General features: G+C 39.9%; 1 long non-coding RNA gene across 2 annotated transcripts; it reads right to left on the reverse strand.

Moving 5' to 3' along the window:
• Positions 1 to 28,223: 28,223 nt before the first annotated feature.
• On the reverse strand, positions 28,224 to 110,808 carry LOC137165523 (uncharacterized). 2 transcript variants are annotated; one of them, XR_010923402.1, is made up of 3 exons: positions 110,611 to 110,808; positions 56,679 to 56,744; positions 28,224 to 28,714 (listed from the first exon to the last, which is right to left on the reverse strand). It is a non-coding gene; the product is annotated as an uncharacterized lncRNA (long non-coding RNA). The 2 variants fall into 2 exon arrangements; XR_010923403.1 differs by lacking the exon at positions 28,224 to 28,714 and adding an exon at positions 54,754 to 55,854.
• Between the last annotated feature and the right edge of the window lie 33,371 nt (positions 110,809 to 144,179).

Below are 144,179 nucleotides of genomic sequence, written 5' to 3' on the forward strand. Positions count from 1 at the left end.
GGGGGATGAGACAAGATTCTGCTCATTCTCCACCTGGTCTTTGGAAGGGAGTGAACAGGTGAGAAACCGCATGTACTCCCATGTGCCTGAGCTTAAGGTCTGAGCAGCACACATGGTGTACAGTATAAATCAGAATCCAGCCCTAGATCATTAAAACCCTCACCCTTCAGCTTGACTTGTGTATCTCAGCACTTTCAGTTCTACATCAGAGATGTGTGTATTGAATGTTAGCTGTGACTGATATTTTAGGTTTAATGCATCAACATGTTGCTTTTCTTTGTCACTGACATTTAGACGACAGCGTGAGCTACAGAGAGAGCTTCCAAAACAGTGTGTAGCTTCAATGCAAAAAAATTTGCTGGAGAGAAAAACAAAATCCACTAACCAGTTTTATAACATGAAAGTTTGACATTTCACATTGTGCTTTGACTAATCAAACCGTCTACAAGAGAACCCAGAAAACAGCTCTAAATCAAAGCCAAAAGAAATTATAGTTTTTGCAGCTCATTTCCATTTAATGCCCTTCAAAAATAAAGTCTCTCTCTTTCTCAAAAATGTTATACCAAGTACCTAATAGGTGTCAATACAAGAAAGGAGTCCCCAGTGTGCAATTATGTCTTGTCCGTCAGCTATCTCATTTCAGCAGATTCTTGGCAAGGGCTGAATGAAACTAGCCTTTCATCTGTCCCTAGCCCTTACTACTGTAAGCTTGAAGTGCTCTACTACTTGTGAACTCTTTGCAGAAATCGGCACCCACTAAGAGCTCTGTCAACCTATTAAAATACTTTGGAAAAAATGGTCCTCTTACCTAAAGGTTCTCTTTGCAGTAGTAGCCAAACAATTATCTGAATCAAGTAGAAAACTTTGGGATGCGTGGAGATAAAGTTTTGTTCACTATAGAGTGATGCTAACTAACTGTTTAACATGCTTATTACTATGGTTGCATGGTCATCTACTCATTGAAAGGTGGTGGATGGTCTTGAGGTTAAAGTATGTGAGGACTCAGGAGATCTGGATTCATTTCCCTGTTCTATCAGACTTATGTGTGACTCTGGACAAATGACTTAATCCCTACACGCCAATTCCTCCATCTGTAAAATGGAGATGATGGTAACATTCTCTCCCATCCTCTCTTAGCTATTTACATTGTAAGCTCTTGTAAGTGACTGTCTCGTTCTATGTGTTTGTTTATATAGCACCCATCAAATGACGAGAGACTCTAGGCATTACCACAATACAAATAAATACTTGTAAAGTAACAAACGCAGATTACCATTGATAGTTCTGCCATCTCTAATAGTTATGATCTGAAAGCTTAAATTTTAAATTAAACTTTATGCTAGGGGAAGGCAAAGGAACAGTGGTGGGGAAGGTGTAGCCTTTGGAGATGATGCTTGAGTATGTTTATATAGAAATGTAAGTAGGCCCAAAAAAATCTTTAAAATATGCTTGACAATAGTCAAGCAAGGCCTGGTAAAATGAGTGAAGAGAGACAATTCAGAGGCAAGCTGAAGATAAATAAGGGCATTATGATGTGACCTTGGGTTAACATAATTTGGTCCTAGCTTTTTTTTTAAACAGGTGTTTTAGATAAAATGTTAATTTTTGGAAAATGCTGATAGTTATTGATTTGCACATATGCTAATTAAGATGACAATGTTAAATAGTCAATAAGAAAGTAGAAAATATTTAATTATGGTAAAAAGGGTGGCTTTAATGTTCATTAATGATGAGGCATTATTATAACTGATTATGAGGTTATTTCAGATTAGCATGCCCATCAACCATCCAGGTACCATTAGAGATAGGATTATACCCATTCTCCTCATTTTGGTATGGATCATCTCTTAATGCATCATTTCATCATAGAAATGTGAGTATAACTGCAGTGTAGGGCTACAGTGTGATTGATGGCTGTTTGCTTAGCTCACTATTATATATTAGATAAAGTTTTTAATTTTATCACTCATTTTGTTATTCATAGTCCTCCACTAAGTTAAATTATCTGTAGCCGCCCTGGAGATTTGAATCTTAGAGAATTCAGTTTGGTTTTATTCCTTATTTTTAAAATTACTAATTGGGAACACAATTACAATGGGGAACATGACTGCAAAAAATGTTGCTTCCTGACCTCCAGAAAAGGCAGAGGATTACACTCAAGCACAGGAAGAGATGTTTATGGGCCACATTTTTAAAGCTTTTATTTGCAAGCATGAGGGTTAGAAAATTAACTTTAAAATGAAGTAAGATTCCCATAGTCATACGAAGCCAGGCTTTCAGAAAAAACACTAAATATCACAAGACTTGTGACAAAATCATGACAGCTGGCAACCCTGCGACAAATCTTAAATGGCTTATCCTATAAGCCTACAGTAACTAGTCAAATTTGTGTCTAAGTACAGATGAGCTCAGATACAGATCCAGACTCTCAAGCTTTAGGGGTATTCAACGCTAAGGTCAAAATGGGACAAAACAAAAACCCCAAAGTTGAACACGTTCTTTTGTATCTTGTAACAAGATACAAAAACAGAGACGCATGCTAATAAAATGGAAGAATCAAAACAGTTACAAATCTTTGCACTGGAATAAAAGTATGCAACAGCCAAAATAAAAAAAGATACCTTCTTTATATGCATTTATAAACTACAGTGAAATATACAAATATCTGTTCTGCATACAAAGATTAATCACTTTTTTTTTTTTTTTTTTTTTTAAGGAGACACAAGTAGATGAGGTAATATCTTTTATTGAACCAACTTCTGATGGTGAGAGACAGACAAGCTTTGAGGTACAATGAGTTCTTTGTTGGTGAAATAAAAGATATTACCTCACCCACCATGTCTCTCTAATATCCTGGGACCAACATAGCTACAAGAACACTGCATATAACAATGGAAGTTGTTTTTTTTTTTTAAATTGTCTCTAGTCTGCATTGTCAGTCAAGATCCTTCTCTTCCTACATTTGATATCCTGGGATCCAGGGGAGGGTAAACATTTTGAAGGTTCGTCACCAGTGGGTGGAAAATAGGCTTTTAGTAACAGGACACATTCCCCAGTACTAATTAATCTTTTAGAACCTGTCAGCAGCACAGAAGAAGAAACAAAACCTCAGAGATCTTTTGGCCTACTTTGAATCAACTTACTTGTGCTTTAAGATTCAGAGATGTCAAGTAAAAACAAAGTAACATGCACCTAGATGTTTATGCATAATATGGTCACAAGAGATTTACTAGATGCTTTTAAAGGCTCTCAGGACCTCAGTTAGGCTTTCGTTTACCAGCTTATGTCTGCAGCATACTTACTTGCACGCATCCTTTCCCCCTTTGCCCTGACCACCCAAAGCAACTAACAATTCCACATTGTGATTAGCACCTGGCGGAGAGGGGAGGGGCAGTTAAAAAAAAGACACAGTGTGCCTAGCAAGAACAATGGCAGTGAGAAAATATGTGTTTTCGTTCTCCCAACCCCCCAAGAGCCACAAGAGTTCAGAGAGAGCATATGGTGGTGAGTCAACACACTGTAAAAAGAGATTCAGAGTCAGGAAGATGCAAACATATTAGAGAGGTGGCACTTTTCTATTTGCACCATGGAAGCAGCACAATCGATAACAAATTGCTCTTGCAGGAAATGTATGTACCTCCGCTTGGATGTTATTCAGTTTACCCAGGTGGGTGTTCTGAAAAATGAAATGAGCACTTCTCAAAAGTAGGTGCTGTGCTAAAAAGTGATAAAACAAAGCCACAGAAAGGACAGCAGCCTTCTAAATTGAAAGTTTCAAAGTTGACATTATTGCCGTGTCTCATATGGCACCTATGACATTCTGCCACATATGAGACTTGCATTAAAAAAACTGCTGAAAAAGCAGATTCTCTGAAGGAGTCTCAATCTGGACACAGAAAAGTTGAGGAATTCAGATTGCCTACCCCCTTTTGAAAATGCAGGACGTATATTTCTAAACAAAAAGCCTCTCTTTAGCAATTGAGGAATATTGCTCACCCCACCGACTCCTCTCTGTAGTGGCTTCAGCTCTGACCAGAATGACTGCAGAGGGAAGATGGAGATGCATTTGCTGGGATGGTGGAGCATGCTTGTTGGAAAGAACTCAGTGTCATTTGCACCGTATTTATTTTGCTCTGTAAACTATGTCACAGCAATGAATTTACCTCACCTTACCCAAAAGAGAAGGCAATGGGATGGTTTTTGCCAGGGGAAGTTAAGAAGAAATCCTCTCATTTGCTTCAATTCATTTATTGCTTAGTGAGCATACAGCCACATGCAGTAATTACCAAAAATAAAATAAAGCTAACAAAGAGTTTGTTCCACTTCTTAAGAACCATTTATCCCATCCTTAACGTTTTGTTGGCTGTCTTGAACCAACCCGATAGGAAATATCTGGGTGTGGACATAGATATAGATTTTTTCCCTCCTCTCTTAGAACTGCGATTTTGAAAAGGAGGTCACAGTTCAACCTAGCAAAAAGGTAACAATGAAGACTATTTTTTTCCTCTTTGAATTTCTCCTGATGGGTTCTCTGAATTCCTCTTTGAACCTTCTGTCAGCCTTTCCTGGCAGAGTTAAGGAGAAACAACCAATGCCTTTTAGACTGAGATCCCAACTTGAAATCTGTTAGTTATCCTATTGGTAGCTACCAAAGAGTTTCATTCTATATGAGTAAATGTGACATACATATTAAAAGCCACACGAGTTGCTTTCAGCACAAAATAGGAAGCCTATTTTGCATCTATCATCCATGCTCCTGAATATTACCTAACACTCATATGCAGAGCTGATTGTTAGCACTACAAACAACAAATAATTCAGTGTAGCCATTTTTGGTTATTAACTCATTTGCAGACCAATCCTGACTCTTCTACACTGACTCACTTGGGGAAATAAATTTCAGCCAATGGATTTGTATGTGAATTATTCACTTTCCTATTTCTTGCATGAGATTGGTTACATGGCATCATTTCTGCTTAGGCAGAGGATACACTTTTCAAAATACGAAAATAATACCTCCCAGTGTGCATTTTCAGATGAATAATTATGTCAATGTGTGAAACACTTGAGATTAGAGGGGGACATGACATCCACTATTACAAAGACATCTCCACTACAACATAACAGTCTTCCACTTTCACCATCTAATGGAATCACTCCTTTAGCTCAAGTGGTAGAGGTCTGTGCTACAGTATTCATAGAATCATAGAGTTGGAAGGGACCTCAGGAGGTCATCTAGTCCAACCCCCTGCTCAGAGCAGAATTAACCTCAGCTAAATAATCCCAGCGAGGGTTTTGTCAAGCCGCATCTTAAAAACCTCTAAAGATGGAGATTCCACCTCCCCCCCCCCAAGTAACCCATTCCAGTGCTTCACCACTCTCCACTTTTTCCTAATGTCCAACCTAGACCTCTCCCCCTGCAACTTGAGACCGTTGCTCCTTGTTCTATCATCTGCCACCACTGAGAACAGCCTAGCTCCATCCTCCCTGGAACCCCCTTTCAGGTAGTTAAAGGCTGCTATCAAATCCCCCCTCATTCTTCTCTTCTGTAGACTGAACAAGCCAGTTCCTTCAGCCTCTCCTCATAAGTCTTGTGCTCCAGTCCCCTAATCATTTTTGTTGCCTTCCGCTGGACTCTCTCTAACTTCTCCACATCCTTGTTGTAGTGGGGGGCCCAAAACTGGACACAATACTCCAAATGTGGCCTCACCAATGCCGAATAGAGAGGAATGATCACTTCCCGTGATCTGCTGGCAATGCTCCTACTAATGCAGCCCAATATGCTATTAGCCTTCTTGGCAACCAGGGCACACTGCTGACTCATATCCAGCTTCTTATCCACTGTTACCCCCAGGTCCTTTTCTGCAGAACTGCTGCCTAACTCGTCGGCCCCCAATCTGTAGCTGTGCTTGGGATTCTTCCATCCCAGGTGCAGGACTCTGCACTTGTCCTTGTTGAATCTCATCAGATTTCTTTTGGCCCAATCCTCCAGTTCGTTTAGGTCCTTCTGTATCCTATCCCTATCTTCCAGGGTATCTACCACTCCCCCTAGCTCAGTGTCATCTGCAAACTTGCTGAGGTTGCAATCTACCCCATCCTCCAGATCATTAATGAAGATGTTGAACAAAACCGGCCCCAGGACCAAACCCTGGGGCACTCCGCTTGTGACCAGCTGCCAGCTAGACATGGAGCCATTGATCACTACTCGTTGAGCCCTATGCTCTAGCCAGTTCTCTATCCATTTTATAGTCTATTCATCCAACCCATACTACTTTAACTTGCTGATAAGAATACTGTGAGAGACCATATCAAAAGCTTTGCTAAAGTCAAGGTATATCACGTCCACCGCTTTCCCCACATCCAAAGAGCCACATCCAAAGAGCCAGGGGCCTTGGCTCAAACCATATCGATGACTGACATGGATGATCATTAAAACATTTTCACAAATACCTAGAGGTTGTCCAAACATTGGTGAGTAACCGATAATATAATCCTGTGAATCATAGTGACTTGAACTTTTGTGTGTGAAAATAATCACAAATCTATAGGAGCAGCTCTATTTATGAGATGTTCAATTAACTGCCTTTAATAAGTCCTACAGATATGTTGCCAAGGCATCAGGAATACAGGTTGCAGTCTCATTCTAAGAGAAGCATCTCTAGTTTCCATTCTAAAGACATTCTTGTGCTGTATTTTAATTCTACTTCTTCACATTCTCTCATAGCGTGCAATAGACATTTAATTTACTAGATATTTTTAATGAATCAAAGGGACGATAGATAACTCTGTTACTTGCCTCTTTACATTTGCTACTGTAAATAAAAAAATCCATACACAACCTACCTATTAAACACTTATTATCACAATCAAATAGGATGGCACTGTGAACAGTCGGAGACCTATTGGTTTTTAGATGATGACTACATGACAGCCCAATAGTATAGATGCTAATTTCTCAGCTTGAGATGGACAGTTTCCTACTGAGCCTGTCAAACTTAACCTACTACAACAGTAGGGGAGGAATTAAAAAGGGGAAACTTAGATGACAGGAAGAAACACATAAGTAACTGTATGCTTAATAGACTGTGTTCTATTGCTAATAACATCAGCCTTTACAAAAAAAACCAATTACAGGAGAACTAATTTATTTCAACACTTGATGCACTGAACATTTAAAAAAAATATGACAATTATCAGTCCCAATTAAACTGCCTATGGCTTGGCCTGACAAGATCATTGACTGTTTGTCAATTATTTTCTCCTTTTTCAAATGGAGAAACTTTTGTCTATTGTGAGGCTCATAACCGATCACCTTCATTCATGACTTGACTCCGCAATTCACAATAGTCAAACTATTTTCAGGGCTTTATTTTTACTGCCATTCTTGAAACTTTGCTCCATCTGGAATGGGAACTTCTAGAGTGGAGAAGGGAGAGGGAGGTATTTACAGTATTGTAAATTTGAAAGTCTTATTCCAGAAAAAAAAGAACAAAAAAACGTACTATTAATGTAGTTTATCCATTGGCAGATCATGCTTGTGCCTCATCATGACCACTCAATGCATTTGTTGCTGAGCTGGGAAAGTGCTTTAGTTGCATATAATAAAGCAACAGAAGAGGAATGCATCATGCTCAATGAGAGATACTGATGTCAAAAGATAGAATCCGGGGACAAAAAGCAGGCAGCATTTGTTGAAAAGAGTCAAAAAGTGGATTTGATGGGATGAATGTATGAGTGGTAAATAGTGTATTTCATTGAAGTTCCTCTTTATTTCACATAGTGGACAACATGAGCTACAGAAAATCAGCAGGGGGGAAAACAGAAGTAGGAGCTGTTTCTGCTGTCTGAGTCCCTCTCTCCATATTTCAAGCGTTGCTTTTTAAAATGTGACATTTAAACATTATAGTTTAAAAATTAGAAAGTTCTGTCTACAATAGATTATTAAAGTGCTGTGGCTTTTGCTGCAGGAAATATGCAACATGTGTCTCACAAGATTCTTTTCAGACTTGCTTTAAAACAATGCCTATTAATTTATTGAACAAGTAACTGAGATAAAGCTAGGGAGACAAGATTAGACTCAAGCACAAGTTCAAAGAACAAGCTTTTCCAGCCCACTAGGCAGCTCCGTTGATTGGGTTTTTACCAAACGTCTGGGGATAAAACATCTCCAAGTACTCTATAACCTATCACTTCCCATAAAAACAACAGTGGAGGAAAGCAGTCAGAAAGTTCGACTTGCAGCAAAGTGAGTTGTGGATTTTTCTGGTGGTTGTATCGTTCTTTATTTCTTGAGGGTCAGTCTCCCTCCCCACCCCCCAATGTAAATTGTTCTCTCTATTCTCAAATCCACACATCCAATCCAGAAATCACTCCTAAATGGAACTGCCATTGACATGAAAGGGAGATTTGGGGGTGGATGCAAAGTAGAATGCTATCTTCTCCTGGAAGAAACTTTGGATGAAACAGCTCTATGCTTCTGTTTGACAGATCAGAAAGCTCATTGCTGAGTAAATCAAAGCATCTTCTCCTCTGGGGCTGAGCACACAGGCTCCACAACATTTCTCAGTGTGTGACCCTGGAAGCATACAAGAGAATGATTCAATTTAGTGGCTGGGTGCTGAACAACAGCCTACTATTTTCACATACCTAGGAGAGTTCTCCCTTAGATCAAGTGGTTTTCAACTGATGGTTCTGGTTTCAATCTCCACTGATGACCATTCATAGGATCTGTATATTAGACTCCTCCATTCAAGGGTGCAAGTGTCTAGCATCAGGATCAAACCCTACTGTCCCACATAGCAGAGTAGAGCCCTTCTTCTAAGCTATCAAATTGGCGATGAAGTACTATTTGTTTGTGACCAGTTTTTATAGATCACATACCTTGGTTTATTTATGGTCAGCACCAGATGTCAGAGTATAATAATTTTTTTTTAAGAACTGGTATAACGCACATGAAACCTCTCATTTTTATACCATAAGAATAAGAAAGGAGTGTTGATAAAACATTCTAGGACGTGTTCCCACAACTCAAGAGTAAATAAATTGAGACATGTTTGCGCACATGCAGGACACTAATGAAAATATTGATCTTGGAGGACTCCCAGCACTCTGTCATTTGCTAGGCTAAGAGCTGCAGCTATACTAGGAAAAGGTGCTCATTTTGTACAATAACCCAGCCTTTAAGCTAATCTTTAGTAAAGCTGGGTGAAATTTCAGCCAAAACTTTTTATTTGCTAAAAAAATAAATGTGGAATTGGGTTGACCAATATTTTGCAAGTTCACACTGAATTCAAAATGTTTTCAGTTCAGAAAACCAATAAAAAAAAATAAAACACAATGTTTTATCCCAACATTTTTGAAAGAATACATTTTGAATACATTTTCTATTCAAAGTGACTATTCCGAAGTTTATTTCAATGTAATGGGAAAAAAATTGAAAAAAGCTCAGAAATAAAGTGTTCTGTTGCAGATCAAATAAAACATTCTTTTTGACCCCAAATATTTTCTGTCCCTCACAATTTTTTGGAGCAGTTAGTGAACCAAAAAGTCAGTTATTTGCACAGCTCTACTTATAAGGTCATAGTATGGGGTTAACCTTTAGCAAAGAAAAACTTTACATCAAGTAAAAGAGGCAATGAGGAAAACTTACAGCCAGCTTGTGAAATGTTTCAGTATGGATTTTCACATAAGTACAGCACTGTATAAAGAGCTATTTCCAAACAAGCCACATGCAACTTGCTCTTATCAGCACAAGTTAATATAACTGAGGGATCAAGTGGTAGTATAAGAGGGGGAACAGAAAGAGAAAAGAAATAAGAGAGGAATTCTGATAAGTGTACACAAGAACTAACATCTTGAGAGGTCACATGCTAATTTTTATTCACAAACAGCCTTTCCGTTTCAGCCTCAGGAACAACTGTTATTGTCCCCACCTAGTCTTTTCTGGAAGGTCACTGCAGGTTGTGGAAGTAAGTGATTTTTTCCCCAGACTTGTCCTTAAATAGACTATTCTGAAGTGGGCCAGAACACTCCAGCAGCACTGTCGGCAAGTGCAGCATTTTGTAATGACAACTCTGAACAGTGTCACCTTGTATGTATTGCTAAGGGTGCTGCTTCTCTGTGCCTCCCAAGGAAGGGCAGGACAGAGACAGAAGAGTGAGTGACTGTAAAATCATCGGCTCTCATGACTAACAAAACTATGAAGACACTAAAAGTACATCCCTGAAGTGAACCCGCTAAAATCAATGATGTTACTGAAGGATGAGTTCATCCCAATGGGTTTTCATTAGACTCATGGCAAGCACAACAGCTCAGTGTTTGGGGGGATGACTAAAAGCTTTTTGCAGCAAGAAATGCCATTTCATGTTAGCAACAGTGTTCAAACCTGATGGCCCAATCAAGCATCTATTCAAATCAATGAGAAGCCTCCCATCCCATTGATTTAATCAAGAATAGGATCAGACCCTTAAGTGAGGGCTGAATCTCATAAACCTTGTAAAAGACTCGAGGCTATATGAAGAAAAAAAGAGAAACATTGTCTTGAGGTCCTCATAGCATCCCCTCAAACCTCACTGCCTGCTGTGCAGCTCCACACTATACTTTGCTAACTAGCAGGGTGTCTTGTGGCATCCCAGCAGCCTGACTTCTGCCTTCGAAGGAGTGAAAATACAAGAAACTAAGATTCAACAGCTGCTAGCCCTGGTTGCAGCATCAACCTTCAGCCATGAAGAAAAATGATGTTGGGGATAGGTGTGGGTGATTTATTATTTTATTCTGCAAGTGTTTGCATGTCATTTACTCTCACTTCCTCTTCCCTGCCTTCTCGCTTTCATTCTCACACACAGATCTCAGGTAAGTACTTTACATATTCATGCATGAACAAAAGAATTTTGAGATCAGCTGGAATAGTCTCCAGACAGATGGAGATAGAAAAGTTATTTTTTGAGAGCATGCTATATATATTAGGTAGCGGCATAATGCAACTTTAAGGGAATGTAAAATAACTTAGAGAAAATTATAATTATTGTCCAGCAAAGAAAAAAAACACTAGTGTAAAATACATACCAAATATGCACTAAAATAGGAAATGGGGAAAAAAGAGAAAAAAATGCCATCAAGTGTGCAAATTAATAGCAGCTAAGACAAAAGGACAGAAAGAAAAGTGTAGTGAAGAGAAAGAAGAACAAAGTAACTGGTAGTTGGAAGACTGGAGTAAATTATAAAAAGAAAACAGGTGAAAAATAGATAAGGAAGAGAAAAATGAACAAATAGGAGAGACCATCATCTCATCTGGCAAGGTCCCTTTCAACTCTATACAGACAGACAGACACAAAAGCATCTTCCTTCAGGAGTTTAGAAGGAAAGATTAAACTCAGAACTGAAGCAAAACCTTTTCCTAACAACCATCTTTGCATATGAAGATGGTGTCCATTTGATTAAGATCAGGATCCAGACTCATGGAGAGAGAATTCTAAATAAGTGGGAAGCCCAAGAAGTAGCTATATAATAGTCTAAATCAATATCACAATAATTAAATCAGCTCATTTTAAAGCATCCAGAGCAGTCGATGGCAAACAAAAGACAGACTAGTTTTGTAATATGGAGAATAAACTGAATGATTGTCAGTTGAATGGAAAGATGTATCCTTATGAGAAGAGGGATTTGGGAGTTATTGTAGAGAAATTCAGAAAGACTTTAACCCAATGTGCAGCTGCAACAGAAAAAAAAAAAAGAAAAAGAAAATGCAGACCACATGTCTGATTTTATTGCTATAATAAATAGCATATCAATCAAAGGAGGAAGTTTTCTTGCAGTGTAAGGCACTGCTTAGATCCACTTGAAATTCTTTATACAGTGCTGCATCCTATTTTAATACTGACACAATTAATCCTGATGTGGTACAGTGCAGGCACATAGAACAGATGGCAACCTTCTAAATGCAACAACTTGAGGAAATTCTGAATATTCTTATGAGGAAAGAAGAGAGAGGAGAAAAACCGAGAGATGCCAACTGAGGAATCAGTGGACTCTGGAATATCCTCACAGCAGCTATTTTGAAGTGATAAATATGATTTTAGTAGTGAAGGATCTAGGCTGTAAAGTTCAGATTTAGATCTCATTTTCAATACCTCATGGCTTAGGCTCATGTCTCACTTTTGTATCATTACCTAAAACACGGATAGGAGAAAACCTTCTGTAACAAAACTGTTTAGAATGTAATTCAACTCAGAAAAGTGTCTCTATAACAAATGGTACTGTGTGGGTAAAAGTCTCTACCTTTTTACTGATTCCCATAGCCTCAGCTTAAGGCTATGTGGAGGGGAGAAAGGGTGTTGGGGCTTAGGAATAAGAGGGTGTCTTGAAGGAGGTAGAAAAAGGCCAAGAGTTTATGAACATTGATTCACTTGAATTGTTCACATGTAAGACTAGAACCTAATCCATACTGGTTTCTGAGAGGTTCAGGAGGTGTCTTATCAGCAACACAGTAAAATATCATACCTTAACAACGAGATGCCACTCAGTAGCCTCAATGACCAAGGTGAAGTTAAATAATGTGAGATAGCATGTTCTATCTAGAGTCCTCATTCAGAGATGTGCTTAAGCATGTGATTATCCTTCAGAACAATATTAATACTACTGCTAATAAATATCTCATTCTTACATCATGCTTTATAGCAATAGATCTCAAAGCACTTTACAAAGAAGGTCAGTATCATTATTCCCATATGGGGAAACAGACACAGAGAAGTAATGTGCCAAAGGTCACCCAGTAGGCCTAGCTGGGAATAGAACCCAGATCTCTGGAGTCCAAGCCCATGTTAAGTGACTTTCCTGAATTGGGGTCTTGTGATTGTCCACACTGCCCATTTCTGATGTATCTAAGTGCCTTCCACGTAAATTAGTTGGGCATTCTGATATCCCTCATCTCTTGCTTTTTTTCTTCTTTCCATGGTAGAAGAAACATTTGTTATAATCTGAAAGAAGCCAAAAACAAACAAACAAAAAAACCCAACCTATCAACCAACCAAAGCTCTAGGGATATAGATTCACAGAGAACTTGCTGGGGAGAGGCAAAAAAAGAAATTATAGCATTGGCCTACCACAGCAGAACCTTACCTCTGAGGCTACAGATGTGGCACTGTCGCAGTCTCCCCTCTAGTCCACAACGTCCCCCTGATGGCAAGGTACTTGGGCAATATAAAACTCCATCCCTTCCATGGTAAACAACGGTCCAATGGAAACTCCAAAATAAACACTGACTTTGGTCAACTGTTCAGACCTTCCCCACCAAGTAGCAGAATACACCAAAATTCTTCTTCTAGCTAGACATCATCCAGCTAGACCTCCAGCCACGGTAATGACCAGTTCACACCCAACTTCAGTGGAGAATGGCTGAAAGGGACTTCCATTTCCCTTCCTCTTCTGCAAGTCCTGATTCAGTCTCTCTAAAGGAAGCAGCAACCCACCCGAAGTGTACTGCAAGCTCTGCTTCAAAGCCCAAGGTCACTTTCTTCAGCCTGTCTCTTGAACTTCCTTGCCAACCTGGCCTCAGACTCCTTCATACAGTCCTTCCCAGCTGATTTCTACAGGTATCCTACACTGTTACATAGATTACCCCTCTTGGTGGTTTTATGTATGAAGAGACAGAGCCCCTGCCCTTCTCAGTTCCTTTTGTTCAACATAAACGCAAAGGCTTTTCCTGCCTGGGCTGTCTCATAGCTTAACCCAGCATTTCCAGCTCTTCCTGGAGGAGAATTACGGAGAGTCCAACTCCCTCTCAGTCTCTGCCTCAGTGATAGATAGGAAACTCTTATTTCCCTACCCTCTTTTCCCAGTATGCATTGCTGCCTAGCCTACAATTCCCAGGTTTCCTGTAGGAACTATAACTCCCAGAATTCTCTTGTTGTGGGCTGTACCTACTGGCTCCCTTAAAGGGTCAGCATACCATCTGCCATGTCTATCCTATCCTGTTTGATAAAAGCAATTATGCTGACAAAAATATATTAGAGGTAACATGCACAACCTATGAGCAAAGCCTGTTCTTTCAAGAAAGGCCCTACAGTGGTAATATCTGAAAAGTACAATTTCCCTAAAAGGAGAGATTTGTAGAATCTGCTATACCCAGCACTTCAAAGGAATCAGATAGGGTTTTCATTATTATACATTTTCTTCTTTTGCAGGGACTAAGATTTGTTTCCAGATGTGTTTTCTAGACTGCATGTTAGACCCTTATATATGCAGGAATAAAAACAGCTTGCCTAAACATAATGTACAATAGGAACTCCAACACTCTGGAACAGGAAGATGTATCAAAACCATGTGCTGCAAGCAACATACAATTTCTAAATAAATAAACAAGCATGCATCCAACTGGAAAGCCAGGACAGCAACCCTGGAGCCCGCTTCCAAAAATACAAGCCTATACCATTTGAATTAGATGAGTAAAAATGGATGAATTTTGGCAGAACGTCTTCCCAGATTTCAAGTGATAATGGGCTGTTTGTCAAACACATCAAGTCCACTTGCAAGCCAAAGAGTCCAATTTTTGATTGAACTTGGCTTTTGAATTAAAAAACCAAAGTATTTACCAGTTGCCGAGGGGGAAAAAATGACAATTTGTTAAAATTGTGAAATAAATAAAATTATGAGGATGAGGAGTAAAACAACATGAAATAAAAAGGGCATATGTTTCCATACAGAATTCCTACACAGCTCTGCTTCTATGACTTAGCAACTTTAGGAACAGAAAAATAAGAGGTTTCTTACTATGCTACTCTCTTAGAAAGTAAAATGTCAGAGGAGATTTTGCTTTTACCATACAGTCCATTAGTATCTATATGACAATTTGGATAACCTCTACCTATCTGAAATGATCCATTACTACTGAATTCCTGCACTATCAGTTCCATGGTCATCCAAATAATGCATCTGCCCGTCTCACTTGGAAAAGCTTATGTTTGGTGGTGAATAGAAAGGAGATGCATAAAGGTAGATGCAGAGGAGCTCATTCTGAAGTGTGGTTTTCAGAGCTTCGACTCTGCAGAAGTGGAAGTGAAAAATAATGAATGGGGGAGGAAGAAGAATTTCATTTCAGCCATCGATATGTGAGTATTTATTAAATATTTGGCCACACATGGAGACAGATCCTCAGCTGGTATAAATTGTCATAGTTACATGGAAGTCTAATTTTGTATTAGGTTCTACAGGATTTTTCCATAAGGGATGCCAGCCAGGGAATCCAGAAACTAGAAGAAATCAAACCCCATTCTCTTACATGCCAGTAAGGTACTGCCACAGTGAGATCAGTCTGGCTTATTGGAACCATTTTGGAATGTGGTGAAGCATATGAATAGCTAGATCTTTTCTTCAGAGCCAGAAGCAAGGAGAGCATTATCCAGGACAAGTTTAGTAAGCATGTATATCAGCTGGAGATTATGCGCATAATGAAAGGTCTTTAACTCTGGTGAGGGCTCTCTAGCGTTTGTTTAGGAGAAGTTCCTATATGTTCACACTAGAATGGCACATTAAGCATCTCTCAGGTTCTCTGTGGTCTCACCTTTTCTCTATTGTCCCTTGACCATTTTGTGGCCTGCACCAGCGAATTGCAGCACCCCAGCCACCAGCAAATTAGCAGAGAGTGGATGGTTGTCCCATTGCAGCACAAAGAACATAAGTAGTGAAATCTACATACAATTTTTAAAATTCTACCAGCTTTAATCATCTCAAGTGACATTAGCAACAAATAAAGATTGAAATTTTATATGTATTTTTTATCCTGACAGCATCCCTTTAAAAAACATACCTGAAAAACAACCGAAAGCTCTACCTTCCCTATTGTATAACATACCACGCAGGGGTTATCTTCACATGGAGCAGGAGGAGGAGGATTAAATTACTCTCTGTGAAATAACTGTGGGTGAGTCCATAAAAATATCTGACAGCTCTCGGACTAGCCAGGAAATAGAAGCTGAAACATCTGTCTGCGAGGGATGTAGAGAAATGTGCGCATTACTTCTGAAGGCTGAGTCATCGGTTGAACATGTCATATGCCCATTGCTTCATTTAGCTTTGGCCAAGATGGGAAATCCATTACTGTAAGAAACTTCACAAAATAGTTAAATTGAGATTGTACTTCCCAAAGTGACTATATAAAAATGGTACTGGCAATATCATATTCAACAGATCTGTTCCTTCTGTGCATTTTAAATCAGATCTGCTGACTTGAGTGATAATGCATTTTTTACTGCTTTTAATCCTGTTAGCCCTGAAAAGCCAGCACAGCTAAGAGCTGGAACCTATTCCTCCTTGTCTACCCTCAACAAACCATTGGCCAAGTTCCAATCAATTACTCCTGTGCAAACCCACTGAAGGTAACAGGGTTGCACAGGTGTTCTTACAGGGAGTAACTTGAAGATAATGTTGTGATGGTTTCACCAAGATAGCTATGCTATGCAGGTGTATCTGAGGTCCTGCAAGATATATGTTACCCATGATGATAAATGAGAAAGAAAGAATCCAACTTGTATCTCATATCCTAGGCTGAGTTTGCTGGGCTGGCAGTGAGAAACAGCAATTAAATATATATTAACTGCTATGGAAATCAACAGTGGAGAGAAACATGAAACCCCTCAATGTCATTTTTACAGTAGCTGGTCATTTTCCCTCATTATTCAATCAAAGAAATATTCCCAGAGGACAGTGGCCAAGTCAATGCAGCCAACCAGTGCAATATCTGACTTTCCATAAGCAAGCATATGGTGAAAATACAGAACCAGTCCACTTGGGATGGGCAGCCACTGGGCATTATAAGCAGTAATAATACTGAAGGTCACACTAAATTTAAGGCTAGATTGTGAACCCCTCATTTACAATGATGAGCAGTCACTCACATAGGTAGATACATAGATTCCGATGAATAAGAGGCTCACAGTCTGGGCCTATCATCCAGCTCCAACTGTTTTGTGAATCTACCATCTGACCATCCCTAGGTGGGACATAAGGAGAGAAAGGAAAAAGCTATCCAACAGTGAAAGATTTTTAGGTTATTTTTGCTTAGATTCCTGGCTCATTTTTGTGAAAGAAGGTGGGACAATTGCAAGCAAAATCTCTTGGCCAAGTCCTGAGATCCTTGTTCAGTTATTTCTACTTCCATAGTCAGTCAGTGTGTGAGAAAGGACTAAATAAATTTCAGCAGGAATGCTGGGAGTTGGTAATTTATTTGCTGTGAACATGTGATAATCCTCACACCATAAAGAAGAGTAAGTAATACAATCACAGATGCTTAGATATATTCACATACGTCTGTAGGTTCAAACCTTTATAGAGCCCACTGAATTGTGGTTTCGGTTTATCCAACCCCCAAGCATTTTTACTACATCCTCCTGTCTCTTGACTTTCCCTTGTAACGAAGGATGGATAACAAGATTTGATCAGGTCCAAGTACTTTACAATATATTCCATTTGAACAATAAGTAGTGACCCTTTAATTAGCTGCAGCTGAACCGGCATGCAGATCCATGACCACATAATGCTTCATTACACTGGGACACAAGTAGGCATGTGTATAAATAAATAAATAAATAGAGAGGCACTTAGGCAAATAGAAGCATTGTCATTTTTCATAAAAGGAACAGGGCTACAGTGAACATGAAATCTGCAGTTGGAGAGGCTAGAATTAAAGTGGAACATAGAGATAGGGAGGGTAAAAAAAAATCTGATTTCCACTAAAGCTCGTATCACTGTGACTATATTCCTCATTAAACAGTTTAACCTTAGATGGCAAAGCTGGGATAATACTGTGTGAGAAGCCAGTTAAAGAATACAGAAATAAAAGTAATGACTGCCAAAAGAGATCTGAGTGACTTGAGTTGGTTAAAGCTACTCAGTAAGTGGAATGACAGCACAGAGTTGCAAGGGAACTATCAATTTTATTTAATGGCAACCAGCTGCATAATAGCAAAACAACAATTGTTGTTTTTCAGGAGGGAAACTGTATGGGAAGAGTCAGCACTATACCTATGGTGTGAAGCCAATAATTGGTTTTCTGTTTGAAATACTTTGCCCAAATAGTGGTGATTATGCTCTAACATTCTCCAAAAGTTAAAAATTAATGTTAGCCTGAACCAATTCAGTAAACTTGGAGAACATCTGAATGCACACAACCTCCAAACAACAGAATGGCCAATTATGAGTTATACCTCAAAACACAGTTTAGCTATTTATAAGCTACCACCTATCCATGCACAGGTAAACAGGTCTCTTACCAAAGAGCCTTAGCTATATAAATATTGCTAATATAGAAGTTAATGGCCACTGGCAACAGGGAAGGAGGTGCTACTTGTAGCTATCAAAAGAGAGAGAAGGGTTAGATGATTTTTCATACCATTTTCCCACTCTTTGTTTTCAGTTTTACATGAATGAATGTTTCCCCTTGATTGTCTCTGACCACTTGGATACTGTGTGCAATGCATAATTTCAGCCAACAAATCTCAGCAGCCAGCCAGGAGCTCCCCTTTGCTTCCCCCCAGTTCCTGCCAGCAACTGCTCTGTCTAAGGTGTGACCCTTGCTGCAGCCTGCTAGGAACACAGTCCTCACTCCTTAGGCTCCCCCCAGCAACTGGCCCAGCTCTGCCTGAAGCGCTCTTTGTACTATCCCTTCTGGGCCCTGATTGGCTACTCCGTGCAGCTTCTCTCCAATTGGCTGCTTCCTGCGAAACCTCCCTAGGCTTCTTGGAGGACTCACCTTTCTGGGACAAGATGTGGCAGGCCTATGAGGCCTCCATTAACCCTTTCCTCTCTGGTGCAAGGTGAACATCGCACCACAGACAGCATTTTGAATCAGCAGGCAGTAAACTGAAACAAACTGCAGAAACATACGTAAATTAAAAGTTCTATAGCAGACAAGGGGAGTAACTGAGAGTGATTTGCCCCCATGTGAACTTTCTTTGCCTTTTTAAATGTCAAGTCCTAGTGGCACCACTGCAACCTGCCAAAGGCACAGACTGCAAGAGCTGATAAAACAGACGTTACGAGGAGTGGGATGAGAGTTTATGTCATATTCACAGGTCTATTCACTTCCTGGGTCTAGAAGTAGAAGTACCAAAATACCACAAGAAAGAGACTGTTCTCTTGATAATTTCTACACAGTTGAAAGCAATAGGTGACCAAAATCGCAAGAGGATGTTGCTTCACATCATTTTTTTCAGCCTACATTTGCAGAGAGGAAATTCTGAAAAAAACAAACCAGGATTTCAAAATAACAAATATCTTTAGCACTAGCGGAAAGTGTTCAGAAAAATGCCATCCATAGAAATACGTTTTAAAATAAACATCCTCCCCCACATTTTGGCTTTCATTTGACTTTTTGTTTTTGTTTTTAATTGTTATTTGTACATTCTTAAAAACAAACAAAAAACATTAATTTATTCTATACGTAAAAGCACTTCTTTTAGATTCCAGGCAGGTTAGGTACCTAACTCCCATTCAATCAGACAGTGGGAGTTTGGTGCCTAACTCACCTAGGCACTTTTAAAAATCTCACTAAGCATCTATCTTCATCTTTAGGCACCTAAATACCTTTGAAAAATCTGGCCCTTAGTAATTTATAGCAATGTCTAAAAACAAATTAACAGAAACTACTTAAAGGCAAATATTTACTATTCACTTCACTAGACTGCTTTCTTAACTCTAAGATGAGAGGTATGTTAATGATTACTTTAATTTGTCTATGGGCTTTTCAAAATAAAATGCTACCTATTTCTTGCCACAAGTAAAATGTTTATCATTTTTCTTCCTCCTAAGAATGTCAGTATTTTGTTTGTGTACTAAAACACCTTTCCAACACTTTGTCAGGTACCCAGCCAGTGAGATTATCTGGAAGTGTTTTGAGGACAGCAGAACAAACATAAAACTAAGCATATGGTGTTAAATTCAAAGAAAGGATGTCAGTTTAATCATTGCTGAGATCTCAGAGAATGCATGTTGGAAGCAAATTTGCATTGTGAAACCAGGGAAAAATAACAGTCAGATTTCTAAGGAAATAAGGTAAATATTACTGAACTGCAAACTAAATAAAAATTATTGGTAAGATCAGCCATTCAAAATTTTTCTCCCTGTTGAATCAAAGCCGAGATTCTTTTTTTCCCCACCCCAAATGTTAATTAGGTTGAGAATGTGCTGTGTTCCTCATGGGAAACAATTTTTAAAAGGAAATCCAATAGGATGAAAATGAAATGGGTTTCTAAGTTGTATTTGAATATTTATCATGAAGTAGGGCTTGTTTTGGTTTGGGTTTCTTGTCTCTTTTGGGGGGAATGTGAAGGAGGAGAAATTGACGTCAAACAAAAATTCAACTTCCACTAAGTTGTCAATGGTTCACATCATACTAAGTGACTCAATGCAAAAAATCACACACGATACAAGAATCACACATCAAATGTGTAAGAATGTTCTCTACAAAGCATGATCCTTCCACTAGATATATGGAAGATGCAAGGATTAGTTAAGATTAGGTCCTTATGTAGTATTAGGTCCTTATGTAGTATGTCCATCTATCACCCCAAAGTGGAAATTCACTGAGAACTTTTTCATGCTGTCTGGAGTGGCTCACCACTGAGTGCTAGCCTCAGGGCAGACTGTCAAAAAGCAGAGCAGACACCCCAAACTGGTGGTATGTTCTATAATTAGATTTCACCAGCTCAGTTACAAGTGTGAACTCCTAAAGCACTATCCAAGTCTTACCATGGAGTCACAAACAATCCCCATGAGCATTCCAGTCTATCTTGCCACCCAAGCAAGCTGAACTTAGTGATAGGTTGCTATACACCAAAGATCACAAAATATTCAGGTTGCTCCCAGTCCCAAGAGACCATTCACTTACACCAGGTCATTTTATACCTTAGATCTCATATCAAAGACAATGCTTGTAGACAATCCTATGGTGAACTAACTAAGGATTTATTAACTAAGAAAAGAAATAAGAGTTATTACAAGGTTAAAGCAGGCAAATACTCAAATGAGTTACAATCTATGGTTTCAAAAGGTGATAGAGTTGTAGTAATTTGTCAACTCTGAATGTTTTTAGGGCTAACTCAGGTTGATCCTGGGGATCTCTGCTTCTGTTTCATAGCTCCGGCCCTGTCAGAATCCAAACAGCAAAAGAGAGATGGAAAAATTTCTTGCCAGCTATTTTTATTTCCTCCTTCCAGAATTCAAAGTGATGGGACAAGCCCTTCTGCATGTAGTCTCTTCATAGGTACAAAGGGCAATTAACAAAGTCTTTGTATTGTGATGTCCCACAATGGCCCATTTAGTTTTGATAGGCCTTCTTGATGGGCAGGAGACATCCCTCCCAGCTGGGTTCACTGTTTCGGAGCAAACATTTTTTACAGTTACAATATTACCTTATAGCAAGTGATAAAAAGTATTATAAGAGAGATTAATGCATGCAGCAAATTACAAGCATTTCATAAAGACTAAACACATTGTTACAAGCCCAAATACCCATCTTAACCATACCAACAAACAGGTGAAACAGACTGGTTTCCAGCAATGAATTTGTCAGTGCTCGGCTGAAGTCTAAAGCGTCTGCCAGCATCACAAACATCATATTACAGGGACTGTAGCCAGCGGGTGATATTACAGGTAGACTAACAAGCTGTGTTGAACTGAATAAGTAGGGCAATTAGATTTTGGAGAAATGCTTATTGTTCGTTATGGTGCAGTTCTTTTTGGAAGCTGAGCACACATAAGTAAAGTGTATCCACTGCCTAAGTCTCTCCGACCGAATCATTTCTAAGGTGCAGAGCTGTTGCCTATAGAATACAAACAAAAGCATTTCATGGAACCAGAAAGACATCCCAGCAATAGAATGGCTGAGAAGGCCCATGAACCTCACTTTCTGAGACCCCGTTTTGAACCTGTGCCGACAGCACCACACTCCTGAAAGGATTTATTTTAATGGTTTGATCGTGTTTGCAGTAAAGCCAACAGCAAACCTCCCCTTGACTTCAGCAGGAACAGGACTGGATAACTAACCTGCTTCACTGCTTACCTGTGACTCTAATGTAATTATAGTGATGATCAGCAGCTCATGAATATGCCCCAGACTAAAAATGGAGCTGCCAAATAATTATTTGAATAGCACCCAAAAGCATGGCAGGCACTTTGCATACAACTACATTAACTGACTAATATTCACTGATCTGCTAAAAGTCATTCACTTAAATGCTGTGCAACTGGCATTTTCCCAGATATTTAGTCACCTGTATATATGCCCAAAATGACCAATGTTATTAAGGAAATATCTTTTCACACTATGGTACTTCTTGATGTTGCTGCTTTATTTTTTTTTTTTTTCCTGCTGGCTGTGATTATTATCATTGACACATTTATTTTCTTGAACACTCAGAGAGCCATTTTCTTTCCTTGCTGTTTGTGTCCATTATTATTTTCTGTAATGCCAGGAGTTTTTGAGCTGGAATTAATGGCAAGTACAGCATTTGACTATGCCAGTTTAGTGCACTTGCAAAATGTATGTCCTTTCCCTACTGTAGAGCAGAAATTATGTTGTCCTGAACATTGTCCCCAAGTGAGTATCTCTGTCAGGGAGAGGACAAGCTGCTAATATCTTGATATCGTCTTCTCTGTATTTCCATATGCTTGTCTCACAGTAGGTATTTATTGAGGAAGTTTCTCTGATATCCACGACGGCAATCTGCAGTAAGTGACTTATTTAGTGATAGTATTTTATTTAACCAATTCAGCTTAGATCCAGATCATCACTGAGCTTTACAAGTGGATTCATCTAGGCATAAAGGAGGAAATGTCTTTTTGGCTGAATTGGCCCCTGAAAAAAGAAGAATCAACCCAGGAACACGAATTACTTGACCGGATCCACCCTGAGATTTATCATGTCCAATAGCCTGTCTCCAACAGTGGCCAGTTCTAGATGCTTTAAAAGAAGCCGTAGGACTACGCAGGAAGCAGACGTGGGATAATCTGCTTCCTTACAGTTCCATCCTGATCTCTAGTTAGAGACTAGCTTAAGCCCTGAAGTCTGAGGTTTATATCCCTTCCAAAATGCTTGTTATTGTTAATTATATCATCTGTGGAATATCTCGCTATCCATGTAAACGTCCAATCCCTCTTTGAAATCTAATGCAGGCTTTTTCTTTATAATTGTTCAGGTTTAGATAAGGATAGATCATGCTCCTCCTGATTGTAAGTTATCTTAGCCCCATCCTATGTAACTACACAAATACCTCACCTCATTCCTTCTCTAGAACTTTCATCAGACAACCTGACCTGCAGTATCTGTGATTTGTTGCTCATTCAGAAACTCCAATTTACTTTGACAATGAGGATGATGATTTATATTACAGTAGCACTTAGAGGCCAAAATCAGGGTCAGGGCCCCATGGCTAGGTACTAGGTGCTGTACAAAGAGTAAAAGTTGGACTTTTCCATAGAGTTGGACTTTTCCATAGAGAACTAACAGCAGTTCTTCATTATGGGCAACAGCAGAGCATTCCTGTGTGCATCTGTATGTGCATGCAAATTTGCACGTGCACTAGGTCGCTATTCCCAGGCCTGCTCTTTCATCCAGATCTTACCCAAAGATATAGCCACAATTCCTCATGACTTCAGGTGGGAGATTTGATGGAAGTCATAGGGAATGAGAAGGAAAATGGCTGTTAGGAGGACTTAGCAATTGAGAAAGGGACTATTAGAGGTTGAGGCCAAAAGCTGGCAATGGTAGGATGGGAAGATGAATAGTTTTTGGCCTTCAACCACTTAGCCTTCAACCACTAGACAATCCACATAGGGTCAGCTCTGATAATCAATAAAAAAAAAAAAAAGATAAAACAGCTGAAAAGATTACTGGGGTTAACTTTTCCAGCTACAAGAACCATCACAAATCTCCCTACCGTCTATTGCATGTGCCAGGTGCACTTCTTTGACCTTGCTTTCACCAGTAAAAACAAACACAAAACAAAAACTAAGCACACAAACAAAATGATTGTTTAAATCCCCATGTAAATTCCTCTCTAGGTAGAGGAAGAGAGAAAGAAGGAAAGAACCATACATAACAAGTGCTAGTCACATCACTTAGTGCACAACAAGAAATTGCTTAGATACCAGGGGGAGGGGCATAGCAGATAACCTGAATAGAATAACGTATCTTGTCCCTTCTATTGCTATACTGATTGGTTAATGAGATGGTCATTAAGGGTAGGAAAAGATGAAGATAGTGAACAAAATCTTATCTGTAGCAGTACTCAATATACAAGGTGTTCTATAAGTTTTATAATTGAGATAATGACCTTTATATATGGCATTTTCTGATAATTAAAGGTCAACTTGGACTGACGACCCATACCCAGACAGTCATTAAGTGCTATAAAATGTGTTCTTTCTTAGCCATTATTGCTTAAACAACATATGCAAAGCTATTCAGAATTATGTTCTGTCCCCACAAACAGTACTTCATTGTGATTAATCTATGTGCATTTCTTATTTGCACAGAAGGTGGGTGAGGGAGAGGGATACCTCATCAACCTATCGTATGTGAATTTCATAAGCACACACCTTTGTTGATTGGTGTAACTTCTCAATAATACTCAAGGTTACTTAAATACAACAGCAGCGTGTATTGCAGAAGAAAGCTTTACTTCTGAGTGTGATATTGCTAATTCAGGAAGACAAATAAAATATAATAAATAATAGACATAAAACATATGAAAACAAAGGCCCTGGCATTATTTCACTGCACAAACATCCCCAACAGGCAGTACGGTGTATATTCCCCATTCGGGAAAATGGATTATATGAACACATTCCAAAATTACACTTACTGCGCTCCATTAGTCCCCATATGGTGAGTAGCTAACTATCTTCTGGTACCTAGTAATTCATTTGCATAGCCTAACTAGTGTTTTTGATCACTTTATAAATGGCTTTCATTTTAGCAGGTTTCATTATTATGTCTTAACCGAACTGGAGTTCTACATCACAGCTCACTGCCCCATCACCTAATTGCAATATCTGATGATAATTAATGTCCCAGAACACAGGCAAAATATATGCAAATGAATGATGCCAATTGTGCTTTTTGGAATGTGTGAAATGAGAAAGAATGAATGCACAATTGTCCCTGCAGTTTGCAGCTTTTACATGAATCAAACAAACAAATAAGTGGTCCTTTCTTGTATGTTTTATTGCAGTACCAAGGTCCTTTAGATGCTAATTCAACATGAATATTGTAAAAGATCCAATGCTTTGGAAGCATGGAATATTCAATGATTATTATGTTGAGATGCAACAGATGCTCTGGACACATGGAATATTCCAAGACTATTGCACTAAATTTATAAATGTTATATGTATCTTTTTGCGCTGCTGGCTAGTGATTATGTTCCTGGCTCAGTGGGTGAGCTAAAAGATGTTGTCTGTAGTAATTAAAGTCACCTGGGGGTAATTAATGCAAATCTGTAATACAGGTAACACGTCTGTGGAAGTTTCACTCCTTGGGAGAAATAGTACAGATTGAGATGACCTGGTTCGAGAGGGCTGGCAAACAAATAACTCCAAACTGTATAACGAGACAGTCCTGATCTGGAAGAAAGAGCAGTCTCACTCACTCCACCAACTCTCATTAAATTATGACCGTGAGAACCAGGGTCCCCATATGAAAGACCATTAACCTAGGCTTGCAAATTAGCTGTTTATTGTTTTTATAGGTCTTTTCTGTAATGCGTTTGTTCTGAATAAACAGTAACTTTGCTTTATGAATGCTGGCTGATCACTGGTTAACCTTGTTACTGCTCCTGAGAGAACTGGACTAAAGTCAGATCTGCTGAGGTGAACACAGTGGATTGCAGGATTCTGCATTTTGAGGCCCAGGAATAGATGGAGCAAGTTGTAGGACTCTGTGCCCGGAAAGATGACCGCTAAAGGCCTCAGATCTAAGTGGGGTGCCCTCAAGGAGGCCATGAACTGGTCAGAGATGCTTTTACTTTAGAGACTGTGACAAATATTAATGCCAGGTCATTTGTTACATTAAAGAAAGGAAAAACAATGCTTTTCTGTTTCCCCCATATGGTCTTCTGACAGAAACTCTTGGTTCCCTTGAGAACAGTAAAAAACAACTATACTTCTGTCATCAATGCTTGTGCTGGGTGCTGTAGAAACACATACAAAGACAAATCCCTGCATAAAAGATCTTACAGTCAGCCACTTGAGTGTGGCTTTTCTTAGGGAACAGAGGAATAGAAAAAAAAAAAACACAGGACACATGGGAAAACCAATTGAGCAGATGTACGATGACAATATTTCCTTATACTTTTTCATACATTTTCATTGCTGCTACTACATAGCATCATCCATGTAAGGGATTATGGCACAAGTACCATCATTGCCCACCAGTTGAGGCTAATATCATAGAACCATTGTGCCCTATATGGGGGAAATCAAGCCATGTTCTCTTTTGCCTCATTGACCATCAGTAAAACTAGCAGCTAAGAACAAATCCTAGAATTTTTCTTGCTGATGAAGATGTATAGAACAGAAAGCACTGAGCAAACAGGGCGAGAGCTTTAGTGATAAGAATTATGAAGCAACAAAAGTCATTTTGTAGAGAACTTTAAAAAAAAACAAATCATACTTTAAATTACTGACACATGGTTCAGAATTTAGAGTGATTAGTTTATATTGGAACTGGAACCGCCCAAGGAATGACATGGGACAAGTGTGAAAGCTGGACATAAAACATTTTCTTTCTGTTATTTCTTTTCAGTTGTGGTCCCTTTTTAAAAAAATTCTTTTGTGAAAATAAACATCTTTATTTTTGACGTAGAAGGCAACATTAGGAGCTTTGGATTTTGTAAGTCTTTTTTTCTTCATCTAAAAAATATTGAATAACTTACAATAGTGGTGTTCTTGCTTTTAACTTTTTGAAGAACAAAATTTGGTTCCTACACTCTATTTCTCACAGGAAATGGCTGTGTTCATATGTTAGGACAATCAGGATTATATCCATGAGTGAAAAGCTGAGCCTTTTATGAGCCAGTGCTTCTCTGAGTCACTACCCATCTGTGGGAATATACGCTATTCTTTTCCAATAGGGTGCACTCCAAAAATCGTAGAGACTTAACATGAAATGTTTAAACTAATTCACGCAATTTAACATGTGTTATGACAGGAATCATGAGAGCATAGTATATAAATACGGAATTTTCATTTTTCATCAAAAAAAGTTTGGGTGAGGACATTTCACTTGGTTCTTGTGGTGACTGCCCTGGATGCTGGGCCCTGGGGATTTCCTCTTTCAATTCCTGCCATTTTAGGACAGCAGAATCCTTTATTTTGGACTGGCAGCCATTTTAGTGGCACTTAATATAGCTCAGATTCCTTCCCTTTCTCACTGAGGTAAGAGAAAGTGAGTTAGACTCCTGTCCAGAAGGTTGGACTGGTGAGGTCTAATCCTCCTCCCATGATAGGGACTGTCTGGAATAGGATGCTTCCTTTGAATAGAGTTTTCTTTGGTCAAAGATACACGGTAGGCATAGCAAGCCAGAGAGCTACTCCATGCAGACCTGTGGTGTGGTCAGCTCTCCATGTGGTTGATATAAGCCTTTAAAAGTTAGGATATTTCTGTGTTTGTCTAATGTTCCTTTTAGCATTGGGATGTTTACTGTTGTATTTATTCTGCCTCTTACCATCAGATTACTATGCGTTTGTCTGGTGTCTCTAATATGCTTTCAACCATTTTGTTTATATTGTTACCCATTTGCCCATGGATGGTTAATCAATATCATGGAGGCACATGTTCCTTTGATGCAATCCTGTTTATTTACAAAGAATGTACATAATCCTGTTTCCCTGAACATAATGGGATCGCATAGCAGGTGATAGTTTCAAGGCTCTTTCAGCCAATGCTTTATCCAAAATGCTCTCTCATGGATTTTTTTAAGGTCCATGCGTCCATTGCTTGTTCTGACTCTCACCTTGGCCTGTGACTGCATCTCAGCTACCTTCTCTGGTGTTTCTTATGCTTCTCTCTCAGACACCCAACAGCAGTCAGATCAATCCCCTACCCCTGCATTTATTATCAGGCCCTTGGGAAATCCCTTGGAATGCCTGGCTCAGCCACTTCCCAACTTGCAGGTGGTCTAGTCTTTGTGTGGTGGTTTTCTACTGTTTCAATATCACTAAATAAAGGGGCATTTACTCATTCCCTCATTTAGACTGAATGGAAGGTGGCTGTCGACCCCAATGGTTTCAAGAAGGTGATGTGATTCCCTGACCATAACAAGATCAATAAAACTCTTGTTATTTTTGCACCATAAGTGATGTAAGCTGTTGTTTTATGAGATACTCCGCATGCTCACAAGAACATATCTGAAATTAAGCTGATACCCAGATGAATGAAATGGAGTGGTACATTCATCACTTTGTAGTATGACAAGGGTATAATTAGAATTCGCACTATATTTATATTTCCTTTTTTGAATCTGCATCAATTTTTTTTTTATATACAGTGTAGGGGTAGGACGTTTCTTTTCTGTGTGTCTTCTCAGTGAGGGCTACTTCTCTCATGAAAACAGTTTTTCTCCTAGGAGAATGGAAAAAAATGGAGTTCGGGTTCTCTCTGGTGTATCTTGCTTCTCCATGGCTAAAGAGTGATGGTCGATGTGAAGCAATTTTTTTACTTTTTCTGTGAAAAAGAATGAGTATAAACATCAATCGTTTTAAGAAACTGGAAGCGACTGAGATATCAGTGGTATTACTAAACCAAGGGCCCAATACGGTATTAGGGAGCACTAATACCCCCTGTTGGAAAAGTTTTTTGCTATTGGAAAAGTTGTCTTCCAATGAGACAAAAAACTGAGGCCCTGATCTTGTAATCATTACAATTCCCAAGGCCCTCTTTGCAAAGGGAGGAAGATTCGCAACAATGTCCTGGCAAAATTCTTAAGAGGGTAGTTGCATTCTTTCTATATACAATTCCCCTATAGTTTCAAACAAATACAACGTTCTTCACTTTCTGTCCTGAAGAGCTGTAGAACGTTGCTTTGTTCTATTTCAAAGTTCCCACCTTTCAACACAGATGAGGCTGCATCTCACTGATGCGTGAAGTGAACTCTGGATATGTCCTTTGAAAAGTATCCTCTGCTTTGATATCCTCAGACCATTCAAGGATGGGCAATTCCTGGTAGATGTTCTTCAAGAGAACATGCCTATTAGAGTGTGTGGGGGGGCCCCCAGATGCTATCATAGTGCAAATATAAACAATAATAACCCATCTCTTTACAGATATAAAAATGAAGGTCAGGAGAGCTGCTAATCTATTTAATGGAAAAGTCTGAATCACAAATCCCAGATCCAAATGCCACCTAACATTTTGGTGTTTGAAATCTGCCTTTGAATTTTGTGCCCAGAGCCAATTTCTGTTTGCAAAGGGGAAAAAGAGAGTGGGAAAATTACTCTAATATTTCCAGATGTTAAGCAGTTTAAAAGAAGTTGTTGAATAAGTGCTGATGGTTTGTTTCTGTCTGTCTATTACATATATCACAAAAGCAACTGTTCACCTGCTTAGTTTCGGTTCTTTCCTAATTGTTTTATTTTCAAGCTGTTCTCTATTTTCTCTATCTCCCTCTAATACTTTAAGGATTATAAAGGGAATATCTGAGGCTTTGTTGCCTCTGTAGTGTTTAGATAGATAGGGAGGCTGCAAAAAGAGGAATGGCAACTGCTTGCTTCATAGCATCAAGCCCAGCTGGGGGAGAAGAGGGGTGAGAAAAGATTTAAAGGAAATCTATGGGGATGCTACTCAAAAACCCAGGGATACCTGTGATCTGCTAAATGATGCTCGATTGCTTGGATGAGGGCAAAGCAAAGAAAGCAAAACACAAAGGCAGCTTCAAAAAGCATGGAGGAGAGAGGGGACACTATTCAACCACAATATGTTGGCTCAAAGTATGTTGAAAAAGCTATACACACTGATGCTTATTTAAGAGGAATAATACAGTGAAGTTGCTACACTAAATAATGACCACATGTAAATCAATATATAACAACAGGTCCAGGAGCTTAAAAAACAAAAACAAAATTAGGGATGATCTGCTAAATGGAATAACGCTGTACAATATGGGCTGGGTTGTGCTAGTAGGGAGTTATTTTTTAAAAATTTTCATAGCTACAGCGAATAATGCTAACTGCCTGCTACATTGTATAGATAAGGGAACTTAATGCAAATGATAGGTTACAGTTTCCTAAGCACTCTCCAATAACATTCACTGTATGAAACCTTTTAAACCTGAAGGCACCTGGGATGCTATAGATAAAGCATCATGGTTTTAATCATTCTGACCATGCTGTGTTCTGCTGATACTTTTTCTATAAATCAAAGTTGGTGGTGGCACTATTAGTGCCATGGCACTTGTTAAACTCAATTTATACGCTAATATGCAGTGCTGGTCATAATACAATTCCTCTGCTGGAAGGGAAAGAGACAGTGCCAAAGTGCCACCAGGTTTCAAAGATCTAAAGCATGCCAAAAAGCTGGAGAAAATTTGAGTTCGGATGGGGAAATTTGATGGAATTAACCTAATCAAACCATTGCAGAAAAATGAAATGGACAGGTCCGGCTTTCTAAATGTGAAACAAAAATCAAGTCTGAACAAAGCCCGTTTGTATAAAGGGTCATGAGAATGTCTGCAGCAACATGTTTTTCAGAGACTACTAGATGCATTTTTAAAGAAAATGGAGAGAGATAAGATCTATCAGTTTAATAGCAAAAGCCAAACAGAATCCAGGCAAGATTGGATCCCTCCTCCTCCCACATAAATTGTGTGATAGATTTTCAGAATTGTGTGTGCAAGAAGTGCACATGCAACAGTGTGTCTAATTTATAAGCACCATTCCCACAATTGTACACAAGATTGGAAAACTGGGCACACAAATGATCATGTACAGTTGAGAATTTACATATAGATGCCATTACACAATTTGCTTGTGCAATTGTGGCAAATGCATATGCAAAATTGGCACATCATTCACAGGTGTGTTTGCACATGTAGTTCTGAAAATGGAGCCCTACATTTTCTTCTAGCATACTTCTAATTCTAATAGTATGGCCTTGTGAAGACGTGTCAGCACAGGTTTGATTTGGGTTGGCATCCATGAACACAGGAGGGGTTGGAATCCGGCATCTTGTTCATGTGTTTTAGATACTGCTACTGATGTGTCCCACCAACTCTGGGAGACTTTATGAACTGAGTACCGTGGACCTGTCAATCAGCAACTTTACTGCAACAAAATGATCATGAATGGACTCTGAAGCAAACTCTGATTTTTAGAGCTGGTCAGAGTATGCATTGCAATATCCTATATGATTTATTTAATTCCCCACACACACACAGTCTCCGCACCATTTTTGTCATGAATTAATCTTGATTTCTCTGAATGTAGTCATAAGTCTTTGCTGAAAAGCTCATGTTAACAATTTCAGCAAACCATTCTCTGACTATTTGAGGTGTCTGATTGGTCATCTAAGTCACATGGCATAGTTTCTGCTCCCTGTTTTTATGGTAAATCTTTACAAGTACATATGGATAACAAAGAGCGAATAGCCTTGTTGGTGCATAAGTATCATCATTCAAATACAACAATTTGCATAAAGAGCAGCTACTCCTCCAATACTCAACTGAACAAAAACCCATTGGGAGGAATGTTTGCAAATGTCAATAATAAAGAGCACAAGCATAGTTAAGCTGACTCCTTTTTGGAATGAAAAACATTTGCCAGCACTGTTTTTGCAGTTTTCATCTGGCTCTGCTTACTTACATAGCTAAGAAAAATAAAGGAGCAAAATATCAGGCAAGTTTTATTCTATGACTGCTGGTGTGTATCAGCAATTGCACGGTGTTAAGCAGGTGCAGCTAAGGGATAGTGTGTCCTTCTTACATAATAAATCTATATTGCTTAAATTGTCAGCGTTCAATTGCTTGATCAACAGATAATAAACTGAGCAAACCTCAGCTATGATGAGCTATTATAGGCATTTTTAATCATTTGCACACCACAAATTGTAATAACCAAATTAATAGACAAGCAGCATTTCACAAACACATTATGTAAGTAATTCATAACATTATTGGCCTCCCGCAAACACAAATTCAAAGTTTTCACTAAACTTCCTCATATTTATCCAGTGCCTTAATGGTATCACTCTATGGGCAAATTAGATTCATTGTCTGGCTCCAGACCTCTTTCTTTCCAGGCCATCGGCAGTTAAAAGTAGTGCTGTGGACCAGATTAACCACCACCTTCTAGCCTCAGCAATAAGTGAGGGGGTCCTAAAAAAATATTATATACGTGTGTACACACACACACACACACCACCCTCTAGCCTCAGCAATAAGTGAGGGGGTCCTAAAAAAATATTATATACGTGTGTACACACACACACACCCACCACCCTCTAGCCTCAGCAATAAGTGAGGGGGTCCTAAAAAAATATTATATACGTGTGTACACACACACACACACACACACACACACACACACACACACACACACAGTGGCAAGGAGATGCAGCTGTAAAATATTTTATTTTTGCATGTTAAAGATCTTTTTGTATCCTGCAGTCAAACTTGCAGGACAGGGACAGAGGTTGCAGGGAGCTCAGTCAGCTCACCATGCAGAGCTTCTGATTAATGCTACCTTCAAGTGAGTCCAGGAGGACTACTCCACCTGTACTATTGGTACTTGCCACAGTGCTTCATGGCTTCCCGCTCCCCAGCACTTAATAAGTAGCTTGCCCAAGCAATACCCCATTCTTCAAAGTTTGGAGGTAGTGCAGGCATAGAGCACAAGTTAGAGTGACAGGGCCAGATTCTCATCTGGTGTAAATTGGAATTGCTTCATTGAATGTGTGTAACTCTATTGACGCCAATGGAATGATGCCAGCTTACATTAGCTGATAATTTGGCCCAGACTTGTGACTGATCCTAAAAGGAATGTGATACACACAGGGGTTGCTCGTGGCTCTGTTCACACTGTGAAGCCCTGGTCACAAACAGTGGGGGCACAGTGATTTCCAATGGCTCCTCTGAGCATAAAGCCACAACATTACTCCTTTTGTTCCATCTCATTTGATAGATTTTGCAGTGATGGATGCTAGCTAATGGGTGGAGATGCATCACATAACTGCTAGGAATGAATGGGATAGAGCAGTCGCTGTTAAATAATTGATTTTTTTAACAGGAATTATTTCTGACTATGGCTTAAAACGTCTACCTACCCCCATTTCTAACATGTACCTCAGTTACATGGCCTGGGTAGCCATAAACTCTCTGTGCATTTCATTAGATGTATTCTGATCCACACCGGTATAAATTCCTGATACAAGAACTGTCAGTTCACTGCTATTTCTATGATGGGCGCTTCTATTTTGCTTTCTGTAAATGACAGATATGACTATGCCTGGGAATTTGTTTACAGCTTAGAAACAGAGCAGCCTTGTGCTTATGTGTGACTTCCTCCTTGGCTTAGATATTGATGAGATAGGAATTGAAAGCCTCTGGCTAGCTACTGAGATCTACCTTCTTCCTCCCCCAACTCCTTCCACGTGCACAGAGTGCCCAGTGGACAGATTTTAAAAGATATTTAGGCACCTAACTACAACTGATTTCAGTGGGAGGGAGGCATCTAAACACTTTTAGAAATGTGAGTTTGAGACTGGTATAGAGTGGGAGACAGACCACAGAAAAAAAGAGGTCTGTGTCCCTATGGATAGCAAAAGATTGCCCTTGGGGAAGAGGGGAATGTCAATCCAGATCACCATTCAGGAGAAGCTGACAGCAAGGACATAGAGGCTAGGTCCAGCACTACCTGGATACATAGGCCATATCCCCTGCATAAGGGAGCACAGTGGCTATACATGTCATTACAGTTCATTGGATAACCTCATGCACTGTGAGGCTTAAGAAGGATTCCATGCCTAAATACTCCTCCAGAACACCTCTGACCAAAGCCACTCACTTGGCTATTGCAATGTAAGAGGATTTGGCCATTAAAACTTTCTGAATAAAAAAGCATGGGAAATGCTGTCCTAGATAACTCAACCTGCTTCTTCATGAAAAGTAGAAATTTGCCTACAAGCAGAATTTCCTTTCTGAATTCACTGGTCAAATTAAGCCTTCTTTGGAATGAACACAATCACACGTCAAACTCAGTTACTTCCTACTATCCTCGAATAGAAACCAAGTGCTGAAATTTGGCTGTTGGAACATCACTAGTACTGACCTACTTCTCAGGGGAATAAGTCCATTGATTTAAATTGAGTTATTTCTGAGTTACACTGGTGTGAAATCAGAATCAGCACTCAGAACTGAGGAGAGGGGTGTTTTTGACGCACACAGTAATCATACTGATTCACCAATTGTCCTACATTATATCTACATTCTGCGAATCAAACCCTCCCTGTGAAAAACGGGTTTCACATATTACGAAGAAGAAATATATGCAGCAGTGTCAGGTGGCAGAAAGGCATGTGTTCATGTCCTGACAGAACAGAAAGAGAAGGCAGATTCAAGCACAACACTGAAAAAAAAGAGGAGGATGAAGTCAGCTGAAATGTTAACATGACAGTTCTCCTTCTGTTCCATGTTTGGAGAAGGACTCAGCTATGGATTGCCAGGGGATAATGTCACATCGAAAGTTGTTTTGCTACTATAAACATATTGCAGAAATCTGAGTCAAAAAGAAAAGCTAGCTCAGAGAGAAGCAGAGTCTGCAAATGGATACCTTCCTCCCCTCTGCTGTCCCTGGGGGCACTAACAGTTGGTGATGTCTGAAAGCAGTTATGCAAAACTGACCCACAAAGGTGCACTCACGGCCAATGAGTAGTAACGATCATAAATGTGACTGATTCAAACAGGATAGGCTAGACTCACCCTGCGTGCGCTGAGTCTGAGTCTGCCTCCTCACAGTGAAACACAAGATTTTATAGAAAGAGAGTTAGCTCCCCACTCCCACACTGAGTTGTGTGGAATCTTTGGCAGAATGCATAGGAAAAATCTAAAACATAATGAAGCCAAAGTCTCCTGTCAGAACTGTTACAGAAACCAAAGTGTGGCTGTTTTCCTATAGGCAAAGAAAGTTGGATGCTGTACCAATATTTTTCTGTCCTAAGGTTGGTAGTTTTCTTCTTCTAGCATGTGTTGTGCGTAGCTCTAATGCCCTGATAAAAGGCTTCCCTGGATGAAAGCTATAGCAAGCATTGCCAAGAAAATAATGAAGCATTCCAGCTCATTATGCTTTAGCAGAGTTTAATCAAAGAAGCAGTGGGCTGTTCTAGCACCTGAGGCATCCTGTAGATGGATGGATTTCCACTATGAAGGCCACATCTGGATATTGTAGTATGCAGTAAAATGGGAAAAAAGAGACTGAGAATAGTAGCTGAAAATGGAACTTGATAAGTTTATTTACAAATATGTTATTTCTGAATAAAAAAACAAGGAGCGATAAGATGTTTGACTGTCCTACTATCTTGGCTTTTTGCTTCTAAGAGTAATGCCATTTTATTCCCAATATATGTTTCACTGGTAGGTAGCCAAATGTACTCTCTACATGACTGTGAGGCTTCATCTACTCTATTAATCTAACTCCATTTTTGCTCACTAAAGTTGAAGTACCTATAATCTTCTAACACATTTCACAGCAGTAATGTGAAAGATAAGGAGAGCCACTGATGAAAGTTAGGGCACTTCTAGACATTTTATATAGAGCCTTAATCCAAAATTTCTATTTCATCAGGAAAATTTTCCCCTTAAACCATCATTTCTTTTAGAACTTGGAAAACTGTTCATCATTCAGAAACACACACACAGCTTAATTAACTATGTTATATCTGAAAAGTAAATAAAGGAACCAAGGTATGTTTCACATACAGTTTGACACACATGCGCGCACACACACACACCACTCACTCACTCACAGGGCTGGATCTGCTTAAAATTAGTGTAGCTCCACACTGGCAATTTACAACAGTTGGCTATCTGAGTTCTAGTTCTAGTTGCCAGGGGCATAAAAAAGGATTGCAGTGGACCATGATCTTGTGCAAATCTTTTCCCCATTTGATGTACTAGAAATTGCAAAGCTCCAGTGAGTTGCAAACTGATTTCTCTCCCCATTTATAATACAAGCAGCCATATGCTTTTCCTATTTCGGGGTGAAAGGTTAAAACTTCATGGAGTTGGGGATTTTAAGTGAATTATTTATTTTTATTGGAGCTGAGACATCAATCCTCGAGCTAGACCATCCACATTTCCTATGGACAGGTCTCTTCTCTTGTCTTTCCTAGCATTGTTTTATGGAGTTTACAACCTCATAGTTATTTAAGAAACCTAGCAAAAGGTGGGTGTAGTAGTGGTGTTGCTGTGCTTAAATTATTATTCATGAGTTGCAGTACCGAACTGTCTGAAAGCCTCAACCAAGATCAGGACCCTACTGTGCTGGGTACTGAACGAACACATACTAAGAGACAATATCTGCCCTGAGGAGCTTACAATGTGAATCATAGAAGATTAGGGTTGGAAGGCCTCTCAGAAGTTCATCTATTCCAATCCCCTGCTTAAACAGGACCAACCCCAACTAAATCATCCCAGCCAGGGCTTTGTCAAGCCGCACCTTAAAAACCTCTGAGGATGGAGATTCCACCACATCCCATTCCAGTGCTTCATCACCCTCCTAGTAAAAAAGTTTTTCCTAATATCCAATCTAGACCTCCCCCACTGCAACTAGAGACCATTGTTCCTAGTTCTGTCATCTACTATTACTGAGAACAGCCTAGTTCCATCCTCTCTGGAAACTCCTTTCAGGTAATTAAAGGCTGCTATCAAATCCCTTCTCATTCTTCTCTTCTGCAGAGTAAGCAAGCCTAGTTCCCTCAGCCTCTCCTCATACGTCACGTGCTCCAGCCCCCTAATCATTTTTGTTGCTCTCTGCTGGACTTGCTCCAATTTGTCCACATCCTTTCTGTAATGGGAGGGGGCCCAAAACTGGACACAGTATTCTAAATGAAGCCATACCAGTGCCCAATAGAGGGCAATAATCACTTCCTTTGATCTGCTGGCAATGCTCCTACTAATGCAGCTCAATATGTCATTAGCCTTCTTGGCAATAAGGGCACACTGTTGACTCATCTCCAGCTTCTTGTCCACTGTAACCCCCCAGGTTCTTTTCTGCTGAACTGCTGCCTAGCCAGTTGGTCCCCAGTCTGTAGCAGTGCACAGCATTCTTCCATCTCAAGTGCAGGACTTAGCACTTGTCCTTGTTGAACCTCATCAGATTTCTTATGGCCCAATCCTCTAATTTGTCTAGGTCACTTTTTATCCTATCCTTGCCCTCCATCATATTTAACCGCTCCCCCCAGCTTAATGTCATCTGCAAGCTTGCTGAGGATGCAATCCACCCCATCCTCCAGATCATTAATGAAGATGTTGAACAAAACCGGTGCCAGCACCGACCATTGGGGCACTCCATTTGTTACCAGCTGCCAACTAGACATCAAGCCGTTGAGCACTACTCGTTGAGTCTGATGATCTAGCCAGCTTTCTATCCATCTTATAGTCCATTAATCTAACCCATACTTCTTTAACTTGCTGATAAGAATACTGTGGAAGACTGTATCAAAAGCTTTGCTAAAGTCAAGGTATATCACGTCCACTGCTATCCCCACATCCACAGAGCCAGTCATCTCAGCATATAAATAAACGAGACAAAGGATGAAGAGAAAGCAAGTGTTGTTATTCCCATCTCACAGCTGGGGAATTGAATCTTGGACATTTTAAGTGATTTGTTCAGGGCCACACAGAGTTTGGGGCAGACAGAAACTGTTTTAAAGCTATACTTCCTCTCATTAATTTTGGAAATGTTATAAATTTTAAAGTGCTCTCTCTCTCTCTCTCTCTCTCTCTCTCTCTCTCTCTCACACACACACACACACACACACACACACACACACACACGTTTTGTGATTTTTTTTCCATTTGAATATACAGGGGGTTGGTGGAGGGGGAAATCACAATATAAATCAGTCTAATTGTCAAAGTGTTGCAACTATATATCTAGCTCTGTGTTCTGGTGAAACAGTTCAATCTTAGAAATAGCCTGATTACTTCCACTACCCAACAACTGCGTGGATTGATCATTTCTCTTTGCATAAGGTGAGATAAATTAAAACTAATGTTTTATTAAAGGAAACATTTGATTGATATTTAGGTATTTGGCATATTCATTAAGTAACTTGAAAGGTCACCCCTTTTAACCTTTGCAAACAAAAGAAAGGGAAAAAATTTCATTACAGTCGATGTAGCATACTAATAAGAAGAAATTTAAACAGGAGTATTCCTTCATTTAACAAGAACAAATCAAAAGATTTGTGCTTCTTTTATCTCTAAGCCTGAGTGCTTTCTCCTGGGATTTGGTTTAATTAGTTATTTCATATTAATCCCAAGTTGTGCTGTTGATTTTTTTCCTATGGCAGCTTTCCATTTTCACCTGAGTGTAATATAAAAAAAAATACAAATGTTCCTAGTTGTCACACACTAGCAAGGACCGCAGGTTGGCTACTGAGATTGATCAAGAGTTCCTTACCCTCCCTCCAAATAGGCAATTCATAAGGGGAGTCAATTTATACAGTTAAAAAGCTTCCACAGGACAGTGATCACTATTTTGTAAAATTGACTGGAGTCCAATGCAAATCTTCAGCCATTTTTCAAGTGCCAATCTTAGATGCTCAGGGTCTATTGGAAGTACTGCTTTAACATTTGATGCAATATCAGATAGTATCATTAGACTAAGATCTGCTTAACTATTTGACATCTGGATACTAGTCATGAGCTACAAAGCTGTAGAACATTTTAGCTAGTAAAGGTGGTCCACTATTTGCACATCTCAAGTTTTATAGATGGGATAGGATAAGAGCTCTTCCCCATTTAAGAAGAAGGAGTAGAGATGGGATCAAAATAAAGACCCATATTTGAACAATCGAACTATAAGGGATGTTCAGATCCAGAACCAGCACCAATTTGAGACAGTCTCTAAAACACCACAATGTATGTTAATTTTCATTATGATACTCCATTTGCATTACTATACGGTAGTGCAAGTGCTTGACCTGCAAATTTCACCTGGTCACTTAGCTAGAATGGCAATGCTTATTCCAAACATGTTATTGGAGTGTACTCTCTAAAGTTTTGTATCATCTCAATTCAGCATGGATACTAATTTGTTTGTAACTTGTTTGAATTTAAATCTGTTGGATAGTTACAACTGTGTATACTACAGAATAATCTGTCGCTGTGGTATGCTAGTGAAAAACACCTCTCTTTAAATATCTGCTAATGGTCTAAGATACACTTCAGACTTTTTTTTCTATTTGCTAGTAACAAGAGTTCACATGAACTCCCTTTGATTTTTAACTCTTCACTGTTAAGTGAATTCAGTTGTAATTAAATTTCAATCAAATTCTGAATTCAATCGAAGCTGAATTCCTTGACAAAGAGGATGGGCTTCAGATATCCAATATCTCAACAACCAAAGCACTTTTTTCCCCCCAGTATTGATAAGCCAACAGTGAATGTCAAAGGCAATAAAAGTGTCCAGTTTCATAGACTTTAACTTAGCCATTTCAGTATATTGATATGAGTAGGTGGTAACTGGCTGAATTGTTAGCCGCTTTAATCTTGACATAAAGGCATTCGCTTTCATTCCCCAAGGCACAAAATGAGATTAAACTTACTAGAGAAATAAAGGGTAATGAGAAAACATTCTACAAATATATTAGAAGCAAAAGGAAGACCAAGGATGGAGTAGGTCCATTACTCAATAAGGGAGGGAAGACAGTAACAGAAAATGTGGAAATGGCAGAAGTGCTAAATGCCTTTTTTGTTTGTTTTCACCAAAAAGGTTAGTTGCAATTGGACGTCTAATATACTGAACACCAGTAAAAATAATGTAGGTTCTGAGGCTAAAACAGGGAAAGTTAGACAAGTTGGATGTCTTCAAATCAACAGATCCTGCCAAAGTAAATCCTAGAATACTCAAGATGCTGACTGAGAAGATATGTGAGCCATTAGCAATTATCGTTGAAAATTTATGGAAGACTGGATTGATTCTAGAGGACTGGAAGAGGACAAATATAATGCCAATCTATAAAAAAAATGGAATAAAGACAACCTGGGGAATTACAGACCAGTCATCTTAACGTCAGTACCCAGAAAGATAATGGAGCAAATAATAAGCTAAAGTAAGATAATAAGGTGATAACTAACAATCAACATGGATTTGTCAATAAAAATCATGTCAAACCAACCTAATAAAATTTTCTTTGACATGGTAACCACCCTTGTGGATGGGGGAAAGCAGTAGTTGTGGTATATCTTGACTGTAATAAGGATTTTGTTAATGTTCCATATGACCTTCTCATAAACAAACTAGGGAAATACATCTTAGATGGAGCTACTGTAGGATGGGCTCATAACTGGTTGGAAAGCAATTCCCCGAGAGTAGTTATCAGTAGTTCACAGTCAATTTGGAAGGGCATATCAAGTGAGGTCCTGCAGGGATCAATTCTGGGTCCAGTTCTATTCAGTATTCTCAAAGGATTTAAATAATGGCCTAGAGAGTATACTTATAAAGTTTGCAGACGATACCAACCTGAGAAGGGTTGCAAGGGCTTTGGAGGATAGGATTAAAATTTTTAAATGATGACAACAGACTGGAGAAATGGTCTGAAGTAAATAGGATGAAATTAAATAAGGATTAGTACTCCATTTAGGAAGCAATCAATCAATCAATTACAGACATACAAAATGGGAATGACTGCCTAGAAAGGAATACTGCAGAAAGGGATCTGGGAGATCAAAAGCTAGTGAATCAAAAGCTAAATAGGAGTCAACAGTGTAACACTGTTGCAAAAAAAGTGATCATTATTCTGGGATGTATCAGCAGCACTGTTGTAAGCAAGACACGAGAAGTAATTCTTCCACTCTACTCTGCTCTGATAAGGCCTCAAAACTGGAGTATTATATCTAGTTCTGGGTGCCACATTTCAGGAAAGATGTGGACAAATTGTAGAAAGTCCAGAGGAGAGCAACAGAAGGTCTAGAAAACATGACCTATGAGGAAAGATTGAAAAAAAATGGGTTTAAGTCTGGAGAAGAGAAGACCGAGGGGGGACATGATAGCAGTTTTCAAGTACGTAAAAGGCTGATAGGCTGGCTGCAAATTTTGAGCAGCCAGATTCCAGAGCTACGCACAGAGCCAATCGTGGAGTGCTTCGGCTTCAGGGAGCATTGAAAAACCGGTTTTGCAATGAACTGCAGTAATGTACGTCTGTGCTGTGCCTTTATTTCCCATCCCCCACCCTCGCTCCAGCAGGCCCCTCCGCTTCTTTCCCCACCCAAGCTATGAATGAATAAAGACAGATGTTTTTTAAAGCTGCAAAGTTTTATTTGTGACCAGTTTCAACGGGGGGGAAGGAGAATAAGTTAACATTGTAAAGTGTCACAGTGCAAGCAAATATGGTTGTGTGCAGTTTTTAAAGGGGCTGTCATGTCTTTCTGCTCGCCTCCACCGTTGTGGAGTGCAGCACGTACTGCACCCTGCTCAGCTTCCTCCTAGAGCACTTCGGGGTGGAGGTTGATAAAGTGGTAGGCAGTGAAACATTTCAGAGGGGCTGCAGAGGGAGTCTGTCCTGCCACTGCTCTTTCTGGAGCTCTACCAGATGCCTTAGCATGTTGAACTGCTCCCTCGTTATTCGCAACATCTCCTGTTGTGTATCACGCTCCTGGTCCTGTGCTGATCTTCTGTGTTCCATGTCCATGTCTAGTTTTTCAGACAAGGACATCCTCCAGGCTCTGAGCTCTGTGTCAGCAGCTGTGGAGGCGTTCATTAGTTCGCTGAACATGTCATCCCACATTTTTTTCCCCCACTTCCTAATCTGGGAAAGTCTTTCAGCAGGAGTTCTGCAAGGTGGGCTGAATGCCAAAGTGTTGACTGTAAGAAAAGCAAAGGGCAAAGTTGCCATTGTTACCTGACCCAAAGTAGTATAAGAAATGTTACAATATAAAGGGAACTCCCCTTCATGTTCACAAAGCGAAGCCAGACCCGCATTCCAATCTGTACATATCAGACGGGTCAGAGTGGCATTCCAGACATGGTAAGCAAGGGGCCCTGGCATCCATTATGGAGAGGTTTCATTAGCACTAAAATCCACAATCCACACTTGAGCAAGGAGAGGGATCACCTGGCTCTCCTGTAACATCCAAAAGACTGGTTTGGGAGGAGGTGGGCAAAACAGATTAGAGGACGCTGCGGGTGAAGTGTAGCAGCAGAAAACATAAGGCAACCAATGTCCTGACCCATAACACCCATAGCAACAATACCAGTACTAGGAATAGTCTTGGGGAAGCACCCAGGGACACTGTCCATGGCAGAGGAATAAAACAGAGTGACCGTATTGGTCGGGTATTTTAAACTTGCGCCATCTTCCCTAGGTGACCATGTGTGATATCAGTGTCCTGAGGGTAATGCGGGGGGAAAGGGAAGATTTGCTGCAAGCATCGGGGTACAGGCTTGGCCTTTATGCTGCTATGCTGTGTTCGCGCGATGATGCCTCCTCATTTAATAGCAGAGTGGTGGAGTAAAGTCTCCTACCGTGACAGAAAAAATGAGGTTTCCCCAGAAACCTTCTGCAAAGGATTACAGATTACCTACATGAAAGTTTCCTTGAGATGTCCACAGAGGATTCTCGGAGCATACTGGTGTACATAAATAGTCTGTTCTGGGAGTAACCCTCCACTGAAATTTGCCAACACCCAGGAAGCCCATCCCCTCAAAAACACAAACCTGTTTTAAGAATCTGGACTGGGGACAGAACCACAAAAATCAGATTTGTCTCACACACTCATCAGATGTTCCTTTCCCAGCATCTCCATCAGTTCCACTGTCCCGTGTGTGGGCTCTGGGGTGACGAATAGGTCCTGGCTCTCAGGGAGAATGGATACCTCATTCTCCTGCACCCTGCTCTCCTCATACTCTTACTCCTTGTCCACAGAGTCCTCCTCATTCGTTCTGGACTGGGATTCTTCGAAAGTATTGATGCTGCGTGGTGGCACAGTAGTGAGGTCACCTCTGAGAATCGCATGCAGCTCCTCGTAAAAGCGGCATGTTTTGGGTGAGGAGCCAGAATGGCTGTTAGCTTCCCTAGTTTTCTGATAAGCCTGCCTCAGCAGTTTGATCTTAACGCGGCACTGCTGTGTGTCCCTGTTGTGCCCCATCTCCAAAATGCTGCGAGATATCTTCTTGTAGACATCTACATTTCTTTTGCTACCTCAGAGCTGTGCCGGAACATACTCTTCGCCCCACAGACCAATGAGATCCAAGACATCTCATCGACTCCAAGCTGGAGGGTGTTTGGGCTGTGCAGTCACCATGAATAGTTCATCTACTAAGCTCTCTCCACGCTGTCCAAACCAGAAATGGGAATTCAAAATTTCCTGGGGCTTGAGGGGAGAAGCTATTTCCTGTGTACGTGGCCACGTTACAGCAGAGTTCAAATATCCAGAGTGGTCACAACAGAGCATTATGGGATACCTCCCAGAGGCCAATGGCATCTATTTACGTTGTGCTCTGCCTACACGGACGCAAATGCGACCCATGGAATTTGACTTCAGTGCTACGCCACTTGCAGAGGTGGTTTTATTAGATTGACTTTTACCGGGCTTTAGATCAGCAGAACTTACATGCCAGTGGAGACGCATACTTTAGGGGGTCAACGTAAGCGGCGTTACGTCAACCTCCATTGCCAGTAGACCAGGCTAAGGTTAGTTATCCTTAGAGCTTAGGGCAGAACATAGTGCTTTAAATGAGAGGAGTAAAAAAAGGCATGTTGTAGTTCAGTACTCAAAAACTTGGACATTATTCAGCCTTCCCATTAGGCTAGCTAAGTGCATTGGTCATTGTCCAATTATCTCTTTCAACCATTTTTATGAACTAAATGCTTTTTGAGACTTTTCAGTCAGCACTGTTTAAGAGACTAGGGATTAGCTTTATGTCAAGATGATTTTGATGCAAAGAGAAATACACACAGCAAATACCTTTTCAACTGCCCCACAGTGCTCCTGGGAGGACCTCAATCTACCAAGGGAAAACTGTTTTAAACTTTCTGATGCTCCATTAGCAATTACATATAATAATCTATTAAACACATAAGGCAGATGTTTCTAAAGCAATTAGCTTTGGCTTAACTCTGTTACCTTTCAAGTCAACAGCAGTTTTAGCATGGATGGCAATGAGGCCAAATTTAGGCTATTTGAACGCTTTTGAAAATTTCACACATGGACCAACATTATCAAACTTGTAGAACTATTAGGCACCTTAGACAAAGATTTCCAAAATAGGGGGAGATTTTCAAAAACACGAATGGGATTTAGGCACCTGTGATAGGGCTTATTCCCATCACCTGTTTAGACGTTGGTGGCAGAGCAAATTAGTGCACCTGTGAATGATTGTCTGATTGATTTCCTCCTGGCTAGAAGGGGCAGAGTTAGGAAAGGATCATTAGGCAACTGGACATTATAAGGACCCTGAAGGGGACAGACTGAAGAAGAGATTGTCAGGCTCTGAGGAGATCCCAGAGATAGGTCTTAAGCAAGCAAGAAGCTAAGTGGGAGGATCTAAAGAGAGCAGATTAGGGTCCTGTACAGGAGGCCTTGAGGTAGGTTCAATTAAAAGTACTTCAGTGGAACCCAAGAGGGGTTAGTTCAAGAGAGAAAGTAGAAGCTAGGAAGATCTAGGAGAAGAAGTCAGAGACCTGGGAACCAAAGGGAGGCTAAGTGAAGTGCAAGCTGTGAGGGAACAGTACAAGGAGGCTTAGAGGTAGAAAGCTGCCCAAGGAAACAGCAGCACATCTCAAGAAGCAGGCCTATTATTTAATAGAGGGTCCCTGGGCCAGAACCCAAAATATAGGGTGGACGTGGGTTCCTCTACCAACCTCTGAGGAATGGGCATGCAAGTCCAACTGAAGGAATATTGAATCCAAAGGACTTCCAAAGGACGGGCCAACGGCTCTCTTGTATTGAGACATTTTATGAGCTGGCAGATGAACCTTTTTCTTACACTTGGCCAGAGGACTGAGCTGTGCAAGAGCCAGTGAGAGACAGAACTCCTTGCAGCACTGCACCAGGGAGCTGTACAGGTGGTGAGTACATCATCTTACTACACCCAACCGCCCATTCTGCCGTTACATATCTTTTCCAAGATAACTAAAGTGAGGCTCATACAATGGAGTTTCCAAAGTGTCTAAAAAACAGACGCGAGAGCATTTTAAAAATTCTGCCCCTGAAATCTTATGTAGGCATCTAAGTAAATAGCCACACTTTTAGAATTTCTGAGTCCAGGAGCTCCCCATCAACATCAGAGAGAGTAGTGGGTACTCAGCATCTCTGAAAATCAGGCCAACAAGTTTCAAAGTGTTGGCCACAATAGCTTGCTTTTTTTTTTTTTAATTTCCTGTTCAACACATGTAGTGCCATTGGTGCAGAGGGAAACAATCGTTCAGTTTAATGATTTTACTGAGAGTTTGTTCTCATTCTCTCAGCTGTCCTTCATAGTGTTAAAGTCAATAGTAGCCTCCCTTCTTAAAGAATGTTTACTTTTTTCTTCTTCTTCAGAGGATCATAGGCAAAAATCCCAGAAGAATTGAGGGAAAGATTAGTGGATAACCTCTCAGGAGAAATAAATCTCTTCAGCTGCTCAGTATTTCCAACTTGAGTAAAGTCGTATGTATTTTCTGTTCATACTTATTAAAAACTCATTTCTGTATTTAAAGACATGCCTGAAATCCCAAGTACAGGGAATCTACCAGGTTAGGTAATACAAAGAAATATAAAAGGAGGGATTTTCTTTCTAGATCTGTATCACAGAATGAAGTTATTGATGACCTAGGAAAGCATCATCAGAAGAATAAGAACTGAATGAGAAGAGAGGATTTACACAGGCTGCATCTGAAAGACTGCAACAGAAGCCTGGTTTCTGGCTTTTCTTACTGGGGAATAAAGGTGTTCATTTATTCATACTGAACTTATGATCAATGCCTTCTATTAGGCCAGCAGATCAAATTCAGTACTGCATAAATCACAATCTTTAGCCGGTAAGTCTTTTCCCCACTGCAGGATTTAGTTCCTGCTATCTATTTCTCTTCCTCTAGTTTCAGCTGAAAGATGAAGACTTGTTCACTTCAAGACATTAAGCAACATTTTAGGACAGGAACAGCCATCATACTTAAAGTACCTTCTCAATTGCTCTGTATGCCTAGGTCACATTTTACTTAGAAATTGCTCATGGTTCAACCCAAAAATCTTTTTCTAATTTTTTCAGAATTGTAAGCAAACTGAGAAATCTGTTATTCGCCCAGCTCTGAGGATGTGGTTTACAATTTGCAGCATAACCTGCTCCTAGCCAGGTTCAAAATATCATCAATCAATATTTTCTTATGTTTAATTTTCTTTCCTGTTTCTTTCCAGACACAGCCAGAACCTAAACACACTGAGGAGAAAAAAAAATTGCTTTGAGTTTCTGAACATTGTCAAACCCACAAATATTCCATAGAGATTCAGTACTAGTTAAGGGAAGGCTGAGATCCGTTCTTATTTATATCTGAACCAGTATGTCCACTCCTACGCATTTTAAACTGTTACTCTCAAATTGATTCCTCCAAGCTCTGTTTTTGAGTCTCCATCTGATGTAGAAGAAAGAGTGCTACCTGGACACAGTATTGTAATCAAATAAATAAAAGAAAATAAGCATAATATTTTTACTGCTAGGCTGAAGATGGATAATAGCTATTTAAATAACATCCCAGAACACAATTCAGCAACACCAAAATAAGCTTCTTATCTACAAAGAAAAGAAGAGGTGGTCTTGATGGTCACAGCAAGAGCAGCCACTACACTAATCCAATACAGCCGCTAAACTGCATCCACAGCCTGGCAGTGGCAGGGGTTAAGATTACATGCAGAATGATAAAACCTTAAAGTCCTGTAGTCTACCAGGATCAAGCCACAGCAGATACTTGTGAATTGATTTACCACTATGTGCTGCTTGCCTTAATTTGTCATCTCTATTCATTTTCTGCGGCACATTGAAATTCTGATTTGCGTCGAGAACAACACTGATTTGCAAAAGATTGCCTATTTTGTTGCCTTTCATTGAGGTGATGATTCAAGTATCCTAATGAGAAAAAAAAACTGTCTGAATCCTCTGCACTGGTGATGTAAACTGATAAACTGCTCTCATCCTCAGTAAGAGATGTTTTTGGCCATTAGTGGATTAGTACTTGAGAAGTGAAAATGAGCATTGACAAATATGTTTCAACCATTTAAAGGTTCGAAAGATTTTGCCATCATCAGACTTATTTCATGTAACAATTGAGCAAAATATGCTATTATTATTATTATTATTGTGTAATTTGTTGCACAAAAACCTGTTCTAGATTTTTGGCTCCATTTCTGTTCTCGACGGTTGGGAGGAACAATTTTTTTTAAAAATCAGTCACTATGAAACAGTTGCAGTGACAACATGTTGCTAATGAAAGCTTCTAAACCCATGAACTGTGGAGACTACATAAAGATAGTGTCACAGTACGTCAGGTTGTAGGACCCTTCATAGATTTTCAGCGCTTTTTTGGTGACTTAGCTTGATGCTAGATGCTAGTAACCTACCCAGAAAAGCAGTTATTTCACAGACTGTGCCTTGACTTCCCGACCAAATGGGATCCTATTATGTTCCACCCAAAAGGAGCTGGGGGCAGGAAAAGAGGAGTTCTTCAGAAGAAAACAGCTAAGTTCAGGAGAAAGTTTAGGATGAGGTCTGTGTTTTGCTCCTATTTAAGTTAAAAATAAAGACAACATCTAGCAAGAAGTGAGTTTGAACAAGATTATCTCTGCGTATATACTTAGTGTTTTAGGACCTTGCTAAATCAGCCATAATATGGGGCTGCATTATAAGTGCTTTAGGGTGGGGAATGGCATTAATTATATGGTTTGAAATCACGTGGCACAATGGGGCTTACCTGGGCTTTAGGACTACCCCAATATAAAATGTTACTAATGATCAATAGTATGGATCTCCGTTCCTATACTGCTTTATGCCACCATACTCCCTTGCACTGTGGCACAAGCTGGGTTGTGATTCTGCCTATTGAGAGAGAGGTAAAGGCCACTAAATAGAGTGAAAAGCTGCTGAACGGAAGAGTGATATTCTACATAGAGTTGGTCTTTAAAATGTTGGGATAATCAGTCTGAATAAATAATCTGACTCATATCTTCACCCACACTGAACCCAAACACTTTGGCTGGAATACTTTTTTTTTTTTTTTTTTTTTTTTAAGTTTGATATTTTTACACACCAAGAAATTGTGATATCTGTGTAGGGGTAGGGAGGAGATGAAAAATATTTAATCGTGTGTTTCTCCCACGTGTAGTGAACAGCAGTATCTCCTCCACTGGAAGTCACATAGGAATTTACTCTTTAAGATGGGTTTCTATTAATATCAGTGGAAGCTACATTTATGGACTGAGAAGGGAACAGATACCTCATTCATATTCCTTAAGCATCTCTAAGCACTATGAAGAGAGAGGTAGCTGCACTCTCATCCCCTCCCTTACTCTTCTCCTTATCTTCTGACTTTCTTAGGATTCTTTCAGCTCACCATACAAACATGCTATAGCATCTCCCTTCTCAAAAACCTCACTCGACCGCCATTTTTCTCTCCAGCTACCCCCACAAATCCTTTCTCCCTTTCATCTAAGTTCATTGAACATACTTTCCAGTTTCTGTCTGGAATTAGACCCTCCACGATCCAGCTTCTGATCCTTGTATGCCACTGAAGTCATTCTCATAAACATCTCTAATGACCTCTTCCTAAATAAAGCTTAGATAGAACTAATACTCCATCCTCATCCTCTTTAACTTGTCAGCTGCCTTAGACAAAATCAACTATGCTCTTCTTGAAATCTTGTGCCCCCTTGGCTTCCATGACTCTGTCCACTCCTGATCTCTTCCTACTGCTCTCATAATTCCTTCAGTGTGTCCTTTTGAGGATCGTTCTCTTCCCTGAACTTCAACTTTCATTGGGGTTTAGGCCAGCTTCTGTCCTTAGTCCTCTTCTCGCGTCCCTCTATACCTTATCTCTGGGTGATCTCATCCACAAACAAAGTCAACTACCATATTTACAATGATGATTCACAGATCTACCTCTACTCCAAACCTGTCTCCAAACTAAAATCTCAGCCTCTCTCTGACATCTCCTTATGGATGTCTAGCCATCAGCTCAAGCTCAACATGACTAAAACAGAGCTCTTAATCTTCTCCCTGAAGCTCTCCCCATTACCTCTTTTTCTCAATTACCATGGAAAACCATCATCCAACCTGTCACTTCAAGACCATAACTTTGGTGTCATCTTTGACTTGAATCTCTCTAGGTCAGCAATCTATGGCACACGTGCCAAATGTGTCACATGAGATGATTTTGAGCGGCACTCACACTGCCGTTGGTGCCAGGGTTGTTTATAATTTTTGGTGGCACTGGGAAGGGTTCCTGGTTAGGGCGCTGGGCCCATGTCACGTGGGAGAGAGGCACGGAGGGATGGGGATCGACCGGGAGGGGGGAATGACGACTTGGCATGCCACTTCTGAAAGGTTACTGACCACTAACTTTCTCTCTCTCAAGTATTAGTTAATGCATAGCTTTTCTTCCCTGCTGAAATCTTACACTTCTGGTTAGTCTGAAAGACATTCTACAGTAGAGATGGATGAGCTATTTAAAGTTTACTCAGCATATTTGGTCTCTTCTGTTCATGGATTACCATAAATGGACATTGATTTTTTTACTTTCTGCTTATTCAGTGAACACTTTATGCAAATATTTCAGCTAAATACAGGTTGTTTTTAAACTATTTGTATCAACTAAATCTTGCTGTTCGCTATTCATAGTATGCAATTACTTAACTCATTTTGTATTTTGATAGTATGTAGGTGCCCCAGTCATAGACCAGGCCCCTTCTAGTGCAATGGTCTCTACCCCAAAGACTGATGCATGTCACCACAGTTTAATTCTGTGGTTGATTTCTTGAAATGTACATAAGCACGTGTGTATCTTCCCCTACATTGCCTGTAACAGTCTCACATTTACACTTTAATGTTAGTCTAACATATCCATTAATTTAATGTATTGGATTTTCTAAACATAATCAATATTTTGATGTGCCTGAGTGGTCCAAAATCCAAGTTAAAAAAAAATCAGTTAAAACTGAATACCTTCTGAAAACTCAAAATTATGAATTATGAATGTGATAGTGTTGCTGCTCTTAGTAAATAACATGAAGCTTTTATATATGGGAGAAGGAAATCCAAGGTGGCCTGGGAAACAGTTTTGTTGCATGAATATTTGAGATTTTGGCCTAAATTTTCAAAAGTGGCAAATGACTATTTAAGTACCTAATTTTTAAGTGTCTAACCTAAGATGTCTTAAAGGGTTCTGACGTTTTAGAATGCTGAGTGCCCACTCTCTAAAATTCAGGTCTCTAAGATATTTCCTCAAGATATTTCCAAAATGGAAGTACTCAATAACTAGTCATTGAAAATTTTAGGGCCTTAATTTTCTGCAAAGGAAGTTATTTGTGTGGGGTTTATGGAAAATAGAGAGTCATGAGTACAAAAGGGAATTTGCAATTTTTATTTGAATAGATGTTCATGAATATTTTTGTATTATCTTTTGTATAAGAACTTAATTTTTTAAAATTAGCATTTTAAAGCAGTAGCCATCTCAGGATCTTAGTGCTTTACAAACACAAATAAATGAAGTCTCAACACTCCTATAAAGCAGGAATTTTTATCCCCACTTTTTAACTAAGAGAACTAAATGAGAGTAAGGGACTTCCAAGATCCCACAGAAAGTCTGCGGCAATGAATAGAATATAGACTATTGAGTCTAGGAGTCATGATTTTAACACAAGATTATCCTGTCTCTCCCCAGCACAACATTATCCCAACATGCTTTAAGGTTAAGTATTACAATAAACATTGGATGGCACAGAGTACTGTGGCATCATACACATACAGATATGATCCCTGATAACTATTGCGTACATGATATTTGCATTATTACACAAACCTGACTCTCTTCTGTACACCAGAAAAAGCTGATATCTTTGATTTCTAAACATTTTATTACCCATACAGATAATCCAACCAGATCAGAACTGTAATGCTGCTATTCACCTTCATGCAAGGAGCACATTTTAAAGATTCAGTTTCAGTCCTCCTCTGATGGAGTTGTTTGCCCTTAAAGGTAACAGGTCAGCCCACTAGCGGTCATATGGCATGTAGTTTTAAAATTTTGAAAGGTCCAATATATAAGGACCTAAGGGGTTAGTGATAGAGGGAAAGCAGTCCCAGGAATAAGTGGTGCTTGAGAGAAAATCCCATCACTTTATCTTTAAGGGCCTGGGACCAGGAACCTTGAAGACAGAGTAGAGAAAGACTCGTCTCCTTCCTAACCAATTAGGGATGAGCTGAGAGAAGGAGACCAGGATAAATGCTACCTTCTACTTCTTAGCAGGGTAGATAATAGCAGGAAGGGGTCAGCCTGCTGAATGCTCTCAGCCGGAGGACTAACTGGAAAAAGGGGTCAGCTGAGATTGGAGCTGGCTAAGGATCTACAACTGACTAACTCAAAACCCAGCTGCAAGGAAGAGAGCTGTGAACTCCTGTTTAAGGAGAGGCCATCTGAAGCACAAGCCCAGCTTCAGGAAGAGGGCTGGGGAAGGGGGATTGTCTCCTGAATTTGGATGAGAGGCTCAGGCCCAGGGAGGGGCAGAAGATGCTTCAGTAGAGTTTTATTGTTTTTCATAGTTATGAGCTCTACTGAGGGGCCCAGGATGGAGTTCTGAGACCTGTTACTCTGGACAGAAGTGTGTGATTTTCGTTGAATCCTGTGGCAAGTTGGAAGGACTTTGCTGCTCACTCCAGAGGACCTGGGTGAAGTGATGATGAAGAGGCCAGCTGGGGGAAGCCACCAGTTACGGCTGGACTTGGATATCCCTGAAAGGGACTGAACTTTTAAGTGACCTGGCTGGAGGGCTAGGCCACTGAAGACCCAGATGGAACTGGTGAGCAAGGGGAAGGCCCAGCAACCACATGGGGGGAGGGGGGTTCTGTGTAGCTGGGGCTCATTCTGGGATGAAAACCCATGACTCCTCCTCACTGAGAGAAATTGATGCTCTCAACAGTTCTGATTCCCAGCTAGAAACCAGACTATATTCCTTGAGCAGTGGCAAGAGCTAGGTCAAAGCGCAAGAGCTAGCCTCACATCAGTGGTTACCAAGCATTTCAGACCCAATACCTTTGTAAGAGTGTCTTCAAACAATGAACTTTGGGGCACCCTCTGCCTTTCTCCTTTCCACTGCATTTCAGCAAGTCCATTCTTGAACAAAGAGCAAGTTCTCAGTCCAAGAGGACTAGGATGTAAGGAAATACACAGTACAGGAGAAAACACAATTATTAATTGATTATAGATTTGTAATTGTAATACATGTTCTCGCTTCCAATGGGTTGGAATATTTTAGCATTCCATAAGGAGATGAAATCCAGTCACTAAACTACACTTTTTTTTTTATAAAAATCTATGGCTCAGTTTTTAGTCACTAAATAGTCAGCTGATCTACCGGAAGCTGTTTATGGAAGTATAATCACTACAACATAAGCCACATTTGCTGTGAATGAAATTGAGCATGAGTGGAAAAACAATATGCAATCACCAGTTTAGGAATGGGCACTTATGCATCTGAATGCTTCAAAAATTCAAGCCACAAACACATAGTTTCTGAAAGGAACTGAGGAAGACACATATCTGTTTAAAAAAAAAAAAATTAATGGGTAGAGACTGGACACTTAAAAGCAGCATAGTGCTATTGAACTGTTCCCACATGAGCAGTGACCAAATATTGTTACTATAGGATATGTTTTATATTCTATGTAGAAAAAAAGTTCTCAGTGCAGTTCCCAGAAGACCAATTCCTATCAATTAACTTTTGTTGTCATTCTTTACATAGAGCCCAAATGGTGAATAGAGACTGAACTGCTTTCTAAGCCATAGTCATAAAGCTCTTCATGGCAGGGCCTGCCTTTCTATGCATGTGTATAGTGCTCAGAGCAAAGAGGCCATATAGGTGGTTGGTCTTACTGTCATAGTGCCACCCTCTCCCTCCCCCCCCCCCCCTTAATGGTTCTGCACTACAAGGAGCCTTCATTTCTGGTAGTTTCTAATAATAGCTTTATTGGCCCTTCACAGTCAGGATGTTCCGGGACCTCCAGACAAGTTACATAAAAGTTCAGTCCTCTTCCATGATTACAAAAGTACAATTAAATGAAGTTTAAAACCATCCCAGGACAAAAGATCCTTCAGTTCTCTTTTGGGCCAGTCCCTCTTGTACTGTCCTTTGGGGTCAGTCTTCAGCCCCTCAAGGGGATCATTAGTCCTTATGTTGGGCTTGTATGCTCCTTCCTCATGGCTGGTAGGGGAATATGTGCCATCCCTTTGCTCTAGGTTCAAGCCCAGGAACCCTGTATTAAGCTGCTAGGTCTGCTTCTTCAGATGTACTGCTATTCCCCTAGCCCCTTCTTACATCCAAGCTCCTTGTACTGTTTCCCTGCCGTCTGCGCATAAAACAACCTTTCTTCTGGTTCTCAACCATCTGGCTTCTCCCTGGGTGGCCCTCCTTTCTCTGCTAGAATGCTGGCCTGTCAGGGCTGCTTCTTTGTGCCTTTCCAAGGCCCACCATAGAGATTAATTCAATCTCTGCGGCTTTTTACAACATGCCTTTCCAATGAGAGGGAGGTCCCCTTGTTCCTAGGTCAGCTTCCTCTGACAGAATTCAGCTCTCTTTAAGTAGTCCTTCGCAGCTTGGGTCAGTCCTTCTAATTAAGCACCCAGCTGGGATCACAGATTACCACTAAAGTGCTAGACCACAGGGAGCGTTGAACCCAAGTTGCCACAGAAGGCCAGCCAACCTGTGACAGGCCTCAGTGGAGATTCAGTCTGAGTTAGAACTTCTACTTGGTTCTGTAATATAATAATGACGTGGTCTCTCCATGTGGATGCTGGGGCAATGAGAAGAAATTTAGATTACACTGTTACTCCCTGTCCTGAACTTTACTGAACTTCGGTTTTAGATTTATAAAGAACAAGTTTCTGGATTCACTTATATCAATAACAGCACAATTAATAAAGTTGTTCAGCTCACATGGATGACACCTGTTTGCATCAAAAGACAATCCTCACATCTGTAACTTTCAGCATGTCACAAGAGAATAAAACACAAAGACATCCTCAGTCAGTTACATTAAACCCCCCCACCACCACCACCTTTCCAACCCATCCATGTTAAGGCAAAGAACATGAACAGATAGGCTTGGAACCATGAATGGAAACAGTCACTGTTAGACAAATGGGAGAATTCAATTAACGAGGATCTACTGAAAACACCCTGGCCAGAGAGTCAAATTTAGGGACTGTCAGCACATCAGCTGTTCTCTAGCACATCCTGAAATTAGGCCAGACCTCCTGAAGTGTCTCATACACTAGGAACAAACAAAGAACTGTCTTAATGCACCAAAAGGATATGCACTTTTTTTGTTTTTTAATAAAGGAACATTTTTACCAAATAAAATTGTTGGTTTTAGATAACCTAGGCACTCTAATGTTGAAATCCTTTTGCATATCACACCTTCCACTTCAGGAAAATTGCCATCCCTCTAATCTTTTGTATACTCATCTGCATGAAATGTTTGAACTTTATTGTTTGAACAGTTATTTGCACTCCACATATTTAAAGTTCTGAGTCCAAGACAAATAATGCTAATCAAACATTTTCTGCGAAAAAGGTAGAAATGTGCTCTGTATTACTTTGCACTAAATCTTCCAATCTCGGATGAATAAAATAAATACCCAGTATAAGCTGGCCAGTTTAATACCAAAATAACAACACTCCACACTCCATTAAATCTATTCTAACCTTTCCCAATGAAATACTCGCAATTACCTTGATTAAGTTACAATATTCGTTCATTACAATTGCAACAAAATAAGATTATGGATGAAAAAGGAAGATGTGTACCTATAGGTCAGCACACTACTCTGGGTTTTATTTTGAAAAGAGAAAAGCACTTGAAAAGCAACTCCTAAAGGGGCACTCAAGGATTCCTCCTGACAAGAGCTGGCTGAAACTTTCCATAAAAACATTTCCCCCTGCCTCAACAGAATTAAAATGGCTTTTCAATTAAATTAAAATTTCCATGAAATTTCCCCTCTCTTTCCCCCAGCTTTACATAAGAATCCTGAAAATGTTTCACAAATTAACAGTGAGTTGGGCAGCTGAAGGTCAACCCCCTCCCACTCCCGTTTCAGTCTTTTGATGACAACCACAAAAAATTCACAGGAAAACTGATGAAAAACAAAAACTTTTTGTCATAATTTTTCACTGGGGAGGGGACAGGAAAAAACCATTTCTCAAACAACTCTACTTCTGACACAGAGCAATCTCTATAACACTTGTCCCCTCCATCCATGTACGTGTGTTGTAAGGGTAGTTAGTGACAAGGAGTTGCACACCATGAGCAGGAGGCAAGGGATGGAATTCACAGTATTCCACCAGTTCCTCAGTCACTGCAGCTGTCTCTGTGGGCCTGTTGCCATCACTGTAACTTACAACAATTCTTAGGTTTCTGTAAAATAAGCCAGAGAGGTTATTTTGGTCTCTTGCTGGCCCAAGGTTGAATGAACAGAAAGGTAGTTTTAAGTGTCACTGTCCCCCTGCTCTCCTCACCTGTGTTGAGGGTAAATTCTGCCCAGCCAAGGATGTGACCCAATAATATTAATTAATAATTTCAAAGTGTCTGCTAAACATAACTGGCCTCTTTACTCTTTCACATGAATAGTGTTGAGGTGGGCCCAATATCCCCTTCAACTTAAGCAGAAATCAGTTCATTATTGAGACAGAGATGGAGAGGTACAGCAAATTAAGTCCAAGGTCAAACATCCTCTAAATAAGTAATGTTGTGTGATCCCTTGCATATCATTTTGCAGAAAAAAATAAAATAGAATACACACTGCTTTCTAGAGATGGAGAGTGAATCAGTTACTATTCACAAGCTCCTGTGAATGGAGTGAGAAAGAGCAAAACAACAATAGTGATATAAATTGGAAACAGCCTTTTAAGCTTGATTAACAAAAGTGAATTGGCTAGTAGTTCCCATTGATTTCTGTTACATTCAACTACTCTTGAACATGTCAACAACCTTGTTATTGAAAGTCACGTCTCCCAATTCCATTAAGGTTACCCTAATGCTAATTACTCTATGGGAAGACCATACAGATTATAATGTTCTGTTTTCTCAAGTGGGACATGTTGACCTTCTCCACTTGAATTGAGGGTATTTAACATTCCATCATTGATTAATCACTGACAAAGTAAGGGAGGTCTAAAACCAAGACCAAACAGCATTTTCATACAAGCCAAGCTAAGCATTAGGTATAATTAATAACCAACCTTTTTATCAAATTGATCCAGCGACAGGCACTGTAAGTAGTAGAGGAGTCACTCTATATATGTCATCTGGGGAAAGAAAGACAATTCATGAGACACAGCTTCTCAAGGGCTTAGGATATTATCATCCTCATTCCTTCTTTGAAAAAGAGGGGACATGATCTATTTAGTGTGGCATTGTCTTTCTCTAGCAGCTCAAGTTTGGGGCAAATATTTCCTTGTCCTATATCTATTAGGTCTTTTCAGTGAATTTAAAAAAGAAAAGAAAAGATGATTACTCACCAGATGAATAACAAAGCCAAAATTTCATATGACTAACAAGAGCTCTTCTCCTGACAATTACATCTCTTTTCTTCTTTGGAATGTGAAACTTGAAAGAATAAAGTTTAAAGAAAGCTTTCTGGTTTCCACCAATCTACCTAAACTGAAATGGCATACACAACACTCTTGAAAGGCAGAATCCTGCTGTAGATTGGCACCCCACAGTTCGTTCAGTGATGGCATGATCAGGCTTTTACTGGAAAGCAAGCACTGAATCTTTCATGGTGGTTAAGGTTTGACAAAATTCTTGCCTGTTAATAGAAAGTAGCAGAAGAGAATTTTGGCTGGCTGTATCGTGAGGCACCTACAATGAAATTGGATTGTCTTCCAATAACAGACAATTCCACAGAGAATTTTTCTAATGTACTTGTTCTAAAGTGAAGGAGAACCTGAAGAAGCAGATCATTTTGAACACAAATGAATGTTCAAATGTACAAAAGCACTCAAATATAGAATTTCTTGGACTAAATATCATAAACACAGGTCTGAGGTCTCTACCTGGTCAACTCAACAAACTGTTCTATTACCTCAATCAGCAGGGGGAAATGGAAGAATAATGAATAGCACTTTACTGAGCCAAATGTACCCCTTGTGTAACACCATTAACTTTAATTAAGTTAAACTAGAGATGATTTTGACCCCAGAGTGTCAAAGCACTGTAAAAATATTATACTGTTACACCATTCCTTCAATGATACCTGGCTTTCAAATGGAAACACACAGCGAGGTGAAGGCCGAAATCCAGAAAGGGATTTCTGCACTGCCCTAATCAGTGGACTAGGAGATATTTTGATGTGAGTCACTCTGAATCTTTCCTGTTGAAGCTGTTCCATTTTGTGTAGGTTGTGTAGGTTCCATTTTGGTTAGAGGACACTCAACTGAGAGGTGGGAAATCCCTGTTCAAACACTGGTGTTTCATCAAGCAGAAGGGAAATTGAACCAGGGTCTCCCACATCCGAGGTGAACACCCTAACCAATGAGCTAAAGGTTAGAAGGGAATCCTCCTCCCCGCCACATCCGTTTTGTGTGGAGTTAGGCTTGCTCAGCTCACAGCTATCATATCAGGCCCTGCAGGTGAGATATGCAGGTGAACACCTATCTTCCTCTGCTCTGAGGATTACACTGGGGAGGTAGGCAACCAGTCACTGATCGGAGGCAGCAGCTTAGCACTGAGAGGATTTTCACAGTGGAAATTTAAGTGCCCAGTGAGTTTGGGTGTCCACAAATTTAGGTGGCAGCCAAGTGGGGGTTTTGTGGATTGCAGTGGTGCCTAAAATCGGGATTTAGGCATCTAAATCAGGGTCTAACTCTCTTTCTGTTCTGGGACTAAGTGGCTTGCTGAAGGCCTCAGAGGAAGAGACCAATACAAAGGTACATTTAAGTGAATATAAAAGAATATAGCTGCTGTACCTCACACCTTCTTCTGATTCCTTCAAGTTGTAAATTAGACACACTTTGAGTCACACCCACTGTCAGTGTGCAATTTACACCACCTGAATAAGGTCCAAGTGTTAGGAATTTAAGGGAGTCTAAAATGGGAGTATCCTACCAGCCAAGAGGCTGGATAAGAAGGGTGTAGCAGGAAAAGTTACTAACAGAGGATGTAAAGAAGGTGCAAGTTTAAATCAGTCACACTTTAATTCAGTTCTTCAGCACGTAAATTGCACCAACTTAAGAGACATAAATTCAGTATAAAGAGATGCAAATCACACAAATGGGTGTGAAACAAAATGAACACAAGAGTCTAAATTATAAATCCAGAGTCCCTTAGCTTCCCCATAGACTCCCGTCTGATTTCGGTCTCAAGTCAGTAGCAGAGATAAAATTGAAATAAAAGTGACTGTTTTCCAATCTGAAGTTCAATATGTTCATTGCCACTCCACATAGGACCACATCTGACACGCTGCGTCCAATGCAATACTTCAGTATGCACCTGCACATGCAGGAGCCCATCTATGCCTTTTAATCCTTCAATGATTTGGGATTGTGATAACCCTAACCCAGTAATGTTTGTTAATAGCTTTTTTCCTGTCAATGCTTCGTTTCCCCTTCTAGGATTTATTGTGTTTTTTTCTAAACACACTATGTACCATCTGTTTTCTCAGTGAGGATGTGTTGCCTGTGTTCTCTCTCTTTTAGTAATATGGTTAGGCCACAAACAGCTCAACGCAACATGAAGCAGTCTGATGGAAAATTCTTCAGACAAATATTCTAAACAAATACTCTGTTTTTATAGAGTACAAACAACTCCAATGGCTTTGAAAGTCATAGAACACAAAAACAAAATGTATTTCATAAGCTGGTCTCTCATACGACAAATGTACATTATGGGCGATTGTTGAATTAATGGAAATGTTTGATGGCAAAAGAAGGGAAAACACAGATTATGCTTTCAGGTGACCAACGAAGTGTAGTTTAAATTTAATCTAAATATGGACCATGGGTTATGGGGATATTGTGCTTTTTGTTCATTTATCTTGTGCCAAGTAAACCAGCCTGTTAATCCAATTGTAAAGAAGCTATAGGAAGTATTCACGAGGTTTAAAGTGTAAAAGGGTGCTTGAAATCAGCTATCAAATGGAATTCTCACAAGCATCTAACATAAGAATTTGTCTGGCAGATAACTTGACTAAGGCTCTGCAAGGAATTGAAGTTAAATGTCAGGTATAAATTACAGGCCAGATTCAGACTGGCTGATGGCAGGTGCAAGCCCACTTAAGTCAATGGATAGGTACTCACTTATACCTGGTTTGATGCTATTTTCAGGTATGCTGCCCTTGTACTTCACAATCCATAGCATAGAGAGGAGAATGCAACATACTCAATGTAGAAATGAAAGTAAAATCATCATAATAAATGCAACTCAAACAGCACAAGACAGGTTAGATGCTGAAAGCTACATTCTGACCCCAATCCCTGAGTGTAACTCCATATGATGCCAGGGGGAATTCTACTATGGACTGAGGGTGTTGCCCGGCCCTAAGCATAATTTATAAAAAAGCATTTATAGGGTATGTCAACACAGGGATTAAAAATAAATCAGCTGGCCCAGGTCAGCTGACTTGGGGACATGGCTCAGGGGCTGAAAAATTGCCATGTAGACATTTGGACCCGAACGTTTACATGGCAATTTTTAGCCCTGCAGCCCAAGCCCTATGAACCAGAGTAAGCCAACTTGGGCCAACCATGGCCTTGCCGCTTTATCCCTGTGTAGATGAACCAATAGTCTCCTCTACAGGTAACCTCTAAGGAAAGTTCAAATTGAACTGTGAGTTTAAGGAAACTCACATTCTGTAAAACAAAGAAATACAAGCAGAAAACAACTCAAAAGTGCAATAGATGGAGAGAGAAGGGGCGAGGAGGGGGAAGCAAACATCAGATTGTCAGAAGTTAATGTCACTCATTAATGAATGTCACTCATTAATGTCACAAATAAGGCCTTGATCCAGCAGAGCATTTAAGCATGTGAGTAGTCTCCCTGAAGTCAATGGAGTACACACATGCTTCTGATTATTGTGCTACTGCTGACTTATCAAAGGCTAAGGAATAAGTTTCTAATCAGTGAAATTTGAGTGGACTTCAAATGGGATTTAGTGGGACTCAAGTGGATTGCATGCCTTGCACTAGCCTTCTCCAGGCTGATGAATTTATACTTCATTATACTCATCTGTAAAATGTGCATACCACTTACATAACAAAGCTCCAAGATCCTCAGATGAAAGAAACTACAATAAATATCTGAAATAGTTATTGTGCTTTTTGTTATGCCTGTGGATGATTGGCTATGAGAGCAGTGTGTTTTATGCAGATGATTTGATTTGGGCAATAGTTAAATAGTGAAGTATTTCTTCTGGAAAACTTCTGCAGTTGGCAGGCAAAGCAATACCGCCCTTGGGCTGCACTGACAACCACAGCTAAGACGTCTCCTGGGAAACATTTTCATGTTTTATAATTATTTGATTTCTCCAAGCTACAAATTTTAATCTACTATTGCCTTTAAATCTCCTCTTTCCTTCTCTGTATTTCCAAAGCACCTCACCACAATGATATGGGGTCCAGTCACAAATACGTTAACTATTGTCACATAATGGGTGTTGTCCTCAGAAACCAGAGGATAATCTAGGAAACGAATAAGTGCATTGAATTCCCAAGTAGCAGAGAGGAAAGCATTTTATCTTGGGGACTGTAAAAGTATATAAACACTTCTTATCCTGCAGCCCTTGCATAACAAAATTCCCATTGTCATCAATGGGAATTTCAACAAAGAAACAATGAATTAAACCCACAGAATGGGAATGTGCAGATGGTTGGGAGTAGAAACTGGAGCTAACTAAACTTATCATCACCTCAGGAGAACCACTAGCTACCTATTCTTTTCCTTGCTTATAATTCCTGCCCTTACTTTCTTTTACCTTTTCTCCTTGGCAGAACTCTCTAAGTTTCCCAATCCACCTCCCAACTTTACTAAAGGAGGGGAGGACACAATGCCATGGCCCTTTCTCCCTCTCAGTCATCCTGAGGAATGTTCTGAAACACCCACTTCGCTATCTTTGGTCCTCAAGTCTCAGTCTCTCTCTCTTTTTTTCTATCTGATAATGATGGTCCATTGATGTGGTCTGACACAGCTGGAAGGTTAAGTGAAAACTCCCCCCGCAACCAAACATTCTTTTAACCCACTGAGGATTTTCTAAATCTAGACAGTAATAGGTCCTGTAATTAAGAAATAATGGGCTTTCTGAAGTGATTTATTGCCAAAGATTTTGTGTCAGGTCTGAAAAGCTACAATTTAAACTGCTACAGACCTCCAGTGTAAAACCTTGATCAATCATCACAGAGACTTGTTTAAATAAGCTTCTGTGTTTCATCAAAAGGCTGAATGGAGACATCCTTACACTAGATATCTTTGAAACCAGGAGAGAACACAGATGCACACGCATGCACAGTGCTGTTGCAGATAGTGTTACAATTGGAATGGTAGCTGGAAAGATCATTTACACTGGATGATGTTAGTCTTAACACAGCAGTTTAACTCACTGCTTCTACATTTTTCTACCCACGGTTTCCGCCTGTGACACTCTTTGCACTAGATCTGACAACTATTTATTGCACTTCATTTCACAGACTTAGCTCCTTTTGAGAACAGATCACCAAGCTGCCTCACATGCTCTTGGACTGTCACAGTGTAAAATAATAATAATGATTCATGGCAAGCAAGACTGTTGTCTTAATTGTTTATAGAGTGCCATGCACATTTATGGAGCTATGTAAATAAGAAGGATTTATAATGGTAAGTTAGTAGAGCGAGTAATTTACGGTGCTTTCATGAATTATTAGGCCTGATTCTGATCTCACACTGAGTATGTGAGCATAATTCCATAGTCTTCAGTATAGCTACTCCTGCTTTACACCAGCGTAAGTAAGAGCGGAATTAGACTCACTATCATTAGACACCTTTTTATTGAAGAAATTGTAAACCCTGATTTGTTACGAAGTATATAAAATATTGTCAGGCACTACCATAATATCTAATAATACTTTGTGGAAGCATTTCATTTTAGTTTCCTATTAGTATCTATACAAGTCATAACCACGTGTATATATTGTGGATCCCAGAACCTTCCAAAAAGTCATCCTTGACTCTCCAAAAATATAGGATACTCTCCATATTTGTGCAAAATCTCCATTCTTTGTGCCAGTCCTAGATTTGCAAGAGGCAAGAAAGGAAAGGAGGAAATTATATTGCCAAAGCGCTTCTAAAACAACTTACCACCATTACAATTTTCATTAATGTTACTACATTTTTGTCTGTATCCAACAGGGATTATAATTCTTCTTCGTGTAGAGGCCTTATTAACTGCAAGACTGTTGCTATGACAAATGAATTATTAAAGGCCTTCTAGGAAGATGGGAGATTTAGATCTGCATGTCTCTGAATTTGGTCTTTACTCAGATTAAGAAACTACACTGATTTAAAAAAAAAAAAAAAAGGAAAAGCTTTATTTCAGCAAAGCTAAACTAGACCTTGAGCCCATGGTATAGTACCTATGGGCATAAGACTTTGGAGACATGTGACTATGCACAACCCAAGACCTGAGCAACCAATCCTCTGAGGTACTGAGCACCTCATCAGAGATGCTAAGTACCACTCCTAAATAAGTTATTTGTTAAGAATATTCAGTAGGATGCGGCCCAAAGAAAGAATTTTTAAAATAAAGTTCCTAAGGGAGAAAAAAAAAAAAAAAAGACTTCATGCAAAACCCTTTGAAATGATCTTAATCAGAGCAAAGAAAAAGTTCTATGTCCCTTCCTAAAGGAGACAAATGTGATTGAGGGCTGGTTTACACTTACCTCATGATTCGGCAGCAGTCGATGGGAGTAACGCAAACTACACAGAGTAGTTCGCGTAACTCATGTCGACTGCACTGCTTCCCTTCTGCACGCTGTTCACACTGCGCTGCGCCGACAGGATGCAGCGCTATGCTTCTTGAGGGGGTGGATTTACTCAGTCGAATTCCTGATCGATTGAGCAGGTCTACACTGACCGCTCAATCGATCCTGAAAGATCGATCTGGCGGCGGCGAATTTGCCGCCATTAGTATAAACACAGCCTATGTCTCTTGTTGGGAGCTGAAACAGCAGTAGACTGCTACACCAACTTTTTCAAATGTAAAATGGTGAAAGTACACAAGAGGAGCACCCTGCTTCTCTCACTTGTAGCTGCTGTTGCCATTGATTTTTGCCCAAAGTGGAAATGAAACAAAACAGTATTTTACAAGAATGAAACCTATCAAATGTTAGGCTTAAATATAGCTCAATTTCCAAAGGATTACTTACCCCCTCTGGATAGTAGAGGAGAATTCTGCAAAATTCTCTACTACAAAAATAAGGATTATTGAATTAGCATGAAATTAGGCTAGGCCTTTTATTTATTTTAATGTTGTGTGTGCATTTGGTCTTTGGCCATGAGGCCTAACGTGATCCTTAGATGCATAAATAAGAGCATTTTGAGCAGAGAGGTTATTTTACTTATTCTTTTGGCACTGGTGCACATTGGCACTGATGCGACCACTGCTGGAATATGGTATCCACAGTTCAAGAAGGATGTTAAAAAATTGCAGAGGATTCAGAGAAGAGCCACAAGAATGGTTAAAAAAATTAGAAAATCTGCCTTATAATGATGGATTTAAGCTATGGCTCGAGCTCCTTAAAGGAGTTAGGGGATAACGTGATTCCAGTCTAAGAATCTTCATGGAGAACAAGTATTTAGTAATGGTTTCTTCAGTTTAGCAGAGAAAGGTATGACGTGATCCAATGGCTGGAAGCTGAAACTAGATAAATTCAGATTAGAAATAAGACAAATTTTTAATAGGGAGTAATTAACCATTGGAACAATTTATGAAGGGTCATGATGGATTCTGCTTCACTGACAATTTTTAAATCCAATCTTGATTTAAAAATCAGTTTAAAAAACATGAATTCTTGGGGTAATCTTTAAGATTATGCACCCTTTTAGGCAAAGACAGTCTTATTTGCATCTTGTACAACACTGAGCACGTTGTTAGTGCAAAACAAAACAAGTTAAACTGTCCTGAAAATGAAAGACCACATCTAGAGGTGAGAAAGCAATTTAAACTCCATGGGCAATCCAGTTCTCTTCCATTCTGTGACTATCATCCAGAATGGCCATTTAATGCCACTTACGTTGTGATGTGAATGCTAAGAACTAGACTGAAACCAATATCTCAGTATATATAACCCATGAAACGGATTCCCTGCAACCCAGACCAGATTTCAACTGATGGTACAGAATCAGAATGCTCTGTCTCCCATTAACAATTCCCAGAGCCATCTCCTCTCACCTATTCAACCATATTTAGATGATAAAACTTAATTATAAAAGAGTCTCTCTCAGTCATCCTGATAAATTACACTTGATTAGGGCAGTAGATAAATTTCTCTTCTACATGATCCTACCAATTTATTAATAGTAGCAGGAAGTGATTTCTAACCTCTGGTTCAGAAAAAACACATTTTAAAAGTTTGGCATCTTTCAATCTGTCTGAGTTTCATGTCACTTCTTTACATTATAATCAGATAAATATTTATTTTAAATGAGCATCAAATATCATTTTACCCACCACTCTGAAATAAAAAGAAAGGGTAGACACAGCCAAGGTGTATCAATAATCTTAGATCGAATCTCTTAGGAAAAAATAATCTCAAATTTGGTTCTGTTTAGAGGCCAAAGGAGAAGATTTCATCACATAGAACCTGCTGCATGACAGGAATTTCAGTCTGGATCAAGAAAAAATGTAAAGCATCAAGAATCCCAACCAGAAATCTATTATGGGTGGTCTTTACAATCTACCCTGCCAGCAAATTATGGTAGGTACAAGATACACTTTGCATCAGTCAAAAGATAGTAGTCTATACTGTACGGACAAATGGTCCTCTAAAGGTTCAGGCTAGATCAGAAGTACTAGACATATAATCATAAGAAACCATGAACACAGATTTTTGAGTAAGCAGTTTTACATGCTTAGTCCTGAATTCTGGCCTCAGAAATTGAGGTTTGGGTCAAATATATATCCTGAAAATTAACTGCTTCTGTCATGATGGCTGTCTAACACACTTTAGTCTGCAAAATTATATTGAAAATCTCAAAAAATAAGCGTCCTAATGAAATTCCTAACAATTTTACTGTTGGAAACACTTTCAAACACTACTTGCCACATTGTGATGTTAGAGACACAATGCTGGTGAGGTAATATCTTTTATTGGCCCAACTGCTGTTGCTGAGAGAGACAAGCTTTTGAGGTACCCAGAGCTCTTCTTAGACCTGAAGAAGTGCTCCATGTAATTCAAAAGCTTGTCTTTCTCAACAACAAAAGGTGGGCCAATAAAAAATATTACCTCACTTACCTTATCTCGCTAATATCCTGGGACTGACACAGCTATAACAACATTGCATACATAGTGATTTTGACATTTGCTATCCCAGTCCCAGCTGAACCAAAAGTGTAGTTAATATATTTATTTCTACAAAAGCCTTTCAGAAGGTGATAAAAGGTTTGGTTACAGAAAACGGGATGGGGGAGAGGGTTATTGGTAGGGAAGGAGCTCTCATTTTATCTCATCCCTAAATTTGCTGCATTTCCTTTTACCAGTGACAGTTATTACGCTGTGCATTGCACTCACATAACGATGACTGTTCTGCTAATGCAGCAATCAAAAAATGAAGAAAAATGTTGCATCTCTCTAATCTCAACACTCTGGCCATTATTTATTTACTTCATGACTAATTTCTCTAGTGGAAGATAAAATGATGACCACTGCTGGGGTCAGGACTAGCCTATTGCTTGAAATTGCTCTTCAGCCATATGAAAAAAGAAACTGGGAGTGAGGAAGAAATCATCTATTAGCTCAGGCCTGGTCTACACTGGCAATGGAGGTCAACGTAATGCCACTTATGTCGACCCTCTAAAGTATGCGTCTCCACTGGCGTGTAATGCCCCGTAGTGACCACTCTGGACATTTAAGCTCTGCTGTAACATGGCCATGTACACAGGAAATAGCTTCTCCCCTCAAGCCCCAGGAAATTTTGAATTTCCATTTCTGGTTTCGACAGTGGGGAGAGAGCTTTGTAGCTGAACTGCTCATGGTGACTGCACGGCCCAAACACGCTCCAGGTTGGAGTCACTGAGAGGTCTTGGATCTCATCGGTCTGTGGGGCGAAGAGTCTGTTCTGGCACAGCTCCGAGCCAGCAAAAGAAATGTCGATATCTACAAGAAGATATCTCGTGGCATGTTGGAGAAGGGACACAACAGGGATGCGCAGCAGTGCCGCGTTAAGATCAAAGAGCTGAGACAGGCTTATCAGAAAACTAGGGAAGCTAACAGCCATTCTGGCTCTTCACCCAAAACGTGCCGCTTTTATGAGGAGCTGCATGCAATTCTCGGCGGGGGCCCCACCACTGTGCCACCACGCAGCATCAATACCTCCGAAAAATCCCAGAGGAGGACTTTGGACAAGGAGGATGAGGAAAGCAGGGTGCAGGAGAGGGAGGATATTCCTTCTCCTTGAAAGCCAGGACCTGTTCATTGCCTCAGAGCAGTCCAGCCACACACAAGACAGCAGGACTAACCAAGATGCAGGGAAAGGCACATCTAGTGAGTGCGTGGGGGCAAGTCTTTTTTTTTGCGGTTCTGTCCCCAGTCCAGCTTCTTAAAAGGAGTTTGCGTTTTTGAGGGTCTTACTGGGTGGTGACAAACTTCAGTGGAAGATTACTCCCAGCACAGACTATTTATGTGCAGAGATATGCTCTGAGAATCCTCAAGGATAACTCGAGGAAGCTTTCATGTAGGTAATCGTTAACCTTTGCAGAAGGTTTCTGTGGAGGGCAGCTTTATTTCTTCCACCATGGTAGGATACTTTTCTCCACCACTCTGCTACTAAACACAGCATAGCAGCATAAGGGCCAGGCCTGTACCCGGATGCTTGCAGCAAATCTTCCCTTTCCGCCTGCATTGCCCTCAGGACACTGATATTACACATGGTCACCTAGGGAAGATGGCACAAGTTTAAAGTACCCAACCAATACAGTCACTCTGTTTTATTCTCTGCCATGACGGGGTCTCTGGGTGCCTCCCCAAGACTATTCCTAGTCCTAGTACTGTTGCAATGGGCATTATGGGGCAGGACACTGGTTGCCTTATGGTTTCTGCCACTACAATTCACCTGCAGTGTCCGCTAATCTGTTCTGCCCACCTCCTCCCAAACCGGTCTTTTGCATGTTACAGGGGAGCCCAGTGATCCCTCTCCTTGCTCAAGTGTGGATTGTGGATTTTAGTGCTAATGAAACCTCTCCATAATGGATGCAAGGGCCCCTTGCTTACCATGTCTGTAATGCCAGTCCAACCGTTCGGAGATGTACAGAATAGAAGGTGGGTCTGGCTTAGCCTTGTGAACATAAAAGGGAGTTTTTTACATTGTAACATTTCCTTAACTACTTTGAGTCAGCTAACAATGGCAACTTTGGGCTTTGCTTATCTTACAGTAGACACCTCTGCCTTCGGCCCCCTTTGCCGAACTCCAGCTGAAAGACTTTCCAGATTAGGAAGCAGAAAAAAACCCTTAAGGGATGATATGTTCAGTAATGAACACCTCCGCAGCTGCTGACACAGAGCTCAGAGCTCAGAGGATGTCCTTGTCTGAAAAAACTAGACATGGAAATGGAACACAGAAGATCTGCACCGCAGCATGATAAGCAACAGAGATGTTGCATATTATGTGGGATCAGTCTGACATGCTGAGGCGTCTGGTAGAGCTCCAGGAAGAGCAGCGGCTGGACAGACTCCCTCTGCAGCCCCTCTAAAAAGCTCCGCTGCCTACCACTTTGTTATCAGCCCCCACCTTTAAGTGCTCTAGGAGGACAGTGAACAAGGTGAAGTACATGCTGCATTCCATGCTGGTGGAGGCGAGCAGAAGGATGCGATGGCCCCTTTAAGAACTGCACGCAACCACAGTAGCTTGAACAGCGACACTTTATAATTTTAACTTATCCTCCTTTCCCCCCATTCAAACAGGTAACAAATAAAACATTGTAGCATTAAAAAACACCTCTCTTTATTCATTCATAGTTTGGGTGGGGAGAGAAAGGGAGGGGGCCACTGGAGTGAGGGTAGGGAATAGGAAATAAAGGCACAGCACAGACATACATTACTGCAGTTCATTGCAATACGGGTTTTTCTATGCTCCCTGAAGCCGAAGCGCTCCACGGTTGGCTCTGTGTGTACCGCTGGAATCTAGCTGCTCAACATTTGCAGCCAGTCTATCAGCCTCCGTGGCCAAACCCTGGGGGAAACCTTTCTCCCTTCGTTTCACACAAATTATGGAGCACACAGCACGCAGATATAACTGAGGGGATGTTCTTTTCACTGATGTCAAGCCACATAAGCAGACATCTCCATCTAGCTTTTAAAGAGCCAAATGCACACTCCACCACTATTCTGCACTTGCTTAGCCTGTTATTGAAATGCTTCTTCTCGCTGTCCAGGTGCCCATTGTAGGGCTTCATTAGCCAAGGGAGCAAGGGGTAGGCAGGTTCCTCCAGGATCACTATTGACATTTCCACATCCCCAATGTTTATTTTTTAGTCAGGGAAGAAAGTGCCTGCCTGCATCTTATTGAACAGACCAGAGTTCCTAAAGATGCGCACATCATGTACCTTTCCAGACCACCCCACATTGATGACAGTGAAACGTCTGCTGTTATCCAAAAGGGCCTGCAAAAGCATTGAGAAATATCCCTTCCGGTTTACATACTCTGTGGCAAGGTGGTCAGGTTCTAGGATAGGAATGTGTGCCATCTATCACCCCACCATAGTTAGGGAACCCCATTGCAGCAAACCCGTCCATTATGTCCTGCACGTTTCCCAAAGTCACTACCCTTCTTAGCAGAAGCCTAGTGATGGCTCTGCACACTTGCATCACAGCAGCTCCAAAAGTGGATTTACCAACTCCAAATTGATTCCCATCTGACCAATAGCAGTCTGGGGTTGCCAGCTTCCATAGAGAAATGGGCACTCGTTTCTCCACTGTCAGAGCTCGTCTCAAGCGAGTATTCACGTGCTTCAGGGCTGCGGACAGAACTGCGGAAAGTTCAGAGAAAGGGGCCTTTCGCATACGAAATCTGGAGCCACTGCTCATCCCACACCTTCATAACAATGCAATCCCACCAATCTGTGCTTTTTTCCCCGCCACCAGAACCAGTGCTCCATGGACTGAAGATGATGCGTGACACTCTGCAGCAAATGGTAATTGTTCTATTCTATGGCTTGTAGCAGGCCGGCCTGAGTAACATCACTAATTTCGTGCTGCGGCTCCTGTCTCACTCGTGAAAATACTGCAGAATAAGCTGTGAGGTATTTGTGATGCTCACAATGATAGTGCAGAGCTGAGCAGGCTCCATGTGTCTACAGCAAAGGCATGTGTGCGGCATAGAAAAACAGCGCGAAAAAACGTTTGCAGTTTGTTTGGGACAAGAAGGGAGGGGGAGGAAGCACGTTTCATCATGGGAGAACGACAAACTTCCCAAAAGCCTCTATGGCTAGTTGCAATGTGGGATAGCTACCGGGGTGCACTGCTTTGAATGTTCACCCAAGCATGGCGAGTGGGGACGCAAGAGCCCAGCACAAGGAACATGGTGTGATCATGCTCCTTCAACTTCTAAAATTCAGTGGGTAGAAGTTGATTTAAAAGTAAATCAACTTTAGTCTGCAGTGTAAACATACCCTTAGTCTATCTTGGGATCAAAACCCAACTCTGACTGTAATCATTATCTTAACTAGACGAATGTTGGACTACATATTTTTTTTCCTGGTATTGCAGCTAAAGGATGAAAAAAAGGCATAAAAATCATAAAAAGGCTCCCTACATTTAAAAAAATGCATTTAGTATTTTGTTACTATTGACTTCTATTTAACGGGGTTGTTTGTGGACACCCAGGGATAGGTTTACCTTCTGTTCACTCTTAATCAGTTCTGTTATAGATTTAAACATTTGGAGAGGAAATAAAAACCTGTTTAAAAAAACATTGAATTGAAATTTTAATTATTCAGAACAGTATTTCTTTGCCTAGAAAAAGAAACTTAATAAAGTCAGCTGCTTTCCATGTGGGGGGAGGGAGATAAGGAAATCAAGAAGCCACTCAAAGTAAGTACAAAATAATATCATTAGTTTCCATTTTCAGGGGTTTATTTACTTGCTAGAGAGAAATTCTGGCCCAATTGAATTCAATGGCAAAACTCCCATAAACTTTCCTGGAGCCAAAATGTTACTCAAAGTGCCTAGAGGATGGTTTTTTCAAAGGGCAATGGGGGATCCAAATCTCTTAGGCAGCTTTGAAAATCTCAGCCAGGATGTATTATATTGCCAACAAAAACTAAGCTATTCTAAACCTGCACTGAAAACAAAATATAGCAACGCAAACTTCTAAGGGTCTAGCATGTGTAGAACCACCACAAAAGACCATAGATATTGCAAAATCCATCCCAGGAGATCATGTTGTAAATGAAATAATGGCTACTAGATTGTTGGTTAAAAGTCCTGGTGTCCCTAAGTTATTTAATAAGAGCATAGATTCTGATGAACTATTAATTACAGATGTCAATAGTAATGAACAGTTTCTATTAACACAAATGATTAATGAACCCTAAAAGTATTTAATCCATTTCTCTTGTATTAAGTGCAAAATGTCTTAACACCTATTGATACAATTCTCATAGGGAAGGATTAATTAGTAACAGGTTCCTTGGGATATGAGTAGAGGGAGTACTATAGCCACTTTTTTGATTTAAGCAAGTTTGATAAACCTAAACTGATGGGATCTGGTCACATGAGTTGATGGAGGTTCACTTGTGCTTGAGCATTTGCATATGCTGGGAAGCTGGTAAATATCATGCAAGGATGTATGGAGTATATATATATATGGCCACATTCAAACAAAAGCAGAAGCAGGCTCAGGGCCAGATTTTTAAAGGCATTTAGGCACCTATAGCTGCAGATAGGTACTTTCTGCAAATCCCACCAGACACCCAAGTATCTGTCTACCATCTGTAGATAGTTGCCTAATATACCTTTAAAAATATGACTACAGGAGAGTTGGGGGTTGAAGGTCCATTTCCAGCAGAACTGTGGCTCTATCAGCCTTCCCAGCTCCCCGAAGACAAGCTGGTGGAGACCATCCACTGGGCACCCCTTGCACATAGGAGACACAAACTTCCAAACATATGAAATCTGCAAAATTGATCTGGATGTCAAGAGCAGGAGACTGAAGTTCCAGCCATTGCTTAGCTGAACAGTACCGCATAAGGCATTATAAATGATAATGGTGGTTGCCTTGCAATGTTATCACATGGCAACGCAGCTTGAAGTCAGGTTTGGGTTCACCAAATCTTTGGCTGGCAATCAATCTCAATCCCTTATTTTGTCAGGTTTTCCGCTTATGGAGGAGTCTCTCTCAGCTATGATGAATGATGAAACTCAAGATGATAATGAAACCCAAGAAGGTGGAAGAAGATAAAGGAAAATAGATTAGCTTGCTAAATAAAGGAGATATGCATGTTGTACATGTGTTGGTCCCAGGATAATACAGAGACCCGAAGAAGAGCTGTGTAAGCTTGACTCTCTCACCAACAGAAGTTGGTCCAATACAAAGATATATCTCACACATTTGGTCTCTCACATAAAGAGATAGGAATTCTTGGCTATACTCATGTTACTAGGCTATAAATATTTGGCATAGAGGCTCATATGAGCAAATTACAAGTTCAAAGTATTGTGTATGATTTTAGCGGTGTTGTTGCTGTTGACTTTAATAGGTGCAAAGGGGCTAAAACTCTGCACAGTGTTTCAGAAATTTAGGAAATATACCACTCAGCGCATTGAGGCATCTGCAAGATCATGCAGCTGCTTTATAAATGGTATCATTCAAGAGCATAAATGTATGAAAACAATTTTGTGGCAATACATGCTATATGGATGAAAAATGTAAAAATAATACTTTAGGGAGGAAACGGTTGTAAAGAGCTTGCAGAGAAGAAAACAATTCATTTGGTGATATAAAATGTTCAAAGAAGCATTGCATAGCTCTCAGCATTTTGGAGATGTAAGTTAATGAAATGTTACTATCAGTAGATGTTTATTGAGAATCTGCATCATTGGTTGAAAGTAAAGTTATGCTTCTTTCTCAGAATTCACAGGGGGGGTTTTAATTAAAAGTTGAATGCAAAGCATAAATTAGATACTTTTTTGTTTAAAAGAATAAGGCTGCTTTTAAACTGCTGGTGGATGTTAAATTACATGGAAGTTCAACTTCATAAAGTTTGGAACAATACAAAACAGTTGCCAGTAAGAGAGAATCTTTTATTTATAGTCTAAAACAGACTTACATAACTAAGCAAGTTGTTTCTCCCAATTCTTTATGATGAGTGTGTTGTGCAATCTGGCTTGACACTTGACCGGCCAAGAGCTCCATTAACAGGTGCTGCATTATTTATATTTTAAATTGATTTAAGATTAAATTAATTATACATGTTCAGCCAAAAACTATCACAGCATTCCATAACCTTTGATTATGCATATTCTCCTTGCAGTTGGTCATTCTTTGGAAGTGTGAATAGCATATACACATCAGATATACTCTAGCTTTCCTAGTTATATAGCTTATGTGGTTATAACTTCAGCAAAATAGTTTCAGCTAGGTAGGTATGTGATATCAGTGCAGTCGAGATATGTAAATATGCCCACCACTATGTCAGACTTAACCTTCTGCTCCTTAATTCTCAACTTTAATCTAAAATACATGCACAGAGAGATGTTTAAATAGAAAGAGACATTTACATACTAGGGAAGCAGTAGTAACTGCTGTACTGGAAGTTTCAAAACAGCTTACATTATAAAACCCCAAAATGACTGTTTAATTCTCTAGTAGTCCAACCACTTTTGAGATAGGAAAAATGGGGTTTGTCAATTTACAGTCTACTATTTTAGAAGCATTCTTGTCGCTTCTCCTTCCTTCTAGCCCAGCAGTATTAAAGTTGAAGTAGCTGAGGTTTGAGCATTGCAATTTTGACATGGCAATAAATCCTTAGTCATCCTCAAATATTACAAACCATCCTATTCACTCTGAATGTTTCAGGAAGTCCAGACTTGGTATCCTCTATTCCTTCCCAGGTGGATAGATTCTAGTGGCTATAGATCAAAAGAGCACGGTGTTCTGGTGACTCCACAGAAGAATGGCACTGTTTCCATAATGTCTACTGAAATGTCTATGGAACCTGAATAATTTAGGTCCAGACTGCAGTTTGGGCTATCTGAGGAGGAGACTGGCCCCCAGCAAAAACTTACAGCAGTTTAGATCTATTTTAAGTGTAAGTTCAGCTACAATAGCCCACCATCAGCAGTTATGTCAACAGGAATTGTCGGAGTGAAGCAGTGCTTCAACCATAGCTCCTTTTCCCAACCATGCCCCTGAAATACCATGATACCAACATAGCTTACATTGCCTTACCCAGGAAGTTAGTTTAATCAGTTTTATGACCTGATTGTGCAAAGGGACCATATTTAAGCTGCAAGCAAGCAGACACCAAAGTGTTTCTCATTCTTTTCTGCATATATTAATTTCAGGTGTTGTCTTGGTCCAGGATACCTTCGATAAAGAGAACTTACCCTATTGAAAATTTTAACTTTATAGCAGCTCCTCACATAGCATTGCCCTTGACATCACTGGACCTGCTCATCCAGAATGGCTGCAACCTCAGGAAATAGACAAATAAGCTATTATATGCATTATAGAATGTGGAGGAGTCATTTCACCATGGAGGTAGCACTGGTGTGGAACATAACAACTGCTTGACACCCCACAGCAACACCACACAACAGTTTGAGACTGAATTGGAAAACACTGTATTTGGTTAAAAGCAACTGGAGTAGGCAAAAAAAGTGACATTCTGGAGGTCTCATGATACCAGTACTAAAACATCCTTGGAATTTCTAAATATTATAGATGACAGTTTCCTAACTCAAGAAGCATTGCATCTAACATGAGAAATTCTATATTAGACCTTGTTTAGACAGATAAAGAGGAATTGATCACAGAACTAAGTTAGTGGTAGCTTAGGTACAAAAGATCATGATTTGATCACATTTGTTATACACAAAGTCCAGACTAGTATTATATACTTTTGATTCTTTAAAAAGGCCCAGCTTCACAAAGCTGAAAATGATTATGAGCCAAATCAGCTGGGAAATAGAAAAATGTGAATGATAATTGGGAATGGTTTAAGAATACTTCACTAGATACTGCAAAAGGCACAATTAAGAAAGAAAGCCACACTGGATAAAACCTCAAAGTGGCTTAGAAAGGAAGGGAAAAGAGCTGTCAATAATAAAAATTAAAAACAAAACAAAAAAAATTGAAGAAATGGGAATGATAGTAATGAATATAAATCAGAAGCTAGGAATTGTACAAAATTGCTAAAGGGAGCAAAAGGACAAGAAGAAATCTATGGTCAGCAGAGTTGACAGCAATAAAAAGGAGGTTTTTGAAAACATATTAGAAACAAAAAAGAAATCTAACAATGGAATTGGGCCATTACTAGATGGAAATAGTAGAATTGTCATTAATAATGCAGAAAATGAAGAAGTGTTCAAATATTTGTTCTGTAGTTGGGTAAAAAATAAAATATCATAAAATAGAGAGAGAGAGAGAGGGAGAATGTAGTCATATCATATGATGATGAAACACTTTCCATTCCAACAGTAACTCAAGGGGATGGTAAACAACTGCTACTAAAGTCAGGCATTTTACAATCAGCAGGTCCAGATAACCAGCATCCAAAAGTTTTACAATAGCTGGCTGAGGAGCTTGCTGGCCCATTACCATTTATTTTCAATTATTCCTGGAACACTGGAGAGGTTCCAGGAGAAAGCTAATGTTGTGCCAATATTTTAAAAAGGGCAAATGGGACAACCTGGGTAATTATAGAAATGTCAGTCTGACACTGATCTTAGGCAAGATAATGGAACAGCTGATATGTAACTCAATAAAGAATTAAAGAAGGGTAATACTACAATTAATGCCAATCAATATAGATTGTAGAAATCAGAACCTGTCAAACTAACAATTTCTTTTTTTTTTGATTAAATTAAAAGTTTGGTTGATAAAGGTAAAGGTGTATTATAGGAGTTGTAGTCCAACTAGGGAGTCCAACCTATATAGGAGAATGAACGTTTGAGGCACTCAAACTACAGCACCCATGAGACACTGTGGTATCATTTTCGAATCAAAACATTTCATATTTGAATTGCTACCTTAAAATGAAAGTTTTCTGCAGAAAACAACTCTACTTTTCAATCAGCTCTAATCTGCACACCTAGACGACAGTTAGATAGATTACATAATTAGTACCACAGGCTCAGGCACCTGAAATATGTTAATTTTTTCAGGTACATGAAACTGGACCTAATCTGCTCCCCTTAAAGTCAGCAGACTTTAGCGTTACTGGATATGCCTCATAGTCCCCAAATTGGAAGGTGCCAAATTGGTTTATAGCTGCACCATGCAGAATCAGCATTTTATAGTTACATCTTCTCAGTCACCAGTGATCGCAGCGATAATAAAAACATGAATGAAACTACTCTCCTTAACAAGATGTGAATAACTTCAGGTAATGAAATATTGTGCTGTCTTTCCACAGTATACTACCATGCATAAGAATTTTTAGATGTTATATTAGCTGTGCAACAGAAATCTACTGGGCCAAATTTTCACCTGTAGGAGCAGCTAATGTGCCTAAATGGCTTAGTTCTGTCCAAATAAGATGGCAAAGTTCTTACCACACACAGTGAGTGAAGTCTCATTTTGTTCAGGGAGGAGTGTGATCTAGGATGATGACCAGGCGATGAATAGATTGGTTGGAGAACACCTTAGACAAGAACCTGGAATGAGGGGACTCCACTTTGTGGAAAACAATGTATGGTGGCTCAGTCGTGAGAGCCTGAGTCTTCCTTGCTCTTCTTGCACTTACTCATGCAAACAATTACTTGCCTGTGCAAACAGGTACATGCATGGGCAGGTAATTGCATGCCTAAAAACCAGTTTCCGTATGCACCAACCTATTGCACATGCAAATGCTCATGCAGGTAAACAGATACTTAGGATCTGCCACAGGCATGCTGAAAATGTGTAGGCGTTTTTTCCCCCACCAATGGAAAAAAAGGGGCTATTGAGTATAACTAATTAAAATAAATTAGTGATATAGAACTGGTTCTCAATTTATGGTCTATGAACAATTAGCAGTTGTTGAAGTACTTCCCCAGGGCCCACAGAATATTTTGAGGGCCAACTATTGGAGGGTTGTGGCATTGAAAGAATCTTTCTAACATACGGATCTACAGAATCAAAAAGCTGGGAAGCCAGTGAACTATGAGTGAATGGAAGCTATGAGAAATAGTGTTTCTTAGTTCACATAAGATCTACTGTATCTGTGTGCAAACTTCCATGCAAATAAGACTCAATTTAGTGTGGTTTGTATCATTAGTAATAAAGAGTTAGATGAAGTATTTTCCTGCATTTTCATTAAAATATCTCCAAAAATATGACAATTGGTTTTTTTTTTAGTATGACCTAGAGTTTTATTTCACCTATTCAAAGACAATCTTCATGTCAGTGGGAGTTTTGCCTAAGAATAGAGGCCCCAATCCTCAAAAGTACAGGTTTGTAGCATATGTTCAAAAAAAGGTTAGTTAATGTTCAGTTCCTCTTCCTCTCTTTCTTCCTATTATTCTTCTCAGTGTTGGAGGGGTTGGGGGGGGGGGGAAAGAGAACTCAGGACTGGACCCAGATCCTCAATTTTATTTAGGGAAGGAAGCTGCTTGTGATAAAAAACTAACTCCTCCACTAAGGTAAATTGAAAGTTATTGATGTAACCTTGAGTTGCTTTTCTATCTAGCAGCATTACTTTCAGGGTTATTTCTGACGACTCAGTTATTGAACAACTTTATTGGGCATATTTCCATATAAATAGATGGGAAGAGGGTTACTTTTTAGGGTTGTGGATGAGCATTAGCATTAACTGATATTTCATCCATTCACATAAGTACAGTTTGTCTTCCTGCAGTTAGGACCCATATATTATATAATCCATTAAGTCCCTTCATAATTTTTTTATGGTTGCAACAGCAGATTTCACAAGTGTTCCATTCTATAGATCATTAATCAAGAACTTCAATTTCAGCAGACACTCTAGTAAAATAAATGGACAAATAAATTCTTTACATCAACTGGAAGTGATTCTTAATCATTTTTTGTTTGTACCTACAGATATGGAAGATAAAATTCAGCTTTCGTCAGGACTTATTTTTAAACGCTGTGAGGCAAAAGTATTGACAAATACTTTCCACATGAGAAGTGCAAACACAAAATAACTTCAGAAGTCCAGTTTCAAAAGTTCAACATGAAATTTAACTCAATAGAAAAACACTATGAAATTATAAAATTACATTACAAGCCATTACCCACTGTAGAATTTGCCCAAGATTAATAGTCTTTTTCCTTTTTAGAGAGATGCCTTGAGAACAAAGCCTAGGGCAGTGGAAGCAGGAGACCTGAGTTCTATTCATAGCTCTGCCACTGACTCCTGTGTAACCTAGGGCAGTCACTTAATCTCTCTTTGCCACTGTTTACAACCCTATCCATTGTCGATCTTGTCTATGTAGTTTGTAAGTTCTTCAAGGCAAGGACCATGTTTGTACAGCACCTAAAGGAATGAGACCCTGATCTCAGTTGGGACCCCTGAGTAGTAATTAACATAACTAAATAAGTTTATTTCTTATTATAAAGAGTTCTACTGTCCTGCAGAGGGACAAATGCTCCTTGCCCTACTCAAGTAAGTAGTCCCATTGACTTCAACAGCACCATTTCCAGTAGCACCCCAAGTTTCTTTGGGATCCAGCACAAGCTCATTTTCAGCATGACAATAAGATAAACTCTCTAGGCCGTATACTTCTTGCATGGCTAAAATCACTTGGCCTTATAGCGTCATCTAAAAATATACACTATTGCACTAAACTCCACTGCCTACTATGTCTTATTGGTTAGTTACACAATTACTTGAAAATGTTTTATTACTAGCTCTCAAGTATTTCCAGTACCCTCTAATGTTAAAACAATTACACACGTCAAAATGAGTTACCAAATTAATTCTTCACGAGGGATTTGCTTACATCTTAAGTTTAGCATTTGCAAACATTACATCGAAGTAATTGAGTAATTAGAAATACATTTGCCTTCTTTAAGTAATTTGTTTACTCACAATCAGCACAAAGTTGAGTTTGTTTTAGACCATTTTGCATTTGAAACAGAGGTGGGATTACCTAACAGGTGATTAAGTACAACTGCATTATGAGGACAGGTGGAGTTTTTGGACGGGGGAAAGATGGTATTTTCTGTTATTTAAAAAAAATTGAATTATTTTAGTGCTCAGAGAAAAAAGATTGAATAATTGTGACTAAAGCCACAATCAGTGTGTGTCAGTCACCCTCTCGGCCAACACACGAGGAACTGACTGGGAGAGTTCCTGAGTTAAAAGCAGGATCTGTTACAGCTTGGGCTAAAGATCCAATGCTTTCTAATTGGGAGCTGTGACAACTCATATCTTCCATGGATCAGTACTGAGGGGGACTTGTAATCCACTGGGGAGTGTGCGTTATAAGTGCAAACAGGTGCTTCACAGCCTTTCCTCCTTCATCTTTCTCATCTGCAATATTCCTACTAATTTAATTCCTGCATCTCGATGGAGGTGAGGCTCTGATTTGGCATGTGGAAGTAAGTGGGACTTTCATCCTGCTCCCACTGAAGTCAATTGTCAGAGTCCTAAAGCAGGACTGGAAGAGGGATAGTTTTTTGTTAACTCCTCAGCTTCATAAAGAACAATGAAGTGATCCCACTTTGACACAGTGGTTGGGAGCCGCTTAAATTAAGGTTCTGAGACTCTGTGGTAAACTATTTATTGACCATATATGACTCAGATCAAATATCACACAAAACTGAGCAATAAGATCTTGTCCATAAATGCACTGGTTTTAGCTTAAAACTCAGGAAGTATTCTTTGAAGTCTAATCTCATCTGTGGTTCAGAAATCTGGAGGGAATATCCTAACTAATTACTGGTGGGTAGAGTCTACAACATAAAATACCTTGGCATCTGCAAAAGTTAAAATTTTACCAATAGCTGCTGGTGAATGTAACCATTCCAAAGCTGTATCATCATTACTGTGGACTCTGTATTCTCTGTATTAGAGATCTAGGGCTCAAGGTAATGCTGCCAGTTTGGCAGAGATGTGAAGGGCAGTTAGGCACCCAAACTCCCTGACTTTCAATGGGAGTTTGTTGCTTAACTATCCCTGCCTTTGAAAATCTCTCTCACACTGTCCTAGTATAACAATGGGCTAAAATGGCTGCTATCTGAAGGCACCCTGAGATGTGTGTATAGCTTTAAGACCTACAACATTCCAGTCTCTTCCTGTTACTGTTCCTAGTCTACTAACTCAGATTGACTTTAAAGTGAACCATGACGACCAGCAAATAAAAAAATAACTCAAATATTCCCTTTTATGCAGCTAATTAGGATTTTCTTAAAATGCAGTAGCAACTCGCAAGCCTTTAAAAGAGATTTTGAATTTGTTTCAGAAGTTGTCTTTTCGCTCATATTTCATCCGTCTTATGAGGCTTCAGCTCTATGAAACTCTCCCTAGCCCATGAATAATCAAAGCCAAAATATTCTTAGTGCTCTATCCATCTAGTAGAAGCAGTTCCCATAAAACTAGGATTTTAAGTTAATGCTCCCTGAATAAATCCACAAGAGACCTGTTCAATAAAAACCTCAGCTCAGTGATTGACCATAGCTCTGTGTCTGTAGCCTGTATCTCCCTGGAGTAGTTCGATAGAAATGTAAAATTGGGTGTTTTGACAGTTAAAGGAGAGGGAGATGCATGTGTGTGTGATGGAGATGTAGTTTCAGTAAATAAAAACATAACTTTACACCTGCAGAGAACCTTTCATCAGAGGATCTCAAAGCGCTCAACAAACATGAATTAACAACATCCCTGTAATATAGAAAGGTATTAAGATGGGAAAACAGAAGTTCAGAGAGAAGGACTTGCCAGAGGTCGAAGTGACTGAGTTGGGACTGTATGAGCTTACCTCCTGTCCTGAGCAGTCCCAGGCACCCACCCTCTTTCAACCAGACTGGAGAGAGAGAGAGAGAGAGAGAGAGAGAGAGAGGGGAAAAAACATTTTAAAAGGAGGAGGTGTTTCTACAAAATAACGAATAGATGCATTTCACTTATTCACATCGTGTGTGTGGATTCAGTTTAATTATGCTTTAAGGTGTATTAACTACTTAGGCTGGACAACACATCCCTGTGTCCTATTACTGACATATTCGTGGTCATCTGTTAGTCGTTAATAGGGTTGAAATTATCTTACCTATCCTTCCCATTATTCTTGGTGACAAGTGAACAATATGAATGTTCAACAGCTCTAGGCTATATATCCTTTCCTTATGGGCTGGGTTTGATGATTTATTGCTAACAAATATATCTGTGGAAAGAAAATAGATGTGCTAATCTACAAAGATTTAGACAGAGGAAGGGGCCATCAATCTGTCACAGCCTCTTTTCCTTCCTGCTTTGCTACAGCCATTTTCTTTTTACACCATCTACACCTCTTACATGGGGATTCTGTGCCTTGGATCAGAGGTGGGCTGGGTTTCTTCATGACAAAGGGATGCTCTATAACTAGGGCTGGGGATTTCCCTATAACTTAACCCAATTCAAATTTTCTATAACTTTTTTCTAACTCTGAAAGCCTCTGCTGTGTATTCGTGAGGAAAAAACCAAAAAACCAGCACTAATTATGCTCCCTCCACCATCCCCTGAAAAAAAAAAGTTGACTCCTCAAAAAGGGGTCCCTTCTGTACTTTGAGAAGTGCTCTTTTTCCTCATAGTGCTTGTCATTTACTATGCCTACTCTCCACTCCATATTTCAATCTATTTTATCACTGTATATTGCTCTCAGTAGATTTCACTGAGGTGAAGTGTGTGTGTGTGTATGTGTGAGGGGGTGCATGTGTGTGTGTGTGGGGGGGGGGGGGGTGACAGAATGTGAGAGAATGAGTCTTATTGCAGACAAGCTCTTGGCTCCTCCCCAATCCTGAAACCAACGTTTCAGAGTTAGAATGGAGCAGTCTCAAGATCATTCCAAATTATGTTGCTGCTAACAGCCACTAGGGTATTTTCCAGTAGCAGCCATCATTCCCCAGATATTCTCCTTATGTCAAAGGCTGGGAGGTAAACTGGCAAAGGAATCACCACAGCAGCTCCTATACCACTTGAGAATTTTCCTTCATAGGCTGAAATTTGCCACAGGCCTGAACCCGGACGTCTGCACTGCAATTGTATAGCTCAGAAGCCCAAGTCAGCTGACATAGGCCAGCTGAGGATGTTTTATTGCAGTGTAGACATACACAGGGAGACCAGCCCAAAACAGGTCCAGTAGATCTGAGAATACCACCCTATGTGCCTCTTTTCCATCTCCACTACTTTCAGGTCTAATCCAAACTTTCCAACCCATGACATTCAGTTGAGTTCAAAACCAGGCGATACTAGTTTGGCCTTTCCCAGATTGCCACTCTAGTCCATGACAATGATGGCTGTTTCAGCGTGCTGCAGGATTCCAAAGCACTCTACAAACTTTCTGTACCCAGGAGTCATTTCACCTTCCCTTGGAATGCAGCACAGTAGCAATTTGACAGCACACAGCGATGCTGCATAACTACCCAGGGGAAGAAATGAAGGAGAATGTCTGATCCAGCTGAAACTGCAGGGGAAGTTTATGGAGGTGGAATATAATTACCCAAACTGGAATTTGGCCAGGACGCTGGTCTCTAACTACTTCCAAAGGAGCACTGAAAAATAAAACATTTTTGATTAAAGCTTTGCTATTGAACTTAAACTTGCTGTTCTAATCGGAAAAGTGTCTGTTTAAAAATGGTCCCTTCTTGCTGAATGGACTGTCTTAAGTGCATAGCCAGAGTGTTATCTGCTACTTTTTGACTAAAATAAGTTACTCTTTTTAATGCAAGTAGCCCTGAATACAGATCTGAAGAGCAAGCTGGATTCTAATGTGCATTATCCATCTTCAAATAGAATTGTTAACCAAGTTCCAACTGCACAATATTGTTGTTTTTCGTTTTTTGGAGTTTGTGATTAATTTATTGATTTTTTTACGAAGAGACAAATGATGAAAAGTACAAAAAGGGAATGACTTTCAGCTTGTCTGTGTTTCCGAATACTTCATGCTTCACAGGGTCTCCCAGGGAATGATGCCATTTTACAACTCCAAGTTGCAAAACCAGACAAATACTTCGTACACATGGCACATGAGGGTGGGGATTACAGTAATAAAATAGGGAAAGACATATATAAATTGGGGAAGGAGGTCTGATGATGCCCAGTTCAGAAAGACTCCAAATTGGGTTGTGGTTCCAGGTTGAGTTTGCAGGGCTGGCAGTTACGGGAGGGGAGGGAGAAGTGGGAAGATTTCCAAAAATCAGTGAGACAAAGTAGGAAGCCCAGAATACCAATTTACAAAAATCACTTGAGGCCCAATGTGAAGTCCATTGCTTTGGATTGGGCTTTTAGAACTAAAACTTAAGCTCCTTTCCTACACTTTCTTTCCCTTCAAGCTGATTTTCCTGACTCTGTGTGTTAATTAGAAGCGAGGCACCACCTTTCACACAGATACCTTGCACCTGATTCCACCAGAGACCACACAGTTCATCAACACGAAATCACAAGCCATAGACTATAAAATCACCAAGGGCATGTCTACACAACAACATTAAGTTGACATAAGGCAGCTTACGCTGACCTAACCATGTAAGCATACACAATACAGTGTCCCTCTCATCTCTGTAACTCGCCTGCTACGGTGACTTATTAAAACCACATCGACGAGATGCAAAAGGCTTAGGTCAACATAGTTCAGGCAATGCAGCATCTGTATAGACACTGCCTGAGTGAAAAACGCAGAAGTCAAGAATTCCTGTTGCTTAGTATTGGAATATTTGGTAATAAGAACAAACACAGAAAACATGCATTACAAATATAGTAAAATATTACATTTTGTAAAGTTGGCTGGAATGAGGGTGTGGTTCAAGAAGATTTGACAGTTAAAATAAAAAAGTTCTTTCATTTGTGCAGTTTGGTACAATGAAGGCTTGTACTAATAATTATTCATTAAAATAACTTTGTAAAATTCCCCTCACCCAGAGTTTGTGACATTATTTGATGGGCAAATAAAAATGTTTTTTTTCCCACCCCAATATCAGCCTCATCGCAGTAATGAACAGAGTTTTTGCTGGTGCTAGTAAATTGTCATGAGAGTTTTGCAAGTCTGTATTAAAAATACATTACCGCTTTCCATATGAAAAATATTATTTTTACTGCAAAGTCACTGAAAACTCACTATGTTCTAATCAAATTTGTGTTTCTTCAAATTAACAGCGAATAAATACAAATAAATATAACAATATTTTTTCATTGGAGTGCGGTTCTTTATGTTTTAAAGCTGGCTTATCCTTGGCTTGTTTAGACAATTGATAATTCTCATTGTTTAATGAACTAGAAAGTTAGCACCGGCAGCATTTATATTCCAAACAATAAAAGAGGTCTTTGCTGAGTGGCTGAATTATAATAATGCATCAAATGCAGCATACAGTCCAACTGGAGTCAGTAGGATTACTCACATGAGTAATTACATATCAATGTGAGTAAGAGGGTTATACTCTGATGCCAACCAATATGCTATTTTCTGAGTGTAGCTAAAGATCCACAAATGCTTTAAAAGTTACAGCTAGAGTTCCAAAGTCATCTCCATGCATGTTCTTCACATTAACACAAGGAAATTTCTTGTTCAAGGAATTAGTCCGATCTTAGCAGGCAGCACTCTGTTCTGCCCAACATCCTTTGAGTCCAGTAGTGCATTCCAATATGATGGTCAGCCCTTTAAATAGGAGCTCTTCTACTCACCTTCTCTGATGCAGAGCAACACAAAGTCAAATGCTCACATGGACACAAGGATCCACCTACATGGAGCTCGCTTCAGGGTTGGGGCCATAGGCTCTGGCAGTTGCATGTGCACATTTGTATGTATCTACCTATGCACAGAGATATCCAGAGCAATTAGTAATTTGCACGTCAACACCATCAGTTAGATTCCTAACTGGCCAATGGTTTATGCAAATATCTGATACATGTAGGCACATATGATATCAACACAAATGAATTAGGCATATGTCAATGTATGCATGCAACTGCATGTGTGTAGCTGAACTTGTTCGGACCTGTCTGCAGGAATATTTCATTCAGGGCTGGGCTACGCTAGAAGTGCTACAACGGCGCAGTTGCCCTGATTCTGTGCTGCTGTAGTGCGTCTGGTGAAGATGCGCTTTGCCGATGGGAGAACGCTCTCCCCTTGGCATAATTACGCGACCGCCATGAGAGACAGAAGCTATGTCAGTGGGAAAGCATCTCCTGTCAACATAGTGCCAGTATGGCCAGCGCTTAGGTTGCCGTAACGTGCGTCACTCATGGGGAGGAGGGGGTCTTTTTGATAGTGTATGTCTATACTAGAAATGTAAGTTGACATTTTAGATTACTGCAGTGGTGCAAGTCAATGACCCTGCTTGAGTTAATGGTGCATGTCCTTAGCTGGAGTGCTTCCACCAACCTAAGAGAGGAAGGATGGGGAGTTGAGAGCCCAGTCTCCCAGCTGAGCTGGCAGCTCCCTGCCAGGAGCCCAGCTGCCACACAGGGTCCCGGAATCCTGGTGGGCTTCTCCCTCCCCCTCTCCACTCTCCATTCTCTGCTAGGAGTGGGAGAAAGCTGCCCCAGGCTTCTCAACCCCAGGGAGCGGGTCTAGCTGCCCTGGCTTTTTCTCTCCCGCAGGGGAGCCAAGCAGCTGTGAAATTGACAAGGCCACCAGCTCACAACCAAGAGCAGGGTCTGGCTTCCCAGTTCTCCCTGGGGTGGGGGAACAGCTGGGCTCTAGTAAGTAAGGAACACAGTGTCTATACAGAGACTGAGTCACCCTAACAACACTGACATAACCTTTACACCTCTCATGGAGATGGAGTTATTATGTCGGTGTAGTAAGGCACTTACACAGGTGGGAGGAAAGCTGTAGTGTAGACATTGACATAATTGGTCACCGTAAGCTGCTTTATGTCTACTTAACTGTGTTGTGCAGACCAGCCCACACCCTGAGCAATGCAAGTTAGATCGACTTAAGTGGTAGTGTAGTCCTGCCCTCAGTCCTTCTACGGAATCCTGCAGCTGTGCATAGAAAGCTTGACAATGGGTCAGAATAGGAAGTGAAGACAAATATTGTTCCCTGGGGAATTTTAAGATGACAGAATTAATTATACAGATTGGATTTTAACTAGGACATGCAGGCTAACCCTTGAGAAAAATGTCATGGAACTTTAATTTTACCTCTTCTTTGACAGATGGCAGAGCACATCTGCAGAATCACAGTGAACATAAACACAATTCTGGGATATCTATTTGTGTTGACTCATCTTCAATCACCAACAATTTCTCTCAGCACAGTGAGTTTCCTGTGAAGGTCTCTCATCCAAATACTGGCCAGGTTCCGACGAGCTTAGCTTGCAAGATCTAACAAAATCCAAGATTGAACTGGAATAGCTCCAGGCCCCAAAAAGTACAAAAAAGTGTACACACAGCATTTCAGAGAATATTAATTCTACCACAATCAAATAAAATTAAAACCCACCATGGAACTAAATGTTTTCTGCTGTCAAATTATTCTTTCTTCTTGTGTGTTCTACCCCTTTTCCCACCCTGTGTCTGTCTTGTCTATTTAGATTGTGAGCTTCTTGGGGCAGGACTGTCTAATACTTTGTGTTTGTACAGTGCCAAGCACACTGGGGCCCAATACTTAGTTGGCCCTTAGACACTATTGTAAACCTGATTAAATAAAAATACCACCAAACAACGGGAAAATAAGAAAAGTAACATTCTCATCCTCACAGCTACCTAATACAGCACCACAAGATGACATGTCTATGCCAAAAGCAGCCTGGGCTAATTTATGGGACATGGGAGAAACACTCTCCATATTCATAAGTATGGACAGATTTATTTAATATTACAGTACTTGCTGTTGCATTAGCATAGGCCCACCCACTACATAAGGAGATGTGCAGTCAAGACTAGCAGTCAACCCAAAACTTTGTAAACTTGGGATTTTATGAATAGCTTCTGGAGACTTCATTGAGTGTGGGCTGGATGCTGCAAGGAAACTCAGTAAGAGGTTGTTCTCCCAGTGATGATTTATATTTAGAACACTGAGGCCATTTAAAAAAAAAAAGTGGATCAACATGCTGCTGAGTAAGTTCCTGAAGGCTTCCAAACTAACAGGCCTGCTCCTGCTTAACCAGGCACTGCCAGTCCCTCTTGCTTGGACGCAGGTGAAGGCATCCTATATATTTGTGCACACAAAAAGGAACAAATCTATACACTTGTCTCTCTTTTCTAAACAGAGATCATCATCGTGGGAACTGAGCCTAATGCAACTTCTTCCAATAAATTATCTACAGGTCCTTAGGTAGAAGCATCTTGAGTTAAAAATAGGAGTGGGAAAGAAACTGTTGGATTCTGTTGCAGAAAAAATGGATTTTTTGTAAAGCAATGCAAAAGTTATATGATCCAGATATGAGACTATGAGACTAATGAGTGAATAGATGAATGTTAAACCTCTGCTGCTCACCTGAACCAGCTTTCAGACAAAGCTAATTGAAGCTCTATTACTCATGAACCAAAGTTTGTAGCAGCTGTATTGCTAATTAATTAATAAGTCACACTAAAATACATTTCCAGAGGACAGCAGGCATTATCACAGTAATCATGCAATGCAGTCCTAGAAGTCTCTTCCCTATTTCAGGCTTTACTGGTCTTTTGTAACCACCATCTTTTAAAAACAATTTGAAAAATGGAGGAGCTATGGGTGACCTTAAATAACTAACCTTTCATTGGGTTCTCAGGCTTGTAAGGATCTTTGTGGTAAATAAGCTCTATAGTTTTCCTATAGTCTTTTCAGTAATGCTGAACACACACATTGTGCTTACCATTAAATAAACAAAATAATTTAAAGTATTGCATGTATTTCTAAGGCACTTGTCTGAGTATCTCTGTGACGTATGGAGCTAGGATTCTGTTTTCTGTGCACTGAGCCTTTAAATGGAGTTTTGCCATTTACTTCAAGGGGGTCAAATTTCATGCAGGAATTCTGCCTGCTGCAGGCAGGACAATAAGGGGCTCAAGGTGGAGCTTCTCACAGAAAGCAGACACTCAACTTTGGAGATTTTATATTTCTTTCTTCCCTTTCGATTTTCTTCGTTGTAAAATAAAAAGCCACCTAGACTTAAAGAGCATGTTTTCCTAAATATGGAAGACATAGTAGTATTTTATTTATTCGTTGTATTACTGTAGCACCTAGGAGCCCCACTTATGGAGCAAGACACCATTATGTTAAGTGCTGTGCAGACACAGAACAGAAAGATTATCCCTGCCCTAAAGAAATTTCTATCTAAAGACAAGACAAGAGATTATAGTTGGATACAGAGACATGGGGAAACTCAAGGAAACAAGGTGATAATATTGGTCAGCATGATGGGCAGTAGTATCTAACTTAAGACTATAAATCAGCAGTATAATAATATTGGATCTGTGATGTTATTTAGAACTAGATTTTGAAGCTCTTACTCCCAAAATTAATCCCCTGAACCCAATGATCCAGTTGCTCATGTGAATAATTACTCACCTGTGAGCATAAATGGTCAGCAGTTGAGCTCCAAGTATGTCTATTCTTGTAGTGCCCAGAAATCCCAATCAGGATTAAAGCCTCATTATGCTGGAAGTTGTAGAAACATACAGGAAGATATAGTCCGTGGCCTGAAGAACTTCTATGCTAAGCAATGTCTGTCTGTAAAAAATTGTTACACGCAGTGTTGAAGCCATGGTGGTTGCAGGATATTAGAGAGAAAAGGTGGGTAAGGTAATATCTTTTATTGGATAAACTTCTGTTGGTGAGAGACGTTTGGTGATCTCAAAAACTTGTCTCTGTCACCAACAGAAGTGATCCAATAAAAGATACTATCTCACCCACCTGGTCTCTGTAGAAAATTGCATATCTGCAATATTGACATTGGTAAAACATCATTTAACAGCTAGTTTAGAGGAGCTCAATCTGTGTATGGGTTTCTAAAGACATTTCATAATAAAAGTGAATTCATGACAAGGCAGCTAACCTATTTAGTATACTCCCTTAGCTCTGAACGCTTTCAAATGTGAATAATGTGTCATTTAGTCCTTTCCCTCTCATTTACCAAAAATCCGTTTTAACTTTAAGGAACTTAGTAATGGACAGGGAGTGGACAAATCTTCACAAATTTAAGAATCCATTTTTCAAGACAGAGGGCAAATTAAATCTTTCAATCTCTCCTGCAGTTCTCAGTCTTTGGGGGGACTAGCACTAAAGAAGAGTAATAAAATAGCTTCCTTGTTGAAGATGAGCCCTATTAGTGTTAAGGCATGGTTCATATACAAAGAGAAGCTCTAAACTCAGGAGTGTGGTCATGATTAGAACTTGAAAGTAGTTAGTGCATGGAACTAAGGAAAAGATATTACACCGACCTAATCAACTGTGTCACTACCACAGGAAGAAGAGCAGATGTAGAGAAGACTGTAAACATGGGAAGCCAGTTTCCTGTGTTGCAAATGATTCATTCTCATGCCTAGGGAAATCTGAAATATATTAGGTCTCATTCCAACAGTCTCAATTGTCCAAAACTTAGACATGCCGTAATTGTCCAGTCTAATTCCTTTAAAAAAAAAAAAAAAAAAAAAAAAAATCACACATTTCAAGTCCTAAATCCTCCCTCTATTGCCATTGCCTGCCAATACTCTGAAATGCAGTGGAAATGGTATAGTGCTACTACACAGAAGGGCAGGGACACAGAAAGCTGCATGAATATATAGTGAGAAATATGGGCTTACTTACCCCTGGTCTACACTGGCCTGGTGATTCTGCAGCAGTCGACAGGAGTTACGCAAGCTACTCCGTGTAGCTTGCATAACTCCCGTCAACTGCTGTGCTTCCCTTCTGCGCAGTGTCTTCACTGCACTGCGCCGACGGGAACCGCGTTCCCATCAATGCAGCGCTACGCCACTTGAGGGGGTCTTTTACCAGCATCGATTTCTGGATTGATTGAGCGGGTCTTCACTGACCACTCAATCAATCCAGAAAGATCGATCTGGCGGCAGCAACTTTGCCACCATCAGTATAGACATACCCTTAGTTTGTGGAAAAGTCAAGCTGCCCAGTCTTCTGTGGGTGGGTGGACAGCAACAGCCAGTGCAGCAGGGAGCAACATGTTCCATTCCCTGGTGTTAATGCAACTCCCTGGAACTCCAAACCCCAGATGGCTTCTACATAAAAGTTAAGTATGGAAAGGTTCAGTTCAAAGGAAAACATTTGGGCAAGTTTTAGCATGTGAAAGCCGTAGCAGTGCCAACTGGAGCATCATGTCTATATTATATATATAAAAAAAATACCTTTTATTTGACCAACTTCTGTTGATGAAAGAGAAACTTCTGAGCTTACACAATGCTTTTCTTCAGGAGCTCAGTGTAAGCACGAAAGCTGGTCTCTTTCACCAACAGAAGTTGATCCAATTAAAAACAAAACAAAACAAAAAAAACACACTTATCTTATCCTTATCCATCCTTAAACCTTATCCATCTTGCCTCTCTAATATCCTGTGACCAACCTGACTACCACAACACTGCAAGCATATATATAATATTGCACACTTATAGATAGTCCCTTTCAGCCCTGGTTCCCAAAGCACCTTACAAGCCTTACCATGTCCCTGGGAGGTATTGGATATAGATCCAATTTACAGGTAAACAAGGTAAGGTATAGCAATAAGGGACCTGTTCAAATCAATCAGCTGATATGAAACCACTAATAGCATAATGCCAGAGGGAGCAACATCCTTGTGCTCTCAAAGCCATTATCTCTTGAATTGGCAGGCAACTAGACTAAATCTGCCAATGAATCTATTTCTTATTTGGGTGTGGATGAGTTATTCCTGCTTACACCAGCAGTGACTTTGGCTCTTATGATCTTCAGTTTCCATCCCACCTTAAGAGGCTTTTTATTTTTTTCATAGTGCTTTTGACTTCTAAGCTGTGCTCCACTTTGGATGAGGAGAATCTTGCCAGAGACTTTGCGTCAGTACATAAAGCAGTTCTTACTTTTTGCCAGAATGGGACTTCATGTTCGTTACTGCAGTACATGTGTTTGAAGTATGCCACAGGCCTCTCATCAATACCATTTTCATCACTGCCAGGTCAATTTAATAAATTCAGTTCATCAGCCCTGTCCCTTTGAATACTTCCTTTCCTGAAGGGACGTATAATACAGTTTAACATTTCAGATATTTAAAAAGGTTCTTTCATGCACAGCCTTGGTTCATCATTAATAAAAATACATTTTATTCTGCTGTTTTGTTCACTCTGTGCACATGCTGCATTGGATTTCAGATACAGCAGCTCATCAAATTTTCGATCAGGAAACAGTCAACTCCAGACCTCATTAAAGTTTCCTAGTCTTCTTACTGCCTTGCCTCAGATGCCACTAAACAAAGATTCTAATGAGAACCAAACAGCAAATGCAGGCAAGGAATGCTGTCGAAAATATCTTGCTTTGTTTCGGATTATTTTCTTTTCAGAAGGGGTGTGTCAGTTTTTCAACTCTCTCTCTCCACAAGAGTAGTAGCTTTTAACTCTGTTTAACTGCAATCCAGCCCACTACATTCTTTAAGGGTAGCTGCTGAGCAGTTCAAAGTCTTTGAGCTTGAATCTGCTCTGTTACACTGTGTAGGAAGGCGCTGTGGCCTCCCCCGGAGTCTGGACACGAGGAAGGGCCACAGCGGCACGGCTGGACTGAAAACAGACCCCGTAGGCACGTCCGCCCAGCAACCGAAAGGCCAGGCAGTGATAGGACCGCCCAATCAGCCCAATCGGCTGCCATGGGGCGGAGTCTCTCCCGGAAGGGGCAATCTAAAAGGCAGGCCCCGGGGCTCAGTAGAGAGGAGACTGCCCTCTGAGGCAGATGTGTTGCCCTGCTGGCTGAGCCCTAGGCTGGAGCTGAGCCAACACCAGGGTTGCTCGCCTCCCAGAGCAGAGACCCTGACCATTCCCTGATCCTGCCTCAGGGCCTGGAGACTGGGTAGGGCCCTCGGGTAGCTGGACCAGGCCACAGTGACTGGACTGGGCTACCAGAACCCCGGGACTGGACCGAGACCCCTGAGCAACTTGAATGGGAGATACCCCCTGAGGCTGGACGGGACCTGGAGGAGCTGCCTGATGCTGAGCTCCCAGAGGCAGGACAGGACCTGGATGAGCTGCCTGAGGCTGAGCCATCCCATGAGCCCTGTGACCTGGAGGAGCTGCCCCTTGCAGAGGAGTTCCCTATCTTGCTACTTGTGGATGAGGAGGGACTGATGGGCCTACCCCAGACCGAGTACCCCAGCGAGCCTGAGGACCCTGACGAGACAGGCACTTGGGGATACGTGGAGGAATTGGCCCAGCTGTGGCCATAGCTGTGGCTGAGACAGGGGCAAGACCCAGTCGGCCTGTTGCGGCGGGAGCCCCGCCGACTCAGTGGCAACATCTTTGTCACTGCTAGGGCCCTGGGCTGGGATACAATGGAGATGGATGGGCCTGCGTTCCCCTCACCTAGCCACCTCAGGAGAGCCTACTCCTCTGTACCACTACGGATAGCGGAGCCACTGCCCGCCCGCCCGCCCTGCCTGAGGGCCGGGCTAAGACCCGCACAAGAGGGCTAACTGTTCCCCATTCAGGAAGGCTCTGTGGCCTCCCCCGGAGGCTGGACCTGAGGAAGGGCCGCAGCGACCCGGCCGGAAAGGGCGGCCATATCATACACTGCTATAAATACAAGGTGACATCATTGGAGTTACAGCAGCATAACTGAGGGCAGAATTTCACCTCTTAGCTTTGGTTCAAGTCTAACAGTAAGTTCCCATGTTGTCTCACTCAGTAGGTATAATAAAAAACTCTCAAAAAATCATTAGCAGCTTCCTAAAGCCTTAATCCCTTCCTAAAGCCTTAATTGCTTAGTACGATAGCTGATTTTTTTTTTTTTTTTTGACTCCCAAATAGCTTTAAGACTATAGTGCTGAAACCTTGTCTCAGATTATCCTGTTTCTGAAAAGTGTTGAGACTGACAGGTTGGGAGAGTAAAGGTATATCTACACAGCAAACACACCCACAGCAGGTCCATGTCAGCTGACTTTGACTTGTAGGGCTGTAAATTGATGTGTAGATGTTCAGGGTCAGACTGGAGCCCAGCTCTTAGACCCTCCCTGTCACAGGGTCCCAGAGCCCAGGCCTGAATGTCTACACAGCAACTTTACAGCCTTGCAGACCAAGCCCAAGTCAGCTGACCTCAGCCAGCTGAGGGTATTTAATTGGTGTAGACAACCGCTAAAAGTTCTCATTTTACCCCCAGAACAAATACAGTGCAGAGGGGAACAGTGCAAGGCTTCCACTATCCCCTTGCCAAAGGGCTACAACCTCTGCCAAATCAGAGCTTGCTTGGCTGGGGTGTGTGTGACAGAAGTGGCTTTAAGTCAGGTTTGCACTCTACTGATACCTCCCACTGCCTGGGGCTGGCAACTTAGAAAAGTCTCAGTTATGCCATGCTTCAATGGCTCCCTAGGATCTATGCCACTTGTGTACCCCCATGCCAGGCCAGTTAAGCAGCACAAAGCAGGTGTTTCAGAGGCCAGGATATGGCATAGTTAGTCTTCATTGTCCTGGATGGTCGACCTACAGGAATGAAAGGGTAGTTCACACTCTAGCTCATTCAATCTTTGTCCACAATCTCAGCTCAGACAGTTAACAAAAGGGACAAATTATTATGGGCTAATTTTGTTTTTGGTTAGGTTTTTTTTTAAAAATGCATTGTGAACAACTTTTCTCTCAGAAGTGGACTGAAATCCCCCATCTTATTCAGACAGGCCCTCAAACAGTGACAAATTTGTTTCTACCAACCTTCGCCAACTTCAAAGTAACAGTGAGTTATAAGTGTTACTCGTTTCCCAGTAACATACTTTGGTATATCTGTGAAGAACACAGCTATGAAACTCTAAGGGGTAGTTAAGCTCTGGAAGAGGCTTCCAAGGGAGGTTGTGAAATTCCCATCACTGGAGGTTTTTAAGAACAGGGATGTTCTAGGGTTACTTGGTCCAGCTTTAGTACAGGAGGCTGGATATGATGGCTCCTCAAGTTCCTTCCAGCTCTACATTTCTATGATACCAACCTAAGTCCCATTATCTTCAGAGGGAAAGGTTAGGTAACCTGCTGTCTCCACAGTACTGGATCGCTCCAAATGCAGCCCAACAATCCACTGCTGCTCTGCAGTGGCTGGTTCTAGTATCTTCCACTGGGCCTGCTGATCTGAGAGCTCAACATTGTAAAGGTAACCTGGGGCTTTGGCATAACCTACACCCCATAATGTAGCCTGGGGCAGGAAAAAGCACGAAGAATCTGAGAACCTTCTTCCCTCAATCTCTTCCTCATGCAGTTAGGAATTTTCATGGGAGGGGAAGAGGAATTCTCATATCATTCTGGTATTTATTAGCCCAGGTATAATCTGACGCCATTAAATGAGGGTCCGCTATGTAAGTGTCATTGCTGAGTCCCTGCTGCACAGTAGCTGGGAAAGGATCAGGCAATCTTTGGGATGGCTGGCTGGATTATGGGAAAACTAGCCATTTCTTCTAGGCATCACCTAAAGGCAATCAACCTCAGGTTAGTGGAGAAGCTGCTAGACCAGCCCTTGAAAACAAGAGTTGGGAAAGGAGGGTGCCAAATATCTACCCCAAAAAATATGATTCAACAGAATAAATAAGGGAGGGGCACATATCAATGACATTTGGTGGTGGAGGAAAACAGTTGGTGAAAGACAGTTTACTAATGGATGGTGCTACCAAAAGATTCCTACGAAGCTTTGGATAAGTTTTTGCTAAGCACCTAAACTTTGGGGTGTTTTTCCCAGCTGAACTGATCCTCATTCATCGCCTTTTGAGATTCACTGATCACTAAAAATAAATACCTTCCAAACTCCCTAGTCTGCAAATTTATTTCCTATACAAAATTAAAAACAACCTTTGCAATGCAAATAACAACCTACACGATTTATGCTGCACCATCTTTTCCATGCAAATAAATTAAAACTAGAAAACTTAATTGCGTGAATTGCATTGTATAATAAAATAAAGTGACACTACCTCTGTAGAACTCTGTGTACTCTGGTGCCAGTGCTGCTTGTAATTTAACCTCCTGAACATAGAGATGAAGACTTAGATTTGTATATAAATAAAATCAGTCAACAGATCATTGTATGGCTTTGGGCATGTTTGGAAAAGACATTTATTCTAATTTATTTATTCTGGTGTCATTTGAAAGGAATGGGGCAAGACTGAATCCAAGTTAGGGTTTGAAGCAGCCCCAAAATAATACAGCAGCACTGAAAATAGTGAATCAAATCAAACCGAACCTGTGAAAAACACCCTTCCCCCTCCTAACAGGCCTCCCTGTCTTGCTGAAATTCATAGCAGAGTGTAGGGTGCTTCTCAATAAGTCAGGCCATCTGTACTAAATGAATTGCCATTTTACTAACATAAGTATGAAAATATGCATGAGCTTTACTGTTGCTGTTAGAGCACCAAGTGATTGACTTTGGTCATTACAACTGTAAGCTTACTGCCTGCACTATGTTCTGGGAAGAGTTGTTCTGGAGGGAGAAGTAGGCTGTGACTGACCACTTCTCCCTTTGTATTTGACCCAAAGACCTACACTATGGTTCATGTTAACATTTGCAGTTTTGTTTTGCTTTGTTAAACTTTAACCACAGGGGGGGAAAAAATCCCTTTAAAAAAAAAACAAACAAACAAAAAACCAAAACTGAGCAGAGGATTTCATGTTAAATGGAACATACCAGCAATGACATCCAACTATAATTCTGTGCTTACAGTTACTGTACTACATCCATCTCTTCCTTTAGGTGGGGAGTTCTTTGGGTAGGGGCTTACAGATTTGTTTTCGATAGCTGTGCACGTAGCCAGGCACTGTAAATGTTTGGGGATGTAAAGAGCATTGAGGGGATGTAGCCCACAGCCTTAGGTGGGACACTAAAATTTACAAAGAGGACTGGTACAGTACATAAACCCTTGTCACGTGATTCTAGTTAAAGCTTCATTAACAGCATGTAGCTTGTTATAAGCTGTCCCACAGCTACACCCAAGGACCCTCTGCTGAGGCACCTGGCCTGACCAAATCAAAGAAGGTTCTGTTGATAGTTAAGGACTTACAGTCAACTGGTCTTGTTCAGTAACAGCCAGGATTTTGTGGTTTCAGATTCATAGACATAAGTCATACAAAATGGACATTTTATAAGCTTTTCTCTGTAAGCATCTACACACTGATAGAAATCTGCAAAAGTTAAAATAAAGAAATGTACTTGATGTTTACTTGCCCTACCATTAACAGGACAGAGCCTTTTTTATTATTAAGAAGCTAGAGCTATTTATAAAACAAATGCATCAGTTGGACAGCAGTGTCCATTTCTTCTGGTAATGATAGGACCCTGTGAGGCAAGGTCAATCCTTGCATAAAAATGTTTTACCATCACAGCAGTCTTCTATGGCACTGAAAGACCGTGAATCTGAAGCAATTTATCTGGCTCTTGAAAAATAACTCCCTTATACTAGGCGTGACCTTGTCAAATGAGTTTGTGGGTTGATTTTCTTGTTTCATCTGCTGTTCTGCGTTTTGTTTAGCAAGACATAAAATTAGCTTTAGGTTGTTTTGCTTTTTAATCGCAGCATGAAAAATTCATGAAGGTAAGGGAGATCCTCCAAAGGAGAGAAGTGCAATCTCATGTTCTAAGCACAGCCTGGAATCTCAAAACTTCAAGGTCTAGATTGCCACTCTGCCAGAGTGGCAATCTGTGGCCTTAGGCAAAATCTCTTCACTTGGCTGTGGGCTAAATTCAGGGCTTGCTGCAAGACTCGTAGATGAGGCAGATCCTAGCTGCGCTGCCTTAGGAGCAGATCAGGAAGCAGATGGTGACTCAAAGTCTAGTCTGGCCCCCGCTCAGGGGAGCAGGAGTGGAATGACGTACCTTGCTCCAGTTCTATCTATGGTGCACCCTACATTCCCTGACTCACTGCTATTGGAGGCAGAGCCTCTCTGCCAAGTCCTATGCACCTGTGTAGGAGGAAGAGCATCAGCTCTGGGACAGCTGCTTCCCCCTGGGACAGCTGCTTCCCCCTATTGACTCCCTATTGCTGCCTGTGATGTGGGTAGCAGGCAAGGGAAGTAAGTCCTTGCAGGCATGCAAGACTGGCCAAAATCTACCCTCTGTTTGTTTCCCCATTTGTGTAATGGAAATAAGACTTCCTTACTTCACAAGGTGGTTAGGAGTTAGTATTTGGGAAATGCTTTAAAAGTGAAATCTGTGTAAGTCTTAAGCAGACTAAAATCATTCAAATACCCTTTGAGGACTCATTTCTCTCCTATCAACGTTAGATAATGATGTTTCCACATGAAGGCTACGGACCAGCTTTTACATTTGCACAAGCTTCTCAGTATACTGTAGATTAGAGATGAGTGAATAATGTATAGAAAATTTATTCAGTGAATTGAGCCTCCTTTTCTGTTAAAAAATTGTGAGCCATTTACAGTTCTCTTGAATTTATTATTCAAAATTATTTGCAAATAATTCATGGTCTATACATTAACGTAGGTCAATTAGTTAAGAGTATTTCAGAAGCTTTGGTGGTTAATTTTGATGGAACACACAGGCCATATTGACTCTTTCATATTCTTTGTATCAAAAGTAAAGACTCACACAGACAATTGAGCTCCAAATAGTTATATATTCTAGCTATATACAAGCATACAAGGCCTAGGTACATAAATATATAAAACACACACACACAGTAGCTCTGTAAGGATATGGTGGTTTCTGCAAGACAAGATGACCCAATGGAGGGCTTCCATACTATTCAAAGGAATACTACCCTATTCCAATTCCTGACAATATTGTTTTTGTTCCTTGATTAGTTTCATTAGGTTCTCAGAATCATGTTTCCAGTGAAAATGCTCACGTTGAGAAGTTCAACGATTTCTTTGTGAGAACATTCACTTATTTGTTTAAAACATAGTGTTTCCACAAATAGTTCCATCAGTAAAGTCAGTTCCTAGAACACTGACAGAAAGCAAACACAAAAAGGGGCTTAAACAGAGGCCAGGTTAATTTTTTTTTTTTTTTAAAAGGCAAGTGCACATTCACAGAAAATGTTAAATTAATTCAAGCTGTAATATCACAGCTACTTAGTTTTCAGGTCAGTAAATACATAACCAAGAGGAAAATGTATTTTAATGTGAAATGTGTCTGGGTATTGGGGTTGTGGGGGGAGGGGAGTGTCAAGATCCATAGTAAGTTACTGTGTTCCAAATGGCTTCATATTGGTTCATGGAAATGTCATTTTAGTGCACTAATGGTTTTAGCAAATAAACAAATTACCAAGTGCAAAAAGTGCTTTTGGAAAATACATTAAGGCAATTTGCAAATAATTGCTGTGTGCAGGGTTATTATGACTTTGACTTCTGAAGTATAAAATCTCCCTGAGATAATGAGGATAATCATGCTGAACGTAGATGCCACCCTTTAATCTTCTAAGGCAAAGACAGAGATCTTTGGGGACTTGGGACCCTGTCACTGTAGTTGAACATCTGACAGGAAAGTAATTTGAATGGAAAGCAGAAAGGTCTCCTGTTTGCCCATGCAAAATTCATCAGTTTCCAATTGCCATCACATGGGGCAACTAATTCACCCCTTGCACAAGTTTCTTATTTAAATAGCTTCTTTACTGGCAAAGAGGCTGTCAGATATACTCTGGGCATGTAAGGATTCATTGTCTCTGTCCAGTGCTGCTTATAGAGAGAGTTCAGGAAAACAGCATCAAAACATAAGAGCAAAAAGTTAGCTGCTGACATCTATTTAAATGAAGAACAATGGAACAAAGGGTTCATTTTTAAAGGAAAAAGGAAGAAATGTCATTGTTAGGAAGGCACCATTTTAAAATTAGATTTTTTTTCCCCGTTTTTTAAAACGGAGCTTAGTTTATTGAAGGTGTTGGCTTAGATGAATTAGTCACCAGAGAATCTATTATCCTTAAAATGAATACGGCACAGAATATAGTAGTGGCTGTTTCCCCATAGTGCCCTGCCAACATGCCTTGAGTCCATCTGGAGCGACAATCTCTAAGTGTAAGAGGGTTGTTCCTACTGGACTTGAACAGGAAAGACTTCCATTGACTTCAGTGGACATTAGATCAAATCCATTGTTTCCATTCAATCCTTGGGCTCTGATGATACTGCCAGCAAGGATGCTTATTAGTATAAATAGTGATGTGGATAGCTGCTCATTTGGAAATGGAGAGACTGCTGGACATTGGTTATGAGATGGCTAAACAGGTAAATAAATCAGCTGCCAGTCACCAAAAAAAAAAAAAAAAAAATCCACTGCATTTTACCCAGCAGCATGGACCCAAATTAACTCCTAGTGCAATTAAAATGTGTGTCCGCCAGAGGTACACAAAGAATTAATTTGGACCTTTTATTTAAGAGGTTCTATATCCCATTACCAATCCTGTAAGCCATGCAGTCCCTGAAGCTAGCTATGTTTTAATCTAGTAATATACTAGATAACCTTACTTTTCATAAAAATCTAGCATGGTTCTTCTTAAGGAGACTATAGTGAATGTCTTAAGGTTTATATCATATTTTCTTATCTAAGTATGTGGATCTAATTTCCATTTTGCACTTAAATACACTTAATTTGAAGATCAGAGTTGTGCAATTTACAAATTACCGAAATTTACAAAGGTGGATCATCTTAATTTAACAGATTGGGAAAAGGAGGCAGAGAGTTGCTTGTTCTCTTGTACCTTACACGTTGTGCAACTCTTTACCTCTCTGCAACATAGGTGCAAAATGCTATTACTGGTGCAAACAAGCCGTGAATACTGATTTTTGAAGCATTTTGCACAGGTGTAAATTATATTGGGTGCAAAGCAATGAAATGAGATTAACCCAATGAGATTAACTGATTGGCCCAAGAATACAGCAAGTGATGGAGAGCCAGGGCTAGATCTCAGGTTTCATGATTTCCATTCCTGTGCTCCAATCACTAGAAAAATGCTACTGTCCCCCTTCCCAGTGTTAAATTTAATTTTGTGTTAAAGAATAATTCAGAAAGGACTCAGATTCAATCCATTTTAGCTGAAAGGCACGTTAGATGATATGGCCGAACTCAGAGTCAACACTCAGGGCTAACAACAAACAGAATTTTCTTCTACTTGCAGTGCTCTTGTTGAGGTCCATAAACAAATCAAGCATAAAAAGTGTTTTACAAAAGTGAATTAAGGTAATTGGAAAGTAACCTTTTCGCTAAGATGATACTGTAAGTGAACTGCAGATTCTCAAGCCCAAGTTTGCTACCAGTTTAATATTTTCCTAATGTCATAGCCTGCTTACATCAGAGTCTTGAGTAGCCAAATGATATGGCATTGTCTATCTTAACTCAAATGGCTTATTGCCTTTCTCAGATTTATTCTAAATGTTTCTCCAATCTACAAAATAGGGTGACTAGAATGTAAACTCTTCGGGGCAGGCACTATGTCTACCTCAGTTTGTACAGCACCTCGTACAACAGGAACCTGATCTTGGCTAGAGTCAGAGTCTGAGCTTAATATCAATAATAAACAAACATACAAAATAGTGATATTAATAATGTCTAAGAAATTAGAGTGAAAATATCTGGAATGGAAAGAATGAAAGAAGATTTCATCTAAACCATCCAACCCAGCCAGTCACTGGCAAGTAAAATAGTAATAGCAAGAAGTTTAGAATAATGAGGCACTACTAACACTAGAAAACTACTGATAGGAAAACAAAAAAAACCCAAACACACCAAACAACTGACAAATAGTACTTAACTGTGTACTGAACTGTGAAGGAAAAAACATCCATCTTGAACAACCACAAAAATGATCTATTAACAATGACAATAAGCTGTTTAAAGTGCTACCAAAAACAGAACCAAGAAGAGAGTTCGGACCGGACATCACAGGTGGAAGAATGAGAATTTAGACGCCTCATTTCCATGGCTGTGTCATGGGGATCATTCACCACCAGGGTGCCTCCTCATAGCTATGTCTGGGGAATCAGCTCTCATCCAATTTGGCATCCTTTCTGTTGTTCAGTCACCCTCTGGACTCTTTCTCTCCCTGACTTGGGGTGCTCTCTCTTCATGACTCAGCCCATCTCCTAGGTCATTATGGGTCTACAGTGGAATAAAAGACCCATGGCACGGCCATGGTTGGTCTGGGTCAGCTGACTTGTGCTCAGGGGATTTGGGCTGCAGAACTAAAGATTGCTCTGTAGACATTTGGGTTTGGGCTGGAGTCTGGATGCTGGGACCTTCCTGGGCAAAGTCACAGAGCTCAGGCTCCAGCCTGAGCCCAAATGTCTACACAGAAAATTTCAGCCCCACAGGGCCAGGTCCAGCCCCACACTCCTGGATCAGCTGACCCAAGTCAGCATGGGTGTTTAATTGCTATGCAAATGTAGCCTATATTGCTCCCCCTTCAGAGGTGCCAAACTCCCTCTGTACTATATGCCCAGTTGTCATATCCAACAATCCTGTGACACTTCCCACAGGCTGGTAAAGGAATCCAGGCCCACCTCACTACTCCAGGTTCCAGGCCTGGGACTCTACAATCAGCAGATAAGGTCTGCATATCTCCATCTTCTAGCCTCAGTTCTTTCCCTGGGCTGCTTCCTACTCCACCTCTCACAGGCTCTCTCCTCCACCCTTCTGGGTAAAGCCTACCCTCAGGGCCAGGAATCCAGGACTCTTTCATGCATGTGTTCTCACAATCTCTGGGTTTCATCTTTTCCCTGCTCTAAACTCCGAGTACCTGCTAGCTTCCCCACTGCAACTCCTTCCTGCTGCAAACTTTTCTGGATTTGTCTCTTAGCCAGCTTCTTCCCCAACGGGACTTCATCAGCCATTAGTAATTTTCCATCAAGCCAGACTCTCCCCTAAGCACAGCCTATAAAGTCAATTGGCCACATCTGTGCCACCTTAACCCCTTCAGGACTGATGTGGGGTGAACATTAATGAAGGCAGAACAATGAAGTTAATGGGAACTTCAAAATTAATACTCCTTACAAATTCATTGGTTACATTTTCAATTCATAAAACTACAAAGTGCTTGTATCACAGAGCTATGACCTTGTAAATACATTGAGGCAGTTGCATCAACAGTCACCTACATTTGCTAGAATTCTGTTGCAACTGGATAGGGTATTAGCCTTCACTTCCTGGTCTGAATTCTTGTGTAATGTTGCTGTGTGCTGTGAAATATTCACTATGTTCCACCCTAGAGCTGCCAGCCTCTCCACAGAAGACAGTGTATTTAAAAAGTTTTGGGAATCCTCGAAAATGAAAAGTACTATATAATGATAAGAACATTTTAGTTTAATTAGTTAAATTTTATTTTCCAATTTAATGTGATCAAACAGCCTAACTGATCTATGAAAATTGACCTTTTCTTAATTTCATCCTATTATTTTTAGTTATGCTTTTTATATCTGCAAAATAACTCTTCCCAGCCTTGATATTTCCAACCTTCAAATCCTTGTAAAAAGTTCTACTTCATCTTAAGTCATCATTTAACCAAGCCATGCATATTTAATTCATTCAGACTTTCCTCATAAATCCCAACAGACTTTCAATCCCTTTTTGTTGCTCCTTGAATTATCTCCATCTTTCTGGGACTGAGGTGCTGAATACATCTGCTAGAGGTGATGTCACAAGGCCCACAGAGTGAGGGACTACTATCTACCTGCTCTATGACATTATACCTCTGTTTATGCAGCCTCTGGTCATGATGCTACCATATCATACTGAAAGCTAGAATGTAATTTTCTCTTAGCCTAACCAAAATGTCTTTTGGGCTGTCTGTTTTCTACATTTCTCTTTTCTATGTACTTAAGTCCTTTATGACCTCATCACTCTTTAAATACCTTCCTATAATTGAGAAGTAGCAACAACAATCTCTCTCTCTCATCCCAGCCTACAAGAAAAATAGCTTTATCTCTGGGGCGAGGGCATGTGTAAAGACCTCACTGAGGAAGACCCAAGTCAACTAGATGAGTTTTGTTCATTTCCATTTAATATCTTCAGGTTATCCTTCCATGAAACAGCTGACAGCTGACAGCTGATTCAGTAACATGGTGGCATAGTCACTGGCAAGACAGGCTAGTTTATTCTGCCCTTCCAAACCCCTACAGGCCAACAGTGGTAAGGATACAACCAAACCTTTAAAAAAAGTTGGCACTAGAAATGCTGACATTATGGTTTGCTGGAGGGAGGAAAGGCTGTAGGTTTGGACAGATGACTAGCTAGCTGATGCAGCCCTAAAAATATTATCCAATGTATCATTCCTAGGCTTTTCACTCTGTCCTCTTCCTTTTTTTGGATTGGAAAAATGCAAATTCAAATACTCCAATTAAATTACAATACAGTGCCTATTCTATTCATTTAAACTGTTGAAATGATTGACTTATTCTTTACTTTATGTGGTCTCAACTATGGAGCACTGTTCAACTGATGCTCTTAAGATCCCAACCAAAATTGATGGTTTGTTGAAAATTAGTCACTAGCTGCCTAGGAAGGAACCTTTTTATTAAAGTTAGTATTTAATATACATGATTGATATAGTTCAGTTACATATAATCAGACATGCTGTCCAACAGAAATGTTAAATTGTGTGATTTTATAATAAAATATAATTTTGTTTTGTTTTTAAAACAAACCAGAACATTGTGCTGCATGAGCAGGGATGTGTTTAAATGATTGCATAAGAAACTAGAGAAAACTGATAGGCAGGGTTTGAGATGAACACTGATCTATTTGTGTCCTTAGGCAAAAAAAAAGTATCTAGAAGAAAAAGTTTATAGGCAGCAAGAAAAGCTAAGTAGAGAAGTAATGCTGAGATATTTTCTGTCTCCAAAAATATGACTAGGAGATAAAGGCTCTTTCATTTATTATGTCTCCATTATTTTTACCAGCAGGAAGTTAGTCAGGGTGGTGGATAGCTTTTAACGCAGAGGACTGGAAGACTTCTAACATGATTTTACACTAGTATAATCCCACTGACACCAGTGGAGTTACTTCTGGTTTCATTATGTCAGTGAAAGCTGAGACATTGATAAGATTGTCAATAAGGGCACTGAGCTGAATGATTATGATGGTACTTTGTGTTATCTAGATACCTGTCTACTAGGAACTGCATTTAGGCCACAAACTCATTTCTCAAAGGCTGTGGAACAGCTGTCAGATGGTAATGATTTTGGTCAGTACTGATCCATGCCAGATTCTCTGGTGGCTGAAAGATAAACGATTCTGTAATCCATCATTAACCCTCTGAACCATTCACTCCCCCAAATAATGGCATGTTAACGTTCATTAAGATGTACTTCTTAATCTGTGCTTCCCAAACGAGGCTTAGCTGCAGCTATAAACTCACAGCAAGAGGTTGGTGCTCTGGGACTAGTGTGTCAGAATAAGCTATTTCTAAAGAGCTGGTATAACAGTAGAGGCTATGCATTTGTAGTAGAACTCAACTGTTTCATTAATCTCACCTGTTAAAGTGGCCTTAATGGGCACAATACATAACCCTCAAATAGATAGATTTAAACTGCCACAGTTTGCAAGTTATATAGATTTAATGTAGACTAAGAGTGAGGTAGAGTTGGTGATAATGCTGAAGAGGTTTAGAATTAGCAATTTACCATATAGATGGACCTAATCAACTACCTTAGTTGTGCTTCTTAAAGTATTTGACCACTATTGACTTTGATAATGATGGCTGATATATGCTTTGAGCTTGTATCAGTTTCAGAATGTCTAATAGTTGCCAATGCCTGCAAGGAAATGCAAATGAAAACAATCTTGCTTGGGATATGAAAAGTTACTTGTGCATGCTCTCCCTCTCCTTTGAACGCTGATGGATTCAAAATTAAGCTGGAGAACCTCAGAGTCCATCTAAGGAGAAGAATTATAGTTCTGTGGGCAAGGAGATCGATGTACTCAGGACAATACATGCAGGCAGAAGGGGACAGCAGACGAAATATCAGGAAAATCCTGTGGACAGAGACAGCATTCATGTTATCAAGAGTCTGAACACTCAGCAATAAACAAGTGCGAGTCAGGAAGAATCAAACTCCAGCAAGAACCTTAGCTGACAGAACTGAATGGGAGATTAGTTTGTTTGGGTCCTGTGATGTGTAAGAGTTGTGACACCTGTCCAGAGTTCAGTGCTGGCAATATTTCAGTCAACTGACAAACCAAGGGAAACATAGCCTGCATGTTTCCCAAGCATAAATGTTCAGCAAATGCGCTGAACCCCTGGATTATACTACTATATTTCCAGGGTAAACTCTGTATATGATTTCCCACTATAACATGGCTTACTGGTCATTTCTTGAAATATATGTAGGGTATATTGGTCTGTCTGTTGACTTCTGTGTAATGAATTACACATCAGTCTCAAAAGAAAAAGAAAAAGAAAAACACCATAAGATAAGACAGGCAATGGCCCACATTCTTCCATGGGATACAGAGTGAAGCCAATTTAGATTGCATGAGATGCAAGCCAGGAGAAGTTGGCCCTTTAAATAGAACACCCCCCTGTTTTTATAAACAATAAACACTCACACTTGAGCTAACACCTTGTGAGGGCATTCTCAGACAACATTCTATAATGATTTTGACATTTTCAGACTCACCGCTAGTCTGAGAAAATATTGTGAAAATAACAGAACTGGTTTCAGGTTGCAAAAAGCACCATATCCTAATGCTGCAACTTCTAGATGAGAAAATTACACATTTAGTGCAGCTCCTACTGTTTCAGTTAAAGGGGGCTCCCTTGTGTGCCAGTGGGCATACATGCTGCACATGGACCACAGGGATGCCTGCTGGAGTATTGGCTGTATTATTATACAAAATGCAACTCATTATGCCAGGTTCTGTCCCCAGCCTCCAAATAAAAGACTCCATTAGTTAGTGAAGTCACCTTTAATTCCCAGCTACTAGTCATCACCAGATACAGAGCCAACTACGGAGAAGAAACTTCTGACTATTTCTTCTCAAGTCTTTTAGAGACCCAGCTTGATTCACAGAGATAGTGTTGTTGGGAATATAGCTAAGCCTCAATGGTCCATCCATCTCCTATATTTTTTATGGTGGCCTATACCACATGCTTTAGAAGAAAGCGATGAAAAAATCCCATAATGTATTTGACCAACTGTGCAAAAGTATACCAAGAGGAGGAAATATTCCCAGACTCTAGCTGGTGATCAGCTCATGCCCTGAAGCATGATGATTGATAGCAATTTTAATTTTTATTTCAGCTAGTGACAACTGCAGATGCTATTATAAGAACATAGGAATTATCATAACAGAAACAGACTAGTTCAATGTCCATTAATCACACTGAACTCTGAACATGACAGGCAGATGGACAAGCAGCAATGTGCTGTATACACAAACAAATATTCACATCTGTATGTAGTTTTTAATACATATATAATTCCAAAATTCCAAAAAAACCCACAAAACACCAAAATGTGACATTTTCAAAATACATTTTGATTTTTCCATTCAAAATGACTTATTTTTAAAAGTAAAATTAAAGGAAATTTTTAAAGGAAAATGAAAAGAAAATGCTCAAAATCTAAACAAAATGTTTCATTGTGGGTTGAACAAAATGTTTAGCTTGACTAAAAATTCCCCTCCCCCCCATTTTTTCTGAAATACGGATGAACCAAAAAAAGATATCCATTATCCACCCAGCTCTTCATATCACCATTATCTTTGCCCTCCACTGACACATCCTACTTTCTCATCGAACATAAGCTACTGGTCTTTACTTTCAGGGCCTTCCATGATCTATCACCATCCGATCTCATTCACTGTTAAGATGTTGACTCCCACCTTCAGTCAGCCCATGATACTGACCTCTGTTACTCATTTGTTAAATTTTAAACAAGCACAGTTATGGTTTCTTCCAGGCTGCTACTTGGAAGGAGTAGGACACTTGGAAGGAGCTCCTCATAAACATCTGCGACACTAATGCATTATCCACCTTCAAACCCGCTTCTACAAATTCTCCTTTGCCATGGTGCCTACAACAAAAGTTAACAACAGCTAGGCACCTGGTGTGCTGAGACCGCTGCCTACATGCTGACCAATACTGTCTCATTAGGGGAATCCAAGGAAACAATCAGCATGTCTGTATCCATGTGTTGTCTCTTGTCTCACACATAGCTTGTAAGTTCTTTAGGGCAAAGACCATCAGTTTGTTCTGTGTTTGTACCATGCCTAGTACAATGGGGTTCCTGCTTCATGACTACGGCTCCTAGTTGCTACAGAGATACAAATAATAACTATAACTTGCTATCACTAACAGAATAACTAAGCAGATGAAGGGCTCAATACACGTACTCACATGAATAAAGACTGCTCACGTGAGAGAAAGCTTTCAGGGTTGGATCCTAAGATGGGACCATTTTTGGTCTGCTTCCCATGGTCAAAGGGATTCTATATGGAGCACTGAATCTATAAGGAGCACCAGACTAGCAAGCCTCAGTGAGGGATGCTCAGTTTGAAGAACATAATTCCAAACATGGTTCAAGGACTTAGAAGTGGAGAGTCTGGGAAGAAGTGTTTGTCCAAAGGTTCTTAAAACATTGGGGATCCAGGCCCTGTTTAGCCTTCATGCACCACCAGGGAAAGTGTCTGTTGTTATCATCAGTATGATGGGGAATAGCTTTATAGTTTGAGTTGCTCTAACAAACTGATTAATAACCATCATAGCAATTTCAAAGAAACAGTCATGTAGATACCCAAGCAACATGGACTAGAAATATTTAATCTTTAAAATGAAATGTTATTTATAGAAAAGCATTCTTGTTTGGTAGATGATATAGCATGTCTTCTGTACCTTTACAAAGAAGTTATGCCAGGCTACATAAAACTTCACAATACATATTCTGCTTGAAAGATTAAATGATTTTGAAATAGATACTCAATAAAGGGAAAGTTACTATTGCTTCACAATAAATACTTTTAAATGAATGGCTTATCAGTGAAAAACCAGCGCTTGAAACAAATCTGAAATGTGAACAAAAACTTCAAACATGTCCTGAAATATGTAACATAAAGACATTGCTATTTTGATAATGTAAGTGTTCCTTGCTGCAAAGATTATATGATTTTACTCTATGTTTGCAATACACAGGACTACAAGGCTCCACAGCAGTCAAACATCATGTTATTTAAGACATTATAAAAGTCACTGGCTCAAGTGCATTTTGGAGGTTAAGGGCTCAGAGGCAATACTTCTGTATCTCTAATTCTAAGATTAATTAGTACATGCTGCTGAACTCTTAACCCTGTCTCTCCTCTATTAGTCCAATTGATTGCACATTATACAACTACATATTCAAGTCTGGCAACCTAGGTTCAAATCTTGCTTTAGGTCCCAATGGGCGATGAGTTTTATGGAATTGTCTCAGTCACTAGCAAATATTTATTAGCCTCATAAACTAAACACACAATTCTGTACAACTAATTGTCTCCCACCTCAAGGGAAGTCCAAGAAATAACTAACAGGGAATGATGCAGGTTCAGATTGAAGTGTGCTGGTAGAGTTTTACAAGGGAGATAGGACTGGAAGAATCAGAGTATGTTCTGGATTGTGGTATTGGGGCTCAGCTGTCAGTGGAAACTTGTACAACCTCCATCTGTGCTAGCTTTGTCTCAAAATCCTGGACCTGATTCTGCTCTCACACCAGTAAAAACAACACAAGTCCTGTAGCACCTTAAAGACTAACAAGTTTCTGTGGGCATAAGCTTCCGTGGGTTGCAACCCACGCATCTGACAAAGTGGGTTGCAGCCCACAAAAGCTTATGCCCGTAGAAATTTGTTAGTTTTTAAGGTGCTACAGGACTCGTGTTGTTTTTGCTGTATGCAGACTAACATGGCTATCACTCGAATGTCTCACACCAGCGTAAATCAGGAGTAATCATTTCCATTAACATTACAAGACTTATACTAGTGTTAAATTTAGTATGAGAGAATCAAACCCTGTGCCTTCACTTTGTCTGCCATTTAATTTTCTTTACCATTTATGAAGATAGCTACCTGAATTTACAGCTTATGTAGCTTCAAGCAACACATCAATATCTTTTACAGAAACATTAAGTATGCTGAAAAATAAAGAGAGTTTTTTAATAAGACAGTGATATGATGTTGTGGAGTGATAGGTTATATGAATTATTATTATTGTTTCTAGTGCAGAACTTTGACACTCACAAAGAAGTAGAAAAACACCATCAAGAGTATTGTTTTTACAAACATGCAATTTATCAAATGGCACAAATCAACTAAATGACATCAAAATATATCTGGAGACTTCATAATGTCACCATACACTCTTGATAGTATTTGACAGATATTGGGTGAAGAGAACTGCTTTAAGCTAGGCAGGGTTTTATTATGGGATAAGAGATTATTCCATCACTTTAATATCAGCTATTTTCTCATCTTTTCTGGGGTGTTTTTTTTTCCTTCTTCACAGCTGTTAAACTGTTGACACACACTGTTCTATTCTAGTTTAAATTGTCTCCTTTCTGGAATCAAGGCATATCTGTTTTCTGCAGATTAATGCTGAGATTAATGCTATTTTTTGCCAGTGGAGTATTTCCTTGAAAAGTTAGAGAGGAGAGTTTTATTTTCCTCCTTTTCCAGCATAGCTGGAGGTAAATAGTAGTGCACAGGTTTATCAAAAGGGACAAAAGCAAAAGGTTTATTCCTGCAGCAAGAGAACATCATACCTTTTTCCTCCTCTTGTTTTGAAATGTAAATGAATTGATGAGAGATACCAATAAAATGGGAAACATTTCCCCTCGGCAGGCAACAGTACATGAACCAGTCAAGTGCTGACAGTGAAATTCATTTTAATGTAGTGTTCTCTCGCCTCCATAATGATGAGTGTGCATAGGTACACACACGTGTGCATGGCCAGATCCTCGGCCAGAACACACAATAGCATCCCCAATAGTACAAAGGGGCCATATATCTAGTCTAAATGAGCAGATAAATATTATATGCTCAGACAAGGGATAACTGGGTGAAAGTATCTGGGTGAAAGTCTATGGTCTGTGTTGTGCTGTTATTAATGGTCCCTTCTGGCTTTAAATTCTGTGAATGAGGTAACATTAACTCTGCCAGGCACTGGTGTTAAATAATACTAGATAGACTCAGCTACTCAGAAAGTCAAGAAAAACAAGAAAACCCAGCCCTGGGAACATGACCTCGACCTGGCCCTAATCACCTTGAGATAAATGGCTTTTGCAATAGGATTGCTAGGACAACAAATTCAGGCCAATTAGGACCAGTGAGTTGTCTGAAAATGGTTTACTTTGATTATTCATTGTTTATGGCAAGTGACTGGTCATTTCACCTATGAGGGTTTGTTTCTTCTCCCTGCATAGGGGACAAACTTTTAAAACAAATGCTAGTGAATAGCTAATAGCCCACTCACTTCTGATGAGAACACATGAGGCTAGAAATTCAACTCTGACAAACATTTTCAGAAATGCCATGGAGCTGCCTGGATACCTGTGAACTGCTGATAATAGGATTCTAAAATGAACAGCAAACAAAACTTACCAGGTTCAGTTGTGGAACATAGTCACTCATCTTGTGTCTGTGCCAAGTCCTTGCTCCATGCATTTGTGACCTTTCTGCCATGTTAGCTATTTGTTTTGAGCCATCTCCTTTAATTAATGCTCCCACACCAGTTAACTAATATGCCATGTGATAAGTGGTACTTGAAACATGACAAATAACTTGCCTTTTAGCAACTGATTTATCCCACCTACTAGGCAAAGAAGACTAGCTGTTTCTGGCATGTTTTGAAGCAAATGAATAACCAGCATGAATCCTATTTGTATCTTCTAATTTCAATATAACGATGTAAGACTGAATTAGGTTAATGTAAAACTAAAAAAAGCTGCTCCTCTTATCAGAATCATGCACTAATTTTGACATAAGCCAACATTTGCTTTTATTAGGAACCCACAGGAGCAATTTATCTAAATTACGTTGCAACACAAAATTAGCTATTGTACAGCTGGGTCTCTTGCTTTCTCTTGTTTTGAATCTTCTTGACAGAATTTTCAAAACCAAATTAAGAGATCCTAAATGAATTATGAACCTGCCTGCTGTCAGTTAGCAAAGCAGGGTCAGGAATTCTCAGATTAATCCAACCATCCTGATTTTCTCAAGGGTCATGAGGAAGAGCAGGTGGGTGCATGGCTATTTTTAAATGTTTGCATCTGCATGTGTCAGAGCATCATGAACTCTTTTTACTGTTGAAATAAAGCAAAGAGAACCTGGTGCACTTACCCTAAAGCTAGAACAAATATCAATTTTGAGCTGTGGTCCAAACAGGTAAGTTGCCTGAAAAGCAGAATGAAACACAAAGGCATGAGACAGAATGTTTGAAACAAAGGTATGTTTTTGCTCTGGATCTGCTAGGACAATAAGGGGCTTTTAAAACAAAATGATGTCTCTCTCCTGCCCCCAGGAGAGTACATTCACATCTTGAGAGCATGAGTAGCTTTGTGCATGTCAATCTGCATGCATGTGTCATTTATTTACACCAGGAAGCACCATTGAAATACACCATTTGATTTTCTCTTGTTTTTTAAAAGCCAGTTTTCCAGATGGGCTGACTGAGGCACAAGGAAGACACACAACTGGCTAAATGTCCATTCACATATGTCTCCGTACCTTTGGGCCAAATTCATCCCCAGCGTAACTCCACCTCCAGCTGTATTGCTGGCATCAGCGGTGTTATACCAGGAATGAATTTCACCCTCTCTTTTAAAATACAGACTTTATCCCTCTTATCATTCCTTCCAGGTGGTTCCATGGAAGTCACACTGTGGCCTTTTTTGCATCATGGTCAAGTGAATGCAATATTAAAAAACAGAGGCATAATTGAAGGATGAAGCAGGAGAAAAATACAGGCTGCAAGGCAGAGAACACTAATTTAGTTGTAAATATCTTCAGTGGTACTGCAGCAGGGATATAAGGGCAACCAAGTATCATTTTACTTCTATGGGGAACATGGAAAATGACTAACAAAGTGCTGTGGGAGGAGGAAGGGTGCACACGTGTGTACGTACATATGTACTGGTTCTCCTTTTCAAACTGTATCATGTCTGTCACTGGGGTTTCCTGTCATCTCAATCATGAACTGCACTTTGTCTTTTTATAACATCAGTTTGGCAAGCAGGCTGTCACTGGATCCATCTTCTGAGCAGCACTGGGAAGCAGTGATATTGCATCTTTCTCTCAAGAGGAATAAGGTGAACAGATTATTCATGCTTCTGTTGGTTTGAAGCCTGCTTTCCTGCAACTCCCCTTTGTAAGGTGTTGCAGTAAAAGCCATAGATCAGTTAGAATGGGATCTGAATCCAAACTTAAAATGTTTCACCTATGCACATTTGCACCTGTGCATGACAAGAATAGATTCACTTTGAGTTAAAGTGATCAGATGGTGTCTATATTGTTCCTGTGACAACACAGCTGCACCTAGGAGAGCTGCTGAGCTGTTTAATATATAGTGTTATGAGGACTGTATTAATATAACCCTACTACAGTGTTAAACAATCAACTCAATGAAAATGTAAAATCAAGTTCCATCTGAAGTAACGTGGTGTTAGGATAATCATCAATAGACTCATCCCAACAAGGGAGAGAGGTGCATATGTCTGTACTGGGATGAAGTCTTGTTAACTATTTGTTTTGAATTTTGCCCTTGTAGAATTTATGTCATTCTGGGGGGTTTTTTTGGGACTAGTGAAAGGAATTAAGTTACCAAATTAAAAGCTGGTAAATGCCCATAACATCAAGCCCCACAATGTTGTACCAGAAAAGGGTCATTATGTAGCTGACAACATTGTTTCTCTTCTGCAGAGCCTTGATGTCCTGACAGTTGGTTTGAGGAGGCACCTGACCAATTAAATGAAAACTCCCAAGTTCCAGTGTGTGTACCATTGGAAGGAAGCTAAGAAACACTGTAGTAACTGTGGTCTGGAGCCAATGGCAGCAGCCCAGTGCAAGGATACCCTTTGGTGCACTGCTATCATCTTCAAAGCAATATGATCTTATCCTCTGATGGCAGTATACAGAACTTGGGGAATACTAATAATCAAAACATGGACAGTTTAGTACCTGAACAGATGATGTCAGTTTACATACACATACACGCTCACACTCAAAAACATAACAATATGTATCCAAAAGAGATATATTGTAAAGGGCATATCAGGAGACAGGGCGACCCTCAGCTATGAGCTAGTGGATGTAATCATGTCATCTTTAGTAACCTGGGAAAAGGATTGTCCTCTGATCAATAATTCCAGGGTGACTACATCCATACCATGAGTAGCAATGGGTACAGTACGGCATAAGTTCTGCGTACAGTATACACATATAGCACCATCTTATTTTATAATTGGTAAAGGTCCTACATTTAATCAACGGTTAGCAGTAGCTAAACTGTATTGTTAAATAGTGTTTTTAAAACATGGAGCAGGAAGAGCCACTTGTTTAATTCTTGTCAAAAGTGCCACTGGGAGCAATTCAGGTATGGGACATTGTTCTGCAAGGAATGGTGCAGAGTATATGGATATTCAGATGTAAATTCTGTAGTACCTCTATCTACCTTACCAAGTTGGAGTGTTTGTGACTATAAACTATTTGTAAATATATGAGAATTCCTATAGTGTTGCAGCTGTGCCCATCGGCATTCCAAAATATCTAATAATTTGAATAATACTGGGCCTGATCTTGGGATAAGAACTTGTCAACCCTAAAAGTGATAACTGGGAATTCTTAAGTAATCAGTATAATTAATACATTGTCTATGGATCAGGCTACAGGACTCACAGGATCAACTTCTTTCCTGCATCTTAAACTGCACCCTTCATACTCAGACCAGATATGCCGGTCAAATACTGTAGTTAGCTGGCCTAGATGGAGTAAAGATGGACCTAAGTTGCATAGTTCAGACAGATTCAGATCCAGCTCCACAGTTTTCTGAAGTCCAGGACGATTTTAGCTATTGTACCAACAAAGGCCAGTCACAAAGTACAGCTTCAAATCCGCATCCGCAAGTTCCCAGTCTTGTCTGTCACCCAAACAGGAGAGTGCCTCTATACTTCCATCTTTATTCAGCCAAAGTAAAAATATATGATTAATTTTAAGCATGTGCTTAAGTCTTATTGAAATCAGTGGGACGTGAGCATATGCTCAAATGTTTTGTTGAACAGGGATGGAGTTCAGCATGTGCTTAGGCACTCTGCTGAATCAAGACCTATACAAATTTAGTTCCTTTGTAATGAAAACTAATTCATATCTGAACTAATTCACCTCACTCCTTAGAGCAACCTGATGCTACTGCTTGGCCTCTCACTGATGACAATATTAGTCTAAAGTAGCCCATACCAACACTACCTTCCTCAACTGAAATATAGACAGGTCTCTTTGGCCTTTGGGAACCAACCCAGCTGCCGTGGACCATTTTGGAGCCTCGTACAACCGGTTTTAAAAATGTTAATGATGCACGTCCCAAATCTTTGAAGTTAAGGATTAGTATCCTTAACATTTTCTAACTCCATTCTGGAAAAGATTGAGGGAAAGGCTGCAGCTTTCTTATAAAGGACAGAAGAAAGAAAAAGTACTTTATCTACATCATTTACCAGTGCGGTCGCCATTTTGCTGTCTGTCCAAAAGCAGCACATTAACTCCAAGAGCCATTTAATTAAATTAATCCATCTGAAATGTTCACTCTGCACCTAATAAGCAAAAAAACCCTGGAAACACACACGGCTGCATGCACACAGGCATGCACATACTCACACCAGCCCTCACAAGAGCTAATTTGCTGCTTCAAGTGTGAGGAGACTAGAACAGGTACACTACAAACATCTGAATTGATTTTAATTGCCAAAACTCAGGCACTGTCAAACAGTAGGGCAGGAAAAGAGGCTTTATAATTACCTCACTGCTATGCATGTGGTATGTGTCTGAGCTTGAAATGAATGGTTATTGTATATATTAATATTAATTATTAATTATTATAATTAATTATAATTCTAATATAAATTAATATAATTAGTATATTAATATAATTTAATATAAATTAATAATTAATTTTAATATAATATTACTATAATATATTAATATATTGTATATATATTGTATATAATATTGTATATATTAATCAATAACAATATATATACAATATATAACAAATGTTTTTAATTTTTATATATATAAAAATATGACAATATATTTTATATATATTTAAAAATATAAAAATATAATAATGGACAAGATATATGTATATCTTTATATATATATAAAGTAACCATACATATTACAATACACAGACAAATCTACATGAGCGAGATCTATTATGTATTTGTTTGATTATTCTTCTATGAACTATGTACTGTAACATTCTTGTGTTGAGGAATGAGTGCAGTATATGGTCCTCCTTTTTACAACTGTAGTTTCTATCTACGATTTTAATAAGAGATGGGCCTTTACAGTCAAATACTGTCTGGATTCTAATCCAGATCTGAATACTCAAAATTTGGTGGGAGTTTGGCTCATCCTTGGGATTTGATTATGTCCATTTAAGAACAAGAAAAGTTCAGATTCAGAGTTCCCCAAAATCAGGGGTGTTTGGATCTGACATCTTAGTTCAGGACTTCCCTTAGTTTTAATAATTCTCAATTAAATACGGTGAGTAATAGTGTTATTACAGTGTTGACGTGTATTAGCTTTTATAAGCAATGTCAGCCAGACCTACATCAAAGCCAGTGTCCACCCTACATGGAAGGTCAAACTTTCTAAACAGACAATTATTTTCCTGTCTTAGATAAGGAACATTATCTGATGCACCCATCTATCCCTACCCTCTCCTCCAACCCAACATAGTGTATACTGCAAGTTTCATATCAAACTGATCTATACAAAGGAGTCTCAGAAAATTAGAACTGAGTGAGATGAGCTAAACCTGTAGAGTAGTTTCACTTACCCACATGGTTGGACTGTTCTATTCATGTTCTTACAGTATCTTCCCCATGCAGTCTTCATTTCCCACAGCTGGGGGGAGGCTGAATTCCTCTGGGCGAGAATACACATTACACCTTTAGCGTGCAACAAAATGAAGATGTTAATTATAGAAGAAGAAGCTGCCAGGATTATTAGAGATGTGTCAAGCAAATTAGAAACTGTTATTCAAATGGTGAATAGTTAACAGATGCTTGGGATTTTTTCACCTACTCATCCACAAGTCTGTGTAATACACTGAATTGCTTCTTGTCTCCATGCCATCTACCTGTGGCAGAGATATCTCAATGAATCCCCAGGCTTCCAATTTCTTTCATTCTTCTAAAGACACCTTTTTGGCACAGCAATGCATTGAAATGCTGCCAAAAACTCCCTCCAGTGTACAGTGTCAATTGGGTTGTGGTGCTGAAAGAGAAAGTCATACAGATGGATCCTTCATATCACGTTAGCATCTTCCCATTGCTCTCCTATTATACCATATTGTAACTTAATTAATAGCATTCTCCAGAATGTGTTCATTAAAATAATAGCAAAATCTGATTGAATAATGTACTGTGGCATATTCTCTTCACTTTACCTTTGCACTGTAGCAGCCCAGTCACGTTCTCACTAACGCAATGGAAAATTTATATTCTACAAAATAACTCAGTTGGTAGTATGAGAGTTGAAAGTGCTACCAAGAGTAAAACACATGCCAGTTGTCCTAGATCTGAATAGGCGGCCAATATGTTTGATTGCATGGGTGTGCTTTGTCATCAAAACCTCCAGTCCTACTTGAATCTTGCCTTAAATGACAAGTGAAAATGATTTTTGGCATTTTCTCAAAAAGGCAAGAGATAATGTGTGTATAAAACTCCAAGGTGGGCTGTAAGATGTAGTAAGTTTCCATCAATATTTGAAGTGCACAATTTTTTTAATTTTGCTTTATGGCATTTGACATTTCTGATTCAAAAACCATGTAAAACAAATTCAAATCTTTAATGGTGAGCATTAGCCATCTAATTTTCTTTCAGTTTTGCCAATGTAGGATGGTATTAGCACAGATAGATTAATTTGTTTGTAAAACATATATAATTTTTAACCTGATAGTTTCACTCTAAATTGTAGCTTGTATATTGCCTCAGCTGGTTTCTCACACTTCCTGTTTCCCTGTTACCAAGACACTAATATCTTAACTTTCATCAGTCTGCACATGTGCATAACAATGCACAATCATGTGTGCATACAAGTAGCCAGTTGGATGCATAAGTGGTCATCTGTATGAATGACTGCATGCACAATCTCTGCATGTGAGTGTTCAAAGTAGGTGTGTAAATGGATGCTCATTTGCACATAAAATATTGTGAACAATCTAGCTTTTACTGTAAGTAAAGTACAGTTGTGGATGGATGTGATTTCATTTAGATGTTTCCTCTGTATGGAAACCACAGGGTGTTAAACATCTTCCTATTCAGATGTAGTGAATATTGAATACGGAGAGACTTCACTGTATTGAGAGCACTCAGCACCTCAGAGGCATGCCCAGAGCTTTGCAGGATGGAGAAAGACACAATGAGAGGGTGAAATAGAGACATACAGGACAGGGGAAATAAACAGATAGCTCAAGGAACCACTTGACTTCTATTGCCCCCTGGGTTCAAGGACCTTCATAGTACACCTGCCAATTAAAATACATATAAATATTACAGATTCCAAGAGAAAGCTTTCCTGAAATGAAGCTTTTGAAGACAAGGGATGCACATTGAAGAAAAAACTGCCTACCAGGCTGGCAATGCAACAAGCAGCCCCATTATGATATTACCTTCACTTTATAGAAGTAATTCAGGGCATGTATAGTGAATACTAATATGATGCAAGTATTATATACAAGCACAAAAGATTTGCTTCCTCAAAGCCCAACTGAAGCTTGAAGCACATCAACCAGAAATGTCAAAGCCATGAATAAAATGAGAGGGGGGAAAAAGAAGAAGGTTCTCTTGAGGAAATTGTAGGTTTTAATAAAAGGAGTCATACTTGACTCAAAGCTGTGTTACACCATATAGAAATGTAAATAATACTGACAGATTAACACTGCATCTCCAAAAGAAATCAGTTTCATTCATTCAGAAGTTTCAATATGCAGATGGAGATAAACAGCTTATATATCCCGCCAGTATTAAGCTAAAATATGCATGCATTGTTCTGATTTGCAGGGCTTGACCTCACTTGACTTCTTGGGCCACAGCAATGTCATTGTCAGTCTGTAGTAAAGAAGTCATTGTCAGCACTCTCAAAGGGCCTGAGCTTGTATCACTGAAGTCAGTGAGAGTTTTGCCATTAACTTCACATGGGAGTAGATTAGCCCAACAAATAAGACTCAGCCCTGGTCTACACTTACCCGGAGATTCGGCGGCAGTCGACGGGAGTTACGCAAGCTATGCAGAGTAGCTTGTGTAACTCCCGTCGACTGCTGTGCTTCCCTTCTGCGCGCTGTCTTCACAGCACTGTGCCGACGAGAACTGTGTTCCTGTTGATGCAGCGCTATGCCACTTGAAGGGATGGTTTACTAACCCTCGACTTCCTGATCAATTGAACGGGTCTTCACTGACCGCTCAATCAATCCAGAAAGATTGATTTGATGGCAGCGACTTTGCCACCATCAGTATAGACGTACCCTCAGTCAGTAGCAGGGCGCACTACTTCACTAATCTTTGTGCAATGCCTAGCACACAGAGGCCTGAATCCTTGACTAAGGTTACTGCATGCTGCCCTACCAGAAACAAATAATAATGAGTCTGTTTATTAGTGCACTGCCATTTTTGATACCCCTCAATTTGATAGTCCCTCAATTTAAATAAAATCACAAGTTTTGTTCTTTCATACGTGTCGATATCTAGAAAGCCACTACACTTTCAGTTCCTGCTGATTTGCCATGACTTTTTTCACAACATCCTTTTGTGGCAGCCATTCATGAATTCATGTCCAGTGTTGCAATCCAGTGCCATTTGTGGTTGAACATGGGTGTATCAGGGTTGACAGCTATGTCCTTGCAGACTGGCAGCAACTCTGGGATAGAGAGACAGGCATGCTGACAAACGTCAGAAGCACTAATGTCACCTACCTAGTGGCAACTGGATTAGGCTTTCAAGACTGCTGACTGAGCAGCCAGAATCACTGACACAATGCAGAAACTTGTCTTAGCCCAATCTACAGAGCAGTGATGCAAATGGTCAAACATGTGGTGGTGGAGAGCACAGTTAGAAGATTGGAGGATGGACTGCAACACCTTGCTACCTTGGATGTTCAGCCATTTAACAGATGCATCAATCTAGATATATGGAGGGCACAGATAATAATGAATCTGATGGTTACAAAACTTTGCTACTGCAAAATTTGTCCAGAACAAAAAACAACCATTCAAATCTGGCATGAGTGTAAATCTTGGATGAATAGACAGACGTCATAGTGATGAGTGGCAACCCAAAGGAGTTGTCAGAGCCTCCATCAGAAAATCATGCACTTGAGAAATGTACATTTTAACTTAGAATTTTAAAATATATGATTTTACTTTCAGCTAAATTCTTAGTTTTGTTTTGCTCCCTTTCACCTCCTCCCTCTGTTCCCTAACCCCCATTTCCAAACATGATTTAAATCCATCTGACTGCGTTTGATTTACAAATGGAAAATGCACAACTTCTAAGATGAATCCAAATCAGGAATGTGTGACACACTGCCTTTACTAGTTGACAGCCTAACTATAAAAAATAAAAAATGTTTGCATTATCTTTTCAATCTTAACTGCATATATCTGCTGACGACTAATCCCTGCCTTAATTCATCACCAAGTTTCTCAAAGAAGAACTCACCTATCCCACTGCAGTGCTGCTCATCCATGTATTTTAAGATCACAATCAAAATTTTATAAAAGCCGTAAATTAGGCTCTCTTGGGCTCCAGCTTCCCTATTCTCTTTTCTCTCTTCTAAACATGTAGGTAACCTGACCCCCAATGTCAATTAAACAAGATCAGTAGTAATAGAAAAGAACAGGACAGTTTACTGACTAGTACTGGCAACCAGAGAAAGAATAATGCTCTTTTCATGTTTAAAACACTTCCCAAAACCACAGTTGTTGTTTCAGGGGCTTCATCTTTCTCTTAAAGTTTTTCACCATCACACATACCTCTAACCTTTTTCCTTTCTAACAAAAAAGCCACCACTCAATCAAGATTTCTGTTTTCTACCACACCCATCATTTCATTTTCAGCCTCCTTCCCCTTAGTCTTAGAGTTCTCATCCCCTTTCTTTGCTCACTAAATCACCTCCACCCCTTTATTCAAATCTCTCTTTAAAACACATATCTTCCTCAAGACCTTTTCCACCAGGTGCAGAACATTTTATATAAGAAACTACACTGCTGGAAGTTTGGACTTTGAGTGGAATTCTGACATGTCTACTGTTCTGGCTCAAATCAGTGGGACTACCTGGTGAAATAAGTTGCTCATTTGCATAAATTAGTGTTTGCAGGATTGAATATCTAAGCAGATGCCTTTCCAAGCTAGTAGGACAAGTCCAAACTTTCTCTCCCTTGCTGGGAGTTGGCTTTATTAATAAAGAAAGCAACAAGGTAACAAAGATTAGCTCAAGCCTTCTTCCAGGGCTCCTCCCTAAGATTGCTCAGCCCATACCATAGATCCTCTTTTCCTTCATATCCAAGCAGGGCAATGAATAAGTCACAAAAACCACTCAATTCTTTCCCAGTATGCACAAAACCTGCAGACAGGATTGGGTGTTTCAGGCAAACACTAAAAGTCTATTACAAGTCCACAGATCAGGTAACTGGTGCCCAAAAGGCCATTTGCACGTGCAAGTATAACATTGTTTGTGCAAAGGATACACATGTATAACTAAAGAGCTCTTCGGTGAGCTCGTGAACTTAATGCCTTGTAAGCCCTGATCCTGCAATGTGCCCACCTGTTACAAGTTACAGAACCAAGCCTTAGTCTGTGCATTGAAAGGGTCTCTGAAAGTTAATTATTTTTTTTGCCTTCTGTTGTATTCTTTGAGACTGAGTCAAGGCAAGCAGGGGAAAATGGACAGAGACTGAGACTGACTAACAGGCCAGAATAAGAATAGGAGATCTGAGTAGTCAATGGGTTTTATTTCTTTGAATTACTTTTACTGACTTTAATTAAGCTCTCCCCAGACTCACAAGCTTGGAGAGATTAAAGCAAAAGACGGCGAGCCAAAGAACTTGCTTACAATGCAGCTTTCCCTACAAGCTTTCACAGTTCTGTAATTGAATTCACATACATACGCATTGTAATTGTGACATGTGGAATGCCGCACTGATCTACTTTATATGTGCTCCACAGACAGTTCCAAACCATTTTATAAACAAATTTCTTTCTTCATCTATGTTAAATAAAACTAATTGTTATTGGCATGATCAGAAGTCCCTTTTGTCCTGGACAAAAGCCACTTTGGAATGCAAAATTTTGTACAGGATTTCCTTACATGAAATTCCTATCTTAATTATGTGCTATTACTGTGTACACAGCATCTGGTTTGTTGTTATTTCAGTAGCAACAACAAAGACCTGTCCAGAGAGATTTGTTTGATGCTCCACAAGTACAGAGCAAGCCTCAGCATTTACTTTTTTGTGCTGGCAGCATCAGCTCCTTGCTGTGAGTGTGATAAATGGCTGGGGCCTTTGCTTTGTACTGCTGCACAGTGCAAAGGGAATTAGCTCAAGTCCAGTGCAAAAACAGGGTTTGAACATAAAGAGGAAAAAGGCTGTTCCAGGGCACATTCCTCCCACCCTGTGTGGCTGTCTGCACGGTCAGTCTGCAGCATTGCCAATTCTTATAATTTTAGCTCAAGTCTTGTGATAGCTGAGATATCTTAATGCCTCAGCTGCTGGAATCAAGGTATTGCATGAGTGTCTTAGCTTTCATTTAAACAAAAAATAAGCTTGTAGCCCTCACAGCTGTGGAGCAAAGCATGAAAAGTGAAACAAGCACATCCTAAAGGCTCAGAAACTTGATGAGAAATACAAAGAACCCCCCATTTTTTTTTAAACATTTCATGATCTTTAAGCTTGACTTCTAATATTTGAATGCTTTAGGTTGGCCATGCTGAGTCTGCTGCAGTTGGAAAAAAGTCAGGCTTCAGGGAGGATCCAGGAAGACAGTCACATCATATAGATTGAGAACTATGTAACTAAGGGACTCAGGAATGTTTCTCAGAGTAGAATTAACCATACTTACATAGTTAGCAAGGAGTGCCAGCGGCAGCCTAGCCAGTAAGCTGTGCAGGACACCTGTGTCTTGGAGAAATGATACAAACATTTATTAGAAAATAAGCATTCTAGATTTAGTTACAGCGACAACCAGAAACATAACTGGGGCCAACAGAAACAAAGGGGAGCTTTTCATCTAATATACACGGAGTCCGGATTTAAGTGTATTATGATTGTTCATGCAAGCTACTGCAGGACAGAGCAGGACTGCGGGGTATTGGTAACGGGTTCATCTCTCAATATTATCATAATCCGTAGTCTTTCTACACCATCTCCAGTAAGTGCTCTGGAGTCTGCAGCGCCGATTCGGTGTACCTTGGACTTGCCAGAATATCCAGCTGTCCGCTACAGAAGTTTCAGCAAATCTTGCCATTCTTTAAAGCTATTTTCAAGCACCCAGTTGTAACAACTCTCCATTTCTCCTCTTGGTTAGTGCCTCCATGTTGCTCCAGGGGAGATTACTTTGCAGTGTCAAACCCCCTTTTACCACCTCTTTCTTAGTCACGGGAAATGTCTTGAAAGAGACAGAGAGAGAGAGTTGAGAAGTTTGCATTTCACATTCAATTTCAAGGTCAGGGCACACTATCAATGAACCCCATCCAGTGCTGTAAATCTACTTCTTCGATGCCTCATGCTGTCTGAAGAGAAAATGAAACTGGAGTGATAGAAAAGTTGCTATCGAGGAAGTAGACATTCTACAGAAAGCACATACCTAAGCTCAAATTCATTCAATCATTCATTCATTCGATTTAATCTGTGGAACCAGGCACTTTCCCCTCTGCTTATGATGATTTATGCATTTCATTGTTACAATTAAACATACTGTAATAAATGTTTAATATTTACATTTCTCCCCCTCATCTTCAACACAGCCATAGATTATATGACAGTTTGCCAAATATCTAATGGTCCAGTTGGACTCATCTTAATTTGAAATGTTTGGCCCTTTCCATGCTGGGATCAGAATCAGGCTAGGAACAAACTTTTTTTTAACACAATGATTATGAGCAGGATTCCAGCATGATTTGACTGATCCATGTGAGCAGGGATCTGATTTGTCACTTAAGAATCATGCTGCGCACCACACAATTAAGAGTTCCATAGCATAGTGTTATACCGTTCTAATGCAGTTCTTACAATAAAAATTCTTTCAGCAGAGAGTCATGCAAGTCATAACTATGATCAAATAGACTACAGCACAACTCTGAACCCAGAGGGGTTTTTAGTTTCCTGGATAATTCAATAGCCACATTTTCAGTTGAGTCCTAGGCCAAAATTTTCAAACACAGATCCTAAGTCCATATTCAGGCATCTACATAATTATTTTTTAAATGCTAGGCAGCTGCAACTCCCACTAACTTTGGTGAGGGTTATGAGTGCTCAGCATCTCTGAAATTCACACCACTTTTATGTAAGTGCCTAAATACGGATAAAAGGACTTAACTTTGAGTTTAAATTTGAAAAATTTGGTCTCTGGCAACTGGCAGCTTACAACAACCATTTAGATAGGGTACATTCAATTTACTCATTTAACTATCCTGTTTTAGTGTCAATGGTTAGATCTTTGTGACAATCTAAAATGTTGAAGACTGCTCTTTCTCAATATGTTTTGGCTAAAATAAAGTTAAAGCATAACAATTATTCTAAAAGTTAAATAAAAAAATGGGCATGAAATAAGTTAAGGAGAACCCAGATAATAAATAGTTGCTTGCAGATACACATCTGAGAAGAAATTCAATGTACTTAATTCTTAGAAATCCACAGTCAAATGCTGACTACTTCTAATTAGATGTGCATTTTGGATGCTTTCCATCACATGTTTGCATTTGTCCCTTCCAGAGGAACAGAATGGCTAAGCAAACAGTGAAGGGAAGGTTTGTCTAAATCCTCAGTTGGTTTTACTTTTTGCTCCACTTCACAAGCAATAACTGTGACATGATAAGGATTTGCAAAACAAACGCAAAGCTGCACAGTGCTTATGTTTTGAAGCTTTAAGCATGAAAATCCATTTGAGGTTCACCAAGATAAACACATTCTAAGTGTAGTGCATAATTCTGACAACAGAAATGTAAGCAACCCCAAAACTTGTTATTTATTTGGCAACAATTAAAATTCAAAGTATGGGATTTGTAAAGCCCACACACATTAGCCATCTGCAATTTGCATTGACACAAATTCCTGTGTGCAATGTTGTAAAAAGACAAGAAGGTTCATTTCCTTAAATTTCTGGGCGTGAAAAAATTCATATTCCATCTAGACAGAAACACAAGAACTGCCAGAACAGATCAGACCCAAGATCCAGCTAGTCTGATGTACTGTCCTGACAGTGGCCAGGATAGAAGCTTCAGAGGAGGGTGTAAGAACCCTGCAGTAGTAGCTGTGGGGTAATCTGCCTCCCTTCCAATCCTGCATTAGGTCTCCTTAAGACCTGAAACATAAAAATTAATATCTCTTCCAAAAATCTGTATCATTTATAACACCTGTAGATATTCTTGATCTCCACATCATTATCTAGTATCTTTTTTTAATTTTGGTCAGCTTCTTTGTCTCAAGAATTTCCACAGTTTAATTGCATATTGTGTGAAAAAGTATTTCATTTTACTGGTTTTGCATGTCCCTCTTTTTGGTTTCATTGAGTATCCCCTTGTTACAACATAGGGAGAACAGAAATTCCTGAACTCCCTTCTCTGGACCATTCATTATTTTATATACTTTTATCATGTCTCCTCTTATCGTCTTCCTTCCAAAGTAAGCAATCTCAATCCCTCTTCATAGGAGAGTTCTTTCGAGTCCCTTAATTATTCTCATTGTCCCCCTCTAAACCTCCTCTAATTATGCAATATTCTTCTTTGAGATGGGGTTACCAGCACTGCACATGATATTCTAGATGTGGCCACCACAGACGAATATAAAGGTGACAGAATATTATCATTATTCACCATCCCATTCCTTACATGTCCTAAACATTGTTTGTTTTTTTTAACCACAGCTGCACATTGGGCAAAGATTTTCATTAAGCTGTCTACAATGACACCCAGGTCCTTTCAGTTGTATCAGGGTCCATTAGGTGCAATATTTGAATAGACATATCAGGCAAAATTACACGATTATTAATACATATGCAACAGTTTGACTTCACTGAGACTACCTAGGGATAAGTGAGTGAGGAAAAATAAAACTTGGTCCACTCATTTAAACTTAAAGAGAAAAAACAACAGGGTTAACCTAAAATTAGATCAATCACTTCTACCAATCTTTGGTCCATCAAGATATCTGGACACCAGTAGTTTTCAACATTTGATACTTTAGATGATGGCTTATTTATTTATTTTGAAATAATGGACCAGGTTTAGTAGCTTGATCCTTCAAGATACTAATTGCCTCCTGCAAAGTTTTCAACATCCTCACCTCCCAGGATGAGGCCCTGGGTGAGTAATCAGCTTACCTCCTAAAACAAGAGATGTCATTGCCTCTCTTAATATGCAATACACATGAGAAATAGGCATAAAAATTAATCAGCCCCTGTAAAAATCTAGCTGTTGAGTTTGATTCCACAATCCCCTGCACCTGTGATCTCCACAGGCTGCATAAAGAAGCATTTTCTTTTTATCATCTTCTATCCTAAGCATCATTAATTTTATCAAGTGATCCCTGCGAAACTTATCTCTTAATGACCATACTTTTTTGACACATGGGTTGCCCATGCAGTCATTCAACACTGAACATTGAAATGCTGGGCTGTGCCTATCCCCAAACTACCGCCCTCTCTTTCTTACATATCTGGTGGCCCCAGACACTTGATTCTTTGCCTTTGTAGTCCTTATTGTACATTCCTTTTTAATGCAAAAAAGCTCCATTATTTCCAGTTTGAGCGGCAGCCATTGCATTCCTGTATTAATTTGTGGCAACAGCAAGAGGAATGGAAACAGAGTCGGAATGACAGCACAGCTGGCAACTAGAAGTGGAAACAGCTCTTATCAGTGTTGAGCTCTGTACCGAGGCAGCAACAGAAATACTGGGGACATGTATATGAAAAATGGTCACCTCATCTGGAATTCTGCCTTGTCCCCACCCTTTCTGCAGCTGTTTTCTGTTTCAATAGATAAAGAGGTCTGGCACAGCTCTTGTGAATTAAAAAAAACACATCTGCAGTGATGATGGCCAGACACTGGATGGGTGCCTAACATAAGCATTTTTTATGCATTGAAAGAGTTCTTTAAACTCCATGGTTCAAGTGAGTGGCAATGGGATATGGGACCTTTCACCTCTAGGCTGCTTGCTCAGGTTGTTAGTGAGTGAAAGTTGTTCTCCTGTGGATGTTTGGTGGCCTGCATGAAATGAGTTAGCATTTTTTCTGGACAGCTCCACAGGGCAGATGTCTGGCAGTAACTAGTGTCTTTGCTCAGCAGAAAAGCCAAAGAGCAATTGCTTATATGGAAAAGTAAGATTAGACAAAGTTTTTAATTAACTTTAGCAGCTGGAAAAAGCTACAGAGGCTGTATGGAAAACAGGCTTGATCCCGCTACCACAGAAAATCAAGGGCAAAATTCCCACTGGCATCTAGACCCTATATGAGGAGCTGCCTATTTGATTATAATCCAGCAAATACTCCAGCTTTTAAATGACAAAACTTTAGGAGTTTTAAAAGGTTAATTGCTGTCCTGTGATTATCAAGCATATCCCTCAGTAGGAACCGCAGCACTGAACATTTGAGCACATACACCAACGTATCAACTTCTCCATGAGCAGGAACCTGTCAGCTCTTATTCTCTCTGGGCCTTATCCAAATCCCAGGGAAGTCAATGAGAATTTTGTCACTGACTTCAATGGGTTCAGGATCAGGCCTTATCTAGAAAATAGTGTGCTACTGAAGAATGGACATATTTTGGCTCTGGATTATTAAAAAGAAGGGTTTGAGGTTCAAAGTGTAGATCAGAAACTATACTCAAACTTCACAAAGGTTTGGGGATATTTGGATTCTGAGTTTTCACTTGGCCCGTTACACAAACAAGGACCTGTTGAAGTTTGGATCCAGACCTAAACTTGCCCAAAGTTTCGTCTAACATTCATCACACATCATTACGTTTCACTTAGTTACCCCTGTATCGAGCCCAATAACTTGTATTTAACTGACGTATATGTATTTTTCACTCAAAAGGTATCCAAAGTGCTTAAGAAACTATCAGCAAAATTCTCCTCTTCAGTCTGTGTGGCTTTTGCAACCCTCAACACTAAAACGTGAAGTAAATTGTTGATGTAAAATTCAGGATTTTTTTTAAGTGGCAGCAGTATGTATTTTCCTTATGTGTACTTGTATGTATGTACTTTTCTTCAATGGACTAAAGAACTTCAAGAAGACTCATGAATTGAGCTGGTTTGAATACCTTTTAAATAATGGATCTGATAAATTTCATAGTGCAGCTGGTCAAAAAAAATGGGTCCCCTCCCCAGAACATTTTGCTTTTCATCAGAATTTTTTTTTTTTTTTTTTTAAATTTCAGCTGCAACTACAAATATTTTGCATCTGGGGCATTCATTTTTTCAATGGAAAAAGCTGAATATTTCCACAGAAAGCAGATAATCATTCTGAAAATTATGTTTTGTTCAAAACCCAATTATCTATCAAAAACAGTTTTGATAGAAAATTTTCAACCACTCATATTTCAAAGTAATTATTTTTAATAATTTGTTGGATATATATTGATTGGTCAGTGATCTTATACTGATGGGAAAATAATTCTGATACATACAAAGTTTGTGATTTTTTTAAACTCACAAAAATTATTTCTTATTTGTCCAGCATAGATGAGTAGGCCATATACTTTGTTAGGTGAAACTCCTTTCCTTGTGTGCAAAGGAAAAAGTTTCCTGATCACATCCTCCACAACCCTGAAAGCACACATTCGCCATTCATTACTGTCTTTGGAAGCAATCCTGAGTTTGCAGCAAACTGGGAAGCTGATGATGTCTGAGATGAATTGCCTGTTTCCAGGATTTACTGGGAGTTAAGGTGACCTCTTGCCTTTCCAAATGTTGAAAAGGAAGGGAGAGCATTTTATTTTCTTTGCAATGATTTATTCATAGTACACAGTCATACTTTTATATCAGAATACTTGATGCTCTGCAAGATTAGGGATTGGAAACATCTTCCCCTTTTCCCAGCTATCTGGAGTCGGGTCACCGGGTCAGTCTTTCCCAGGCTTACCAGTCCAATGCTCAGTCCATATCCACTCCATTCTCCTGTACACAGGCTATTCACCATTTTATTGGACACCCTTTTTTCCTCCATCCATGAACCCTAGTTTCAGAGGCCTCCTTAACAGAAATCCCTTCATCCATCATTTGCACATGCCCATACCATCTCAGCCTCCTCTCTTGCAGCTTCTCTATGATACTGCTGACCTTGATCTCACTCCTGATGACATCATTCCACATTTGGTCCAGCAATGTCATCCCACTCATTCTCCTCCAACATCTCATTTCAATGGCTTCAAGTCCCTCTCTTTGGTCTCCCATACCTCTGATTTCTACAGAACCACTTATCTTACCAGGGTTTTGTATAGCTATCCATTAAGCAGCCTAGGCATGCATTTATCATAAATCATTCCACTTACCTTGTGCTAGCTTTCTCCTGTGCTCAATAGCCTTGCATAGAGTTCTCCATCGATTTCTCCATTTGCCACTAACCAGCCCACAAAGTACTTAAATGCAGACACTAGTTTAGGCACTGGCCTTCAATGTTGATATTCATCTGTCTTGGTTCCACATGACTTCTGTGTTTTCATTACTCATTTTAAAGTCATACTTCATTAGATCCCTGTTCAAGGCATCAATCACCTGCACCTTTGGCCATTAATGCAATATCATCTACATAAATTGACTTCATATCACTTACCATCTGGATTTTGCTTACTCATGAAGACCATCACAGTTATGAATAACAAAGAACTAAGTGCTGATCCCTGGTGGAGCCAAACCTTCACCCTGAAGCCCTTCATTGCCCAAAATGGTGTCCACACTTGGATTGGAAACACACTAGTAAAAAATAATCACACTTTTTGAAACAGATACTAGTCACACATCTCAATGCACAACTGGTCAGCACTCAGATATCATGGTGGTAGACACAGTATAAGGAATAAAATAGAAGCTCTTCACTAGGCTGAAGTCATTGGTCATTAGGTGCGAAATAAAAGCCATCTTGTGAAATACAGATGTGTGGTCATCCTGCTGAGCACGGATGCAGATTTTGCACAGACAAATTGTATCTCTCTCTATCCTCAGCAGTTTCGCTTCTTGGGCTCTGACTTTTCTTCTCTCACTGAATGTAAACAAACTTTGGTGCCATCTATTGTCAGCCCCCAATAACAGAGTACAGTAAATCAGTACTTGACATAATCCTAATACTATTGTCTTATTTTAAGTGGAATGATATTCACTTGCTGCTATTAAAATAAAATCAAACCAGTTATTTAAGGATGAAATTGGTTCTTGGCAGGCAAATGTAGACTAGAATGATTTCTAGTTTTATAGCTTTGTAATTCTTAAATCTACATGTACACTATACCTAGCAACTGAACTGGGACCCTTAACAGCTTATTACCTCTTTTGAGAACGCTTTGCGGTCTCCAAGAGGTGCTGTTAAACAGGTGCAACATTACCACTTATGGGCAAATACTAGACAGGGGAGGAAGGGATTGCCTTCAGTGCCTGAGTGCTGTCAAGAGAAACATTATGGCTTTGCAAAGTATAACATCTGGGAAGAAACATCAAACAGAGGTGCTGCTTCCTATACCCATTCTGTGTTTTCAGTGACAACAGTCAGCTAGTGCAATGTAACACTAGGTTGTGAGTGGCAAAGAGCCATTCCCGCCCCTCCAAATCCAGACATGCCCCTTAGGGATATACCTCTCATTGCATTCAGGGAGCAAAACAAGCAATGTGACTGCTTCCCTCATCTCTCCCTACCTTCCACACACCTGCACAGAGCAGACAAAGCCCTGTGTTTACATAGTTCCAGATGAAAGGCTCTACAGATGTTACCTCTGAATCTGTATAAGCAACAGTAATAATCCCACTCTATCTAGCAAACAGCTTGCTAATGTGTTAGATTAAAACATGCCCTGTTCAGAGAATGAAATGGAAAAAAAACTTCACACCTATTAATGATTTTCTCTCGCAGCTTCAGAATGAATTGTCTTCTTGACTAGGGCCTTCCATTTTCAAGCTTTTTCTCGGTTTCATTAATTACCTTAATGTACCACGTGTTCCTTTTTAAGCAGTGGCAAACAGGATTTTGTTATGACAGATAACATGAGATTTGGAAACACACTTTTTGCAGGAGATGGTTACATCAACTTTATGGGGAAAACACCTTCTGTAAAAGGGATGTGAAGTTCATGGGAAGGCTCCATTAGGCGAGCTTAACCACTTGTAACACTGCAATTAATTCAGACCATTGTTAAGCATTTTTTCCTTTTTTCTTTTCAAGTGGGAAGTTGGTATTTTCTCTCTCACCCTCTTTATATATTTTAAGTGGTTGTTTGAATGTTGGACTCACAAAAGCCACTTGGCAGGAGAATCCTGGAGAACAAGGCTTTCATGCTAATTTGAGACAAAAAAAGCTGAAATATTGACATTTTACGGGAAATTAAAAGTTACAAAAACTTTGATTTGGAAATGTTAGAAAGTTTCATTTCAGCATTTTTATTAAAAAATGCAGCATTGTAATATTCCCAGATTGAAACTTCAACATTTCCTTGTCGTAGTAAATTGGTTCATGGGAATTGTAGTGTGGGTCAGTGATGGCCCCATTCTCTTGTATTGGCCTAGCTCCCTGGCTGGCCTATGTCTCCCAATATGTATTAGCAGCCATGTCACACCACTTGGTCAGAAGGGAGACTGTGCAGCAACATGGGAGATACAGACACAGACTTCCATCTTCCAGCTCTTGTTCTAATATGCATGGCCATGTCTCCACTAGGGAATTTTGAAAAAACATCCATCCTTACTAGTAATGGGTCAGCTCTGCCAATTTGACTAATTCTGAGACCCCTCCTATAGAAAAAGCAAAGATGCCGAAGGCATTGTACCATCTAAACTTGCAGGTCACACACATTGTTTAAAATGCCAGAGACCTTTGTACACTAGACTATTAACAGTGGAGCTGAACCAGTGTTAGCAAATTTTTGCAAAATCTCCCTAGCATAGAGAAGGCTTATTGGCTACTCACACCCTGAGAATATAACATGGGGCTAGTTTCTTGTGAAATCAAAAGTGTTCTACAGATTAACACTGTCATATACACCATATTAATGGTATAATTCTGTTTCGGATATATAAAAATGTAATTACTTTTCATTTTGAAAATGGATACAAAGGTATATTTAATTGAAGTGTATACTTACCAGTATCTGACAATTATTCTCTCTGCTCTACAGACTAAATCTTAGGTACTTTCATGGCCTCCATTACTGCAGTATCTGAGTTCCTCACAATATTTAATTAATTTCTCCTCACAACACTCCTCTGAGGTAAGTAAGTATTAATTTTTTTTAAAGGCTATCATATTTAAAGATTGGGAAATCAAGAGAGGTTAAATGATTCACCTAACGTCACACAGGAAATATGAGGCAGGGCAGGAACTTGAACTCACATTTCTCAAGTCCTAGACTAGTGGGCTAACCCATGGACTATCCTGTAACACCTAGATAAAGCAGCACTAATAAAAGATGAGGATGATGGCTGGCCCTGATCTGATGCAAAAAAGGAGGGGAGCATGCAATGAGACGCCTCCACTCTCCAAATCTGTGCTCAGTTGCTTAAATTACTATCTATGTGGTAAAACCAGACAGTTTGTGTGCACAGATTAGTGAATCAGATTTATCCGACATACTTGCCGACTAATAGGTAGTTTTACATGTAAACAGACCGGTCCATTGCTCCTTTCCCTGGCTCTGGCATTCTTAGCCATGTGTGTGTCACTTACCATACTGCTTCAAATGGTAGTTACTTTACAAAGAAATATAGTTTGGGGGAAGACCACTCCCCTTCACCTTCACCCCATCCTTCCCAATGTCAAATGATACTGGCTGGGCATCATGCTAAATCATCAATAGACTCAGTACATTTTTGGGGATCAAGGTTCAAACCATTCTAGCAAAGAGCAGTAATAATTCATAAACTCTAAGGCCAGAAGACCATTGTGATCATCTAGTCTGACCTCCTGTATAACAAAGTCCCTGGAACTTCCCGAAAATAATTCTTAGATCATGTATTTTAGAAAAAGATAAAATCTTGATGTAAAAATTGTCAGTGATGTAGATGCCACTGCAACCCTTGGTAAATTGTTCCAATGATTAATTGCTCTCACGGTTAAAAATTTATGTCTTATTTACAATCTGACTTTGTCTAGCTTCAACTTCCAGCCATTAGATCATGTTATACCTTTCTCTGCTAGACTGAAGGATCCAATATCAAATATTTGTTCCCCGTGTAGGTACTTCTAAACTAATCAAGTCACCCCTTTACCTTCTCTTTGTTAGGCTAAATAGATTGAACTCCTTGAGTCTATCATTGTAAGGCATGTTTTCTAATCCTCCTGCCTCTTCTCTGAACACTCTCCAATTTATCAACATCCCGTTAGAATTGTGGGCACCAGAACCAGACACAGTATTCCAGCAGCAGTCATACCACTGCCAAATACAGAAGTAAAATAACTTCTCTACTTCTATTCAAGATTCTCCCTAGTATACATCCCAGGACTGCATTAGTCTTATGGCCAAAGCATCACAGTGGGAGCTCATGTTCAGCTGATCATCCACCACAACCCCCAAATATTCCTATAAATATAATCTACATTCTTTGTCTCTAGATAGATACATTTACCTGTAATTAAATGCATGTTGTTTGCTTGTACTCAGCTTAACAAGCAATCTAGATTGCTCTGAATCAGTGATCTGTCCTCCTTGTTATTTACCATCCCCTATCTTGAGAGTTATCTGCAAATGTTATTAGTGATGGTTTTATGTTTTCTACTAAGTCATTGACAGAAATGTTAGATAACATTGGACCAAGAACTGACCCCCACTGAAAACAGACCCACTCAGTGACTATTCCTTATTTACAATTACATTTTGAGACCTATTAGTCAGCCAGTTTTTAGTCCATTTAATGTGTGCCATGTTAATATTATATAGTTCTAGTTTTCTAATCAAAATATCGCATCAGCAAGTCAAATGCCTTAGAGAAATCTAAGTACATTATGTCAACACTATTACCTTTATCAACCAAACTTGTAATCTCATCCTAAATAGATTTAAAGTTAGTTTGACAAGATCTATTTTCCATAAACCCATTCTGATTTGTATTAATTACATGATCCTCCTTTAGTTCACTATTAATCAAGTCCTTTATCAGATACTCCATTATCTTGTCCAGGATCTATGTCAGGCTGACAGGCCTAGAATTACCCAGCTCATCCCCTTTTGCCCTTTTTAAAAATTGGCACAACATTAGTTTTCTTATTGTCTTCTGGAATTCCCCAGTGCTCCAAGACTTATCAACATTGACGGTTCAGCATTTGCCAAATGCAGACTCCCTCCTTAGTTCCAAGAAAGCCTTTTTCCTTAAATGGGGGCAAGTAAAATGAACAGATTTCCTAGCCCCTCATCTCTCCTTTCTGAAACTCATCATGTCCCCTAGGGCAACTGGGTTCATGAGAAGTAAAGAGGAAAATGTCTGGGAAAGCACTTTGTGAAAATGCTGCCAGCACATTACTGTCCATCCTGGGTTTGCCACTGTGGAAATTTCACAGCATTGCTCCTGGAGACCCTCATGGCTAATAATTTTTTCCCCTGAATTTAAAAATGTGACCCAGTCCGCTAGGTCAAAATGAGCCAATTCCTGACACCAAGTCATGGGGCGCTCAGACACTGTGGTGATGATCTCAATATAAAAACCTATATAGAACAGAGTAGAAAGTGATAATGGTGAACAACAGAAAGACCCACTTTCTACTTACGTTGAACAAGCAGCTTTATTACAATTATCTCTAGATAATTGTAATAAAGTATTATCATCTCTAAAGCTATTATCTCTAAAGCTACTCCATTTCTCCCTCTCACTCAGTGCTTCACTTTAGTGCTCCTGCCCCTCCTTCCCAACTTTCTCCTGCAGATTTAAGTTACACTATGCACAGCCTCATAATCAGTTTTGGTTGCTCATACCAGGTCTCTAAATATTAGATGTACTCTAACACAGGCCAAATCCTGTTCATCTGACTGTCATGAATAATTCTATTTCTTTATCCTTACTATCCTTCAGATAAGGCAAGTAGGGGATGACTCAAGCTTTACAGTGTGCACAGCTGAATGTGACAGTTATGATATTAACTATATATTCTCCTCTCCCCTAAAGAAGTGATCAAAGACCTTTGCCTTTAAAAAAAATCACAAGTTCCATACAGAATTTTACTTTTCTCCAACTAACTGCACAGCCCCAAAGGAAAATATAATTTTGCTAATACAGCCCTTTTACGCTCCGTCTTTGCAGTTTCAGAAAAACATTGTTCTGCCTCTGCTCTGCCATTTTTCAGCTCTCTTCGCTTTTAATAGGTCTAAACTAATTAAATTAATTTCCCAGAATAATAACCTCCCAGGGATATGCAGCAAGATAATCCTTAACTCTTCAAGAAGATAGTTTCCTGTAGGGTAGGGAAGCAATTACAACTCATTAGTGATCTATCTTACAAAGAGACAGGGGTTTATATTGATTGTCTCTCTTTTTATATACAGAAATTTTAAAAGAAGTTAGCATCAAGTGAAATGCTACAGATGGCTCATTAGGCTTAATTTGCAATGGGCAAAATCCTCTAGCTCGAGTAAGGATCACGGAAGACCTTGAGCACAATGGAATTGGTGTGACTTTGTTGTATGTAGGGAGTTGGTATGTGGAGAGTGTACACAAGGGGTCTTCATCCCCATACACTATTTGTCCACACCACCATGAAGGGGCAGACATGTGGCAAAAGGATCTAGGACAAGATGGACCCACAAGCCAAACTTCCTCTGTATGGAGAAGTACAGTGGCTGCTGAAGCTACAGAAGTCCCATGGGCTATAGTAATGACCGCTGGGACCAGGTTGGGAGAATTCTACGACACCCACGGAGTATCCCTGTGGAAAACGTTTTCTCAGGGCTTGCCACAGGTGACCGGATTTTGACCCAGCATAGAAAATTAAAAGAAAGCATTGGTAGTGCTAACTAAAAAGCAATGGTTGCCCACCACTAGTACACATACCAGTCTTTACTTCAGGCTTCTATGACTGCTATTCTGGACTCCCGCTTCCTATCTTAGGTCACAGATTTGCTACCCTCAATCATGCTGAGCACTGATTATTCCAGAGAGACGTCCATTGCTCACAAAAAAGGTGGCAGAACTGGGGCCTTATTAATTAATCTCTATGCTGTGCTCCAGTGCATCACCATTCCCTTGTGTGTGCTCCAGCAACCAAAGGAGCCATTCTAAGCCCCAACCCAAACTCCACTGCAGACTGGAGCATGTGGAACTGAAGAGAAGGTGGCATGAACAAGTACAGCCGAGGACATCTGGTAAAGTAGGAAAGCTGACTAGCATGGTTGAGGACCACTGGGCTCTGTGTGTGTGTGTGAGAGAGATTCTAATTAGTGGAAACTCTAAGATTAGGATCACTGAGTGAGATTTTTATTTTATTTCTGTGACCAGAAGCAGAAGTTCCAAAATACTGCAAACAAATGCATGGACAGCCAAGAGCCCCATGGTCACCATACCACATAATATTGAAACATCTCATCAACAATGTGGACAGAACCCAGATGCTCCTGGTGCAAAAGAAAAGGACCCTACTGCTTGTGCTAAAGGAAAGCCTCCTCTGTCAGCAATGTGGAGCATGACACACCAAGCAAATTGTACTCTAGCGGTAAACACACTCATGCACACAATCCAATTCATTATAATACCAGAAGAAAAGAAGGTCTTTTGTTATCTCTGGCTCAACTGGAAGGAGGAGCTACCAGGAATGTGAAATAGCTGCATTTAGGTGGTTGCAGGATGTCTTATAAACTGTAGCACTTGCCTCATTGAGAGTGCATATAACCTCATATGCACTTCATTTCTCAGCTCCTTTTTCCACTTTCATGAGATCAAAGTTACCAGGATTCTTCACTACTCCTTTCAGACCATGCCACACATTCATAGGTTTTGGAGTTCCAGTCCTTTTCTCTTCAAAGTTCTTGACAGAGAATTTCCATCATATCTTCAATCTTCTACATCCTTTTTTGCTGTCCTCGTCCTCCTATGCTCTCTTTGCTAGTTATCCTTCTCAAATTTGCACTCTCTAGCCCACCTCAAATGTGCACTCTCCAGCCTATCATTGAGAGTTCCAGTTTATCTTCCCTCTCATGTCTTCTAGGCGCATACTATCTACCCTCGGCTTGCCTGCCATTTTCCTCTGTATATTGTTTTCTTCTACTTGTATCTTCTTTTATTCCATCTCCATAAAGACCCACAGTTTCCAAACCACAGAACAAGCAAGGACAAACACACGCAGCATACACTTTTTCTTTCCATTTGTTACTTAATTACTGGTCTCACAGTACTCCTGCCATCATTTTCACTGCTGCTCATGCATGTTGGGTTCCTCTTTTAAATTCTCCAGATCTCTCTCTGATGGCACTAAAAGGGTAATTCCCAAGCACACAAATTCTTTTTTTTTTTTTTGTTTCAGCTTCAAAAACTTCAATCAACAGCTCTTCTTCCATTTTATCTACTAATAAACTTCAGTTTACCTTCCACTATAGTTTTCAAATACATTAATATCCACTCTGATACCATATTTACCAAGTCCTCTTTGCCATAAGGTCCAGATCATCAGCCTACATTAGTTTTCTCTGTCTCTCTACAGGCTCGGTTCTTCTACTAATTAACTCCATAAGTAGGATGAAGAGAAGTGGACTCAGCGCACTGCCTTGTCTCAGTCCCAAAGTCACCTAAAAAATCTCCAAAATTCCATGCATTATTACCACCATAGCTCTTGATCCTCAATACAACTCCACTATCATCTTCACGTCTTGAAACCCACCTCCCCTCCATCTCAGTGATCCAAACACCAACTGCTGCAGAATCAAGTCATATGCTTTCTCAAGAAATACTACATATCAATTACACCCTCCGCTTACCGTTTTTTCAAATTTCTGTCTTGTTGCAAATACTGCATCTGCAGTACTCCTTCCCTTCCAAAAACCATGTTGCTCCCCTATTATATTTTCCTCTACCTTGCACCTTCACCTTGCCTCCAAAGCTCTCTCAAGGACTTTGAGAGGCTCACTTAACGTCTCAACATGTAAATTCATCCACAGTCTATTTTAAATAAAATAATCATTTGGCTTAACTTAAATAAGTTTATTTCCTACTGTGATGCCCAGCTACCTTCATAATTTACCTCTGCAGGCTTGATTAGAGCCTTTCATATCCTATTTTGAAGTATATGTAGTATATATTACCATGCCCTCAATACAGTAAATTTGAAATTTCAGATGTCAGCAAATGGCTAGAAAATTGGCCCCTTGAGTGTAATAGCCTAAGAGCATGTACATGTAATTATTTTGCCTAGGAATTTAACTTCTTATACATAAAAAGTTATGCTGAATGACAATGCTGGATAGTGATATTTAAGCTAAGGAAACAGACAGATATTGCTATAAGTACTAAAATACATGCCAGTCTTTCAATGCATAAAGCAAATTCCCTGTGGCTAAGTATTTCTGCAACAAGTTTAGGTAATGCTTTACAATGAATGGCACTAATTACTCTGCAAATGCTACAAGTATGTAAATTAGTCATCACATTGTCATTTTTACTTAGTGACTTGCAGTTAACCAGGACTTACAGTTAACTGAATCGCTGTGCATTAAAGCTGTCTTGTGATCATGGTCAAAACACTGTCCTCTTTCTGCCACTTTACTACACAGTCCTGTAGCCTGGAAGTAACAGGAAGCGCTAAGGGAAGAACGGGAAGCTAAAGCAAAGGAAGCTAGCAACATGTTGCTTTCTTGGGGAAACACAATGAAGATCATTAAAACTGTTCAGTCATCAAATCATGGGAGAAGTTTTCAGTCCTTTAATGGTTTATGTGAGACATAACACTAACCTGTATTTATCCTCTGGCAATTTCTAGACTGCATTTTAGATGCACTCTCTCTCTCTTATTGTGCACTCTTAGCGGCTTTAAAAAAACCTTTTCCCCACTGTGGCTTTTAACTGTATTGCAATATTTTCTAGTGTTCCCTGCTCAATAATCACCCCTCCAAAATACCATGGTACACTCAAATACTGTACTGAGATTGATATGAGTTGTTTGTTTGTTTTCAATAGTAGTAGTGCCCACTGCAGGGACTCTCTTTTGTTCACAGAGAAGGTCTACAAGACATCCATTAAGGTTTTCTTGGCAGTTGTACTTACATCCAAACACCAAAAATACAAAATACTATTAAAAATAGGACAAGATAATCCTTATAATAACAACAAATCCATAGCTTTTATGTAGCACTTTTCATCAAAGTGCTTTACAAAGGAAATCAGTATTATTATCCCTATTTTACTGATGGGGAAACTGAGGCACAGATGTGAAACAAGGTCATCTAGCAGGCCAGTGGCTGAGCCTGAAATAGAACTCTCATCTCTCAAGTCCAAGAGCAGTGCTCTATCCAGTAGGCAACACTGCTTTCTGTGAACCAGAAACAAACTACAGATCCAGTGCGAGGGCTGGACAGGCAAATCTAATACTAGAGTGGTGTAGAGGACAGAATTTCCATTTTGCAAAGGATTTTGAGATTTCAAAATCATTCCAAATCTGAACAAAATCCAGAATTTTTTAAGTTCTCTATGAAGGAAAACACATGTATGTTTCAGGTCAATAAAGACATTATCAGTGGTGTACCCAGGGGTGGGATGGACGAGGCACTGGGCTGAGCAGCTGGAGCGAGGGAGGCGGGCGCTGCGCGGTGGGTAAGTGCGTGGGGTCCACTGCTGCAATGAGCTGCAGAAAGTCCACCAAACTGGAGGAAGTAAATGCCCCCCACAGGCACAAACCCCCTCCCTCCCCAGGGTACCTGGGGGGTGGCACCATCTGGTGGGAGCCATGGATCCCTCCTGCCCTGTGCAGGGAGCACTTGAGGACGGGGGGGGCACAAATGCAGGCTTGGCCCCTGGGCACTGGAGACCCATGGTACGCCACTGGACATTATTTCATCAAAATTGAAATGTTCTGTTTCAATTTTGAGTTTTTAAAATATTGTATTATATTCTAATATTATATATTGTTATTGAATATGGTTGCCAAAATTTCTCTAAGCAGCTCTAATACCCTACTCCCCATATCACCGCTTAAGTCATCAATCAATAAAACATGCCGACCCACACTGCTCTGCTCACCTAAAGATACACATACCAACGTGTAGAATACTATGCAGTGTGAGTAAATCTCTAAATTAAAAGCCTTAAAATACTAATAGCAGATTGATTCCTTAAATCACAGGAAGTCAGCCAAAGGAGCTATAGATAACTCAAAACAAATGCTTATTTTTGTCAGTAGGAATATACAATAATCTGAAATAGATAACTTATGGAGGAAAGAAAACATTGGATGTGAGTCATTGAAGTATAATAAAGTGCTATCCAAATCTGGTTTAATTTTTACATTTATTTTTATTAGACATTTTCTAAAAGGTATTAATTATATACACCAGATAGAACTATAAGAATTTTTTTATTCATGTACACATATACTAAGCTGTGGTAAGACACAGGCAGAAAAACGATTCGGGGATAGTGTAGTTTAATTAACTGGTCAGTTTGACTATAGAGTTCACTAACAGATGAGTATTTTGGTATATTATTTAATTATGTAGTAAACAGAGTCTTGGAAGAATCCCAGTGTTATAGCCATAACAGTTAAATTGCCAATTTAAAGACTCTCTTATTCACGTTTAAACTGTGATCTGCATTATGCTTCTAGTTTTATATATGCTGCATTATTATTCTAACGCATTGTGCATGTTATCTGACAACTGAGTGGAATGTGTCAACTATCAAATTCCAACCTATTTATTCCGGGTTGATACATAGCTGTATTTAAATAACTGAACAATGCATGCTTTTTTCAGTAACCCAACTAGTCATTGTCTAGCATTATTAGCCTTGTAGAATTAATTTTGAAGGTCAATAAATGTAAATGGGATTTGAATTGGGAGTTTGTGTCAGTCCTATCCTACACACGGAAGAAACGTGATATAGCCTTTGACTAGATTTATCTCACACAAATTGTTCATACAACTGACATTTTAGGAAATAACCCAGATGGAAGTTTCCTGTTTTCTTTCCTTTAGTCACGTTAAAAAGAAGGGGGGGAAGTGTTGATCCTGTTAGTGCAGAAATAGACTGAGAAACTACTCTAATCATCAGGGGAAAGTAATCAATGGAGCGTAATGGGAATTGTCATGTAATCATATTTCAGTTCTGAATCTGTTCTGAAGAAAAATACCTGCAAGAGCCTAGGGAATTGTGAACGCAGTGCTAGACACTGTTCTGGTTCAGTGCATGTTCATCATCTGGAGTCAGGCAGAAATCAGGAATGGCAAGGGACCCGTCTGAAAAAGCTGTTCAACCCAAGCAATATGAGTTGACTAGGATGTCCATATCTGAAAGAGCCCTCGTCTTACAGGGATCCTGGAGTGTGCAGGGAAGGGTTACTTCTTGTAGGTTTCTCTCTGTTTCTACCCCTCTCCTTTTTTAGAGGGTAGGGGTCTTATTTAACTGTAGTCTTCTTTAACTGTAGATATTATAGAGCTCAGCTATGACCCTCAGGGCTTGCCTAACAACTGGAAACTATGACCAGCTATAGAATGGCATATGGATCCCTAATGACAACACTTCACCTTTTACATGTTGGTTTTTGGATTGTTTGCTTTTTTTGCACAAAATGTGAATGAGGCTGTTAAAGGACTGAATGCAGGTGAAATTTGGAGTATTGAATTTCACAATTGTTTTTCTTCTCCTTTGTCGCCTATTTGGCGTGCGTGTCTGTCCATCCGCCTGTCTATCCCATCCTTATAGGGTTTTTTGTTCTTTGGCTTGGTGTGGAAGGAAAGAAAGGTATTTTCTTTAGCTTTTAGTTCTTTGGCTTTATTTCAACAATCAAGGACACGCAGTGAGCAGCCTAAAGACTAAACCTCAATAACAATTGGAACAATTGAAACAATTGGTTGTTTGTATAAGGTTTACAGAATACATTCAATACCTCTTATGGAAAATCGGACAACTACAAGAACATTCAGAAATAGAAAACTGTTTCCTGCAGCTTGACTCAACTATATTTTTAATGGCTTTAGTCCAAAACCTTTAAGGCTCATCTCCACAGAGTTATTTCAGGTGTTCCAGTTGGGAATAAGGAAACCATAGACCTCTTGTCCACTAGAGGAACAAGTGAGTGCAAGATTAATATTTTAGCCTTATGGATTCCCCAGTATCCATGGATGACCAGGGTAATCTTCATGGAGATCCTATACCTTTGCTCTGGCCCTTAGCAAACCTAACTCCCCAGTCAGCAGGCAGTACTGCTCCACTGGACCCTCATTACCAGGAACTCATCCCAGTCATGTCTGGCCCTGAGATCCCAGGGAGACTTTGTGGGATTGGTGGGGGCAGGGTGAACAGTGCGCCTCCTCTTGGCTACAACCCTGTCTAACCATTTCCTCCCCACAGCCCACCGAGAGTGAAATCCTGGCCCCACTGACATCTATGACAAAACTCACACCAAATTCAGTGGGGCCAGGATTTCCTTCCAGCACAGACTGCAGTCCCACAGAGCACAAGGGTTTTGGGGAAGAGGGGACTGGAGACAGTTGAGGCTCATTCCTCTTGGAGGGCGATCCATGCCTGTCTCTCTGGGGAAAAATTTGGGCTGATGAGACTTTTCACAGTAATAAACACTATTTCCAGGCCTCTAGTAGTGATCAGAATTGAGATACTAAATGTTATCAGATAATATACTATGAAAATGTTTACTATGCACTGATTTATTAGAGTGGGACCATATGTCTGTCCAGAGCAAATTTTATCGTCAGTAGAGATCACTCTAGTTAAAGATTCTCTACTAAATCTGGTGGAAAGACAAAATCAAAGACAAAGCTTATACATAATGTGTAGAAATAAGGTACCTAACCTGAACTGACAAGTATTCAATTCTTAAGGCTATAACTTGTTTTGAGGGATCTTAGCCTCCTGACTAACGGGGCTAATTACTGATAACCTTATTATAAGGTATTAGAACTGACAGCTTAATACTTGCTTGGTTTTGACATCTCCATTGTGGAAAGCTTGCTAAGTAGGTAGTATTAATAAAGACAGGGCCAGCAGCAACTGAAAAGTTATGAACTTCTATCTGTTCTTAGCAGCCAAAATAGGTGCATCCAGAATGAGAATTCGTTGGTGATTGGTAGAAATGAACAAATAATTCTGCAAATAATGTAACCAACTTCGTTTCTTTCACACTACGGGATGATCACTATTTCCTCAAATTTTATCATTGTTCATATGTCTCCTCAAAAACATTTTACTCTGTAGATTACTCGTGAATTTCAAGTTACGCTGCTTTAACTGTGATTGAGCAAAATCATGAGATCTAATGTCTGTTCCCTGAATGGATGAATTTGCAAGTGTAACACACCAATGAGTGTGTGGTACAAATTCTCCTTTGCGGATCAGTATCAAGGGCATAAATTGTGTCAGCACTCAGCTACACAGAGTCTTGGCTTATAGCTCAAGCTATAGATGATCGTACTTTTAGCTCTGAGGGCCCCACTTCAATCCATGTTGTGTCAGCCAAGAGGGTAGGCATCACACAAGCACTTTGGATGTGATCACTTGTATGACAAAATTTAAAACTGAGTTTCTGTGAACACACACACACACACACACACACACACACACACACACACACACACACACACACACACACACCTTTAAAATTGGCTCTCTTCCAACATGTGTGCTAGCAGAATTTGATCACTAGAAAATTAATAGAAAGCACAAACAAATGTTGAGTGAACTTAACTGAAGCAAATTCATTTTAAAATTGGAACAAATATTTGCATTTACATTTCCCCTCACATTAGTCCCTGATTTCTATTTAGCAGCACACAGTTTTGTCAGAATAGTAAGTTAATACAATACTTAGTCCTGTGCACCCCAGAGAAACAAGAAGCACTGGGCACTTTGATTATGTTACCAGAGGCCTTGATATTTGAGATATTCAGAACAGGAAGAGCCCAAATATGGGCAAGCTTTTAAACTTGTGGAAATATTTATTCAGCAAAGCTTTCTTGCCAAGATCAAGACATTTGAACAAGTCATCCAAATTCACCAGTATTATTTCCAAGGAACATTGAACAAGAGGAAAAACACAGATGTTCTGACACTGCGGCCTCCAATCCTTGATTGAAACTCAAGGCACAACATGCAAAACTAAAATACACCAGAAAAATTAGTCAATTTACTTCAAACTCATAAGATTTAGTACAGGTTTGGCTAACTTTCTGGAAGGGAAACAGCGAGAGTCCTGTGGCATCTTAAAGACTAACAAATTTCTGGAAGAGGTTTCTTGTTTTATCTGTATTATCTCAAGCAACTCTATACATTTAGAGTTCTAATGTCTTTGTATACGGACATGTGAAAGTGAAACATCTTAAGATCCTCTGCTGCTTGTTACCCCACC

Source organism: Emydura macquarii, unplaced genomic scaffold (genome assembly GCF_026122565.2).
Source record: "Emydura macquarii macquarii isolate MOO-44397 ecotype Brisbane River unplaced genomic scaffold, CSIRO-AGI_Emac_v2 contig_2768, whole genome shotgun sequence".
Classification (NCBI taxonomy): domain Eukaryota; kingdom Metazoa; phylum Chordata; order Testudines; family Chelidae; genus Emydura; species Emydura macquarii.